Source organism: Amphiura filiformis, chromosome 17 (assembly GCF_039555335.1).
Source record: "Amphiura filiformis chromosome 17, Afil_fr2py, whole genome shotgun sequence".
Classification (NCBI taxonomy): Eukaryota; Metazoa; Echinodermata; class Ophiuroidea; order Amphilepidida; family Amphiuridae; genus Amphiura; species Amphiura filiformis.
In genome coordinates this window covers 17446095-17590273 of record NC_092644.1, presented here as the reverse complement: position 1 = coordinate 17590273, position 144179 = coordinate 17446095, and the positions used below count along the sequence as shown (strand labels likewise).

The 144179-nt window shown below is 36.0% G+C and overlaps 3 protein-coding genes across 5 annotated transcripts in view; all 3 read left to right on the top strand.

The window, feature by feature from the left end:
- The window catches only part of LOC140137396 (uncharacterized), an 11643-nt gene extending 7564 nt beyond the window's left edge, over positions 1–4079 (top strand). Inside the window, exon 3 of one of the 3 annotated variants that reach the window (XR_011856834.1) lies at positions 1742–4079. Coding sequence is in view for 2 of the 3 variants with exons in the window: in XM_072159037.1 (XP_072015138.1) it covers positions 1742–2681 (940 nt within the window). In the remaining variant the exon portion in view is untranslated. The remainder of the gene's footprint in view (positions 1–1741) is intronic. The other 2 variants (XM_072159037.1, XM_072159038.1) reach the window with 2 other exon arrangements.
- Positions 4080–57279: 53200 nt separating this feature from the next.
- LOC140137394 (neuronal calcium sensor 1-like) lies at positions 57280–92956 on the top strand. Its single transcript, XM_072159035.1, has 7 exons — positions 57280–57500; positions 64499–64523; positions 81735–81783; positions 82738–82827; positions 83555–83633; positions 89703–89869; positions 92726–92956. The coding sequence occupies exons 1-7, from the start codon at positions 57437–57439 to the stop codon at positions 92822–92824; spliced, it is 573 nt and encodes a 190-aa protein (XP_072015136.1). The 5' UTR covers positions 57280–57436; the 3' UTR covers positions 92825–92956.
- Positions 92957–101668: 8712 nt separating this feature from the next.
- On the top strand, positions 101669–118509 carry LOC140137014 (adenylate kinase 8-like). Its single transcript, XM_072158675.1, has 11 exons — positions 101669–101677; positions 102927–103040; positions 109189–109273; positions 110086–110249; positions 111190–111340; positions 112268–112339; positions 114045–114248; positions 115002–115133; positions 115820–115909; positions 116654–116795; positions 117470–118509. Exons 1-11 carry the CDS (start codon positions 101669–101671, stop codon positions 117792–117794), a joined length of 1488 nt encoding a protein of 495 aa, XP_072014776.1. The 3' UTR covers positions 117795–118509.
- The last annotated feature ends 25670 nt before the right edge of the window (positions 118510–144179 follow it).

The following is a 144179-nucleotide window of genomic DNA, read 5'->3' as shown; positions in this document are numbered from 1 at the left end:
AGTTGACAGTTGCATTATTTGGTTGAGTTGCCAAAGTTCATGCAGCTTAAAATTTACGATCTGTCACGAGTTTATGACTCCACAGCATAAATATATTAATTAAAGCCTTAATGTAGATCTTTTTTCAGAATTTACCTTTATTTTTTTCAAACCCGATTTTTTAGCATATTTGTAATACTTACACATTATATGTTCTAGGTATGCTAGGTGAATTCAAATTTGCCATCAAACTGCATCATTTTATAAAGCCCTTGAGTAAACAAAGCCAACACTGAAAACCTTTTTTTCATAGCACTTTCCGCAGCAAAGTTACATCTTGTCAAAGATTGACTTTCATCAAAAAGATTCAGCTAGTTATGGTTAAAAAAAATCATAGGGTGGAGCCGTGGTCCCCACGCGGTGGCCCCCACTGCTAATTTATAGCATGTAACCTACCTGAAATGATTTAACTCACTTACTCAGCTAATTTATAATTTTCTCCTTTAAAATAACTTTCAACTATTTCTACTTGCCATTTTCTGACTTTAATAATATCAACAATAAATGATGAATGAACAAAGAGTACAACTCCACCTTCACTTATTTATAAAATCAAATATTGTTGTGAAATAATTAAATGCCCGCTCTAGTCAAAACGAGTCAATATTTGCTTGTAAGGCCAATTACAATTGATCCTTAGTTTCCTGTTTCCCTCGCGCGTCCAAAATCAAGAATGGAAAAATATTTAATTATTTTATTTATATTTTGGATTTTCTCTTTTAAAATAACTTTAAATGACTCCCATTTGCTACTTTCTGACTTTGATCATATCAACAATAATGATGAATCAACAAAGAACATAACTGTACCATTACTTATGTATAAAATCAAACATAGTTGTAAAATAATTAAATGCTTGTCCCTTGTCGAAACGGGTTGATGTAGGTTGCGACCACTTGTTTTAAAATAAAGAAAATAAAAGATAATTAATAATTAATAATTAAAAGTCGCCTCATCCCTTGTTTTCAACCATGAAACAGGAAACTAAGAATTAATTGTGAAGGGCCTAATAGTTCAAACTAAATAAAGAAAATAAAAGATAATTAATAATTAATAATTAAAAGTCACCTCGTCCCTTTTTCAAAATCTTAAACAGGAAACTAATAATCAAGTGCTAAGGGCCTTATGTGTATAACACTGCTCCATAGACAATGTGTTGTAATTTCGTTCTGGTGCACCAGAACGAAATTCAAATTTCACGATATCTTTGCAAAACGAATTAATCTGCAAGAAATATTTTGTGCATATAAACATTATGTAGCCAGAGGTTTCCAGTGATATAAAAATCTCAACTTTTTTTGAGAAAAGTGGGGGGATGAGGCTGTGGATCACGAAATGCCCTTTAATATAAAGTGAAATTTTGTGTTTTCCATAGTGGTGTATCAGCCACACGTCACTTTTCATACACATTAATAATAAACGAACTAATAAAAACATTGTATGTCATAGTGGCGTATTACCTCGCTACATTCTATTGTGGCGTATCGGACCGACATACCACCATGGAATGAAGCCGATGAAAAGTAACGATATAGGGATTACGCAGTGACCTTATCCTTCACTATAAAACAGTTTAGTTTAATTTTTGCACACTTGCCCTGGGATCACTATGTGACTTTAAGTAGCTTTATCTAGCTTAATCCAAGCAATAAAACAATTCATTTTACCAGTTGATAGGCCTATATTTTCTTTTTCGTTTCAGAGCTATGAAGACAAAGTCTGAAATTCAGCATTTACAGGTCAGGATATATCCAGTACAACTTCAGCATGCAAACAGTTTTCAGCCATACAGGTGTATCTACTGCAGACGGTTTTACAGTACTTTTACATATTATGTGAAACATGTGATAAGACATAGAGCAAAATTACATGGGTACTTGTATAGTTGTAAGCAGACTATACATAAAAGGATTTGTATAGTGAAACCATACCAATGTAACAAGAGTTTTTCCTACCCGAGTGCACAGAATTATACACATGAAAGGATCCACAGCAAAGAGAAGACATGCCAATGTACATATTGTGAAAAGAGTTTCTCAGGTACCAAGACTAAACATGAAAGGATTCACACCAAAGAGAAACCTTATCAATGTAAATATTGTGAAAAGAGTTTCTCATTTGCAAGTAACAAGACTAGACATGAAAGGATTCACACCAAAGACAAACCTTACCAATGTAAATATTGTGAAAAACGTTTCTCAGAGGTAGGTCACAAAACCCAACATGAAAAGATTCACACCAAAGAGAAACCTTTCCAATGTAAATATTGTAAAAGGAGTTTCTCACAGGCAAGCAACAAGACTAGCCATGAGAGGATTCACACCAAAGAGAAGCCATACCAATGTAAATATTGTGAAAAGAGTTTCTCACACGCAGGTAGCAAGACTAGACATGAAAGGATTCACACCAAAGAGAAACCTCACCAAAGTAAAAATTGTGAAAAGAGTTTCCCATGTGCAAGTAGCAAGATTAACCATGAAAGGATTCACACCGAGAAACTTTACCAATGTAAATATTGTGAAATAAGTTTCTCAAATTCAAGTCACAAGACTAAACATGAAAGGATTCACACCAAAGAGAAACCTTTCCAATGTAAATTTTGTGAAAAGAGTTTCTCAGAGGCAGGTAACAAGACTACATGAAAGAATTCACACCAAAGAGAAACCTTACCAATGTAAATATTGTAAAAAGAGTTTCTCAACTTCAGGTGACAAGAATGCACATGAAAGGATTCACACCAAAGAGAAACCGTACCATTGTAAATTTTGTGAAAAGAGTTTCTCAGAGGCAGGTAACAAGACTGTACATGAAAGAATTCACACCAAAGAGAAACCTTGCCAATGTAAATATTGTAAAAAGAGTTTCTCAACTTCAGGTGACAAGAATGCACATGAAAGGATTCACACCAAAGAGAAACCGTACCATTGTAAATTTTGTGAAAAGGGTTTCTCAACTTCAAGTGCCAAGACTAAACATGAAAGGATTCACACCAAAGAGAAACCATATCAATGTAAATATTGTGAAAAGAGTTTCTCAGATGTAAGTAACAAGACCCAACATGAAAGGATTCACACCAAAGAGAAACCTTACCAATGTCAATATTGTGAAAAGACTTTCTCACAGGCATCTCACAAGAACATACATGAAAGAATTCACATCAAAGAGAAACCTTACTAATGTAAATATTGTGAAAAGACTTTCACACATAAATGCCACAAGACTGTACATGAAAGGATTCATACCATGGAGAAACCTTAGAGTTTCTCAGAGGCAAGTAACATGACCAAACATGAAAGGATTCACACAAAAAAAACCTTTATCATTGTTAATTGTGAAAAGAGTTTCTGAGCTTAATGTACCATGACTGTACATGAAAGGATTCAAACTTAAGAATGTAAATAAATAAACCTTATCAATGTAAATATTGTAAAAGGATACAAGTAGGTCATGTTTTTTTAGGTGGTCACCAACAAAAGGTAGAGCTGTCACATTTTGCCAAATCATTTCATCTTCATAATTTAATGAATTAATAACAAATACAGGTTAACAAAGTTCTTTGTATCTGATCCAGAATGTTCACTTACTTGTGTACGTTTCAACAACACCTGTTGTCTTTATCAACACTTGATGGGTAGTGACTGCTATTGGCAACCGACTGCTATTGGCAACCGACTGCTATTGGCTATTGGCAAGCGTTGGTTGCCAATAGCAGTCACTACCCATCAAGTGTTGATAAAGACAACAGGTGTTGTTGAAACGTACACAGGGAGGAGATCTGTGTAATTTCAATGGGAAGTTGGTTTGCATTATTAAAATTATGTAATTATGGATTTAACAAGTTTTTTGTTAATGCAGGAATATGTGTGTCATGGAATCCAATGGGATTTTAAAAATAAAAAGAACACAAGGAGAAAAACTCTCACTAGTGTCTGATAAACTGAATGTGATTTAATGTAAAATTGTTTTTGTTTTATGTTCAAAGTATGTCGTTAATGACTTTCTCAATCAATGAAGGCAAAGCCAAACAAATGTCTGTCTTATGTCATGAAGAGATGTTTCCCAAATAAGAGGGACATAAAATCCAATATTCACAATGATGAATTCTATATCCGCTTTGAATTTTATAATGCATCCTGTCAATTATTACGATACATACCTGTTATGATGTGTGTGTATTGAGAGTGATCTTCTGAAGTTTTTTTTTTTCACCTGTTTTTTTTTTGGGGGGGGCTATGTCCCTATGTCTAATTGGAACTAAGGCAGTTGTTAGCCCAGTTGATGGGGCATCAGCAGGCCCGTACGCAGGATTTTTTTTGGGGGGTGCTGATTTTGAAAAGGTGGACTTTTGTCAAAGGGGGGCGATTTTGTGAAAAGTGGACTTTTCCCCCCAAATTGGGACCTATTTTGACCAAAAAAAACGTAAAAAACCTGATTCTTAAATGTTGGGACTTTTTGTATACTTTTGCAAGTACGGGCCTGGGCATCAGACGCTGGTGGTTGGAAAATGTTCCCTTGAAAATAATTGCACTAACTTAAAATTCCAGCTGGACAAGGAACTATTGCTGAAGGGCAGGATAAGAGGAGACACTTTCGTCCACGTCCAAATTTGAGATTTCTTGATATGTACTATGAACACTAAAGGGAACAACCCAAAAGTTCGATGAAGCCCTATAAACGAAATTCCTTTCGTTAGTGGGGGAGCGGGTCAGAAAGTCCGATTACGTTTGTAAATAAGTATTTTGTAAACATTGGTCAAAGTTGATCTTTTTTTAAAGATTTAATATATCATTTTCAAATTTTAGTACTTTCTGAAGTACGATATTGACATTTTACAGTAGTTTCTTCAAAATGGTTTCAAATCAACATGGAGTGCAGTACTCGCAACCTGCAACATCATGTAAGTTCATTTTTCTATAGCAAATCAGTTTACCAAGTAACTGATGAGGCATAATATGCAGGATATTAATCATCTTGCAAATGACTGTAGCCCGGGACCGTAGTGGTATATCATATCATCTCTTCTCATATTGTGACCTAGGTCCCGACATTTAACCTGACTCGAGCAGCCTCATCCCCTGGTTATATAAAGGTCACGAAAACGTTTTGTATGAAAATACACTACAAAACTATTTCTAAAATGTTTTCAAAATGTTATTGTAAAATATTTTTAAGACCATTATGTTGGAATATTTGCAGGAGGAAGTTATCAAAATATGTTTTTTACCCTTTATATACCCTTTATATAACCCAACATTTAAACGTTTTCTGGCAACCTTTTCTAACCTTTGGCGAATGATGTCGAAAACGTTTTGTGTTTGATACCCTATCCTTTTTTATTTGAAAATCCAGAAAGTCCTATTTTTTCCGTGCCAAAAAAGATAATGAAGAAAAATATTTTAAAATAGAATGCAATGATCGTTTCTTCCATAAACGTGATCAATATCTTAGCATTGTCACACCACCTCCACAACCCCATAGCGACGGCCCCTGTATCCCGGCCCTGTATCCTATGTATACTGGTTGGAATTTTCATTATTTGTCACTTACGTTGTAGGGGGAGGGGTTAGCCTTCTAACAAAAGGACTTTCGTTTATAGGTCTTCATCGAACTTTTGGGTTGTTCCCCAAGATTAATTTTTTCACTTGAAACTCACTAATACAACTTATTATATCCTCGATCCACCCACTTTTTTTATTTCACTCTTTCCGAGTCTACAAAGTCACATGGCTCACAGCTGCAAGTAAATTGGGGGATATATGTGACAGTAATAATGTCTGAATGCAAAATATTGTGATAAAATGATAAGGTTTTGATGTCGTAATACACATTTATTCCAGAAACCTAAAATTATTTGGTAATTAGATGTTAGGATCTAGGGTGTATGTTATGCCCTTAAAGTTAAATTGATCTAAATCATTTAGTAAATGGATATTTATGCTGAAATTTTTGACAATCATCGAGCCTGGAGCGGGAGGGGCGCAGAATTGGTCACGACGTCCCCTAGGTGACCCGGCGCCCAGGGCACATGCCCCCCCCCATCTCCTCACCCCCGGTCGCTACGCTACAGCTAGACAGTACCATGATCATGATAGCCATGATGACAATTATACAGACTGCATTCCAGTGCCCCCTCTGACAAAAAATGAAAGAAAAAAGTGCCCCTCTGACAAAAAATAAAAGGAAAATTAGGAGGGCAAAGGAAAAGAAAAGGGGCAAGGAGCCCTTTTCTACCGAAATTCAGCACGAAAATACACAATTTTTCCGCGCTACGCGCGCGTTTTGCAAAGATTAAGCCTCTCTATCCTGATAATGGCCGAAAATAGTGTAAAATACCAAATTTTTTTGCCCCAAAATTGTACTTTGCCCCCCCCGACAAAAAAAAACAGCTGGCTACGCCCCTGGGTCATGATTTCATTATTTTGGGAAATTTCATTATTGTTAAAACTTTCATTTACATGCATGGCTAAGGCGACGAAAAACATGCAACTCTGTTCTACGGGCGGACGGACCTTTCAAGTAGGGTCGGACGGTCGGCCTTTCTTTTTTTTTTTTCTTTTTTGGAAATTACCCAAAAAATAACCAAAATCTGTAAATAATTTGAGAAAATACAAAAAAAAATTGTTCCCGAAATTTCCTAAATTTGGGTCGGCATTCACTTGTACAGGAAATTTTTTTCCCAATTTGTTCAAAATCTGGGTCGGTCGGGCCCGTAAAACAGGGTTTTCTTTTTTCGTCGCCTATACAGACATTTTGCAACAGATTGAGAAAAGATTTGAATTTGTTTTGATTAAAATGAAAAGAAATTTGCAATTTTTGTAAACACTAGAGGTAAATTTCCATTATTTACCACATCCTCTACCCCTATGATCAGCATGGCGGTGACGGTAAATAATTTTATTATAGGCCTTATCAATAATTGGGTTCTTTTTTGGACCTCTCGAAGGCAATTTAGAAAGGCGCTGAAATAGTGGTGTAGCTGCAGGGAGTGAGGGGCAAAATTAGTCTGGGCCCTCGCCCCCCCCCCCCCCCCAGCAGTGGCGTAGCACTTGTTCAGTGCCTAGTATATCAGTATATGGGACCGTGACAACCCCTCCCTGACATTACAAAATCCACCAATCCTATTTAGTAGTAAAAATAAAACAATAAAATGGCCAACCCAAAGCGAAAAGTAAAAAAGGTGGTCGAGAAGGCTATGTGCGACCCAAAATTTAGCCCCAAAACACCATGTTTTGGACCAAAATATGGTAACACTAACATTGCAACATTTTGCACACTTCACGCGCACTGGCATTTCAAAGCAAACCACATTTTTGGGTGCTAAAATTGTCAGAAATTGGACATTTTTATCATGGCCATACAGGCTTGCCCCCCCATATGTTGGAAATTTTTTAGTCATGAAATTAGTAAGAATCGTGGCCAAATTTCATTTCTATTGAGACCAAATTAGTAATGAAACAAGAAATGTCTTTAAAAAAAGACAATGCCTCCAAGATGCCAGTGGACACCTTTTGTTATTAGTTAAGGAGATACTTATAATGCTAGCTTTAATCTTTTTTAAGGTACCGCTATTGGATATAGATTTTTGTCTGATTAAAATATGTGAGTCCATTTTCTCCTAATACAAGACTGAAACTTTTATTTTAATCGGATATTCGGTTACCAAAATATGGCCTGTCAAAATGGAGCGAAACCAGGTCGTTGGCAACAACTTTCTTTTATTTTTGTTATGCAATGTTGTCAGGTAGGCCTTATTTTCTAATTATATATGCAAGAATTATGCAAAGTAAAATTTTCAGATAGGCTACAAAATAAGATATAAAACCCATGAATGCATTTAGCAAATTTGAACACCACTGCAACAGTCCGACACACCGCTAGTCCGAATCTAAAAACACTTTAACAGTCCGACACACCCCTAGTCCGAAATACACTGCGCTAGTCCGAGTCTGGAAAACACTTCGTCAGTCCGAAACTGCAGAAAACCAAAGCGGTAGTCCGAATCTGAAAATCACAGCGCTGGTCCGAATCTGAAATTACGGCGCTAGTCCGAATATATATCGGACTAGCGCAGTGTTTCCTAAATTCAGATTCGGAATAGCGCCATGTTTTGCAAATTCGGACTAGCGCAGTGGTTTTCAGTTTCGGACTGGCAGAGTGTTTTTTAGATTTGGACTAGCGCTGTGTCGGAGGAGTGTTTTCCAGATACTGCCAACTGCCAAGGGCTAGTAAAGGACTAGCCCGGCCTAGCCCTAGACTAGTCATGCTAGCATCATGCACTCAGTCATGTACTACACATAACTGTGCGACATACAATGTAGATTTGACACGGGTTCTGTTTTGTATTTTAATTGAGGTCAAACTCATGAACTTACCATTTAAATGTTGATATCAAGATGAACAGAAATAAATAATCCATTCTACTTTCTAGTCTCACTGTTTAGTGTCATGTATGGTCACTGATGGTATATGGTCATGAGTTTGCAATATTGAAATTGTTATTGAAATCAGTTTGCTAGCCCCGGCCTAGCCCTAGACTAGTCATATGCTAGCATCATGCACTCAGTCATGCACAACACATAATTGTGCGACATACAATGTAGATTTGACATTGAGGTCAAACTCATGAACTTACCATTTAAATGTTGATATCAAGATGAACAGAAATAAATAATCCATTCTACTTTCTAGTCATAAACCGGCACGGAACTCACTGTTTAGTGTAATGTATGGTCACTGTCACTGATGGTCATGAGTTTGCAATATTGAAATTGTTATTGAAATCAGTTTCTTCCAAGTTCAAGATAAAAGTAACATGATTGTATTGAAATGTAAGTTATAAACATTCTTCCTGCTGTCCAGCGGGTAGGGCCCTATGAACTATTATTATGATGTAGACACGATGATTGCGGCCTAGTCGAGCCTAGCATGCTAGCCTGCATGTCAGTCGGTCTGCTGACTCGCCGCAAAAATACCTCCAATTTTGCACAAAACAATCCATGATGTCAAATTATCACATCCAAAGTGTCGCCATGAACGTCAGCTTCAACTTCTCCAGCCAAAGTTTTTCCATTGATAATCAGGTTTCATGTAATCATGAAATTAAACCTTGTTTAATGTGTATTCCCATTGCCACACACAGCATAACGGTTGTCCGACTTTATTTCTACGATATTGCTGATGTGATGAGGCTACAATCCATAATTAAATACCGAATTAAAAAATACTAGTTTGCGTCTGACGTCAGGACAAAGGCGCGCTGTGATTGGTTGCTGACCTGCGCAGTATGGCATTGTTGGTCTGGTTGACAGGACGGCATACGCAAGCTAGTCTTTTTAATTCGGTCTTCAATTATACAATATATGAGTTTAAAAAATTTCTAATGCATAATTCATGAGCTTGATAGACCCGCACCATTGGCGCCACGTGCTAGGTGTTTCTAGAATCCCTATAGAATAAGATTAATTTTAATGCTAATTTATTGCACATGCTGAGGAAGCGTGATTACCTTTTTGAACATTCGGAAATGGCGATAGGCGAATTTATGTATGGCGCAAAGAGGTGGGGGATATTTATTGGGCTCTCGATATTGGGCGGAAATTAGAGTACTTGTCAGAATATAAATTTGTACAATCGGCCTACATGCCGCGCAATGTGCGGCATTTTAGGTGTAAATTTCAAAGCATACTACCTCCTGCGGAGGCAGAAAAACAAAATTTTCTCTCGGAGCGCACAATAATTTATTTGACAAAGCAGGGATATGAGACAAATCCCTGGACAAAGTAATAATCCAGTTTGTCAATGTCATTTTCCCTCTTGGATTGCAAAATCTAAACTTAATTCCTCAGTTTTTGCTTTTCTTTGATATTTTTACTCTGAAAGTACACCTTTTTGATGGGGGGTGCGTTGCACCACCTGCACCTACCCCCATTTTTGTTCGGTGGATTTGGGCCCCGTCCCATACAGGCTTGCACCGCTGAAAAAAAATCCCAGCTACGCCACTGCTGCATTCTACTGAAAATCATAGCCCCATATTAGAGACTGATATCTAAAGATGGCTCCATGCTGACAATATGCCTATATACTGAATGTTATCTACTACCGAAGATAGCAACATGCTGACAATTATACAGACAGCTATCTACTCAGTGGCGGCGATACAGGGGCATTTGCCCCCTTATTCCCCCACACACTTTTTCTCCCCCCCCCCCACTGCCACTGTATCTAGCCCACTGGCCACTGATGATAGCATTATCAATATCATGTCAATGATACAGACTGCTATCTACTGAAGATATCAGTACCATGATGACAAGTTATGCAAAACTGTTACGCCAAGTAAAAGCTAGTAAAATAAATAACGTATATATCGTCCCTGCCCTCAACGATATTTGGAGATTTTCAAATATTTTTGTTATTTTTCCTATTTGCTTCATTACTTTCTTTCTAAAATTGTTGTGATGAAAAGACATGTTTAGAAGTTCTTGGTTTAACTTTAATATCATACATGTAGGCCAAAACACATTGCAAACACTTTCTTCAATAGGGGTAGGGCTTTGGGGAAATAACAAAAATAATTAGGGTGCCTCCCCGATTTAATGATGTGTTGACAGTGGCTGCACTACGGGGGTGCATATCCCCAATATTTTTCTTGCCCCCACCCACTTTTGAGGCAACCCCCAAATCACGTAAATTTCCACTCTTGCTGAAAATTTGTCAATTTTACACAGAAATGAATGGTAAAAAAAAAAAACATTACTAGGCTATATAGGTAACATAGGCTATAATATGGACCTCCCTCACCGATTTTTGAAAAAGTCTGGACGATGTTCATGTTATTTTTTTTTTTTTACTTGGCCTTAGGCTAATGAATGAAATGATTAGTTTCCCGTCACAATTTTTTTCAGTGCAATATGAGGTCATGATTTCATTTATTCATTATTTTAGAAAATTTCATTATTGTCAACACTTTCATTTACATGGCTATTAGGGTCTAGATTTAAAATTAAATCTTAGAAAAAAAAATCTATTTTTACCTCTTCCTCTCCCCCTTTTTTTTTTTTTTTAATTTCGTGGCATTAGGCCGAATGCCGATTTTTTTTTAATCGCGCAGAGTAGCCATGCGTTGATTTTTTTTTCGCTATACAGGGCCTATCTTCTGAAGATAGCATTCAGAATCTCATCCCTAGTCATTGCATCTTTCTACTCTAGAAGTAACGTTTTACATTTGTTTCTCTAAATTTTTACTTCATCATGTAGCGGCGATTTTTTTCTTTCTAATACATCAGTCCCGATCAGAAAGTTCAAAGCGACATTACATATTCATCACTTTCCGCATCTGCCTGTTTCTCTATTTTTACCTCTTTTTCCTCCCTTTTTTGGATTGTGCGCCGAATGACGATTTTGTTTAAATCACGCAGAGTGGCCGTACGCGTTTTAGGATTTTTGTTCGTTATATCTACTGAAGATAGCATTTAGAATCTAACCCTGATTCATTGCATCTTTCTACTCTGGAAGTAACGTTTTACATCATTTTCTCTCAATTTAAAGCGATATAGGTCTAAGAAAAAATGTACACTCTAAATTTCAAGGGTTTAAAATAAATCCTAAAGTATTGTGATCATAGGGGACCAATCAAGTATTAGGCCTAGATTTAAAATTAAATCTTAGGCCTACAGATATAAAATGATTTTAAAAAAATCTATTTTTACCTCTTCCTCCCCCCCCTTTTTTTTTCTTTTTAATAGCGTGGCATTAGGCCGAATGCCGATTTTTTTAAAATCGCGCAGAGTAGCCGTGCGTTGATTTTTTTATACAGGGCCTATCTTCTGAAGATAGCATTCAGAATCTCATCCCTAGTCATTGCATCTTTCTACTCTAGAAATAACGTTTTACATTTGTTTCTCTAAATTTTTTCTTCATCATGTAACAGCGAATTTTTTCTTTCTAATACATCAGTCCCGATCAGAAAGTTCAAAGCGACATTACATATTCATCACTTTCCGCATCTGCCTGTTTCTCTATTTTTACCTCTTTTTTCTCCCTTTTTTGGATTGCGCGCCGAATGACGATTTTGTTTAAATCACGCAGAGTGGCCGTACGCGTTTTAGGATTTTTGTTCGTTATATCTACTGAAGATAGCATTTAGAATGTAACCCTGATTCATTGCATCTTTCTACTCTGGAAGTAACGTTTTACATCATTTTCTCTCAATTTAAAGCGATATAGGTCTAAGAAAAAATGTACACTCTAAATTTCAAGGGTTTAAAATAAATCCTAAAGTATTGTGATCATAGGGGACCAATCAAGTATTAGGCCTAGATTTAAAATTAAATCTTAGGCCTACAGATATAAAATGATTTTTTTTAAATCTATTTTTACCTCTTCCTCTCCCCCCCTTTTTTTTTTCTTTTTAATAGCGTGGCATTAGGCCGAATGCCGATTTTTTTAATCGCGCAGAGTAGCCGTGCGTTGATTTTTTTCGCTATACAGGGCCTATCTTCTGAAGATAGCATTCAGAATCTCATCCCTAGTCATTGCATCTTTCTACTCTAGAAGTAACGTTTTACATTTGTTTCTCTAAATTTTTACTTCATCATGTAGCGGCGATTTTTTTCTTTCTAATACATCAGTCCCGATCAGAAAGTTCAAAGCGACATTACATATTCATCACTTTCCGCATCTGCCTGTTTCTCTATTTTTACCTCTTTTTCCTCCCTTTTTTGGATTGTGCGCCGAATGACGATTTTGTTTAAATCACGCAGAGTGGCCGTACGCGTTTTAGGATTTTTGTTCGTTATATCTACTGAAGATAGCATTTCGAATCTAACCCTGATTCATTGCATCTTTCTACTCTGGAAGTAACGTTTTACATCATTTTCTCTCAATTTAAAGCGATATAGGTCTAAGAAAAAATGTACACTCTAAATTTCAAGGGTTTAAAATAAATCCTAAAGTATTGTGATCATAGGGGACCAATTAAGTATTAGATTTAAAATTAAATCTTAGGCCTACAGATATAAAATGATTTTTAAAAAATCTATTTTTACCTCTTCCTCTTCCCTTCTTTTTTTTCTTTTTAATAGCGTGGCATTAGGCCGAATGCCGATTTTTTTAATCGCGCAGAGTAGCCGTGCGTTGATTTTTTTCGCTATACAGGGCCTATCTTCTGAAGATAGCATTCAGAATCTCATCCTTAGTCATTGCATCTTTCTACTCTAGAAGTAACGTTTTACATTTGTTTCTCTAAATTTTTACTTCATCATGTAGCGGCGAATTTTTTCTTTCTAATACATCAGTCCCGATCAGAAAGTTCAAAGCGAATGTACACTCTAAATTTCAAGGGTTTAAAATAAATCCTAAAGTATTGTGATCATAGGGGACCAATCAAGTATTAGATTTAAAATTAAATCTTAGGCCTACACTCTTAAAAATACCTAGTCGTTTTTTCGACTAGAAATCCTATAGTCAAAATAATTTGACGAGATTCTGGTCATTTTGAGAGATTTTTCTAATCATTTCAACGCTGATCTAGTCATTTATGCCTGGTCAACGCATATCTAGTCATTTACGCCTGGTCATAAATTCTAGTCAATTCCAAGTCGAGGATGCAGAATTTGGTGTGAGTTTTCACACCAATTTCGGTAACAAATTGGGTAACAATTTTGTAACAAATGATTATTGTGATCAGTGCTAGTGTTTGGAGGACCTTCTCTAAATCCTAAATTTTATACTCAGTTGAAATAATAGGAAACAAAACCACGGATGAAGAACACAGGGCAAACGCTATTTAACACCATAGATTTTATATTTTCAAGCAAATACATTATAATTTTCTGCCATTCTCTTTTAAGACCGTAATTTTATAGATATTTTCTGTAATACGTGTCACCATGCTATCAAATACACTTGATGGCTATTTAACACCACAGTGTTGAGGCGTAATGTTTATTTATTTTTTATTTTTATTTATTTATAACATTCGGCCGAAGCCAGGCTAATCCCAATAGTGCTCAGAGGCTACTAAATTTAAGGGACGCCATCCGGATATGACGGGACAGGGATATGGGAAGAGGCCGATTTTAGATGCAGGAGGAAAACCGGAGCACCCGGAGAAAAACCTGCGAGGACGAGCATGGATCGGCAACCAAACTCACATGTGGCGCCGCGGGGAATTGAACCCGGGCCACAGTGGTGAGAAGCGAGTGAGAAGACCACTACACTAACCCGCCCTCCCAATGTTCCTCTTTTAGCGTGAAGCGGACAAGAGATGATGCATTTCCCCAAATTAACATGACTAGAATTTAAAATGACTAGAATCTATAGTAAGATCCTATTGCACCCCGCAATCTAGTCAAATTTGACTAGTTTCTAGTCAAAAGTAAAAAAAAAAAATGACTAGATATTCTGGTCATGTTTTGACAAGACTCCTAGTCGTTCCTGTCGACTAGATTATCCTAGTCAAAATGACTAGAGTCTAGTAAGATCCTATTGCACCCCGCAATCTAGTCAAATTTGACTAGTTTCTAGTCAAAAGTGACTAGGGATTTTTAAGAGTGTACAGATAAAAAGTGATTTAAAAAATCTATTTTTACCTCTTCCTCTCCCCCTTTTTTTTTCTTTTTAATAGCGTGGCATTAGGCCGAATGTCGATTTTTTTAATCGCGCAGAGTAGCCGTGCGTTGATTTTTTTTTCGCTATACAGGGCCTATCTTCTGAAGATAGCATTCAGAATCTCATCCCTAGTCATTGCATCTTTCTACTCTAGAAGTAACGTTTTACATTTGTTTCTCTAAATTTTTACTTCATCATGTAGCGGCGAATTTTTTCCTTCTAATACATCAGTCCCGATCAGAAAGTTCAAAGCGACATTACATATTCATCACTTTCCGCATCTGCCTGTTTCTCTATTTTTACCTCTTTTTCCTCCCTTTTTTGGATTGTGTGCCGAATGACGATTTTGTTTAAATCACGCAGAGTGGCCGTACGCGTTTTAGGATTTTTGTTCGTTATATCTACTGAAGATAGCATTTAGAATCTAACCCTGATTCATTGCATCTTTCTACTCTGGAAGTAACGTTTTACATAATTTTCTCTCAATTTAAAGCGATATAGGTCTAAGAAAAAATGTACACTCTAAATTTCAAGGGTTTAAAATAAATCCTAAAGTATTGTGATCATAGGGGACCAATCAAGTATTAGGGTACCTGCAGGGAATATGGGACCATTAAGGACGTTTAGCTTATTTGCATAAAAACTAAAGAAGATATGCCCACAAGAGATTGTTATGATGAACAACCTGTCCTTTAAGATTAATAAAACAGGCAATGTTACCTTGTTTTTATGTTTGTTTGGACGCTATGACGTCAAAATGACGTCATCGTCAAGTGTCCCATATTACCTGCATGCGCAGGTAATATGGGACACTGTGTTATCTCTATGATGAAAATAAAAAAGTTCAGAAAATCACTCTTTTGTTCTAAAAACATTTTTGTTACATGATTTTGAATGTTAAATGCAAATTTCTACAAGAAAATTCAATTTTCTAAATAGTTTTGCTTTTCCCATTGACAATGCACACAGTTTCCTATGTGTCCCATATTACCTGCACCCATTCAGTTGAAAATCAGAGAAAATAATCATTTATAAAAGGAAAGTGCCACTTGTCAGTGGAATTTTACCTGCTGATAAGCTTAACCCATCACCTAAAGATCATAAAAATGACAAATGCCCCTCAGTACCGGTTTTGGATACACAATCATAAAATGTGACGTCATTGATTTTATATCAGGCCAAAAAAACGACATAATTTTTTGGGCAATTTCACTCTTTTTGGCATTGATTTCCAAGAGTTTGATACACAGACTCCAAAACTGCATTTCTAGAAGCACAATTGATGTCTCTAAACACTTAACAAATCGACTTAAAGTGTTTACCTTCTCTAAGCTACTTTTTGTTAAAATGAAAACAGGTGTCCCATATTACCTGCTGTCCCATATTACCTGCAGCTACCCTAGATTTAAAATTAAATCTTAGGCCTACAGATATAAAATGATTTTTTAAAAATCTATTTTTACCTCTTCCTCTCCCCCCTTTTTTTCCCCTTTTTAATAGCGTGGCATTAGGCCGAATGCCGATTTTTTTTAATCGCGCAGGGTAGCCGTGCGTTGATTTTTTTCTCTATACAGGGCCTATCTTCTGAAGATATAGCATTCAGAATCTCATCCCTAGTCATTGCATCTTTCTACTCTAGAAGTAACGTTTTACATTTGTTTCTCTAAATTTTTACTTCATCATGTAGCGGCGAATTTTTTCTTTCTAATACATCAGTCCCGATCAGAAAGTTCAAAGCGACATTACATATTCATCACTTTCCGCATCTGCCTGTTTCTCTATTTTTACCTCTTTAACCTCCCTTTTTTGGATTGCGCGCCGAATGACGATTTTTTTAAATCACGCAGAGTGGCCGTACGCGTTTTAGGATTTTTGTTCGTTATATCTACTGAAGATAGCATTTAGAATCTAACCTTGATTCATTGCATCTTTCTACTCTGGAAGTAACGTTTTACATCATTTTCTCTCAATTTAAAGCGATATAGGTCTAAGAAAAAATGTACACTCTAAATTTCAAGGGTTTAAAATAAATCCTAAAGTATTGTGATCATAGGGGACCAATCAAGTATTAGGCCCTAGATTTAAAATTAAATCTTAGGCCTACAGATATAAAATGATTTTAAAAAAATCTATTTTTACCTCTTCCTCTCCCCCCTTTTTTTTTTTTTTTTTCGTGGCATTAGGCCGAATGCCGATTTTTTTTAATCGCGCAGAGTAGGCCCTAGCTGTGCGTTGATTTTTTTCGCTATACAGGGCCTATCTTCTGAAGATAGCATTCAGAATCTCATCCCTAGTCATTGCATCTTTCTACTCTAGAAGTAACGTTTTACATTTGTTTCTCTAAATTTTACTTCATCATGTAGCGGCGAATTTTTTTCTTTCTAATACATCAGTCCCGATCAGAAAGTTCAAAGCGACATTACATATTCATCACTTTCCGCATCTGCCTGTTTCTCTATTTTTACCTCTTTTTCCTCCCTTTTTTGGATTGTGCGCCGAATGACGATTTTGTTTAAATCACGCAGAGTGGCCGTACGCGTTTTAGGATTTTTGTTCGTTATATCTACTGAAGATAGCATTTAGAATCTAGGCCTGATTCATTGCATCTTTCTACTCTGGAAGTAACGTTTTATATCATTTTCTCTCAATTTAAAGCGATATAGGTCTAAGAAAAAATGTACACTCTAAATTTCAAGGGTTTAAATAAATCCTAAAGTATTGTGATCATAGGGGACCAATCAGGTATTAGATTTAAAATTAAATCTTAGGCCTACAGATTTAAAATGATTTAAAAAAAATCTATTTTTACCTCTTCCTCTCCCCTTTTTTTTTTTTTTTTTAATAGCGTGGCATTAGGCAGAATGCCGATTTTTGTAATCGCGCAGAGTAGCCGTGCGTTGATTTTTTTTTTCGCTATACAGGGCCTATCTTCTGAAGATAGCATTCAGAATCTCATCCCTAGTCATTGCATCTTTCTACTCTAGAGGTAACGTTTTACATTTGTTTCTCTAAATTTTTACTTCATCATGTAGCGGCGAATTTTTACTTTCTAATACATCAGTCCCGATCAGAAAGTTCAAAGCGACATTACATATTCATCATTTTCCGCATCTGCCTGTTTCTCTATTTTTACCTCTTTTTCCTCCCTTTTTGGATTGTGCGCCGAATGACGATTTTGTTTAAATCACGCAGAGTGGCCGTACGCGTTTTAGGATTTTTGTTCGTTATATCTACTGAAGATAGCATTTAGAATATAACCCTGATTCATTGCATCTTTCTACTCTGGAAGTAACGTTTTACATCATTTTCTCTCAATTTAAAGCGATATAGGTCTAAGAAAAAATGTACACTCTAAATGTCAAGGGTTTAAAATAAATCCTAAAGTATTGTGATCATAGGGGACCAATCAAGTATTAGGGCCTAGATTTAAAATTAAATCTTAGGCCTACAGATATAAAATGATTTAAAAAAAATATGTTTTTACCTCTTCCTCTCCTCCTTTTTTTTTTTTTCTTTTTTAATAGCGTGGCATTAGGCCGAATGCCGATTTTTTTTAATCGCGCAGATTAGCCGTGCGTTGATTTTTTTCGCTATACAGGGCCTATCTTCTGAAGATAGCATTCAGAATCTCATCCCTAGTCATTGCATCTTTCTACTGTAGAAGTAACGTTTTACATTTGTTTCTCTAAATTTTTGCTTCATCATGTAGCGGCGAATTTTTTCTTTCTAATACATCAGTCCCGATCAGAAAGTTCAAAGCGACATTACATATTCATCACTTTCCGCATCTGCCTGTTTCTTTATTTTTACCTCTTTTTCCTCCCTTTTTTGGATTGTGCGCCGAATGACGATTTTGTTTAAATCACGCAGAGTGGCCGTACGCGTTTTAGGATTTTTGTTCGTTATATCTACTGAAGATAGCATTTAGAATCTAGGCCTGATTCATTGCATCTTTCTACTCTGGAAGTAACGTTTTATATCATTTTCTCTCAATTTAAAGCGATATAGGTCTAAGAAAAAATGTACACTCTAAATTTCAAGGGTTTAAAATAAATCCTAAAGTATTGTGATCATAGGGGACCAATCAGGTATTAGATTTAAAATTAAATCTTAGGCCTACAGATTTAAAATGATTTTAAAAAAATCTATTTTTACCTCTTCCTCTCCCCTTTTTTTTTTCTTTTTAATAGCGTGGCATTAGGCAGAATGCCGATTTTTGTAATCGCGCAGAGTAGCCGTGCGTTGATTTTATTTTCGCGATTTTACAGGGCCTATCTTCTGAAGATAGCATTCAGAATCTCGTCCCTAGTCATTGCATCTTTCTACTCTAGAGGTAACGTTTTACATTTGTTTCTCTAAATTTTTACTTCATCATGTAGCGGCGAATTTTTTCTTTCTAATACATCAGTCCCGATCAGAAAGTTCAAAGCGACATTACATATTCATCACTTTCCGCATCTGCCTGTTTCTCTATTTTTACCTCTTTTTCCTCCCTTTTTTGGATTTCGCGCCGAATGACGATTTTGTTTAAATCACGCAGAGTGGCCGTACGCGTTTTAGGATTTTTGTTCCATATATCTACTGAAGATAGCATTTAAAATCTAACCCTGATTCATTGCATCTTTCTACTCTGGAAGTAACGTTTTACATCGTTTTCTCTCAATTTAAAGCGATATAGGTCTAAGAAAATATGCACACTCTAAATTTCAAGGGTTTAAAATAAATCCTAAAGTATTGTGATCATAGGGGACCAATCAAGTATTAGATTTAAAATTAAATCTTAGGCCTACAGATATAAAATGATTTTAAAAAATCTATTTTTACCTCTTCCTCTCCCCCTTTTTTTTTTTTTTAATAGCGTGGCATTAGGCCGAATGCCGATTTTTTTAATCGCGCAGAGTAGCCGTGCGTTGATTTTTTTTCGCTATACAGGGCCTATCTTCTGAAGATAGCATTCAGAATCTCATCCCTAGTCATTGCATCTTTCTACTCTAGAAGTAACGTTTTACATTTGTTTCTCTAAATTTTTACTTCATCATGTAGCGGCGAAGTTTTTCTTTCTAATACATCAGTCCCGATCAGAAAGTTCAAAGCGACATTACATATTCATCACTTTCCGCATCTGCCTGTTTCTCTATTTTTACCTCTTTTTCCTCCCTTTTTTGGATTGTGCGCCGAATGACGATTTTGTTTAAATCACGCAGAGTGGCCGTACGCGTTTTAGGATTTTTGTTCGTTATATCTACTGAAGATAGCATTTAGAATATAACCCTGATTCATTGCATCTTTCTACTCTGGAAGTAACGTTTTACATCATTTTCTCTCAATTTAAAGCGATATAGGTCTAAGAAAAAATGTACACTCTAAATGTCAAGGGTTTAAAATAAATCCTAAAGTATTGTGATCATAGGGGACCAATCAAGTATTAGGGCCTAGATTTAAAATTAAATCTTAGGCCTACAGATATAAAATGATTTTAAAAAAATATGTTTTTACCTCTTCCTCTCCTCCTTTTTTTTTATTTTTAATAGCGTGGCATTAGGCCGAATGCCGATTTTTTTTAATCGCGCAGATTAGCCGTGCGTTGATTTTTTTCGCTATACAGGGCCTATCTTCTGAAGATAGCATTCAGAATCTCATCCCTAGTCATTGCATCTTTCTACTGTAGAAGTAACGTTTTACATTTGTTTCTCTAAATTTTTGCTTCATCATGTAGCGGCGAATTTTTTCTTTCTAATACATCAGTCCCGATCAGAAAGTTCAAAGCGACATTACATATTCATCACTTTCCGCATCTGCCTGTTTCTTTATTTTTACCTCTTTTTCCTCCCTTTTTTGGATTGTGCGCCGAATGACGATTTTGTTTAAATCACGTAGAGTGGCCGTACGCGTTTTAGGATTTTTGTTCGTTATATCTACTGAAGATAGCATTTAGAATCTAACCCTGATTCATTGCATCTTTCTACTCTGGAAGTAACGTTTTACATCATTTTCTCTCAATTTAAAGCGATATAGGTCTAAGAAAACATGTACACTCTAAATTTCAAGGGTTTAAAATAAATCCTAAAGTATTGTGATCATAGGGGACCTATCAAGTATTAGGGCCTAGATTTAAAATTAAATCTTAGGCCTACAGATATAAAATGATTTTTAAAAAATCTATTTTTACCTCTTCCTCTCCTCCTTTTTTTTTCGATTTAATAGCGTGGCATTAGGCCGAATGCCGATTTTTTTAATCGCGCAGATTAGCCGTGCGTTGATTTTTTTTCCCTATACAGGGCCTATCTTCTGAAGATAGCATTCAGAATCTCATCCCTAGTCATTGCATCTTTCTACTCTAGAAGTAACGTTTTACATTTGTTTCTCTAAATTTTTGCTTCATCATGCAGCGGCGAATTTTTTCTTTCTAATACATCAGTCCCGATCAGAAAGTTCAGAGCGACATTACATATTCATCACTTTCCGCATCTGCCTGTTTCTCTATTTGTACCTCTTTTTCCTCCCTTTTTTGGATTGTGCGCCGAATGACGATTTTGTTTAAATCACGCAGAGTGGCCGTACGCGTTTTAGGATTTTTGTTCGTTATATCTACTGAAGATAGCATTTAGAATCTAACCCTGGTTCATTGCATCTTTCTACTCTGGAAGTAACGTTTTACATCATTTTCTCTCAATTTAAAGCGATATAGGTCTAAGAAAAAACGGACACTCTAAATTTCAAAGGTTTAAAATAAATCCTAAAGTATTGTGATCATAGGGGATCAATCAAGTATTAGGGCCTAGATTTAAAATTAAATCTTAGGCCTACAGATATAAAATGATTTTTTTTTAAATCTATTTTTACCTCTTCCTCTCCCCCCCTTTTTTTTTTTCTTTTTTTAATAGCGTGGCATTAGGCCAAATGCCGATTTTTTTAATCGCGCAGAGTAGCCGTACGTTGATAGGGCCTATCTTCTGAAGATAGCATTCAGAATCTCATCCCTAGTCATTGCATCTTTCTACTCTAGAAGTAACGTTTTACATTTGTTTCTCTAAATTTTTGCTTCATCATGTAGCGGCGAATTTTTTTTTTTCTATACATCAGTCCCGATCAGAAAGTTCAAAGCGACATTACATATTCATCACTTTCCGCATCTGCCTGTTTCTTTATTTTTACCTCTTTTTCCTCCCTTTTTTGGATTGTGCGCCGAATGACGATTTTGTTTAAATCACGCAGAGTGTCCGTACGCGTTTTAGGATTTTTGTTCGTTATATCTACTGAAGATAGTATTTAGAATCTAACCCTGATTCATTGCATCTTTCTACTCTGGAAGTAACGTTTTACATCATTTTCTCTCAATTTAAAGCGATATAGGTCTAAGAAAACATGTACACTCTAAATTTCAAGGGTTTAAAATAAATCCTAAAGTATTGTGATCATAGGGGACCAAATCTTAGGCCTACAGATATAAAATGATTTTTAAAAAATCTATTTTTACCTCTTCCTCTCCCCCCTTTTTTTTTTTTTTAATAGCGTGGCATTAGGTCGAATGCCGATTTTTTTAATCGCGCAGAGTAGCCGTGCGTTGATTTTTTTTTCGCTATATATAGGGCCTATCTTCTGAAGATAGCATTCAGAATCTCATCCCTAGTCATTGCATCTTTCTACTCTAGAAGTAACGTTTTACATTTGTTTCTCTAAATTTTTACTTCATCATGTAGCGGCGAATTTTTTTTTCTAATAGGCCTACATCAGTCCCGATCAGAAAGTTCAAAGCGACATTACATATTCATCACTTTCCGCATCTGCCTGTTTCTCTATTTTTACCTCTTTTTCCTCCCTTTTTTTTTTTGTGCTCCGAATGACGATTTTGTTTAAATCACGCAGAGTGGCCGTACGCGTTTTAGGATTTTTGTTCGTTATATCTACTGAAGATAGCATTTAGAATATAACCCTGATTCATTGCATCTTTCTACTCTGGAAGTAACGTTTTACATCATTTTCTCTCAATTTAAAGCGATATAGGTCTAAGAAAAAATGTACACTCTAAATGTCAAGGGTTTAAAATAAATCCTAAAGTATTGTGATCATAGGGGACCAATCAAGTATTAGGGCCTAGATTTAAAATTAAATCTTAGGCCTACAGATATAAAATGATTTTTAAAAAATCTATTTTTACCTCTTCCTCTCCTCCTTTTTTTTTTTTTTTTTAGCGTGGCATTAGGCCGAATGCCGATTTTTTTAATCGCGCAGAGTAGCCGTGCGTTGATTTTTTTTTTATACAGGGCCTATCTTCTGAAGATAGCATTCAGAATCTCATCCCTAGTCATTGCATCTTTCTACTGTAGAAGTAACGTTTTACATTTGTTTCTCTAAATTTTTGCTTCATCATGTAGCGGCGAATTTGTTCTTTCTAATACATCAGTCCCGATCAGAAAGTTCAAAGCGACATTACATATTCATCACTTTCCGCATCTGCCTGTTTCTTTATTTTTACCTCTTTTTCCTCCCTTTTTTGGATTGTGCGCCGAATGACGATTTTGTTTAAATCACGTAGAGTGGCCGTACGCGTTTTAGGATTTTTGTTCGTTATATCTACTGAAGATAGCATTTAGAATCTAACCCTGATTCATTGCATCTTTCTACTCTGGAAGTAACGTTTTACATCATTTTCTCTCAATTTAAAGCGATATAGGTCTAAGAAAACATGTACACTCTAAATTTCAAGGGTTTAAAATAAATCCTAAAGTATTGTGATCATAGGGGACCTATCAAGTATTAGGGCCTAGATTTAAAATTAAATCTTAGGCCTACAGATATAAAATGATTTTTAAAAAATCTATTTTTACCTCTTCCTCTCCTCCTTTTTTTTTCGTTTTAATAGCGTGGCATTAGGCCGAATGCCGATTTTTTTAATCGCGCAGATTAGCCGTGCGTTGATTTTTTTTCGCTATACAGGGCCTATCTTCTGAAGATAGCATTCACAATCTCATCCCTAGTCATTGCATCTTTCTACTCTAGAAGTAACGTTTTACATTTGTTTCTCTAAATTTTTGCTTCATCATGCAGCGGCGAATTTTTCTTTCTAATACATCAGTCCCGATCAGAAAGTTCAGAGCGACATTACATATTCATCACTTTCCGCATCTGCCTGTTTCTCTATTTTTACCTCTTTTTCCTCCCTTTTTTGGATTGTGCGCCGAATGACGATTTTGTTTAAATCACGCAGAGTGGCCGTACGCGTTTTAGGATTTTTGTTCGTTATATCTACTGAAGATAGCATTTAGAATCTAACCCTGGTTCATTGCATCTTTCTACTCTGGAAGTAACGTTTTACATCATTTTCTCTCAATTTAAAGCGATATAGGTCTAAGAAAAATGTACACTCTAAATTTCAAAGGTTTAAAATAAATCCTAAAGTATTGTGATCATAGGGGATCAATCATATTAGGGCCTAGATTTAAAATTAAATCTTAGGCCTACAGATATAAAAATGATTTTTTTTAAATCTATTTTTACCTCTTCCTCTCCCCCTTTTTTTTTTTCTTTTTAATAGCGTGGCATTAGGCCAAATGCCGATTTTTTTAATCGCGCAGAGTAGCCGTACGTTGATTTTTTTCGCTATACAGGGCCTATCTTCTGAAGATAGCATTCAGAATCTCATCCCTAGTCATTGCATCTTTCTACTGTAGAAGTAACGTTTTACATTTGTTTCTCTAAATTTTTGCTTCATCATGTAGCGGCGAATTTTTTCTTTCTAATACATCAGTCCCGATCAGAAAGTTCAAAGCGACATTACATATTCATCACTTTCCGCATCTGCCTGTTTCTTTATTTTTACCTCTTTTTCCTCCCTTTTTTGGATTGTGCGCCGAATGACGATTTTGTTTAAATCACGCAGAGTGGCCGTACGCGTTTTAGGATTTTTGTTCGTTAGATCTACTGGAGATAGCATTTAGTCTAGGCCTGATTCATTGCATATTTGTACTCTGGAAGTAACGTTTTATATCATTTTCTCTCAATTTAAAGCGATATAGGTCTAAGAAAAATGTACACTCTAAATTTCAAGGGTTTAAAATAAATCCTAAAGTATTGTGATCATAGGGGACCAATCAGGTATTAGATTTAAAATTAAATCTTAGGCCTACAGATTTAAAATTATTTTTAAAAATCTATTGTTACCTCTTCCTCCCCCACCCCCTTTTTTTTCTTTTTAATAGCGTGGCATTAGGCAGAATGCCGATTTTTGTAATCGCGCAGAGTAGCCGTGCGTTGATTTTTTTTCGCTATACAGGGCCTATCTTCTGAAGATAGCATTCAGAATCTCATCCCTAGTCATTGCATCTTTCTACTCTAGAGGTAACGTTTTACATTTGTTTCTCTAAATTTTTACTTCATCATGTAGCGGCGAATTTTTTCTTTCTAATACATCAGTCCCGATCAGAAAGTTCAAAGCGACATTACATATTCATCACTTTCCGCATCTGCCTGTTTCTCTATTTTTACCTCTTTTTCCTCCCTTTTTTGGATTTCGCGCCGAATGACGATTTTGTTTAAATCACGCAGAGTGGCCGTACGCGTTTTAGGATTTTTGTTCCATATATCTACTGAAGATAGCATTTAAAATCTAACCCTGATTCATTGCATCTTTCTACTCTGGAAGTAACGTTTTACATCGTTTTCTCTCAATTTAAAGCGATATAGGTCTAAGAAAATATGCACACTCTAAATTTCAAGGGTTTAAAATAAATCCTAAAGTATTGTGATCATAGGGGACCAATCAAGTATTAGATTTAAAATTAAATCTTAGGCCTACAGATATAAAATGATTTTAAAAAATCTATTTTTACCTCTTCCTCTCCCCCTTTTTTTTTTTTTTTTTTTTTTTTTCTTTTTAATAGCGTGGCATTAGGCCGAATGCCGATTTTTTTTAATCGCGCAGAGTAGCCGTGCGTTGATTTTTTTCGCTATACAGGGCCTATCTTCTGAAGATAGCATTCAGAATCTCATCCCTAGTCATTGCATCTTTCTACTCTAGAAGTAACGTTTTACATTTGTTTCTCTAAATTTTTACTTCATCATGTAGCGGCGAAGTTTTTCTTTCTAATACATCAGTCCCGATCAGAAAGTTCAAAGCGACATTACATATTCATCACTTTCCGCATCTGCCTGTTTCTCTATTTTTACCTCTTTTTCCTCCCTTTTTTGGATTGTGCGCCGAATGACGATTTTGTTTAAATCACGCAGAGTGGCCGTACGCGTTTTAGGATTTTTGTTCGTTATATCTACTGAAGATAGCATTTAGAATATAACCCTGATTCATTGCATCTTTCTACTCTGGAAGTAACGTTTTACATCATTTTCTCTCAATTTAAAGCGATATAGGTCTAAGAAAAAATGTACACTCTAAATGTCAAGGGTTTAAAATAAATCCTAAAGTATTGTGATCATAGGGGACCAATCAAGTATTAGGGCCTAGATTTAAAATTAAATCTTAGGCCTACAGATATAAAATGATTTTAAAAAAATATGTTTTTACCTCTTCCTCTCCTCCTTTTTTTTTCGTTTTAATAGCGTGGCATTAGGCCGAATGCCGATTTTTTTTAATCGCGCAGATTAGCCGTGCGTTGATTTTTTTTCTCTATACTGGGCCTATCTTCTGAAGATAGCATTCAGAATCTCATCCCTAGTCATTGCATCTTTCTACTGTAGAAGTAACGTTTTACATTTGTTTCTCTAAATTTTTGCTTCATCATGTAGCGGCGAATTTTTTCTTTCTAATACATCAGTCCCGATCAGAAAGTTCAAAGCGACATTACATATTCATCACTTTCCGCATCTGCCTGTTTCTTTATTTTTACCTCTTTTTCCTCCCTTTTTTGGATTGTGCGCCGAATGACGATTTTGTTTAAATCACGTAGAGTGGCCGTACGCGTTTTAGGATTTTTGTTCGTTATATCTACTGAAGATAGCATTTAGAATCTAACCCTGATTCATTGCATCTTTCTACTCTGGAAGTAACGTTTTACATCATTTTCTCTCAATTTAAAGCGATATAGGTCTAAGAAAACATGTACACTCTAAATTTCAAGGGTTTAAAATAAATCCTAAAGTATTGTGATCATAGGGGACCTATCAAGTATTAGGGCCTAGATTTAAAATTAAATCTTAGGCCTACAGATATAAAATGATTTTTAAAAATCTATTTTTACCTCTTCCTCTCCTCCTTTTTTTTTTCGATTTAATAGCGTGGCATTAGGCCGAATGCCGATTTTTTTAATCGCGCAGATTAGCCGTGCGTTGATTTTTTTTCCCTATACAGGGCCTATCTTCTGAAGATAGCATTCAGAATCTCATCCCTAGTCATTGCATCTTTCTACTCTAGAAGTAACGTTTTACATTTGTTTCTCTAAATTTTTGCTTCATCATGCAGCGGCGAATTTTTTTCTTTCTAATACATCAGTCCCGATCAGAAAGTTCAGAGCGACATTACATATTCATCACTTTCCGCATCTGCCTGTTTCTCTATTTGTACCTCTTTTTCCTCCCTTTTTTGGATTGTGCGCCGAATGACGATTTTGTTTAAATCACGCAGAGTGGCCGTACGCGTTTTAGGATTTTTGTTCGTTATATCTACTGAAGATAGCATTTAGAATCTAACCCTGGTTCATTGCATCTTTCTACTCTGGAAGTAACGTTTTACATCATTTTCTCTCAATTTAAAGCGATATAGGTCTAAGAAAAAATGTACACTCTAAATTTCAAAGGTTTAAAATAAATCCTAAAGTATTGTGATCATAGGGGATCAATCAAGTATTAGGGCCTAGATTTAAAATTAAATCTTAGGCCTACAGATATAAAATGATTTTTTTTAAATCTATTTTTACCTCTTCCTCTCCCCCTTTTTTTTTTCTTCTTTTTTAATAGCGTGGCATTAGGCCAAATGCCGATTTTTTTAATCGCGCAGAGTAGCCGTACGTTGATTTTTTTTTTCGCTATACAGGGCCTATCTTCTGAAGATAGCATTCAGAATCTCATCCCTAGTCATTGCATCTTTCTACTCTAGAAGTAACGTTTTACATTTGTTTCTCTAAATTTTGCTTCATCATGTAGCGGCGAATTTTTTCTTTCTAATACATCAGTCCCGATCAGAAAGTTCAAAGCGACATTACATATTCATCACTTTCCGCATCTGCCTGTTTCTTTATTTTTACCTCTTTTTCCTCCCTTTTTTGGATTGTGCGCCGAATGACGATTTTGTTTAAATCACGCAGAGTGTCCGTACGCGTTTTAGGATTTTTGTTCGTTATATCTACTGAAGATAGTATTTAGAATCTAACCCTGATTCATTGCATCTTTCTACTCTGGAAGTAACGTTTTACATCATTTTCTCTCAATTTAAAGCGATATAGGTCTAAGAAAAAATGTACACTCTAAATTTCAAGGGTTTAAAATAAATCCTAAAGTATTGTGATCATAGGGGACCAAATCTTAGGCCTACAGATATAAAATGATTTTTAAAAAATCTATTTTTACCTCTTCCTCTCCCCCTTTTTTTTTTTTTTTTTTTAATAGCGTGGCATTAGGTCGAATGCCGATTTTTTTAATCGCGCAGAGTAGCCGTGCGTTGATTTTTTTTTCGCTATATATAGGGCCTATCTTCTGAAGATAGCATTCAGAATCTCATCCCTAGTCATTGCATCTTTCTACTCTAGAAGTAACGTTTTACATTTGTTTCTCTAAATTTTTACTTCATCATGTAGCGGCGAATTTTTTCTTTCTAATAGGCCTACATCAGTCCCGATCAGAAAGTTCAAAGCGACATTACATATTCATCACTTTCCGCATCTGCCTGTTTCTCTATTTTTACCTCTTTTTCCTCCCTTTTTTGGATTGTGCGCCGAATGACGATTTTGTTTAAATCACGCAGAGTGGCCGTACGCGTTTTAGGATTTTTGTTCGTTATATCTACTGAAGATAGCATTTAGAATATAACCCTGATTCATTGCATCTTTCTACTCTGGAAGTAACGTTTTACATCATTTTCTCTCAATTTAAAGCGATATAGGTCTAAGAAAAATGTACACTCTAAATGTCAAGGGTTTAAAATAAATCCTAAAGTATTGTGATCATAGGGGACCAATCATATTAGGGCCTAGATTTAAAATTAAATCTTAGGCCTACAGATATAAAATGATTTTTAAAAAATCTATTTTTACCTCTTCCTCTCCTCCTTTTTTTTTCTTTTTAATAGCGTGGCATTAGGCCGAATGCCGATTTTTTTAATCGCGCAGAGTAGCCGTGCGTTGATTTTTTTCGCTATACAGGGCCTATCTTCTGAAGATAGCATTCAGAATCTCATCCCTAGTCATTGCATCTTTCTACTGTAGAAGTAACGTTTTACATTTGTTTCTCTAAATTTTTGCTTCATCATGTAGCGGCGAATTTGTTCTTTCTAATACATCAGTCCCGATCAGAAAGTTCAAAGCGACATTACATATTCATCACTTTCCGCATCTGCCTGTTTCTTTATTTTTACCTCTTTTTCCTTTTTTTTTTTTTTGTGCGCCGAATGACGATTTTGTTTAAATCACGTAGAGTGGCCGTACGCGTTTTAGGATTTTTGTTCGTTATATCTACTGAAGATAGCATTTAGAATCTAACCCTGATTCATTGCATCTTTCTACTCTGGAAGTAACGTTTTACATCATTTTCTCTCAATTTAAAGCGATATAGGTCTAAGAAAACATGTACACTCTAAATTTCAAGGGTTTAAAATAAATCCTAAAGTATTGTGATCATAGGGGACCTATCAAGTATTAGGGCCTAGATTTAAAATTAAATCTTAGGCCTACAGATATAAAATGATTTTTAAAAAATCTATTTTTACCTCTTCCTCTCCTCCTTTTTTTTCGTTTTAATAGCGTGGCATTAGGCCGAATGCCGATTTTTTAATCGCGCAGATTAGCCGTGCGGTGATTTTTTTTCGCTATACAGGGCCTATCTTCTGAAGATAGCATTCACAATCTCATCCCTAGTCATTGCATCTTTCTACTCTAGAAGTAACGTTTTACATTTGTTTCTCTAAATTTTTGCTTCATCATGCAGCGGCGAATTTTTTTCTTTCTAATACATCAGTCCCGATCAGAAAGTTCAGAGCGACATTACATATTCATCACTTTCCGCATCTGCCTGTTTCTCTATTTTTACCTCTTTTTCCTCCCTTTTTTTTATTGTGCGCCGAATGACGATTTTGTTTAAATCACGCAGAGTGGCCGTACGCGTTTTAGGATTTTTGTTCGTTATATCTACTGAAGATAGCATTTAGAATCTAACCCTGGTTCATTGCATCTTTCTACTCTGGAAGTAACGTTTTACATCATTTTCTCTCAATTTAAAGCGATATAGGTCTAAGAAAAAATGTACACTCTAAATTTCAAAGGTTTAAAATAAATCCTAAAGTATTGTGATCATAGGGGATCAATCAAGTATTGGGGCGTAGATTTAAAATTAAATCTTAGGCCTACAGATATAAAATGATTTTTTTTAAAATCTATTTTTACCTCTTCCTCTCCCCCTTTTTTTTTTTTTTCTTTTTTAATAGCGTGGCATTAGGCCAAATGCCGATTTTTTTAATCGCGCAGAGTAGCCGTACGTTGATTTTTTTTTTTTTTTACAGGGCCTATCTTCTGAAGATAGCATTCAGAATCTCATCCCTAGTCATTGCATCTTTCTACTCTAGAAGTAACGTTTTACATTTGTTTCTCTAAATTTTTGCTTCATCATGTAGCGGCGAATTTTTTCTTTCTAATACATCAGTCCCGATCAGAAAGTTCAAAGCGACATTACATATTCATCACTTTCCGCATCTGCCTGTTTCTTTATTTTTACCTCTTTTTCCTCCCTTTTTTGGATTGTGCGCCGAATGACGATTTTGTTTAAATCACGCAGAGTGTCCGTACGCGTTTTAGGATTTTTGTTCGTTATATCTACTGAAGATAGCATTTAGAATCTAACCCTGATTCATTGCATCTTTCTACTCTGGAAGTAACGTTTTACATCATTTTCTCTCAATTTAAAGCGATATAGGTCTAAGAAAAAATGTACACTCTAAATTTCAAGGGTTTAAAATAAATCCTAAAGTATTGTGATCATAAGGGACCAAATCTTAGGCTACAGATATAAAATGATTTTTAAAAATCTATTTTTACCTCTTCCTCTCCCCCCTTTTTTTTCTTTTTAATAGCGTGGCATTAGGCCGAATGCCGATTTTTTTAATCGCGCAGAGTAGCCGTGCGTTGATTTTATTTTCGCTATATATAGGGCCTATCTTCTGAAGATAGCATTCAGAATCTCATCCCTAGTCATTGCATCTTTCTACTCTAGAAGTAACGTTTTACATTTGTTTCTCTAAATTTTACTTCATCATGTAGCGGCGAATTTTTTCTTTCTAATACATCAGTCCCGATCAGAAAGTTCAAAGCGACATTACATATTCATCACTTTCCGCATCTGCCTGTTTCTCTATTTTTACCTCTTTTTCCTCCCTTTTTTGGATTGTGTGCCGAATGACGATTTTGTTTAAATCACGCAGAGTGGCCGTACGCGTTTTAGGATTTTTGTTCGTTATATCTACTGAAGATAGCATTTAGAATCTAACCCTGATTCATTGCATCTTTCTACTCTGGAAGTAACGTTTTACATCATTTTCTCTCAATTTAAAGCGATATAGGTCTAAGAAAAAATGTACACTCTAAATTTCAAGGGTTTAAAATAAATCCTAAAGTAGTGTGATCATAGGGGACCAATCATATTAGGGCCTAGATTTAAAATTAAATCTTAGGCCTACAGATATAAAATGATTTTTAAAAATCTATTTTACCTCTTCCTCTCCTCCTTTTTTTTTTCTTTTTTAATAGCGTGGCATTAGGCCGAATGCCGATTTTTTTTTTAATCGCGCAGAGTAGCCGTGCGTTGATTTTTTTTGCTATACAGGGCCTATCTTCTGAAGATAGCATTCAGAATCTCATCCCTAGTCATTGCATCTTTCTACTGTAGAAGTAACGTTTTACATTTGTTTCTCTAAATTTTTGCTTCATCATGTAGCGGCGAATTTGTTCTTTCTAATACATCAGTCCCGATCAGAAAGTTCAAAGCGACATTACATATTCATCACTTTCCGCATCTGCCTGTTTCTTTATTTTTACCTCTTTTTCCTCCCTTTTTTGGATTGTGCGCCGAATGACGATTTTGTTTAAATCACGTAGAGTGGCCGTACGCGTTTTAGGATTTTTGTTCGTTATACCTACTGAAGATAGCATTTAGAATCTAACCCTGATTCATTGCATCTTTCTACTCTGGAAGTAACGTTTTACATCATTTTCTCAATTTAAAGCGATATAGGTCTAAGAAAACATGTACACTCTAAATTTCAAGGGTTTAAAATAAATCCTAAAGTATTGTGATCATAGGGGACCTATCATATTAGGGCCTAGATTTAAAATTAAATCTTAGGCCTACAGATATAAAATGATTTTTAAAAATCTATTTTTACCTCTTCCTCTCCTCCTTTTTTTTTTTTCGTTTTAATAGCGTGGCATTAGGCCGAATGCCGATTTTTTAAATCGCGCAGATTAGCCGTGCGTTGATTTTTTTCGCTATACAGGGCCTATCTTCTGAAGATAGCATTCACAATCTCATCCCTAGTCATTGCATCTTTCTACTCTAGAAGTAACGTTTTACATTTGTTTCTCTAAAGTTTTGCTTCATCATGCAGCGGCGAATTTTTTCTTTCTAATACATCAGTCCCGATCAGAAAGTTCAGAGCGACATTACATATTCATCACTTTCCGCATCTGCCTGTTTCTCTATTTTTACCTCTTTTTCCTCCCTTTTTTTTTTTTTTTTCCGAATGACGATTTTGTTTAAATCACGCAGAGTGGCCGTACGCGTTTTAGGATTTTTGTTCGTTATATCTACTGAAGATAGCATTTAGAATCTAACCCTGGTTCATTGCATCTTTCTACTCTGGAAGTAACGTTTTACATCATTTTCTCTCAATTTAAAGCGATATAGGTCTAAGAAAAAATGTACACTCTAAATTTCAAAGGTTTAAAATAAATCCTAAAGTATTGTGATCATAGGGATCAATCAAGTATTAGGGCCTAGATTTAAAATTAAATCTTAGGCCTACAGATATAAAATGATTTTTTTTTAAATCTATTTTTACCTCTTCCTCTCCCCCCCCTTTTTTTTTTTTTTTTTTTAATAGCGTGGCATTAGGCCAAATGCCGATTTTTTAATCGCGCAGAGTAGCCGTACGTTGATTTTTTTTTCGCTATACAGGGCCTATCTTCTGAAGATAGCATTCAGAATCTCATCCCTAGTCATTGCATCTTTCTACTCTAGAAGTAACGTTTTACATTTGTTTCTCTAAATTTTTGCTTCATCATGTAGCGGCGAATTTTTTCTTTCTAATACATCAGTCCCGATCAGAAAGTTCAAAGCGACATTACATATTCATCACTTTCCGCATCTGCCTGTTTCTTTATTTTTACCTCTTTTCCTCCCTTTTTTGGATTGTGCGCCGAATGACGATTTTTGTTTAAATCACGCAGAGTGTCCGTACGCGTTTTAGGATTTTTGTTCGTTATATCTACTGAAGATAGCATTTAGAATCTAACCCTGATTCATTGCATCTTTCTACTCTGGAAGTAACGTTTTACATCATTTTCTCTCAATTTAAAGCGATATAGGTCTAAGAAAAAATGTACACTCTAAATTTCAAGGGTTTAAAATAAATCCTAAAGTATTGTGATCATAAGGGACCAAATCTTAGGCCTACAGATATAAAATGATTTTTAAAAATCTATTTTACCTCTTCCTCTCCCCCTTTTTTTTCTTTTTTTTTAATAGCGTGGCATTAGGCCGAATGCCGATTTTTTTAATCGCTCAGAGTAGCCGTGCGTTGATTTTATTTTCGCTATATATAGGGCCTATCTTCTGAAGATAGCATTCAGAATCTCATCCCCAGTCATTGCATCTTTCTACTCTAGAAGTAACGTTTTACATTTGTTTCTCTAAATTTTACTTCATCATGTAGCGGCGAATTTTTTCTTTCTAATACATCAGTCCCGATCAGAAAGTTCAAAGCGACATTACATATTCATCACTTTCCGCATCTGCCTGTTTCTCTATTTTTACCTCTTTTTCCTCCCTTTTTTGGATTGTGTGCCGAATGACGATTTTGTTTAAATCACGCAGAGTGGCCGTACGCGTTTTAGGATTTTTGTTCGTTATATCTACTGAAGATAGCATTTAGAATCTAACCCTGATTCATTGCATCTTTCTACTCTGGAAGTAACGTTTTACATCATTTTCTCTCAATTTAAAGCGATATAGGTCTAAGAAAAAATGTACACTCTAAATTTCAAGGGTTTAAAATAAATCCTAAAGTAGTGTGATCATAGGGGACCAATCATATTAGGGCCTAGATTTAAAATTAAATCTTAGGCCTACAGATATAAAATGATTTTTAAAAAATCTATTTTTACCTCTTCCTCTCCTCCTTTTTTTTTTTTTTTAATAGCGTGGCATTAGGCCGAATGCCGATTTTTTTAATCGCGCAGAGTAGCCGTGCGTTGATTTTTTTCGCTATACAGAGCCTATCTTCTGATGATAGCATTCAGAATCTCATCCCTAGTCATTGCATCTTTCTACACTAGAAGTAACGTTTTACATTTGTTTCTCTAAATTTTTGCTTCATCATGTAGCGGCGAATTTTTTCTTTCTAATACATCAGTCCCGATCAGAAAGTTCAAAGCGACATTACATATTCATCACTTTCCGCATCTGCCTGTTTCTTTATTTTTACCTCTTTTTCCTCCCTTTTTTGGATTGTGCGCCGAATGACGATTTTGTTTAAATCACGTAGAGTGGCCGTACGCGTTTTAGGATTTTTGTTCGTTATATCTATACTGAAGATAGCATTTAGAATCTAACCCTGATTCATTGCATCTTTCTACTCTGGAAGTAACGTTTTACATCATTTTCTCTCAATTTAAAGCGATATAGGTCTAAGAAAACATGTACACTCTAAATTTCAAGGGTTTAAAATAAATCCTAAAGTATTGTGATCATAGGGGACCTATCAAGTATTAGGGCCTAGATTTAAAATTAAATCTTAGGCCTACAGATATAAAATGATTTTTAAAAAATCTATTTTTACCTCTTCCTCTCCTCCTTTTTTTTTCTTTTTAATAGCGTGGCATTAGGCCGAATGCCGATTTTTTTAATCGCGCAGAGTAGCCGTGCGTTGATTTTTTTCGCTATACAGGGCCTATCTTCTGAAGATAGCATTCAGAATCTCATCCCTAGTCATTGCATCTTTCTACTCTAGAAGTAACGTTTTACATTTGTTTCTCTAAATTTTTGCTTCATCATGTAGCGGCGAATTTGTTCTTTCTAATACATCAGTCCCGATCAGAAAGTTCAAAGCGACATTATTATTCATCACTTTCCGCATCTGCCTGTTTCTTTATTTTTACCTCTTTTTCCTCCCTTTTTTGGATTGTGCGCCGAATGACGATTTTGTTTAAATCACGTAGAGTGGCCGTACGCGTTTTAGGATTTTTGTTCGTTATATCTACTGAAGATAGCATTTAGAATCTAACCCTGATTCATTGCATCTTTCTACTCTGGAAGTAACGTTTTACATCATTTTCTCTCAATTTAAAGCGATATAGGTCTAAGAAAACATGTACACTCTAAATTTCAAGGGTTTAAAATAAATCCTAAAGTATTGTGATCATAGGGGACCTATCAAGTATTAGGGCCTAGATTTAAAATTAAATCTTAGGCCTACAGATATAAAATGATTTTTAAAAAATCTATTTTACCTCTTCCTCTCCTCCTTTTTTTTTTTTCGTTTTAATAGCGTGGCATTAGGCCGAATGCCGATTTTTTTAATCGCGCAGATTAGCCGTGCGTTGATTTTTTTTCGCTATACAGGGCCTATCTTCTGAAGATAGCATTCACAATCTCATCCCTAGTCATTGCATCTTTCTACTCTAGAAGTAACGTTTTACATTTGTTTCTCTAAATTTTTGCTTCATCATGCAGCGGCGAATTTTTTCTTTCTAATACATCAGTCCCGATCAGAAAGTTCAGAGCGACATTACATATTCATCACTTTCCGCATCTGCCTGTTTCTCTATTTTTACCTCTTTTCCTCCCTTTTTTGGATTGTGCGCCGAATGACGATTTTGTTTAAATCACGCAGAGTGGCCGTACGCGTTTTAGGATTTTTGTTCGTTATATCTACTGAAGATAGCATTTAGAATCTAACCCTGGTTCATTGCATCTTTCTACTCTGGAAGTAACGTTTTACATCATTTTCTCTCAATTTAAAGCGATATAGGTCTAAGAAAAAATGTACACTCTAAATTTCAAAGGTTTAAAATAAATCCTAAAGTATTGTGATCATAGGGGATCAATCAAGTATTAGGGCCTAGATTTAAAATTAAATCTTAGGCCTACAGATATAAAATGATTTTTTTTTAAATCTATTTTTACCTCTTCCTCTCCCCCTTTTTTTTTTTCTTTTTTAATAGCGTGGCATTAGGCCAAATGCCGATTTTTTAATCGCGCAGAGTAGCCGTACGTTGATTTTTTTTTCGCTATACAGGGCCTATCTTCTGAAGATAGCATTCAGAATCTCATCCCTAGTCATTGCATCTTTCTACTCTAGAAGTAACGTTTTACATTTGTTTCTCTAAATTTTTGCTTCATCATGTAGCGGCGAATTTTTTCTTTCTAATACATCAGTCCCGATCAGAAAGTTCAAAGCGACATTACATATTCATCACTTTCCGCATCTGCCCGTTTCTCTATTATTTACCTCTTTTTCCTCCCTTTTTTGGATTGTGCGCCGAATGACGATTTTGTTTAAATCACGCAGAGTGTCCGTACGCGTTTTAGGATTTTTGTTCGTTATATCTACTGAAGATAGCATTTAGAATCTAACCCTGATTCATTGCATCTTTCTACTCTGGAAGTAACGTTTTACATCATTTTCTCTCAATTTAAAGCGATATAGGTCTAAAAAAAATGTACACTCTAAATTTCAAGGGTTTAAAATAAATCCTAAAGTATTGTGATCATAAGGGACCAAATCTTAGGCCTACAGATATAAAATGATTTTTAAAAAATCTATTTTTACCTCTTCCTCTCCCCCCTTTTTTTTCTTTTTAATAGCGTGGCATTAGGCCGAATGCCGATTTTTTTAATCGCGCAGAGTAGCCGTGCGTTGATTTTATTTTCGCTATATATAGGGCCTATCTTCTGAAGATAGCATTCAGAATCTCATCCCTAGTCATTGCATCTTTCTACTCTAGAAGTAACGTTTTACATTTGTTTCTCTAAATTTTTACTTCATCATGTAGCGGCGAATTTTTTCTTTCTAATACATCAGTCCCGATCAGAAAGTTCAAAGCGACATTACATATTCATCACTTTCCGCATCTGCCTGTTTCTCTATTTTTACCTCTTTTCCTCCCTTTTTGGATTGTGTGCCGAATGACGATTTTGTTTAAATCACGCAGAGTGGCCGTACGCGTTTTAGGATTTTTGTTCGTTATATCTACTGAAGATAGCATTTAGAATCTAACCCTGATTCATTGCATCTTTCTACTCTGGAAGTAACGTTTTACATCATTTTCTCTCAATTTAAAGCGATATAGGTCTAAGAAAAAATGTACACTCTAAATTTCAAGGGTTTAAAATAAATCCTAAAGTAGTGTGATCATAGGGGACCAATCAAGTATTAGGGCCTAGATTTAAAATTAAATCTTAGGCCTACAGATATAAAATGATTTTTAAAAAATCTATTTTTACCTCTTCCTCTCCTCCTTTTTTTTCTTTTTTAATAGCGTGGCATTAGGCCGAATGCCGATTTTTTAATCGCGCAGAGTAGCCGTGCGTTGATTTTTTTTCGCTATACAGAGCCTATCTTCTGATGATAGCATTCAGAATCTCATCCCTAGTCATTGCATCTTTCTACACTAGAAGTAACGTTTTACATTTGTTTCTCTAAATTTTTGCTTCATCATGTAGCGGCGAATTTTTTCTTTCTAATACATCAGTCCCGATCAGAAAGTTCAAAGCGACATTACATATTCATCACTTTCCGCATCTGCCTGTTTCTTTATTTTTACCTCTTTTTCCTCCCTTTTTTGGATTGTGCGCCGAATGACGATTTTGTTTAAATCACGTAGAGTGGCCGTACGCGTTTTAGGATTTTTGTTCGTTATATCTATACTGAAGATAGCATTTAGAATCTAACCCTGATTCATTGCATCTTTCTACTCTGGAAGTAACGTTTTACATCATTTTCTCTCAATTTAAAGCGATATAGGTCTAAGAAAACATGTACACTCTAAATTTCAAGGGTTTAAAATAAATCCTAAAGTATTGTGATCATAGGGGACCTATCAAGTATTAGGGCCTAGATTTAAAATTAAATCTTAGGCCTACAGATATAAAATGATTTTTAAAAAATCTATTTTTACCTCTTCCTCTCCTCCTTTTTTTTCTTTTTAATAGCGTGGCATTAGGCCGAATGCCGATTTTTTTAATCGCGCAGAGTAGCCGTGCGTTGATTTTTTCGCTATACAGGGCCTATCTTCTGAAGATAGCATTCAGAATCTCATCCCTAGTCATTGCATCTTTCTACTGTAGAAGTAACGTTTTACATTTGTTTCTCTAAATTTTTGCTTCATCATGTAGCGGCGAATTTGTTCTTTCTAATACATCAGTCCCGATCAGAAAGTTCAAAGCGACATTACATATTCATCACTTTCCGCATCTGCCTGTTTCTTTATTTTTACCTCTTTTTCCTCCCTTTTTTTTATTTTTTTCGAATGACGATTTTGTTTAAATCACGTAGAGTGGCCGTACGCGTTTTAGGATTTTTGTTCGTTATATCTACTGAAGATAGCATTTAGAATCTAACCCTGATTCATTGCATCTTTCTACTCTGGAAGTAACGTTTTACATCATTTTCTCTCAATTTAAAGCGATATAGGTCTAAGAAAACATGTACACTCTAAATTTCAAGGGTTTAAAATAAATCCTAAAGTATTGTGATCATAGGGGACCTATCATATTAGGGCCTAGATTTAAAATTAAATCTTAGGCCTACAGATATAAAATGATTTTTAAAAATCTATTTTACCTCTTCCTCTCCTCCTTTTTTTTTTTTTTCGTTTTAATAGCGTGGCATTAGGCCGAATGCCGATTTTTTAATCGCGCAGATTAGCCGTGCGTTGATTTTTTTTTTCGCTATACAGGGCCTATCTTCTGAAGATAGCATTCACAATCTCATCCCTAGTCATTGCATCTTTCTACTCTAGAAGTAACGTTTTACATTTGTTTCTCTAAATTTTTGCTTCATCATGCAGCGGCGAATTTTTTCTTTCTAATACATCAGTCCCGATCAGAAAGTTCAGAGCGACATTACATATTCATCACTTTCCGCATCTGCCTGTTTCTCTATTTTTACCTCTTTTTCCTCCCTTTTTTGGATTGTGCGCCGAATGACGATTTTGTTTAAATCACGCAGAGTGGCCGTACGCGTTTTAGGATTTTTGTTCGTTATATCTACTGAAGATAGCATTTAGAATCTAACCCTGGTTCATTGCATCTTTCTACTCTGGAAGTAACGTTTTACATCATTTTCTCTCAATTTAAAGCGATATAGGTCTAAGAAAAATGTACACTCTAAATTTCAAAGGTTTAAAATAAATCCTAAAGTATTGTGATCATAGGGGATCAATCAAGTATTAGGGCCTAGATTTAAAATTAAATCTTAGGCCTACAGATATAAAATGATTTTTTTTTTTTAAATCTATTTTTACCTCTTCCTCTCCCCCCTTTTTTTTTTTTTTTTTTAGCGTGGCATTAGGCCAAATGCCGATTTTTTTAATCGCGCAGAGTAGCCGTACGTTGATTTTTTTTTTCGCTATACAGGGCCTATCTTCTGAAGATAGCATTCAGAATCTCATCCCTAGTCATTGCATCTTTCTACTCTAGAAGTAACGTTTTACATTTGTTTCTCTAAATTTTTGCTTCATCATGTAGCGGCGAATTTTTTCTTTCTAATACATCAGTCCCGATCAGAAAGTTCAAAGCGACATTACATATTCATCACTTTCCGCATCTGCCTGTTTCTTTATTTTTACCTCTTTTCCTCCCTTTTTTGGATTGTGCGCCGAATGACGATTTTGTTTAAATCACGCAGAGTGTCCGTACGCGTTTTAGGATTTTTGTTCGTTATATCTACTGAAGATAGCATTTAGAATCTAACCCTGATTCATTGCATCTTTCTACTCTGGAAGTAACGTTTTACATCATTTTCTCTCAATTTAAAGCGATATAGGTCTAAGAAAAAATGTACACTCTAAATTTCAAGGGTTTAAAATAAATCCTAAAGTATTGTGATCATAAGGGACCAAATCTTAGGCCTACAGATATAAAATGATTTTTAAAAAATCTATTTTTACCTCTTCCTCTCCCCCTTTTTTTTTTCTTTTTTAATAGCGTGGCATTAGGCCGAATGCCGATTTTTTAATCGCGCAGAGTAGCCGTGCGTTGATTTTATTTTCGCTATATATAGGGCCTATCTTCTGAAGATAGCATTCAGAATCTCATCCCTAGTCATTGCATCTTTCTACTCTAGAAGTAACGTTTTACATTTGTTTCTCTAAATTTTTACTTCATCATGTAGCGGCGAATTTTTTCTTTCTAATACATCAGTCCCGATCAGAAAGTTCAAAGCGACATTACATATTCATCACTTTCCGCATCTGCCTGTTTCTCTATTTTTACCTCTTTTTCCTCCCTTTTTTGGATTGTGTGCCGAATGACGATTTTGTTTAAATCACGCAGAGTGGCCGTACGCTTTTTAGGATTTTTGTTCGTTATATCTACTGAAGATAGCATTTAGAATCTAACCCTGATTCATTGCATCTTTCTACTCTGGAAGTAACGTTTTACATCATTTTCTCTCAATTTAAAGCGATATAGGTCTAAGAAAACATGTACACTCTAAATTTCAAGGGTTTAAAATAAATCCTAAAGTAGTGTGATCATAGGGGACCAATCAAGTATTAGGGCCTAGATTTAAAATTAAATCTTAGGCCTACAGATATAAAATGATTTTTAAAAAATCTATTTTTACCTCTTCCTCTCCTCCTTTTTTTTTCTTTTTAATAGCGTGGCATTAGGCCGAATGCCGATTTTTTTAATCGCGCAGAGTAGCCGTGCGTTGATTTTTTTCGCTATACAGAGCCTATCTTCTGATGATAGCATTCAGAATCTCATCCCTAGTCATTGCATCTTTCTACACTAGAAGTAACGTTTTACATTTGTTTCTCTAAATTTTTGCTTCATCATGTAGCGGCGAATTTTTACTTTCTAATACATCAGTCCCGATCAGAAAGTTCAAAGCGACATTACATATTCATCACTTTCCGCATCTGCCTGTTTCTTTATTTTTACCTCTTTTTCCTCCCTTTTTTGGATTGTGCGCCGAATGACGATTTTGTTTAAATCACGTAGAGTGGCCGTACGCGTTTTAGGATTTTTGTTCGTTATATCTATACTGAAGATAGCATTTAGAATCTAACCCTGATTCATTGCATCTTTCTACTCTGGAAGTAACGTTTTACATCATTTTCTCTCAATTTAAAGCGATATAGGTCTAAGAAAACATGTACACTCTAAATTTCAAGGGTTTAAAATAAATCCTAAAGTATTGTGATCATAGGGGACCTATCATATTAGGGCCTAGATTTAAAATTAAATCTTAGGCCTACAGATATAAAATGATTTTTAAAAATCTATTTTACCTCTTCCTCTCCTCCTTTTTTTTTTTCGTTTTAATAGCGTGGCATTAGGCCGAATGCCGATTTTTTTAATCGCGCAGATTAGCCGTGCGTTGATTTTTTTTCGCTATACAGGGCCTATCTTCTGAAGATAGCATTCAGAATCTCATCCCTAGTCATTGCATCTTTCTACTCTAGAAGTAACGTTTTACATTTGTTTCTCTAAATTTTTGCTTCATCATGCAGCGGCGAATTTTTCTTTCTAATACATCAGTCCCGATCAGAAAGTTCAGAGCGACATTACATATTCATCACTTTCCGCATCTGCCTGTTTCTCTATTTTTACCTCTTTTTCCTCCCTTTTTTGGATTGTGCGCCGACTGACGATTTTGTTGGCACGCAGAGTGGCCGTACGCGTTTTAGGATTTTTGTTCGTTATATCTACTGAAGATAGCATTTAGAATCTAACCCTGGTTCATTGCATCTTTCTACTCTGGAAGTAACGTTTTACATCATTTTCTCTCAATTTAAAGCGATATAGGTCTAAGAAAAATGTACACTCTAAATTTCAAAGGTTTAAAATAAATCCTAAAGTATTGTGATCATAGGGGATCAATCAAGTATTAGGGCCTAGATTTAAAATTAAATCTTAGGCCTACAGATATAAAATGATTTTTTTTAAATCTATTTTTACCTCTTCCTCTCCCCCTTTTTTTTTTCTTTTTTAATAGCGTGGCATTAGGCCAAATGCCGATTTTTTTAATCGCGCAGAGTAGCCGTACGTTGATTTTTTTCGCTATACAGGGCCTATCTTCTGAAGATAGCATTCAGAATCTCATCCCTAGTCATTGCATCTTTCTACTCTAGAAGTAACGTTTTACATTTGTTTCTCTAAATTTTTGCTTCATCATGTAGCGGCGAATTTTTTCTTTCTAATACATCAGTCCCGATCAGAAAGTTCAAAGCGACATTACATATTCATCACTTTCCGCATCTGCCTGTTTCTTTATTTTTACCTCTTTTTCCTCCCTTTTTTTTTTTTTGCGCCGAATGACGATTTTGTTTAAATCACGCAGAGTGTCCGTACGCGTTTTAGGATTTTTGTTCGTTATATCTACTGAAGATAGCATTTAGAATCTAACCCTGATTCATTGCATCTTTCTACTCTGGAAGTAACGTTTTACATCATTTTCTCTCAATTTAAAGCGATATAGGTCTAAGAAAAAATGTACACTCTAAATTTCAAGGGTTTAAAATAAATCCTAAAGTATTGTGATCATAGGGGACCAAATCTTAGGCCTACAGATATAAAATGATTTTTAAAAATCTATTTTACCTCTTCCTCTCCCCCCTTTTTTTTCTTTTTTAATAGCGTGGCATTAGGCCGAATGCCGATTTTTTTAATCGCGCAGAGTAGCCGTGCGTTGATTTTTTTTTCGCTATATATAGGGCCTATCTTCTGAAGATAGCATTCAGAATCTCATCCCTAGTCATTGCATCTTTCTACTCTAGAAGTAACGTTTTACATTTGTTTCTCTAAATTTTTACTTCATCATGTAGCGGCGAATTTTTTCTTTCTAATACATCAGTCGCGATCAGAAAGTTCAAAGCGACATTACATATTCATCACTTTCCGCATCTGCCTGTTTCTCTATTTTTTACCTCTTTTTCCTCCCTTTTTTGGATTGTGTGCCGAATGACGATTTTGTTTAAATCACGCAGAGTGGCCGTACGCGTTTTAGGATTTTTGTTCGTTATATCTACTGAAGATAGCATTTAGAATCTAACCCTGATTCATTGCATCTTTCTACTCTGGAAGTAACGTTTTACATCATTTTCTCTCAATTTAAAGCGATATAGGTCTAAGAAAACAATGTACACTCTAAATTTCAAGGGTTTAAAATAAATCCTAAAGTAGTGTGATCATAGGGGACCAATCAAGTATTAGGGCCTAGATTTAAAATTAAATCTTAGGCCTACAGATATAAAATGATTTTTAAAAAATCTATTTTTACCTCTTCCTCTCCTCCTTTTTTTTCTTTTTAATAGCGTGGCATTAGGCCGAATGCCGATTTTTTTAATCGCGCAGAGTAGCCGTGCGTTGATTTTTTTCGCTATACAGAGCCTATCTTCTGAAGATAGCATTCAGAATCTCATCCCTAGTCATTGCATCTTTCTACACTAGAAGTAACGTTTTACATTTGTTTCTCTAAATTTTTGCTTCATCATGTAGCGGCGAATTTTTTCTTTCTAATACATCAGTCCCGATCAGAAAGTTCAAAGCGACATTACATATTCATCACTTTCCGCATCTGCCTGTTTCTCTATTTTTACCTCTTTTTCCTCCCTTTTTTGGATTGTGTGCCGAATGACGATTTTGTTTAAATCACGCAGAGTGGCCGTACGCGTTTTAGGATTTTTGTTCGTTATATCTACTAAAGATAGCATTTAGAATCTAACCCTGATTCATTGCATCTTTCTACTCTGGAAGTAACGTTTTACATCATTTTCTCTCAATTTAAAGCGATATAGGTCTAAGAAAAAATGTACACTCTAAATGTCAAGGGTTTAAAATAAATCCTAAAGTATTGTGATCATAGGGGACCAATCAAGTATTAGGGCCTAGATTTAAAATTAAATCTTAGGCCTACAGATATAAAATGATTTTTAAAATATGTTTTTACCTCTTCCTCTCCTCCTTTTTTTTTCTTTTTAATAGCGTGGCATTAGGCCGAATGCCGATTTTTTTTAATCGCGCAGATTAGCCGTGCGTTGATTTTTTTCGCTATACAGGGCCTATCTTCTGAAGATAGCATTCAGAATCTCATCCCTAGTCATTGCATCTTTCTACTGTAGAAGTAACGTTTTACATTTGTTTCTCTAAATTTTTGCTTCATCATGTAGCGGCGAATTTGTTCTTTCTAATACATCAGTCCCGATCAGAAAGTTCAAAGCGACATTACATATTCATCACTTTCCGCATCTGCCTGTTTCTTTATTTTTACCTCTTTTTCCTCCCTTTTTTGGATTGTGCGCCGAATGACGATTTTGTTTAAATCACGTAGAGTGGCCGTACGCGTTTTAGGATTTTTGTTCGTTATATCTACTGAAGATAGCATTTAGAATCTAACCCTGATTCATTGCATCTTTCTACTCTGGAAGTAACGTTTTACATCATTTTCTCTCAATTTAAAGCGATATAGGTCTAAGAAAACATGTACACTCTAAATTTCAAGGGTTTAAAATAAATCCTAAAGTATTGTGATCATAGGGGACCTATCATATTAGGGCCTAGATTTAAAATTAAATCTTAGGCCTACAGATATAAAATGATTTTTAAAAATCTATTTTTACCTCTTCCTCTCCTCCTTTTTTTTTTCGTTTTAATAGCGTGGCATTAGGCCGAATGCCGATTTTTTTAATCGCGCAGATTAGCCGTGCGTTGATTTTTTTTTCGCTATACAGGGCCTATCTTCTGAAGATAGCATTCAGAATCTCATCCCTAGTCATTGCATCTTTCTACTCTAGAAGTAACGTTTTACATTTGTTTCTCTAAATTTTTGCTTCATCATGCAGCGGCGAATTTTTTCTTTCTAATACATCAGTCCCGATCAGAAAGTTCAGAGCGACATTACATATTCATCACTTTCCGCATCTGCCTGTTTCTCTATTTTTACCTCTTTTTCCTCCCTTTTTTGGATTGTGCGCCGAATGACGATTTTGTTTAAATCACGCAGAGTGGCCGTACGCGTTTTAGGATTTTTGTTCGTTATATCTACTGAAGATAGCATTTAGAATCTAACCCTGGTTCATTGCATCTTTCTACTCTGGAAGTAACGTTTTACATCATTTTCTCTCAATTTAAAGCGATATAGGTCTAAGAAAAAATGTACACTCTAAATTTCAAAGGTTTAAAATAAATCCTAAAGTATTGTGATCATAGGGGATCAATCAAGTATTAGGGCCTAGATTTAAAATTAAATCTTAGGCCTACAGATATAAAATGATTTTTTTTAAAATCTATTTTTACCTCTTCCTCTCCCCCTTTTTTTTTTTTTTTTTTAATAGCGTGGCATTAGGCCAAATGCCGATTTTTTTAATCGCGCAGAGTAGCCGTACGTTGATTTTTTTTTCGCTATACAGGGCCTATCTTCTGAAGATAGCATTCAGAATCTCATCCCTAGTCATTGCATCTTTCTACTCTAGAAGTAACGTTTTACATTTGTTTCTCTAAATTTTTGCTTCATCATGTAGCGGCGAATTTTTTCTTTCTAATACATCAGTCCCGATCAGAAAGTTCAAAGCGACATTACATATTCATCACTTTCCGCATCTGCCTGTTTCTCTATTTTTACCTCTTTTTCTCCCTTTTTTGGATTGTGCGCCGAATGACGATTTTGTTTAAATCACGCAGAGTGTCCGTACGCGTTTTAGGATTTTTGTTCGTTATATCTACTGAAGATAGCATTTAGAATCTAACCCTGATTCATTGCATCTTTCTACTCTGGAAGTAACGTTTTACATCATTTTCTCTCAATTTAAAGCGAAATAGGTCTAAGAAAAAATGTACACTCTAAATTTCAAGGGTTTAAAATAAATCCTAAAGTATTGTGATCATAGGGGACCAAATCTTAGGCCTACAGATATAAAATGATTTTTAAAAATCTATTTTACCTCTTCCTCTCCCCCTTTTTTTTTTCTTTTTTAATAGCGTGGCATTAGGCCGAATGCCGATTTTTTTAATCGCGCAGAGTAGCCGTGCGTTGATTTTTTTTTCGCTATATATAGGGCCTATCTTCTGAAGATAGCATTTAGAATCTCATCCCTAGTCATTGCATCTTTCTACTCTAGAAGTAACGTTTTACATTTGTTTCTCTAAATTTTTACTTCATCATGTAGCGGCGAATTTTTTCTTTCTAATACATCAGTCCCGATCAGAAAGTTCAAAGCGACATTACATATTCATCACTTTCCGCATCTGCCTGTTTCTCTATTTTTACCTCTTTTTCCTCCCTTTTTTGGATTGTGTGCCGAATGACGATTTTGTTTAAATCACGCAGAGTGGCCGTACGCGTTTTAGGATTTTTGTTCGTTATATCTACTAACGATAGCATTTAGAATCTAACCCTGATTCATTGCATCTTTCTACTCTGGAAGTAACGTTTTACATCATTTTCTCTCAATTTAAAGCGATATAGGTCTAAAAAAAATGTACACTCTAAATTTCAAGGGTTTAAAATAAATCCTTAAGTATTGTGATCATAGGGGACCAATCAAGTGTTAGATTTAAAATTAAATCTTAGGCCTACAGATATAAAATTATTTTAAAAAAAATCTATTTTTACCTCTTCCTCTCCTCCTTTTTTTTTTTTTTTTTAATAGCGTGGCATTAGGCCGAATGCCGACTTTTTTTAATCGCGCAGAGTAGCCGTGCGTTGATTTTTTTCGCTATACAGAGCCTATCTTCTGAAGATAGCATTCAGAATCTCATCCCTAGTCATTGCATCTTTCTACACTAGAAGTAACGTTTTACATTTGTTTCTCTAAATTTTTGCTTCATCATGTAGCGGCGAATCTTTTCTTTCTGATACATCAGTCCCGATCAGAAAGTTCAAAGCGACATTACATATTCATCACTTTCCGCATCTGCCTGTTTCTCTATTTTTACCTCTTTTTCCTCCCTTTTTTGGATTGTGCGCCGAATGACGATTTTGTTTAAATCACGCAGAGTGGCCGTACGCGTTTTAGGATTTTTGTTCGTTATATCTACTGAAGATAGCATTTAGAATCTAACCCTGATTCATTGCATCTTTCTACTCTGGAAGTAACGTTTTACATCATTTTCTCTCAATTTAAAGCGATATAGGTCTAAGAAAAAATGTACACTCTAAATTTCAAGGGTTTAAAATAAATCCTTAAGTATTGTGATCATAGGGGACCAATCAAGTGTTACATTTAAAATTAAATCTTAGGCCTACAGATATAAAATGATTTTTAAAAAAATCTATTTTTACCTCTTCCTCTCCCCCCTTTTTTATATTTTTAATAGCGTGGCATTAGGCCAAATGCCGATTTTTTTAATCGCGCAGAGTAGCCGTACGTTGATTTTTTTCGCTATACAGGGCCTATCTTCTGAAGATAGCATTCAGAATCTCATCCCTAGTCATTGTATCTTTCTACTCTAGAAGTAACGTTTTACATTTGTTTCTCTAAATTTTTACTTCATCATGTAGCGGCGAATTTTTCTTTCTAATACATCAGTCCCGATCAGAAAGTTCAAAGCGACATTACATATTCATCACTTTCCGCATCTGCCTGTTTCTCTATTTTTACCTCTTTTTCCTCCCTTTTTTGGATTGTGCGCCGAATGACGATTTTGTTTAAATCACGCAGAGTGGCCGTACGCGTTTTAGGATTTTTGTTCGTTATATCTACTGAAGATAGCATTTAGAATCTAACCCTGATTCATTGCATCTTTCTACTCTGGAAGTAACGTTTTACATCATTTTCTCTCAATTTAAAGCGATTTAGGTCTAAGAAAAAATGTACACTCTAAATTTCAAGGGTTTAAAATAAATCCTAAAGTATTGTGATCATAGGGGACCAATCAAGTATTAGGGCCTAGATTTAAAATTAAATCTTAGGCCTTCAGATTTAAAATTATTTTTAAAAATCTATTTTTACCTCTTCCTCTCCTCCTTTTTTTTTCTTTTTAATAGCGTGGCATTAGGCCGAATGCCGATTTTTTTAATCGCGCATAGTAGCCGTGCGTTGATGTTTTTCGCTATACAGAGCCTATCTTCTGAAGATAGCATTCAGAATCTCATTCCTAGTCATTGCATCTTTCTACACTAGAAGTAACATTTTACATTTATTTCTCTAAATTTTTGCTTCATCATGTAGCGGCGAATTTTTTCTTTCTAATACATCAGTCCCGATCAGAAAGTTCAAAGCGACATTACATATTCATCACTTTCCGCATCTGCCTGTTTCTCTATTTTTACCTCTTTTTCCTCCCTTTTTTTGGATTGTGCGCCGAATGACGATTTTGTTTAAATCACGCAGAGTGGCCGTACGCGTTTTAGGATTTTTGTTCGTTATATCTACTGAAGATAGCATGTAGAATCTAACCCTGATTCATTGCATCTTTCTACTCTGGAAGTAACGTTTTACATCATTTTCTCTCAATTTAAAGCGATGTAGGTCTAAGAAAAAATGTACACTCTAAATTTCAAGGGTTTAAAATAAATCCTTAAGTATTGTGATCATAGGGGACCAATCAAGTATTAGATTTAAAATTGAATCTTAGGCCTACAGATATAAAGTGATTTTTAAAAAAATCTATTTTTACCTCTTCCTCTCCCCCTTTTTTTTCTTTTTAATAGAGTGGCATTAGGCCGAATGCCGATTTTTTTAATCGCGCAGAGTAGCCGTGCGTTGATTTTTTTCGCTATACAGGGCCTATCTTCTGAAGATAACATTCAGAATCTCATCCCTAGTCATTGCATCTTTCTACTCAAGAAGTAACGTTTTACATATGTTTCTCTACATTTTTACTTCATCATGTAGCGGCGATTTTTTTCTTTCTAATACATCAGTCCCGATCAGAAAGTTCAAAGCGACATTACATATTCATCACTTTCCGCATCTGCCTGTTTCTCTATTTTTACCTCTTTTTCCTCCCTTTTTTGGATTGTGCGCCGAATGACGATTTTGTTTAAATCATGCAGAGTGGCCGTACGCGTTTTAGGATTTTTGTTCGTTATATCTACTGAAGATAGCATTTAGAATCTAACCCTGATTCATTGCATCTTTCTACTCTGGAAGTAACGTTTTACATCATTTTCTCTCAATTTAAAGCGATATAGGTCTAAGAAAAAATGTACACTCTAAATTTCAAGGGTTTAAAATAAATCCTAAAGTATTGTGATCATAGGGGACCAATCAAGTATTAGATTTAAAATTTCTTTTTAATAGCGTGGCATTAGGCCAAATGCCGATTTTTTTAATCGCGCAGAGTAGCCGTGCGTTGATTTTTTTTGCTATACAGGGCCTATCTTCTGAAGATAGCATTCAGAATCTCATCCCTAGTCATTGCATCTTTCTACTCTAGAAGTAACGATTTACATTTGTTTCTCTAAATTTTTACTTCATCATGTAGCGGCGAATTTTTTCTTTCTAATACATCAGTCCCGATCAGAAAGTTCAAAGCGACATTACATATTCATCACTTTCCGCATCTGCCTGGCCTGTTTCTCTATTTTTACCTCTTTTTCCTCCTTTTTTGGATTGTGCGCCGAATGACGCTTTTGTTTAAATCACGCAGAGTGGCCTTACGCGTTTTAGGGTTTTTGTTCGTTATATCTACTGAAGATAGCATTTAGAATCTAACCCTGATTCATTGCATCTTTCTACTCTGGAAGTAACGTTTTACATCATTTTCTCTCAATTTAAAGCGATATAGGTCTAAGAACAAACGTACACTCTAAATTTCAAGGGTTTAAAATAAATCCTAAAGTATTGTGATCATAGGGGACCAATCAAGTATTAGATTTAAAATTAAATCTTAGGCCTACAGATATAAAATGATTTTTAAAAAATCGCGTGGCATTAGGCCGAATGCCGATTTTTTTTAATCGCGCAGAGTAGCCGTGCGTTGATTTTTTTTCTCTATACAGGGCCTATCTTCTGAAGATAGCATTCAGAATCTCATCCCTAGTCATTGCATCTTTCTACTCTAGAAGTAACGTTTTACATTTGTTTCTCTAAATTTTTTTTTTTTTTTTTAGCGGCGAATTTTTTCTTTCTAATACATCAGTCCCGATCAGAAAGTTCAAAGCGACATTACATATTCATCACTTTCCGCATCTGCCTGTTTCTCTATTTTTACCTCTTTTTCCTCCCTTTTTTTTTGGATTGTGCGCCGAATGACGATTTTGTTTAAATCACGCAGAGTGGCCGTACGCGTTTTAGGATTTTTGTTCGTTATATCTACTGAAGATAGCATTTAGAATATAACCCTGATTCATTGCATCTTTCTACTCTGGAAGTAACGTTTTACATCATTTTCTCTCAACTTTTAAAGCGATATAGGTCTAAGAAAAAATGTACACTCTAAATTTCAAGGGTTTAAAATAAATCCTAAAGTATTGTGATCATAGGGGACCAATCAAGTATTAGGCCTATATTACCTAGGCCTATATTTTTTTATTGTTGATGAAAGACCATCTCAAAACAGGTAGGCCTATTAATGCTTAGATCATCATTACAGACATTTTGCAACAGATTGGGAAAAGATTTGAATTTATTAAAATGAAAAGAAATTTGGAAAGTTTTTGTAATCACTAGAAACACGAGGTAATCCTTAAATTTCCATTTAGGCCTATTTACCACACCCTCTACCACTACAACTAAGAAAAACTGCTGATTGTGATCAGCAGGGGATGTCAGACATTTTGAGTTTCAATTTTGATTATTTCCATCTCAATTTTGAAAGTTTTGGTCAAATTGAAAAAGGGCGGGTGACAGGAAACTACATAGGCCCTAGGCCTTATCTATAGGCCTTATCTATTGATGAGGGCACCATGCATGCATGATGAAGTAGGTTTTTCTCGATATTAAATTTTTTTGGGTAGGCCTGAGCAAACGATTTTTCATGAAATTTCACACTCAGAGTTCTCACCTTGATCACCCAAGAGCCCTAAAACAGGGATATTTAAGAACACTATGCAGTAAAAATCAGATATTTTCAAAAAATGTTGGCAGACTTCAAAAAATGATTTTTCTTAATACTTTGTGTGTGGATGCACCTTGGGTCAGAGTCTACAGGAGTGACAGTCATATCGCCTCTAAACCCTTGGTTGCCATGGCAACAGCGAAAATGTCAATTTGCCCAATTTTCAGCATTTTCAGCATTTTCCCATGTAGCAAAATGTAGAAATATCAGGTCAGATTTCAGGATGAAGGAAATAATGTTCAGTACCCTTCTTTTATACAGTAAATAAGACATCCTTCTTCTCTATTAAAATTATGTCAACACAAACAAATCACTTTCAGAAGTGGGTGAAACCATTATGTAAAATAGGGGTGTTTTTCATTATTTTCGGCCATGCCAAAACTTGTGTTGGGAAAATTAATGTAACCCCCAAAGTAACACTTTTCTCACAATAATCTGTTCAGGGTAGGTAGATAAGATGTTGGTCTAGTAATATCATGAAAAAAAAGTTTTGGTAAATTTCAAACGTGGGAGCAGTGTTGCCAGGAAAATTGCACAATTTTCAGTTTTTTAATTTAATATATTATGAAAAATAGGGCTTTTATCCACCTAGGGGATGATGATGCATTTTATGATATTAGTATGAAGACATTACCAACTGTAGTGCATGAGTATCAAGTATTTCTGCCTAAGTGTTGCCAGAAAGCTCACTTTTTTGACGTTTGAGATTTTATTTAGGCCTACAATGGAAAATGCTGATTTTAACAGACAACTCTCCTGTTAATTTTATGCAACACTCCAGTATTGTTATTTGGTGCATGGTGTGACATGATTTGCATTGGTTTCAACACCAGTGTTGCCAGTAGCGTTGCCTTTTCAGGTGCTGTTATAAAGTAATTTTCATACGTGGGAGCAGTGTTGCCAGGAAAATTGCAAAATTGTCAGGTTTTTAATTTAATATATTATGAAAATAAGGCTTTTATCCACCTAGGGATGATGATGCATTTTGATGATATTAGTATGAAGACATGACCAACTGTAGTGCATGAGTATCAAGTATTTCTGCCTTAGTGTTGCCAGAAACCTCACTTTTTTGACGTTTGAGATTTTATTGATGATGGAAAATACTGATTTTAACAGGCAACTCTCTTGTTAATTTTATGCAACACTCCAGTATTGTGATTTGGATTAAGTGCATGGTGTGACATGATTTGCATTGGTTTCAACACCAGTGTTGCCAGTAGCTTTGCCTTTTCAGGTGCTGTTATAAAGAAACAGCGAAACCAGTGTTGCTAGTGTTATGACGCTATTTGCTTGCCATAGCTAATTTAAATATATATCGCTCCGCGGCGTTCTCTCCTCAATTACCCCGGACTATTATTCGGGGCAGTTGTCAGCCAGCCATAGCCGGAGGATGAACTAAGAATATTTCGCTCATCTATTATATTATTGTGATCACTTTGTTGATGAGAAATTAAAGTTTATTTGTGAAGTTATATTTTGCTCTCCGTTTGTTTCTGTTGAGTCTTTCCCCGTCTCAGATGGAAGATCTACTAGCCATGTATTTGGTTTAATTTCTAGTAATCAGATAACTGGTTAGTGGATCTTCACATCAAATCTGAGTCATAATACTAGTAACATTGTCTATTCAAGTCAGTTTACAGGATAATGACACTCTTACTGACAAACTTACAGAAAAGGAAGTTAACAGCACTGGTATACATAGTATACTCAATTTTTTTTAAATCGTGAAGTAAAGCGGGTCCTGGTCTGCTATTATTAACATGTCAACAACAGTATTGCCAGAAAACTCACTTTTCTATTATTGAGGTTAAATTGACTATTTAAATTAAGTGTAGTATACCTTACTTTGCTCACTGTGATTTCAACACCTGTGTTGCTAGTAACATTTTCAGTTATTTTGAAACAATTGAGAAAGCTACAGAAGAATTTAAAGAGGTAACATGGTTAGCTATGTCTGTTGCAGTTCATACACTAGATATGATGAAGCAGTGTACCCTTTTTCATCTCATTTGATGACTCACATTACTGAAGATACAAGATTGCCAACCGACATTTACAGACATAGTGCTTAAAAACATCACATGTTTTGAAATTGTTCAAAACATTGTTTGTAACTAAACAGGAACAACCTTCCACAAAGCTTTCAATTTTCTTGATATACGGACATTTAGGTGTCGATGTTGAGGTATATATGCATATGTCCTTAACTTTTTGAAACAGTTTGCTTGATCAGACTCTTTGTTTTTACAAGTTCAAAAATATTACACGGAAAAACAGTGGCAGGATCGACGGGAATTATATAAATAAACATTGTTATTCATCAGGTTCGCCTTCGCAAATAATAAAGGAGACCAGAAGAAAAAATGATCCCGCCTGGGAATTGAACCCAGGACCTCAGGGTTACGAGACCTACGCCTTAACCGCTTGACCACGGGAGCTTCATGATTAGGCTGGTTGAAATTCGAACTCTTCAGGTTCGCCGTCGCAAATAAACTGAAAAGGTTAGGCCTACTAGCAACACTGGTGTTGAAATCACAGCGAGCAAAGTAAAGTATACTACACTTAATTTAAACAGTAAATTAAACTCAATAATACAAAAGTGAGTTTTCTAGCAATACTGTTGTTGACATGTGAATAATAGCAGTCCAGGACCCGCTATACTTCACGCTATACTTCATTGAATAGACAATGTTACTAGCAACACTAGTTTCGCTGTTTCTTTATAACAGCACCTGAAAAGGCAAAGCTACTGGCAACACTGGTGTTGAAACCAATGTGAAACATGTCACACCATGCACTTAATCCAAATCACAATACTGGAGTGTTGCATAAAATTAACAAGAGAGTTAGTTGTCTGTTAAAATCAAAATATTCCATTGTAAATAAAATCTCAAACGTAAAAAAAGTGAGGTTTCTGGCAACATTTAGGCAGAAATACTTGATACTCATGCACTACAGTTGGTAATGTCTTCATACTAATATCATACAAATGCATCATCATCTCTAGGTGGGTAAAAGCCCTTTTTTTCATAACATTTTAAATTAAAAAACTGAAAATTATGCAATTTTCCTAGCAACACTGCTCCCACGTATGAAAATTACTTTATAACAGCATCTGAAAAGGCAAAGCTACTGGCAACACTGGTGTTGAAACCAATGCAAATCATGTCACACCATGCACTTACTCCAAACATGGAGGTAGCTCCAAATAACAATACTAGATTGTTGCATAAAATTAACAAGAGAGTTGTCTGTTAAAATCAGCATTTTCCATTGTAAATTAAATCTCAAACATCAAAAAAGTGAGGTTTCTGGCAACATTTAGGCAGAAATACTTTATACTCATGAACTACCAGTTGCTAATGTCTTCATACTAATATCATAAAAATGCATCATCATCCCCTAGGTGGATAAAAGCCTTATTTTTCATAATATATTAAATTAAAAACCTGAAAATTGTGCAATTTTTCCTAGCAACACTGCTCCCACGTATAAAAATTAGTTTATAACAGCACCTGAAAAGGCAACGCTACTGGCAACACTGGTGTTGAAACCAATACAAATCATGTCACACCATGCACTTACTCCAAATAACAATACTAGATTGTTGCATACAATTAACAAGAGAGTTGTCTGTTAAAATCAGCATTTTCCATTGTAAATAAAATCTCAAACATCAAAAAAGTGAGGTTTCTGGCAACACTTACGCAGAAATACTTGATACTCATGAACTACCAGTTGGTAATGTCTTCATACTAATATCATAAAAATGCATCATCATCCCCTAGGTGGATAAAAGCCTTATTTTTCATAATAGGCCTATATTAAATTAAAAACCTGAAAATTGTGCAATTTTTCCTGGCAACACTGCTCCCACGTATGAAAATGACTTTATAACAGCACCTGCAAAGGCAACGCTACTGGCAACACTGGTGTTGAAACCAATGCAAATCATGTCACACCATGCACTTACTCCAAATAACAATACTAGATTGTTGCATAAAATTAACAAGAGAGTTGTCTGTTAAAATCAGCATTTTCCATTGTAAATAAAATCTCAAACGGCAAAAAAGTGAGGTTTCTGGCAACATTTAGGCAGAAATACTTGATAGGGGAGACCGGGGATGGACGTTACAAAATTTACATTTTGCCCCATATAATTCCAATGAAAGAACTCAAACACTCCATCTTGGGTCTGTGGTTAGCCCATTATGTTTACTAACATTTGGGGTATACAAAACATGAAAACATCAAACAACTGATTAACTACTAATTAACTAATGAAGGTAATTTTTTGTAACAACTTACCCCGCATACCGGGTAAGTTGTTACACCATGTGGGGTAAGGAAAAAAAAGGTTTTTTGACTTAACTTTTTAGTAGAACAACGGAGAAAGCTCGCGATTGGCAGTATACCCCAGTGATGTCTAGGCAACATATGGATGTCAGTTAGCCTGCCCTCTCTTATTCCAGCTTGGCACACTGAGAGGTGTAACAACTTCCCCGTGTAACTTCCATCCCCGGTCTCCCCTACTCATGCACTACAGTTGGTAATGTCTTCATACTAATATCATAAAAATGCATCATCATCCCCTAGGTGGATAAAAGCCCTTATTTTTCATATATATTAAATTAAAAACCTGAAAATTGTGCAATTTTCCTGGCAACACTGCTCCCACGTATGAAAATTACTTTATAACAGCACCTGAAAAGGCAACGCTACTGGCAACACTGGTGTTGAAACCAATGCAAATCATGTCACACCATGCACTTACTCCAAATAACAATACTAGATTGTTGCATAAAATTAACAAGAGAGTTGTCTGTTAAAATCAGCATTTTCCATTGTCAATAAAATCTCAAACGTCAAAAAAGTGAGGTTTCTGGCAACACTTAGGCAGAAATACTCGATACTCATGCACTACAGTTGGTAATATCTTCATACTAATATCATAAAAATGCATCATCATCCCCTAGGTGGATAAAAGCCCTTATTTTTCATAATACGGTATATTCAATTAAAAAACTGAAAATTGTGCAATTTTCCTGGCAACACTGCTCCCACGTTTGAAATTTACCAAAACTTTTTTTTCATGGTATTACTAGACCAACATCTTATCTACTTACTCAGAGCAGATAATTGTGAGAAAAGTGTTACTTTGGGGTTTACATCAATTTTCCCAACACAAGTTTTGGCATGGCCGAAAATAATGAAAAACACCCCTATTTTACATAATGGTTTCACTCACTTCTGAAAGTGATTTGTTTGTGTTTACATGATTTTAATAGAGAGGAAGGATGTCTTATTCACTGTATAAAAGAAGGGTACTGAACATGATTTCCTTCATCCTGAAATCTGACCTGATATTTCTACATTTTGTTACATGTGAAAATGCTGAAAATGCTAAAAATTGGGCAAATTTACATTTTGGCGGTTGCCATGGCAACCAAAGGTGCAGAGGCGACATGAATGTCATTCCTGTTGACTTTGACCCAAGGTGCATCCATGCACAAAGTTTGAAGAAAAATCATTTTTTGAAGTCTGCCAACACTTATTTGATTTATAGGCCTACAGCAGACCAGTCTTAAATCATAATCAAAGTAGACTTAATCCCGGGGCCTAATACCCATACTTTTATAATGTAAATAACGACGAAATAGTCCCAGGGGAAATAGGCCTAGTTTGAGTCGTCATGATGCAATCCACACGTCTGCTATTGTCACCACAGGTGATGAACAGGTACTAATGATTTTAGGATTTAAAATTACAAATTAAAAACACTGGATACCAAAAATATTCCTACGCACAAAAAGTTTTTTCCAAAGATCTTAATTTATTTTAAAAAATAATTATAAAAGAAAATGCCTCATAATTATGAGTTTTCTGCAAATATGATTCATAACTTTAATCTGATGGATTTATTATTTTATTCACAGGTACTTTTATTAAATTGTTTTGGACTTCATTTTTTGTCAATCAATTAGTAACGCGCACTCACTACATTGTACAAGTTATAGGGGCAGTGATGGGGTTGCACATAAACAAGTAAACAACATGCAGTGAAGCAGGAGAGTGATCGATAAAACTTGTCTGCCCGTATTCTGGAATCTCACTATTACAAACAAATTGTTTGCGTGGATTTATTGTAAGAACCTGTTATCTTCATGAGCTAAATATCTGTAATTCAATGGGGAAAAAGAACAGTAAACTACGACAAGACGTATTGGAGGAACTATTGGAGAAAACACATTGTGAGTACAGCAGATTCGATAAATGTGCATCACATACAAAACACAGTCACAGTACATACTAATGTGCAGTGCAGTACTTACTTGCTCCCATTGAATGGAAAGTTCGGGTGGGTGTTAGTTAATTGCACATTATGAAGAACAAATAAACAATAAGTATGAAAGTTAAGCGAAATGTGACCGGCACATGAGGCGAGAAATAACCCAGGAGAGGAGAGGAGAGGTTACTAGCTTTTTACTTCAAACAAGAAATGTCTTTAAAAAAGACGGCGCAGTGAATGAAGAAAAAATGTTGGATTTCACATTCACTGAGAGGACCTTTGGCTTAAAAATGAGCTTTTAGAAACGACACTGTAAAAAAGGAGAATGATGTTTGTTTCCTTTATTTTATTTTGTCTTAAAACCCACAATGAGGGCACAAATTAATTTATATGCTGAGTACTTAGTTCATTTCTTGGTATACTTAATAACATATGATGACATTTACTTAAAATGAAGAACATAATTATTCTCAAGTTTGTACTTAACATAAATGAGTTTAAAAGTTGTATGCATTTGAGCCTTTAATAAGGCCTAGGAATGATTATAAACATAATACTGTGGTATGGGGTAATAGCAATTCCTCATTGATAGCATGGATAGTGTCTAAGTCTGATGACGAGTCTTCAGGTTCATATTGTGGTTTGGATATACCATTGACTGACATCGGGTATGGCCATTGTTTTCAATTTTGCGATGAATAGTTATATCATTTTATGAACCAATTACAGGTAGGCCTATTTCTGGAAAGCATTAAGAACAGAGATTAAACTGACCAAAATTATAAATCAATATTCAGGGTGTACTAGACGATATAGGGCCTACAGTGTGTAAAAATGAACTTTTTAAGGAACATGTGGTATATTTTTCTTTTCAGGAATATTTTCTCAATCTGAGGACCACAAAATCAAACAGAGCTTGAATTGAAAAAGCCAACCAGAAATATACTTTATTTTGGGTGCGATGTTTGCTTCTATGTATACAGGGTGATCAAAATTTACTTCATTAACAGACCTAATTATTTATTCAAAAGGTTTAATTAGTGCTAATTAGCTGCTTAAACTGCTTTCAGTCATAAATACTCATTCCAAACCAGAGAATACAATATCTCTTTGTCACTTTTAGACTACACTTGCAATTCTGTTAATTGACTGTTTTACATAGACCCCTATGAGGGGTGTAAGTATTCATTTTGAAAATATCATTATCATTTCATTTGTTCAAGAAAAATGTCACGCCGTCAGTCTTTTGGGAGTCTCAACTTATAACCGCATGGTCCTTTACACTGCGCCATTAGGCCTATCAATTTAATACCCAGACCGAATAGGCTATTTAGTAATAAATAAAGCAACTTGAAACAAAATGATGGAGAAATTATCACTTTCGTAAAAACAAAATAGTATGGTCCACAACAAAGAAGTCCTAAACAAACTGTAGGCCGAAACAACGGCCGAAAATTGCATAAAAATAGCTGACATGTAGGCCTACCGCAATATCAAAAACTGCATTTGGTACATTTTACAGGTTCACTTTACCATGCTTACAGCACGGTGTGTCAATTGCGGGAAAATCCGTCAAGGTGTCCCGAAGAGTAATCATTTACAGTTGAGTCACGGTCACCGGCCATCTCGTTTGCATATCCATATTAAACTACAGTGCCTCTAATGACCAGTGTTGCCAAAACTTTTCAGCGTCAAGGCGCGGCGCATTGACTCGCCAGGCCGCGGTAAAGGATTCTAAAGTAGCCCAATTTTTTAAGCGTCCAAAAAAGCGCCCCATACCGGATATCTGGGCGCATTCACCCGAATTTAGAACGCAAAACACCCAATTGGGCGGAAAAGCACTTGACTTTGAAACTTCCGGTACTTACTGGGAAGTTACTTACCGATCAATAAATGGTCACAAAACCCATTCTAATTTCAATTTTGAGCTTCAAAGACTCAAAACCTTTATAAATCGGCTAAATTGAAAGGAAAATACATCAAATTAGTGCCGCGGCCTGAGACTGGCAAAAGTAGCCCAATTTTAGACAAGTAGCGGCATGCTTTTTTGAGTAGCGGCAAGTGATCGCCAAGTAGCCCAATTGTGCGCCTAAGGCGCGGCGTTGGCATCACTGCTAATGACGTGCATGCACTGTTACTGTGCGACTGAACAACCTTTGTTTATTACTTTAGACAGATCAGCACGCTGTGATTGGATGTACTATGTAAATAAGTAAGTTGTTGTTGTAATGGTAACACACCATACTTTGGTAACCTTCACCCATCCCATCCACATGTAATGACACGTGATACAGTTTTTGAAAGCTAACTCCCCAGGCTAAATCCATATTCCTCCGCTGGCAAAAATATAGCCCATGATAAAATTAATCATAGTTATAATTATTTTCTTCAAATGTGGTTGTCGGGTTCAGTATAGCACAATTAATACAACAATAAAACAATTCCCACCAGATAATTACTTGATATGTAGGCCTATACTTTCTCAATCTAAACCTGAGGTAGGCCTATAATATGGTTTCAGATCTAAACCAAAATCAGTACCACTGACGTCATCTCTGTCTACCAACCAAGTTATCAAAATTTGTCTATGGCATATGCAAGGTATTCTACCGGGGAATACACTAGGATAAATTATTACTTGTGCTGTGATAGTTGCCATCTGCGACGTGATTGGAAATTATGCACATTTACAAAAACATAGGCCTACGTTTAAACTGCTAAAATACATCACGCATTTTGACTATAAACTCATCTATACCATTTTACTAGAAATGTACTATCTCCAAGGACGCTACGACCAACTCAACGAACTCATGCATATGCAAACGAGCCCAATCCCTATCAGGGGTAGCGCTAGAACTAATCACTCGAGTGTCCGCAGGGACCCCCGAACTTGCAAACAATCAAAAAGTAGGGGGTCCGGAGTAGAGTTTAGCGAGTCCCGAGTTGCACAAATGCAGCATAAATAGTATATCTGCAATAGCGCTAGATTGAAAAACTGGGGTCTGCAGGGACCCTGAACTTGCAGAAAATTTAAAAACAGGGGGTCCCAACTCTATTTTGGTGGGTCCGGGACCCCAAAAAGCAACTTAGCGCTACCCTTGATCCCTATGCTAAATCAGGGGTGTGAGAGTAGAAATTGACAGGACGCATGCTCAGCTAATGCTTGTAGCTAATATTCCTCATGCAAGGAGCCCAGGTTGAGTGTGTTGTTGAAAATCATTGCATTAAAAACACTTCTTTCAATGAAATCGCATATAAAATCAAGGGATGCACAACGCAAATTCTACAAAAGTCAATCTTTATATTAATAAAGCTATCGATGTGTACTGAAAAACTTCAGTGGTACAAAATGCCTTTCACATTCGAAAATTTCAGTATAGTAACACCCAGCCAATTCAGAATTAATGCAGCACTGCTGCAAAAAATTGCGCTTTTTGCCTGTAATCAAATTAAGTAATTCTTGGCCAAACTTAGTACAAGGAACTTAATACGATGTCCTCATTCACAAACTGATACTATTTGTCCATCGTATAAGGTATTGCCGTACGGCAGTGTGGTGAAGGAATATTGCTCCATCATTTTTTTGTTCTGAACCCTCCCAGTCTCCCAAAACATCAAAAGCGTTGCACATTTACTTACCGAAAGTATGGAGCCGGTATAAACCAAGGCCTTGTCCAATTGGTAAAAGCCGTAACTCGCACATACGATGGGTGTACTTAAGACTGTCCTTTTTCATATAAGGCCAAGTAAAAATAAAAACATGTTTCTCGTCCTGGTTTTTAAAAATTAGTAGGATGAGGGCTTTTTAATTTCTATTTTTTATTGGAAAACGATGCTAAATGGCCATGTGTCTTGAACTCGCCCCATTTTGCGTTGCGCAGCCTTTTTGAGTTTATTTGTAAACGCCTTCCGAGGTTGAAATTGACATAATATTTTAAATATACACTCCACCCCATGCAAACTATACGTTTCCTGAAGGGAAGTTGCATGAGCAATCCAAATATGCCATTTAAAAAATTGTAGGGGGTATTGTTAAGTTGTCCAGACTGAAATTGTCAGCTAAAATTTAACTTTTTCATTTTTATCTTTCAAGACATATTTTTTTAACCTCTGCCCCTATCTTTAATTGCTCATCATATTTGAACTCCCCATGAAATTTCCCTTCAGAAAATGTATACTTGTATGGAGGTGGGGTATATCGCTCATTCTACAAAATCCGGTGCCAATAGCCCTTTTTCCATTCTTTGGTCCACAAATACTTTGTCGAGCATTTAGGGCATCAAATATGTTGTTTTTCTGGTAGAACTAAACGAGATCTACACGGACATATATAGTTGTCCATACTTTAAATGCTTTCTTCAGCCTGATTAACCCTTGCAAAGGCTCGAAAATCGCTAAAATTGCGTTTCCACTGCTCAAGTGTCAAATCTGATCCTTAATATTTTCTTTGAATAAATGCGATATCTTTACATATTTGTTGTTTTTAATTAGATAAAGGCGTCATCATATTGCATATCAACATTATTTTTAGTGATTAAAACGTCTTTGTGTAATTCTAAAATAAATTGCACTTTCCACTTAAAACGCTGTGAGCTACGTTACCACTTTTTAACACACGTTATTGGAAAGACGTAAAACAGAGGTATCAACGTAGTTTACGGTTTTGAAAGGAAACACTCATAGGTTTTAAAAATAACAGTAAAAATCGTGATGCTGTAGCATTTTGGCATAGAAATGTTGTAAACATTGAAATTTCGACCGACCATGTTAAGATTGGTGAGCTACGTTACCAGAATTCCATAGTATGCACTTGTATAACAAGTACTTCCTAATAATATGTGATAGGTACCAGTGATCGAATCCCATTTATATTAGAATTAACCGACATAACATTCTAACGTTCGCAAATCACATCAAAAACATTAAAAACCCGTGAACTACGTTACTGTGAGCTACGTTACGCACTCATTTATGCATCTTCAAAACTTCTATGAAATGGTGAAATCGGTGTTACATTTCACTCAAGTGATCTTTCGTTTGCTTTTTATGACCTTGGATTAAGTAAAACCAACCCATTTTGTAGCCGGTAACGTAGCTCACATTACATTGAGTTTTAGTGTTAAAAAACATCATGATGTCCTGAAAGAAAAATATGCAAGTGGTGTTGACAATCTTTTACATCTGAAAGTAGTGATACATTTGCTCTTAAAAAACACAAAAAGCAGGTCTTTTTGAACAACTTTATTTTTTTCAATTTTTACAGTGGATTGGCACCGGATTTTGTAGAATGAGCGATATACCTATTTTCTTACGGTTTCGGAAAATGACCTTAAATGACCTTTGACCCGTGACCTTTGACCCCACCTTTGACCTAAAACACAGCTTATCTAATACCTCTTTACTTATGGACACTTGGGTCCAAGTTACATGGAGAGGGGCCTTATAATTTGCAAATGAGAGCAATTAAAAATATAACTGCAATGCTCATGATGTTGTGCCTTCCATAGGGTTTGTACAGCCCGCTTCCTCAGCCACCGCCACCTGAATAGTCCAAAACAAATGGACATATCTCCAATACCCTAAAACACACATTAATGAATTTCGCACAGCATGCAGTATGGAGTTTCAGCTTTAAATTGACACCACACTTATGTCTGTAGTGTATATGTATGTGGTTGTCAAGTTATAAACATTTTTGGCAAAAGGATCTGGAAAAATGCAACGCCACCACCCTTTTGGGTGGCGAGTTCAAAACACATGGCCAAATACCTGTATATTTGGCACAATATTTTGGGTATTCGACATACAGATTGATATCTGAAAAAAAGGAGGAAGCCCTTTTTATTTTATTGTTTTGAGAGGTAGACCCCTCCAGTGATCACAAAACTCTTCTTAAATGATGTATTATGCATTTACAAAGCCGTAAAATCAGTTTCAACTTCTGAAACATCTTTTTCAACCAGTTATAACTGAAAGTTTACAAAATAAAAAGAAATTTGAAAAATCTTCAAAAAATGAGGAGGCGCGGACGAGAAACATTTTTTTTTTTTTACTCGGCCTAACGCAGACAAAGTAGGGCCAAGCTACCTAGAAATGGTCAAATTTTGGCAAGAAATATCTCTGTGTAAGGCCCTTCGCACTTGATTATTAGTTTCCTGTTAAAGATTTTGAAAAAGGGACGAGGTGACTTTTAATTATTAATTATCTTTTATTTTCTTTATTTAGTTTGAACTATTACAAGCAACTATTGACTCGTTTTGACTAGAGCGGGCATTTAATTATTTTACAACAAAATTTGATTTTATAAATAACTGAAGGTGGATCATTAAAACGCCAACAAATTTCAAAACACAGCAGTAAACTTAATGGCGAAGCGGTCCGAATTTTGAGCCATACAAGTTTACGTGGTGAACTAGCCAAACCGGGAGCCAAACTGGACAATGCTGGAACATGCGCGTTGCGTCCATGTAGTGTACTAAGCGTGTACGCAGTGTAAAGCGCGTGTATACTTTCTTCTGTACCGCAGCTATATTTATGCGTGTGTTTATCGCGAGCCACTAGCGTTCACAGTGTTCCAGTTTGGCCAAGAATTACTTAATTTGATAGGCCTAGTGAGGCTAGTCTACTACTGGGCAATTCCACAGTATCCACACGAAAGTGTGGAATAAATTTTTGAAAACAAAATTGAAAAACGCTTAGATCTTCAAAACTATGCCACAGTGACACATTTGGTACATGTATCAGATGAAAGAACTCAACATTTTTTTTAATTTGAGCTATGTTATAGTTAAAAAATATTATGTTTAAAATGAAATTTCATCAAAAATCTTTTTTTTTTGGCCAAATTTTGTGATTTTTAAAAAGAAAAACTGCCTTACTTTGGATCCAATTTATCCTCATTAAGATTTTATATTTTATATAATTTACTAACCACTTGATTATTTGTTTTGTTTACAGTTAATGAAAAGGAAATCCTGCAATGGTGAGTTGATCTACTGATTTTCTAAAACCTCAGAGAGATGGACAAGTACCGTATGAGTTTACTAAATTTATGTTTTGTTGAGCATGACATTGTTGTTGTTATTGTTTTTGTGATTAAGCATGTTGGTGGTGTTTTTTGTGGTTTCTTTGTAAAGTTTCTAGAACATTTTAGAATTTTAAGTTTTGGAACATGGCTGAGATGATGTGATAAAACCATGTGTGAGGGGGTTCTTGATTTTGATTGAGTAGGGATTAGTAAGGGTTGCACCACTTCAGTTTTTGCAGTACCGTATTCATTCCAATAAGCGCCCACACCCCAATAAGCGCCCACCCAGGGTATTTTCAATTTGCTAAAGGGTACCATTAATGTTGAAGCGACTGTGATAGACGTTGACAGTGTGGATACTTGAGGATTGATGTCCTGTGTAAACTTGCAATTTACTGTATCAGAAAAGCTACTAGAACGTCTCAGGACCCTATTATAACATAGGGAAATTTGTCTCTATAAAAACAACCCTTACAAAAAATATTAGGTAAACCAGGTAAAAAATAAACGCCCACCCAAAATAACTTTGTAATGAATACGGTAGTTGACTATTTGGTACCAACGCAGCAAGTCGAGGGGGCGCAACAGCAACACTAATTCAGTCTCCTATATGTGGCATCTTTGCAATACTTGGCAAAATAAATTTGGTGTCAAATTATAGCTCTGTTTCTGTAGATTCCAAAACTTTGGTCGGCATATATCGATGACCATTGAATTTTTTCGCTATTTCGCGGTGCAAAAAGTAAGAGCAAAAAGTATACCACCTAAAATCACCACTCAGTCAGAAGTTGCCCTAATCTGCCACAGAGCATTGCTTTTGTCTGTAGATATATATGCTCGCTACAATCTCATATACAATGTATTCACTACTGACTACATTAGCCAAATTTTATTGTTACATAAAAAGCGTAGTGATTTAGTGTTGAGCCTTCTCGACTAATTGACAAATTGGGAGGGCAAAATTTGAGTAAAAACTTTGGTCACTTACATACATGTACAAGCCCAAAGTTAATAAATCAACAGGTTTTAAGGTAAGGTATTGAATTTTGAGGTGGTGGTGTACCTGTAAAAGGGGTCTTTCGGAGCTGCCAACAGTCAAAATCAATGATCTTTCTTGGCTTTCCGATTGAAAATTGCCTGAGATACACCGAAATGTGAGGAATGAGCAATTTAGGGGTCTTTTAAAGCTGAAATGAGCAAAATCAAGTTTCTTTCAAGCACTCTATTTAAGGCAGCTGTGTACTCTAGACATTGTTTCTTTCGCAAAATTGAGTTTTTTTGATATGTTTGTACTTTGTTATGATTTTTATAAATACAAGGACTGAAAATCCAGGTTTGTAAACTCCAACTGCAATATTTAAAGGATTTTATTTCACTATTCCACTCGTGTTTGAAATTGAAAAGGAAAGAAAATCTTTGTTGTACCAGCAGGGTACACGCACATAACATCGCATCGCGTTGCCGTTATGTATCGCGCAATTTGTTAACGCACAAATACGCTGACGTTATCTGCATACGCTGCACATCTTATGGAAACACCGCGGAAGCACTGAGTTCACAAAAACCTAGTGGTCAAATGGCTCCGTTTTATAGCTGATAAAATGTGGGTTTTTTCATTTTTTTTCCCCGATTTAAATATCAAGTTATGAATGGATTTCGCTCAAACTTCTCAAGGGGCTGTGGATTTACCCGATGTTCACGTAATATAAGGTACAAAAACGAAAACTGCCACATTCTCCTGTGAGATTCGATGTGACCACTTTAAACTTCACCGGCCATTATTTCAATGTTCATTTTTTTCTAAAATGACGATTTAGGTACACGATAACTCAATAAACACAGCATCTATAGGTAAGCAGATATGATCATCGTAAAAAGCATGATCGACTCAAGAAATGGTTTTCTCATTTTTTTATATTTTGTCTATTTCCGATTTTAGGCATCATTTTGTGCAAATAGGCGTTTGTGAATTTTAAAAAGTTCAATTTGATGCCTTATATGGTCAATATCTCAAAAAATAAGGCCAATATCAAAAAAATAAAAAAAACGTTTTTGGAATGGAGCCTCAAGAGTCAAGATTGAACTAAAAACAAAATAAAAATTTTGGAAAGAGTGTTTTTTTGTTATGATGTACCTAACAAATATTGCCAAAAACTCACTTTTTGTGATTTTCTTCATAAGGCCACGCATTTTGAACTCGCCACCCAAAAATGGTGGTTTTGTTACGCTTTTCCAAATCGAGACTCGTTCAAATTGTTATATCTCTGCTTAAACAAAAGGTATTGAAGTGTGTTTGGTGTCATGTTGTAGCTAAATGTGTGCCCTAACAGACCTCCAAAGGAGAATTGTTTATCAGCTAAGATAGTGGAGTTAGAGTTATTTGAGTTCAGAATGACCGAGGTGGGGGATGAGGCGGTGGCGGTATGTGTAAAGTCTATGGGAAATAAAGATTTTGTGTGTGCGTGTTGAATCAACTGATCATATCTTTGCATCCATATGGGCTACAGACATGGTTAAGAGCTCTTTTGAAAGATTATTAATTCTGCTAATTGTTTTTAATCATTTTGAACACTTTATGATTGGTTTAGTCTATGAAATGCAAACTTTTATATGTGCAAAACTACCTGTTTTCATATTAAACACTGTAGTAAGCAATGCGGATGTCTTCAAAATCTAAAAGTTGCCCTAAATTTTTAATTACTTATCCTATCATAGTCAAAGTTTACATTTTCTGAGAGGAAATTTGATGAGGAATTATATGGACTTACCTTTTTTGTATGGGTTAGGGGTAAAATGTTTCAGTTCAAAATATGTTGAATTGTAAAAAATTTGAACATATTTGGGACACCCTGTATTCCGAGATTACCAAACAGCTGTGATTTTTTTTCTTCCAAAGTCAGTAGGCTCCCCCTAACATCTAACCAAATCAATGCTGTTTACTTTCAGTTTATAACTGCAAGTTAGTAATAAGCAATGCATTAAGTGACCCATTTTTTATTTGGATTTTTTTAATTCCACCCTGTATAACTTCAAGGTCACCCTGTACAATGAGTTGAAATGTGTATATTTAAATTGCTTTTGCCTTCAGCTTTCCAAAAATGTATACTTTTGCTAGTTTAGGGTTGATAGTTGTGGAGATATTCTAATTTGAAACTTGATTGGTGTAAAAATTCATAATATTTGTGATGTAACGCTAAGGGTGGCGAGTTCAAAACACATGGCCATAATTGTTGTTTTTTACCCCAAATCTGTATAATTTATATTAAGATTTATTGATGTCTTGCCTTCATAAAAATGTATACTTTTATATGTCTTGCTGCGAATAATTACAAAGTTATTGCACTTTTACTACATGCATGTCTCTTAGTACACAGCCTCCTTAAATGGGTATAATTTAGGGGTCTTCCTGGCTGCGTGGTCCAAAAAACGGGTCTTTCCAGGGGAGGGATGATTTGTAAAGCGCCCCCAGATTGAAACTGACATATGATTACAGAACTTGGTTTTATTGTTTCTGGTATTTCAAATATTTTAAAATGCTATACAAAGAGCAGGGATGTGAGTTTTTGTTTTTGTTTTTTTTAATTAATGGCAATTTGGTGCATCATGAATGCGATGTGTATATTTTATGAAATCCATGCCCAAAATAGCTCTTAGCTTAAAGGGACCTAGAATGAGCGTTTATGGCGTTTCGACAGTATTTTTTGTGGGACATGAGAGTACCTCAGACGTATCGAATTGCATTCTTAATACGAAGCATGTCTTTCTGATATCAAATAATTTTCATTTTTTGAAATTCACGATATAATGAAATTTTATGACAAATTATTAAAATTTGATATTCCTCGAAATAAATTTTATAAATCTAATAATATATTTTTAAAGTGTATGTAGCTGGGAGGAAAAGCCGACGATCAATTGAAAATTTTGACCTTTTATATTGAAGATATGGATTTTTTTCCAAAATAAATACTGTCCAAACGTTCATACCCCTTCCTTAAAACCTCCCCCTACGCCGCAATTTGTCTGTATCATGATACTACCAAGTAGTTTCAGGATTTTTTTGAAATCCTCAATCACACCCCTGGAACGTACCCGGTATTAAAAGCAAAACTCTCGTTGAACCCTGGCCATCTTCTTGATATGGTAATGTGGACAAGGTTCTATTTTTTGATATTCATGAATATTAATGAGCTTATTGGCATATTTTGCTTACATTTTCATTAATCCACTCTGCGGCTTAAATGCAGACACCGATCAACTGAAAACTTGGTATTGTGATAGTATATGGTGGGCTGATGTGCTGTATAGTTTTGTGTCAATTTATTTGCATATTCATAAATATTAATGAGCTCATTTGCATATTGCATCTTATTTGTATTTACAAACCTTTGTTATTTACACACCTTTGGGGCCACCTTAATGAACCTTGTAATTCTAGTTTTAGGAAAATTCAGTGTTGTACTTGTTTTAGAATATTACGGTCTTTCTTAACATCTTGTTAGTAATGGCACTAACAAGTTGTGTATTGGACTAGGTCACAAAGTAAGAGGCGATCTCTCAGTCATATTATCATATGAGCCCTAATTTTTCATATTCCCTACCTCTAACAATAATCAGATTTAAAACCAAATTAGCCATACTAGGGTCAACCATTAAAAATAGGTGTAACTGAAGAGGATCTGTCTCCAGTTTGTCTCCAATAGCAAATTTATCTAAATTAACGCAAACATCTTCGCTGGAATAATGGGTCACAGATACGGTAAGTTCATTACAAATGGACTATTTTTAGCTGGAACATCTGTCCTTATATCGCATCTTAGTTTGGACCAGTCTCCGTATGAGTTGCCTCACTGTGTACAGCATCATGCCTTGTTGTGAAGTTCCATACCTCTATCAACAATCATAGATTAAGGAGTTTTCCTCAAGTTGTGGAGGATGAGTTTGTGTACCCACCTCACTCAAAGGTCATTCTATGCATGTAGAAGCTTACTGAGGTTAGAGAACTGTGTACTGAAAGATGAGCTTGTTTGAATCTTGCCTATTGTCAACTGCTCAGTGCCAGAAGTGGATAGCTGCCATGTGTCAATGAATCCTATATACTGTGTGTAAATTGCCAAATGTTCACAGGGCAGCTATTGCATTTACCCGCTTCAGGCATTGAGCAGTACTGTTGATGTTTGTAATCTTAGTGCCTAATATACACCTTGATTCGGCTACTTAAGGGTACTGCAGGTCGTCACAGCCATCCTAGCCCAGGGCGAGGAGGCTTGAATTGCTGCCATGGCAACCTGACGTCAGTGGCCGCATTTTGGTGGAAACTTGAGCTGGCTGGTAGTAAGCGGGAGAACTTAAGCTTTTTGTGTATGTGTTTATAGATGCAGCAGGGATGAGTGAGTAGGTCTTGTCCTGGGTAATTAGGGAGCTGGTACATCAGGCTCATCTCGAATTAGGGGGTAATCATGGAGCAGACGTTAACTTTAGATGAACTTGAAGCTATGTTTTTATTATTTTATGATGATGAGTACATGCCTTCATAATGATCTCATCAATAATGTGCTTCTTTTTATTTTATGAAGCAGTGATGGGGATAAAGATTTTAGTTTTAAAAGATGTTGGTGGTGGTGGTGATTGACAATGTGATGATAATAATATTTTTAACTTTTAAAGAAGTTCTAAAGGTAACATTTTATTATTATCGGTAGTGTATTTTTCTTCCTCCCTTCCCTGACTGTCATTTTCTACCTATCTTTCTATCATTCTCCAATTAAATCAACAATTTCTACTGTGGCGCAGTGGTACAGACTCTGATTCATAATTGGAAGGTTGCGGGTTCAAGCCCCAGTGGTGCATTGTGTTGTGCAATTAGACAAGGCCCTTGACCTCTATTGTCTCCTAGGTGCATATGGGCTACGATTCATAATCGGAAGGTTACGGGTTCAAGCCCCAGCGGTGCATTGTGTTGTGCAATTAGACAAGGCCCTTACCACTATTGTCACTTGGTTGTATATGGGTAGCGGGATATATCACTATGGCCCACAAGAACCTCATCCCAATGACATAGTCCAATAACCTCAATTACATAATCATAGTGCAAAATTTGACCTCAAGTTGCAGAATATGAGTTTTTGTACCCAAATCTTCTAAGGTCATTCAATGAATGTACAAATTTAATTGGGGTTTAAGAACTGTTCCCCTGATAGATGAGCATGATGTGGATCCTAGTGTATTGCACTGGGAAAGTGAAACGGAGTCGTTGTGGGGGGAGTGGTGAACCTATACAACAAGTTAAGTTAATTCAGGGGAGTCAGGCCTAAACGCTAAGGAAAAAGATAGGCAGTTTGGCACATTCGCAAAGTGCTCCAGTATGACTTGTCTTTACTTCTTTCAACTATACACAAACAACACAGAATCATTGCGGGTCATGTCTTTACCCTAACCGAACCAAGTTTCACTAAAGCTCACTTTTAAAACCACTGGGCATGCATGCATTCCATGTGATGCGATGATGCAATCAGCCCAAGTCAAAATATAGCCAGGAATCGCTCACTGGCCAGGCCAGTGTAACCCCATGGCTACAGGTCGTGATCTTCTGCATGACATGCAAGGGGTCCGAGGTTCGAATCCCGGGGGTACCAAGTGACTTCTTTGTTTATATTCTCTCCTTGTTTCCAATAGCAAAAAAAAAAAAACAGGTTCGGTTAGGTTAATGTAAAATTCACCAACATGTAGACAGGCATTGCTATAGAAATAATTCAAATAAGTGAATTGTTGTAAAAAGAAACCGAAATGCACAGCTCATTAATTTTGAAACAAATTGCACAAAAGTAAATTTTTTTGTCGCTGGAATTTCATATACCACAGAAATCATTAGGCCATTGGATAGGCAAAGTATGATAGTGCAATGCATGGGTAATTACTAAATTAGATCTGATAGACAAGACATAGGCCTACATCAAATATGTAATTGCTCAGTACTGTGAGGATTTCTCAGTTGAAATTCCCTCATGTGAAGATTGCACAGTACATTACTGTGAGGATTTCTCAGTTGAAATTCTCTCATGCGAAGATTGGAAGGTTGATGTGTATTTTTGTTGAGAAAAGAATTTTGATTGAAAATCATGTTGCTAGATAAATTAATGCCGACATACATGTAAGTAATGTCTGATTGTCTGAGGATGAGATACCAGGACTCAAGGGGAGTTCAGTGTGTTGAAAGAGACTTGTGAGCGTATGTTATAGGAATATATTCACTGTTGTTGATGGTAAAAACGGAATCGTACTCTGATTGACTAGTCACGGGGTGTCAGAGGAAAATATATCACTAATTTCTCCAATTCCCTTTGCCAAAGCCTTATATATCAAGATATAAATGAAATGAGTGACTTCCAGCGCAGTCAAGATCTTATTATAACAAGTTGACTTTTACAAAACAACTTTCTAAGAACTCTTTATTTGGTCTCTTCATTTATTTTGAACTATATAATAATGTACCGTGGTTCTTCCCAAAACAGAAGTATAGGAAATTGCAATAGTGTGCAAGAGGCTGAAATCAGTCTCTTACACTTGGAAGACTCTTAGGGCGAATTTCTCGACGGGTGGCTTAGCAGTTGGCCAGTCTAGCCGCAAGGCTTAAGAGGTCGTAAGACCAGGCTTAACTGAAAACACGTTCCCCGAAGCACGGCTACCATAGCCTTGAGGCTTCGTTAGCCTGTGGGCTAGGCTTGTAGGATTAGCCCCAGTCTTCAGTAAAATTTGCATTTCTCGAAATCAGTCTTCTGTAGCCGTAGTCTACGCAAGCCTGTTAGGCCAGGCTTACAGCGGCTTTTCTTGGCCCTGCCTCAGAGCAGGTCTTATGTCGTAAGCCGTGGACTATTTCAAATGACAACTTGCTTAAATTGTAATGCAAAGTTTTTCTTTCATATTTTTGAGAAATCGAAACAGATGCTGTCTTTCATAGAGTAGGCCCCTGCCCCAAAGTAATAATTATTGTTCGATTTAATTGAACATTTCACCATTTTATTTTAGTGTTCATCCGAGTCATTTTAACCTGCTGTTGCTATAAGGCCTACTCATTTTGAATGATGAACTTTCTTTTGGAGCAACGGTGCCAAAGGGGTGCAATTAAAGCGAGACGCAATCTTCGACGTCAACTTGCTGTCGTGAGCGTCTTCAGGAGAGGAAGGATCCTTTTCTGAAGTATTCGGATACCAAATTTAAATCGCGCTGCCGATTCAGTAAAGGCAATGTTTTAAGGCTTACTGATGTCCTTGAACCTAACTTGTAACGGTCAACAACGGTCAAGGAGCAACCCTCTCCTTCATGTTCAACAAAATATTACTAACCTTACGATATTTTGCTACAAGAAGTACCCCCATATTTGACATGTCCAAAAACCTTGACGTTCCACATGAACTTGCTCCCATGCTTTCCTCTTTTTTGCCTGAGATTTATTATCGGACGCCTTGCTTTCAAAATTGGCTGCAAAATATGCAGTAATTCAATTCTGTATACATTTAATTGTTGCCTGAGTGCGACTTTTCGGAGGCATGCTGATGGTAATAATGATTATATTTGTGAACGGAGCAAACACAAAACGCAAAAGGTTATAAAAGGTTGTCAGAAAACGTGTAAATGTCGGGTTATATAAAGGGTACATTCATGGTATAAAACGTTTTCATATCATTAAATAACATTTGTTGGTAATTTACTGCACATCAAACACAAATGTTTTACAGAAAACATTTCAATGTCGGGTTATATAAAGGGTATAAAAACGTTTTACATTCCAAAAACATTTTTGAAAACTTGGTACAAATCATTGGTACAAAAACTTGGTACAAAACTTCTTTTATCATCATCATCATCATCATCATCATCATCATCATCATCATCATCATCTTAAACTATGCACTCATGTTAAATTCGCAAATAGAACATGAAAATATCAGCAGTAGATAGCACGCACGATGGTTGTCAAATGCTTGGTTATGTTTTTGTTTTGCACCAAAATGATCCTTAAATAATGTTTTACTTTTGACAAACATGTGTATGATTTGTTTGAAGTGTGAAACAATTTTTGCTTTAGGCCTTCTTTTAGGGGAATCAAAGTTTCCTTTTCTGTAGTGTAGGCTTGCAGTTCCCTTTTTCAAATGCAAAGAAAAATTAATGAGTTGAGTAAAAAGTATAGAAGTATCATGCAAGCAGGACTCATAATAAAGTAAAGTGGAAATAAAATAATCAGACACAAAAACAGAAAAAAGACTAGCCTTGCATCAAGTTGTGTACGGTGTAAGCCCAAGCACAAGACCGCCGATCTAGGCTAGTCTTTGCGCTGGTAACCTTGTTAGTACGGTAAACCGTGAAGGACAACAGCTTATGCACATCTACCTCCAACTGCCTATACAATTAAGTCGCTGGTAGAAAGGGACGCGGTTGTCAAGCGTTAAGCCTGCAAGGCCACTAAGACCAGCTTGAATTTGCGTTCAAGAAATCCGGCTACAGTTAAGACTCGGGCTTCGAGAGCGGGCTAGGCTTAGTAGCCTCAAGGCCACCTTAAGCCTAAGGCTTAATAAAACTCCTATCGAGAAATTCGCCCTTAAAGGCTTAATGTACGATTTCCTTCAAATTTAAAATTTGTCACTATATACTCAAAATGCTGAAATAATACTAGTAATAATTATCGGGAATGGTTTCTGTTAATTTTGAGCTGAAATAACGAGGTAAAGTGAAAGAAACACAGCTTGTTATTTTGGCCGTTTAACACGCAGTTCTATGGGAGGACATAAAGTCATAATTCTTAGAATTATGACTTTATGTCGAACTTTGCTCTGTTCACCTACAAACACAACAAATTTGGCTGATTCCATTTAGGTACAAGTTGTGACATGTGTAAACATTACAAATATGCCAAAAAATCAGGTTTGAAAAAAATTAACCAAATTCATATTATAAGATCGTACATTATGACTTTAAAAGGCCTGTATGCACAAAACAAGTTAAACCAGGTATAAGTTCTAACTTTAAACCTGGTCTAAACAATGAGGTACAACAAAGAGTACCCAATTCAACATGCTTGTTTGTCACTTACGGAATGCAAATTAGTTAACCTCTGGATTATATCGCTATGTGCCAGGGAAATAATCCTGTATACTATTTTGCATGCCAATTAAGAGTGCCAAACAAATATGGCAAAGTAGGTACTCTTTGTTTTACCTCATGGCATGCGAGGAGTTCGTGGTTCGAATCCTAGAAGTGCCAAGTGACTTCTTTGTTTATCTTCTCTCCTTTTTTGTTTCTTCTTTCCCTTCCGATAGCAAAAAAAACCATGGGTTGGATTCGGGGTTGGATTAGGGTTTTAAAATCTCTCGCACAAGGAGTGTGAATTTCAACTGGAGTCATCCATTCAGGTAACCCCATTTGAAATTCACACAACTTGAAAGATTAAGGCTGTGTCTTCCATATAGGGGGTATGGATTTCAAGTGGAATAGCCCATTTTATGCTTGCTGCAAGACACCCCTGCATAGAGTACATTAATTGTGACATTAGAGACAGAATACTAGATAAAAATTCCCTTTAAAAGGGAAAGCCAGCCTTAATGTAGAAGAGGTCTTGTAATTAGTTTGGGTCACCATGAAAGGCATGTTTAGGATCATGATCATGTTTCTAGAAAAAGTCCCAGTTATCGAAAAACTCCAATGATATGCCAGCGGAACTTCAGACTTGAGTGGATCCCTGAAGGGGGCACTCACATGTTAAGGTGATACGGGTATGTGCAGCGGTCAAGGGTCCCTTTATCAGGCTCTCCGGCAGTTTTTTAAGACCCTCATTTGGATCATGCTCCAGTTCTTTGAGCCTCAAACTATGACAATTGTAGCTCTTTAGCTCAAATTTAGAAAACTTTTGAATTTTATTAGCTCCACTGCATATAATTTGGCCCAATTTTAGAACACTATATATATATAGACCCCAAAAATGTTGAAATATCAGTTCATCAAGCCCCTATTGTACCAGAACATCTGTTCTTAGTTCCCAAAGTTTGGCCCTCTGTGCCGCACACTTCTATCAAAATGTTAGTTGAGTGCCCCCCCCCCCAGCAGTGGTGTGCACAAGGGGGGGGGGGGGTACAGACCCCCCACTTTTGTTGGTCATTCTGGGGTTTCGGGGGCCATTGATGTTTTGTCCAAAATCCGTACCTAAAGAGTCCGTCATTTTTGCCCCCTCAAAATAGGATTCCTTGGCCTTTTAAAATGCTAAAACCCCAGTGCTGGACCCCACAAGGGGCCCTAAGGCAAGCCCCTGGACCCACACCGCACCTTACACTCCTAATCAGACTCCATTCGGGGGAACTGAACAACCTGGCCCCCACTTTCAATGTGCTGGCGACACCACTGCCCCCCCAGGTGATGTGTCATGTTATTTCGTCTTGGTTGTGTTTCTTATTTCAGTGGGTAGGAAAGTAAAGGTTAGCTTTGCAGCAAACCTACATGTAGGTAAAATCCTTTAGTACCACGTGCACTAAAGATCTACTAGTATCTCTGCAAAGTTGTGCTAGCTATACGGTTTACAAATCCATGTTGACGTTTAGAAAGGCCAACACCAATCATCACTGACGTACATCACATGGCTCGTTTGCATCATATGTCCTCTGTGACCTATGAGTTATGTAATTGAGTCGACTGTATAGCCACTTTATTTTTACTGCGGGTTTTCTGTTAAGTAATCTTAAGAGACCTGGCTGTTTTGAAGAAGTATTATTTACATGTAGAGAGTTTTGACTGTCTTTAAAAGAAAAACAAACTTTTAAAAAAAGTTCAAATTTAAAAGTCAAAGAGAAGAGCACATTGAAGTACACATAATTTTATTCAAGTGTGGAAAATGAAATCTGAAAACTTTCTAACTTTAAGATTTAACATAATGTTTAGGGATGAACAACTTTTGAAAAACTGCCTTAAAAGAGGTCTGCTATTATGATCAAAAAAGTTATTTTATTGACATGGCTCGAAAAAGGGACCCAATCAAATGCAAGGGCCAAGGGATGATCTAGCCATCCTTGCCCTTCTAGAACTAGCTCAGTTCTTTGAATGCTCTTGGCTCCACACATGGCTGAGGAGTGCAATCGCGGCTGTTGGCAGGGATGGTTTATTACATCCAGCACCAGCACTGAACCAGGGCTATACCCCTCCTGATACACTTGACTTTGTTTGCATAACATTTATTCATGTTGTAGCATCTTTGTGGATGACAGATATCTCTTTGGAATGATCACTGAACTGTTTCAGTTTGGTGTCACCAGCTGATGATGAGGTGAGTTTTCCTGGTGATGATAGGCATGTTCACACACAGGAGGCAGACACTCAAGAGTAAACTCAAGATCAGAACATCAGGGGGTTTGCCCGTGTGGATGCAGTTAGAGATTTGACACTACAAGGAAACTTAAAGGTGTGATCCATTTCAAACCCCAAGATTATAAGGGTGTTAGTTGAACCTCTGTGCATACTCTGAAGTAACATGGAGGTTTGTGTCCTGTTGGCACATTTGAGGGTTTCAGACAGATAGGGTCACTGTATGATCGTGTATATATAGTGATGGGACAATTCCTTTATATACCATTTAGCATACCCTAACCACATGTTAGTCACTCATGCAGGGCTTTCTGCTGGCAAAATCACCATGTGGACAGTCACATCAACTCTGAGTGAATAAGAATTTTATTTATTTATACATTTGAAAGATTAACCCCCCTTGTCTTGGGAGGGTTCTCAACTTTGGTTTGGGTGGGGATTTGCACCTGGAACTCCAAAAAACTACCAGATTTGAAACCAAATTTGACAAAAAACAGACCCAAAATTATACCAATTTTTGGACATTTTTGTAAATTTTGCTGACAAAGGATGATCGACCTTTTTCAAGGAAATTTTGAAAAAACACCCTTTCTTATATAAAATGCACCCGAGTCTAAACTAAACCTGAAAATATACCCCAAATATGCCGCACATCCCTACCCTTATTTCCAATAAGAATCTCCCCTCACATCTGAACATAGCTGACAGTGATGCCAACACTGCGACTTAGGCAACCAATTGGGCAACTTGGCAATCACTTAGGCCGCCCAAAAATTCAATATTATTATTAGGCGCATTTTTGCAGTCTATAAAAGAATTGGGCTACTTACGAGTCATTCAAAGTACTTAGCACTGAAAGGATATGGGGACACTGATAGCTAATGATGATGATTATACCCATGATGATAATGACGATGACACCAAGGTTGATGACTGTTGATGAGGATGACTCCAGGGATGATGACACCAGTGATGATGTCTACAGTGAAGTCTGGTGTCATTACCAGGTCAAACCACACCATGTGATCTTCTGTATTAAAAATAATTAAAAACTTCTTGGAAATTGTTAATCATGTTATTCTTTGTTAGTGGGTATTGTTTGGTTATTATTATTGGGATTGATTCACAGGAGCAACCGAGCAAGTATCTTTGACAGGAGACTGCTGGGAGTGTGTTATTGCATGTAGAGATGTCAGTCAAGATGTCTGATAGCCAGTGATCGGGAGGGGGATACCTACTGAACTTCAGAAGTGATGGGTATATGCCTACCAATATCAGGAAGTAGGGGCCTATGGTATAAAATGTGGTTTTAAATTTGGGGGTCATTGGGTATAACAAAATGAAAAATGGGGTGAAAAAAAGGGTCATTTGGTGTATAGTTTTGAAAACAAGGGGGCATCGGGTAGAAAATTTGGGGGAAAATTGAGCAAAATTTCATATTTTTTTGGTCAAAGTTTGCCAAATTTTCAATACAAATTTGCAGATTTATAAGAGAATTTGAAAGTTTCCGCATAATTTTATGAGATTTTTATTATAAAATTCTAGAAAAAAGAGGGTCATTGGGTAGCCGAACCTATAAAAGGGGGTCAATGGGTATACTCTAAAAAAGGGGGTCATCAGCTATATCCATCTTCAAAAAGGAGCCTAACGACAGGCACATGCCATCACTTCTAATGTTGTGCTTTAAAACATGAAGCCTAAACCTTAATCAGTTAAAGTCTTGTCCTGGCTTGTGGGAAATTGGTGGGATTTCAAACCTGGGGTACTCACTCAAGTGGGTATAGGGATGTGCCACTGAGAATTTGAAAGTGGACCCGGCCATCGCTATCAACAGTCAAATTTTTCGGCCAAATTTAATGCATATATTGACAACATTTTCAGCAAATTTTGACAATTTTTTTTTTACATACATGATACAATAAGGCAAATGGCAAAATTCATATACCAAAAAACGCCCCCACCACTTTTTTCAACCAAGATGTTTCAAAAATGCCAATATTTCCATGCTATCTTGTGTAGTAAGCTTACCAAGTTGCGCACATGGTCCATAATAGCGTCAATAATTGGCGAAAATCTGGATCAGAAACCCGGAAGTGAGCCAGAAGTCAGTGTTTCTAGTTCATAGTTCGTCATTTTAGCGTGTGTTTTTAGTTTACCTAATGATTTTAACGGGAATTATCGTTCTAAAATTGACCTTGAATAAACGCCCCCCTTGGGAAAATGTAACGCCCCCGGGGGCGTTTATTTGACGAAATACGGTAGGTCTAGAAAAAGTAGTTGTCGATATACCAAATGACTGAAAATGAAATCCATTTTTGCGGCACATCCCTGTATACATGGTCATTTGTACTACCCCACTGGGGATTTCAGTGGTGGGGTAAATCGCCAGTTAAAAAAGGCACGTGCCAGATTGTCCGTAGCCTGTACCATATACACTTCATTGGTATTTACAAACTAAGGTGTTAATTCTTGGCGTCGCTCATCTTATGCTATAGTTTATATGTGCAGGGTTACTGCTATGTGTGGTGACTTGTTTACACTCGTGGCATAGTCGGCGGTTACGGGACCTTGCCATTGAAGTTCATAAAGTTCGATTTTTTTTTTGTGGAAGTCTGTTTATCTCAAAATTGCAGTACAGTCAGCCCATTTTCCTTCACTGTTTCTTTAAAATTTAGATATGACACAAAAATAACAAAGCATAGGCTCTGGAAAATTTGGGGGGAATCCATATGAGGCCTCGTCCGATCACTGTGGACCACAATGGCCTCATCCCAATGGCATAGTTCAATAACCTCAATTAAACACTGGTAGTGCTAAATTTGACCTCCAAGTTGCAGAGTTTGAGTTTTTGTACCCAAATTGTCAAAGGTCATTCAATTGGGGTTAAAGAACTGTGCCCTGATAGATGAGCATGTTGTGGATCCAAGTGGATGCTCAAAATGCTGAGGGGTGGGTCGATTCCCCACCCCTCACCCTGTGCAAACTGGAAGCTTTTGAAATTATCAGTTACATATACCTTAAATGATTAATTATACCTTCAAATTATAAATTTGCTGTAAAATTTTGAATTTCACCATATTAAAAATTATTGGCGGTGTCGGCCACCAGCGCCAGTTTTGGAATCACTGCAAAGTCTGTTAAAGGGTATGTCATGAAAGGTGAAGAACTTCTGTTTAAATATCATAGTGAGCGTAAGCTTTTCCATCAGTGCTATTTTTTGGTTGGGTGCTTAGGGGGCTATCATTTTCTTCAGAAGGGGGGTCCCAAATTTACTAAAAGTTGGCATCAATAGAATTGCTCCCCCTATTTTGGCAACAAAATTTTATAACCCCCCCAACCGATACACCTTTAAAACCCCTCAACGGGCTAAAATTGTATTGAAATCAGTCTTTTTGAATAAAATAAGCACACTATCTGTGGTCATCTTGTGACTCCTTACATTTTGGTCTTCAAAGATTTTATGACCCCCCCTTTTTTTTCTTTCCAGAAATTAATGACCCCCCCATTTATTTGGGACCCCCTTCCGAAGAACATGATAGCCCCCTTTTTTTCAATCTGTTGAGAGAAAGAGTTGGAAAAAGAAGACTCAAGACCCATGTTTAGCCAGTCTATTCTCAACATGAAAACAAGGGAAACGAACTTGTAATGTAAAGAGTATAACTTGCTGTAATGAGGTGATGTGTTACATGTATGTTGCAAATGAATCTGGGAAGAGCTTTACTGATGCCACATTCCCACTTTTTTGATTGAGACAGCTTGTAGTCCTAATTTGCGGCGTGCGTCGGTAGCACACGTCTGATGATGGTCGTTTGATATTTATACCTGTGTTGACGTTCAAGAAGCTGCAATGCAGTCCGGTTTGTTTGTAAATATGATACGGCAGAAGATATGAGCCCAACAAAAGAGCTTGTTATTCTAGATGACGGTAATTGGGGTGGTGGATAAGTCACAGAAAAATAATTTCAATTTATTTTAGAAGAGCGGTTTATTTCAGAAAGTAAGATGAGGTTTATAGATTGAAATGGTGCTAGAACAGGGAAAATATGTTTATCTTTTCTATTTTACTGATTTAATATGTAAAAATTAAGTAAAAAAGTATGCATACATTTTTCATTGTCATTGATTTAATTTTAAAATCTAAATTTGAAAATCTACTTATAAATTGTCCGTTGTTTTGGTGCTTCTTTTGCTCATGACGCTGAATATGTTTGTGTTGTGTTGTGTGTGAACTTGTGTTGCATCGTTTCATGTTGTATTATGTTTTATTGTATAATTGTAATGTGTTTTGGAATGGCAACCATGTTCATTTTTTAAATATCAATCTGCAGGGATTTTTGAAAAAGAAAAAAAAACATTTCCAGGGTATTCCAGTTGAAATCCAATGCAGGGATTTTTGAAAAAGAAAAAAAAACATTTCCAGGGTATTCCAGTTGAAAGCCATACACCCCCTATGGAAGTCGTTGACCTTAATTTCCCATACAGTGCGTGTAGATTTCAAATGGATTCAGCCAATTTACACTCCCTGTATGAAAAAAAAAGTTTATATCTTCCATAGGGGTTAAATTTAATTGGAACAACCTTTTCAAATGCAAACATAAGTATTCCACCATATTTATGTGGGATGTTAAGCAAGTATAACTTTCAAGAAAATATGTGATATTTTTAAATAAAGTTGGGTGTCAATTTAAAGCTAGTATTTATGGGGCAAATGTTGGTGGCTGTAACTCAGAAAGTTGTAAATGGTGTTTATTGTATCTGAACTTTTCATTTTTAACATAGATCAGCAAACATTTTTACATTTCAAATTGTTTTCTTCTTTTGCAGGCATAAAGGTTTTCTCAAAGATTGCCCTAATGGTTTTCTCAACCAGGAGGTAAGTACACTATGATAAACATTTTAAATATTCACAGCATACTTTTAAATGAGAGATTTGTTTCAAAATCAAATGAACAAGTTGAGTGAGGGCAACATTTTTCTTAGAGTCTGCGGAATATTTATATACACTCCAGAGGGGGGGGGGGGGGTTATTCTCAAAATGGTCAGACCTTTGGCCATGCTAAAAAATGATTCCCCTTCCCCCTGTTGACCTGCCAAAAAAGCTTCCCCCCATACACTTGCCAGATTTTGGGAACCCAAATTTAGAACCTTGTGATGTGAGCGCAGCAAGCAGGAAGTTTTGCCCACTAGAATGTTTCCTAACATGTTTCTACAACTTTTTTTTAGGGCACAGTATCGTAACGGTGCCCAAACTATCTGTGCAAAAAATTGCTTGTCTTCCCCTCCCTTTTGATCTACCAAAAAATTATTTCCCCTCCCCTTTCACCATGCCACATTTTTTGCCCCCTACACTGTATAATTCACCACCTATGGGAACACATAATTATTGCACCACGCCTTATATTGAACTAGTTTCACATTTGTGACATGATCAAGGGGAATGAGTCACATGTTGGCAATTTTCAATAGCAGTTTTTTGCGTCATTTTCTGGCAGTTTACAAATGCTACATTTTGATGCAAACCCCATCAAAGTCGGACATTTGGTTATCGAGTTATGCGCAATTTATCAATGGCTGAAAATAATATAAAACATAAGAATTTTAACACTGTTTTTGCCAATATCTCAAAAACAATATTAGCGACATCCGACTCATTCCCCTTGATCATGTCACATTTATCTTGCCATTTGCGTGTGCAAAAAATTTAGTTGTATTCCAAAAATTATAAAAGAATAGGGTCCAATGTTTTTAACAAATCACTGATTATTATTTATTTATAACCAAAATGAGGTACAACATTTGTAATGAATGTCCTTGTTTGTTTTTTTAGGAGTTTTTAAAAATCTACCAACAGTTCTTTCCATATGGTGACCCAACAAGATTTGCGTCTTTTGTCTTCAATGTTTTTGATGAAAATCACGTAAGTACAATCATTTGCAATATCAAGAAGCTTTATGCAAACATAGTTGGTGTGAGGGTTTGGGGCAAAAGTCTGAGGTAAATCGAAGTACAACCAGAGGCGCTGCATGTGAGCTGAGGGCATAGCGTCGATACCGAGGCGCTGAAGGCTACCACCCCAGCATGGCTACCCATCACCTCAGCATAAACAGTAGACTTGCTTGTGGCCATTGTGCAGAGGTCTTTACTAGATATACTTATTAGCAGCTGTAAGATTGTAAACATATATAAAAATGAGACAATTTAATCTTCCGCACAGAGAGGGTGAATTTCAAATGGGTTTAGCGGAATGGGTGACTCCATTTCAGGTTTCAGACCACATTCATAGGCTTATAATACAAGAAGGTGTGGACAATGCAAACGTACGAGGGGGTATCCAAAAGTTTTTGACATCACCCAGAAGTGAAAGAGGTATACCAATGAAATTTTGTCAGTGTAATCACTGGTCCTTATGTACATTATGGTCCAAAAATGGTCTCATAAGTATGTTTACTTTCTTTACAGGTGGCGCTAGATGGGAAGTAGGCGCATAACCTGCAAGATGGTGAAAATTGAGGCACGCAGTGTGATTAAGTTCCTGGTCAGATGATGTGTCAAGTCTCCGGTCCATCACACTACATGCTCTATTCTCTCGTCCAAGGTTTAACTTTAATCATATCCTCTGTTGTATTCATTTCACTTTTTTTCAGGATGGTGCGATTGAGTTTTCAGAATTCATCAGAGCCTTATCGGTCACATCAAGAGGAAACATAGATGAAAAATTAGAATGTAAGTTTCATAACAACTTTCCATCCTCAACTCAAGCAATCAAGTTAGCTTAGTTGATCTGTAGGGCAACAGACTTCAGTGCGAGAGGTCCTGAGTTTGAGCCCTGGTGAGGTTGAAAAAATGTTCTTGTGAAAATAATTTGGCTAGCTTGATATTTCCTGGATAATGCACCTTGGTCTGGGGTGGACATTTTAAAAATGAATTTAGAAGAGCAGCAATGACATCACTTGCATTATATTCCAGATGTTAAAGCTACATCATATGCAAAATTTAAGGAAATTCGCACGAGTCCGTTTTATTTTAGGGCCATTTGTATATAACTGGTCTTTACATGTAGCCCTATATGGAGAGAGTGCCCGTTGAGGGGGCTATAACCCCCATTTTAGGAACAAAAATGTGATTTTTTTTTAAATGGACTCGTGCAAATTTTCTACAATTTTCAGAGTTTGTAGTATGAACATGTAGAAATATAATCAAGTAGTTGCCCTACCTGTTCTTCTCTCCGAAAAAAATAAAAAGTCCTATACCTCAATGATAATGAAACCTAGGTGAATGAACTAGCTGCCTAATTGTGTTGTTTTACCCAGCCGTTACTCGGGTAGCTGATCCGGGATGAGATGGTCATACAGAAACTGCGCCTATATTGGGCTGCATCCCTGATTGTTGTAAAATGGTTTATTAGGTGTGCAGAGCAGGGGCTATTTTAACGTGCCTCCTGGCACGTTCGTGCAGTGAGAATAGAAATCCGTGCAGTGAGAATAAAAAATCCGTGCTTAAAATAGTTCTATACTAGTTTCAGCCCGAAAAATTACTAAGAAATTAAAGAAGTTCCTCCACAAAGTAAGTCTGATCTAGTCGGGAAATCCTATATTGTATAGTTCAGGGTTCCCGTTAAGGTTTTAAAAATGTGCGTCCGTAATGACGCAAGTTTGCTGACGAGGTTGCAAAAACTTGCGTCCAGACAGATTTTTATGAGTCCATCTGAAATTCACGATTATAACGATATACACACGTACCCCGGGTCTAAACCTAATCAAAAGTTAATTGTTAAAAAAAAATAAAAGTGCATTTTCACCGTGATATTCCATCTCCATTCGCTATGATAATTTTTCTCATTTCTGTGTCAGTTTTGGTCCGAAACGTGGTCAAAAACAGGTGCAAAAACATGAGCAAAGTCTGTCAATCTTGAGCAATTTTCGTTCAGTACTTTCACTTCCGCTTTCTATTTTTAAATTAACGTGCTGTTGATGCTACAAAAACTAAAACACGTGCTGTCAAAAAAAAAAAAAAAAAGGGTTATCATTTAGATTTTGTCTTTAAAATTGCTTTAATTCATCGTAACAATAATACTAATAAAGGAAACCTAGATTATTAATGAGAAAAAAACTTAAAATATTAAAAATTGAATATTGTCAGGTTGTGATAAATAATTAAATAAACACCGCACGTTAGCGGCACGTGCTAGTAAACAAATCAATCGGGACTTCCCCAGGCCATGTGAACAAACAGCTGTACAGCGATCGCTCGGAAAGCATGCAAAAGTGCACGATTTCCTGACGTTGCATTTACAAATATTGCAGAATTTACTTCAATTCTCAGCAGGTGGGTCAAAATTTTGGGGCTTTTATTATCTTAAAAATATAAAAGAATAAAATTTCTTATTTTTATCATCAATTAATGATAAAATTTGAAGTTTTGTCTGCGTCCAAATGCATGTGACATGGAAGCAAAATACTTGATTAGCCATGTGAATTTGCGTCCAAATTTGTAAAATACGCGTCTGGACGCAATGACGCACACTAACGGGAAGCCTGGTATAGTTTGTGGCGATCAGTGATTCAATTGGCAGGGGAAATCAAGAACAACGCCTCTGGTAACGCCCTCTCCTCCCATTTTTTTGGTCACCGTGGTGCAAAGCCACTGGACGAGAAAATCCGCAACAGGCGTGGGGGCAGCTCCATATACCGGACAGAAATTGTCCAGAATTGCCCTGTGCATCTTCTTTGTTAGAGCCGGTAAACACCTTGGAGATTTGGTGGTGCAAAATAGTGTAATGTTGCAAAAAAACATATCACCTTTGTTTGTGCTAAAATAGTGTAAAATGGAAAGGTTTTATGCGCTTCGGCGCAATTGTCCCAATAAAACAGACCAAAAATTATGACCATCAGGAACATTTTCATCACCGCTCACCGCTGATATGCCACCGGGGACACCAATAAAAAAAAAAAGCAAGTCAAGAGCCTATACGGCAAGCAGACCTCGATCGGAGGCAGCTTGATCAATCCCACTAACTCAATATCGGGAGTTTTTCTAATCAAAATTTACAATACTTATGGCCAAGGAAACCTTTAAAGACCATATAATTTATTTATTTGCAATCAGGCCCCCATCCCAAAACTTCCAAAAAAATCCCCGTTTTTAACCCAAAAATTCCCGTTTGCGAGCGTAGCGAGCGAAAATCTTTTAAGCCTGAAAAAAGGTCCACAAATTTTGAAAAAAGGTCCACTTTTTCAAAATCAGTCCAGCTCCCCCCCCCCAAATAAATCCTGGTTATGGGCCTGTTTGCGATATATTAGTAGAGAGGAGTCCAGATCAGTGACAAAAGCATTGCTTAACCATATGATAATTATTTAAAAAATTGATTGTTTTTCAAATGCATGTGATATCAGCCGGTTAACCATATGATAATTATTTAAAAAATTGATTGTTTTTCAAATGCATGTGATATCAGCCGGTTTTTAAACCGGCTGATATATCACAAGAGTTTAAAAACTCTTCTATGTGCTTACAAGGTAAACGTATAGATGTAAATACTAAATTGAACACTTTCAACGCTAAACTAGACACTTAATGATGAACACATCAAATCATTTTGGTATTAAACGTATATACAGGGTGAGTAAAAAGGGTTAACGAATCAATATTCCATTCATGTTGAACTTTCCCATTATTGAAAATGCCACACTCAGTATACACCACTTGTAAAAAAAGCAAGAGAACCCTTAAACTTTTATGAGTCATTTTACGGCGATACCCATTTTAACTCTTTGTCCACGAGGCACCATAATTTGAATGAGAGCACACATTGCGAAATAAGGACACCAGATCTTAAACTGGCTTAACTTTCAATTCCCTTTTTCGGTTCAAACTAACTTTTTAATATTGCTTAAGTCCTTCATACCTCACCTAACTCCAACTCCAATTTTTCACACCACTTCAATTTGCACACATTCCTTTCGACATTTGAAAAACCCGCCCATATATTTTTATGTTTCTTTTATAGAGAATGAACATTTTTAATGTAAGGGTAAATAGGAAAATAACAACAAATAAAAGCAATGTTTCCTCTACTTACACAAGACCAGGGACAATAAAACTTTGGGTGCTCAATTTTCACTTCAGTGCCCAATGAGGTTAAGAAAATGGCAGTTGTTCCTAATAGTATAGTGCGCTGACATTCAAAGTTTAGATATCTCGTGGACAAGCATTAAAATTGGGTATCGCTGTAAAATGTGTCATAAAAACAGAACGGCAAGTGCTAATTACTTCGTTTTTTCACACAAGGCCACTAATGAATATATATATCATGTGTTTTAAATCCTAAAAGTTCCAATCTGGTTATAAAATAAAGATGGATTCTTTGCACTATTGCACTTTTTGGACTCACCCTGTATATTGCTTGTAAAAAATAAACACCCTGTTTATGGACTGAGCATCTAGTGTTTTAAGTTGAGCACTATAGACATTTAGTTCATGAAGAGTGTGTTTAATCTTTTGTAGTGAATTTGTATACAACTTTTTTATGCAATTTGCCGACAACTTATGCATCTTTGCATCACTTAAGTTTGCAGAAATCTTACCACATTCACATTTTGAGAACTTTACGCTACTGTGCGACAGGTTAAAAGATGGTAGGGACACGTGTGCATTTCATTCAACATTTAATAAAGAGGTTCTGTGTACTTTTATGGAGTTTTCAATAATGACAATTCAATTAAATGGAATGACATTTTAAATGAAACCTATTACCTTTCTAAGTAAATCAAAAGGATTTTTATATTATTATTATATTTTACAGATATTAATTTGTGCAATTGTAGGTACCTGTGTGTATTTTATTCATTTTTGCAGAGATTGTATTCGTTTTTGCATATCAATACCATCAATACCATAAACTTAATAACATTTATGATCCTAGTGCGTACTTTCATGGAGCTGTAGGTAATTAAAAATGAAATGAATTAGTGAAATACATTAGTGAACCAGACATGAATCAATTTTCCACTTTAACTAAGTGCATATCATTAGATTGATAAACTTTACTTCGGGGATTGTTAATGTCAAAAATATCCTTTTTAATATAATTTGTCATAAAATTTGTATTATATCGCAAATTTCAAAAAAAATCAAAATTATTTGATATCAGTTACGGCTATTCCTCGTATTCATAATGCAATTTGGTATGTCTGAGTGATGTGCTCTCAGCCCTTAACGTCAAAAATGAGCCAGTAAAATGCGTGATTGTAACGCGTGATTTTTAAAAGTTTACAGAACTCGAGGGGAGACAACCCTCTGCCAGCAACCCCTTCCCCTAAAGCTTGTCTCCGCTAGCTGATCTTTTAGATTTTACGTTTGCTAACGTGCAGTGACTTTTTTCTTCTAAAATAGCCCCTGGTGCAGAGGCCTGTGGTTTAGTATCGTGCCATAATATGAATCCCCAAACTTTATTTATTTATTAACTCCAACCAGTCATATGAGGCCAAAAAAAAAATTGTTTGTTTGTCCACGTCCGACCGACCGTGTACCCTGGTCCCGACCGTTTTGTTTTTGTTTTGTTTTTAATTTTTTTGTTTTTTGGGATTTTTTTTGTTTTTTTGGAATTTTTTTTTTTTTTTTGGAAATTTTATTTTTTATTTTTTTTTGGCATCGATGGGACATCGTATAAAACAGTGGTTAGTATAAATTTAAAGAAAGAAAATGTAAAGAAAATGAACAGTATAACATGCAGAACCATCTCAAGAGTTAAACCAGTAAAGTGCTGTGTGTTTTGACTTATTTACCAGTCTTCAAATTGTCAGTTTCAAGTGCAATATCTGTAAAAAAAATTTTTAAAAATCCGACCTACCGACCCAACTGTTCCATAGGCCTCTATGGACAAACAAACAATTTTTTTTTTGGCCTGATACTCCCTATGATACTTGGTCAATAACATTTCCTGAATTTGGTCAAAGTAATTGGCTATATTTTTAGTGCACTTATGTCATCTCAGTGCCAAGGTAGATGGGCAGATGTAATTAGTGACTAATTGGGACCATTAGAAGTCATCATTGTATCCAAGTTGACCTATGATGTCATATGTTTACTTTTAGGATGCACTGTGTCTCTGATGAATGACCACATCTTTTTCAAAACCAAACTTCGAAAACTTTGTTGTTTTAATTTTGTGATATACTTTGTAGCACTTGTAAGCAAGTTTGATAACATTTGTGGTATTATTTGCTTTGAAACCAAAGTTGACCCAAACTTACCGGAGGCATTTTGGCAGAAGAGAAGGAAAGATGCAAGAAAGAAGATGAATTTATTTTCTCAGTTGCAGCTTTGAACCCTGACACCTCAGGTGCTAGACACAAGAATGTCCATAGCGCGATACGAGAGAGTTCCTTGGCCAGCCACGATTTCTGTGCTCTAATGTGCTTTCGCATGATGACGAAATCGCATCATCTGGGTTACTTTTGCATTGGGTTCTTGCATTAATGTCAATATTCACCCTGATGGTTTTGTCCAGGAAGGTAAAGATTAGACCCAGACCAGGCTGTATACAGAAAGTGAGCGGGCAAGGATTTGAAAAGGGCCCATTTGTCCATTTGGTAGGTGGTTTTGTTATTTACCATAATTTGCTTTGACTCCTGCATTAGAGCTAAGACCAGGCTGTATACAGAAAGTGAGGGGGCAAGGATTTGAAAAGGGCCCATTTGTCCATTTGGTAGGTGGTTTTGTTATTTACCATAATTTATTATTATTTCTGTAAATCTCCAACATCATTTTTTTCTCTCTCTCTCCATTACACAGGGGCATTTCGTCTCTACGACCTTGACCATGATGGTTACATCACAAGAGAGGAGATGTATGATATCGTAGATGCAATATATAAGATGGTAGGAAACATGGTACAGATGCCAGAAGAAGAAAGCACACCAGAAAAGAGAGTAGACAGAATATTTGCTTTAATGGACAAGGTTAGTATTAATGACCTTTGAACTCTGACCTTGACCGTGATGGTTACATCACAAGAGAGGAGATGTATGATATTGTAGATGCAATATATAAGATGGTAGGAAACATGGTACAGATGCCAGAAGAAGAAAGCACACCAGAAAAGAGAGTAGACAGAATATTTGCCTTAATGGATAAGGTTTGTATTAATGACCTTTGAACTCTGACCTTGACCATGATGGTTACATCACAAGAGAGCAGATGTATGATATCGTAGATGCAATATATAAGATGGTAGGAAACATGGTACAGATGCCAGAAGAAGAAAGCACACCAGAAAAGAGAGTAGACAGAATATTTGCCTTAATGGATAAGGTTTGTATTAATGACCTTTGAACTCTGACCTTGACTGTGATGATTACATCACAAGAGAGGAGATGTATGATATCGTAGATGCAATATATAAGATGGTAGGAAACATGGTACAGATGCCAGAAGAAGAAAGCACACCAGAAAAGAGAGTAGACAGAATATTTGCTTTAATGGACAAGGTTAGTATTAATGACCTTTGAACTCTGACCTTGACCGTGATGGTTACATCACAAGAGAGGAGATGTATGATATCGTAGATGCAATATATAAGATGGTAGGAAACATGGTACAGATGCCAGAAGAAGAAAGCACACCAGAAAAGAGAGTAGACAGAATAATTGCCTTAATGGACAAGGTTAGTATTAGTGACCTTTGAACTCTGACCTTGACCGTGATGGTTACATCACAAGAGAGGAGATGTATGATATCGTAGATGCAATATATAAGATGGTAGGAAACATGGTACAGATGCCAGAAGAAGAAAGCACACCAGAAAAGAGAGTAGACAGAATATTTGCTTTAATGGACAAGGTTAGTATTAATGACCTTTGAACTCTGACCTTGACTGTGATGATTACATCACAAGAGAGGAGATGTATGATATCGTAGATGCAATATATAAGATGGTAGGGAATATGGTACAGATGCCAGAAGAAGAAAGCACACCAGAAAAGAGAGTAGACAGAATATTTGCCTTAATGGATAAGGTTAGTATTAATGACCTTTGAACTCTGACCTTGACCGTGATGGTTACATCACAAGAGAGGAGATGTATGATATCATAGATGCAATATATAAGATGGTAGGAAACATGGTACAAATGCCAGAAGAAGAAAGCACACCAGAAAAGAGAGTAGACAGAATATTTGCCTTAATGGACAAGGTTAGTATTAGTGACCTTTGAACTCTGACCTTGGCTGTGATGGATACATCACAAGAGAGGAGATGTACGATATCGTAGATGCAATATATAAGATGGTAGGAAACATGGTACAAATGCCAGAAGAAGAAAGCACACCAGAAAAGAGAGTGGATAGAATATTTGCCTTAATGGACAAGGTTAGTATTAGTGACCTTTGAACTCTGACCTTGGCTGTGATGGATACATCACAAGAGAGGAGATGTACGATATCGTAGATGCAATATATAAGATGGTAGGAAACATGGTACAAATGCCAGAAGAAGAAAGTACACCAGAAAAGAGAGTAGACAGAATATTTGCTTTAATGGACAAAGTTAGTATTGGTGACCTTTGAACTCTGACCTTGAATGATAGTTACATCCGAAGAGAAGAAATGTATGATATCAGCAAAGAACCAACAAATTAGACAGATCGCTAACATTTTTGGCCCCCGCATATATTTGACCCCACACCCGAGGGGCTTATGTTATCATCCAAATGGTTAATTGCCTGTTTGTTTGGCTGTTCATCTGTCCATCTGGGGGCGGAACCAAAACCATTAATCCACTCTGCAACTTAAATGCAAGAACTGATCAACTTCGAACTTGGTGTAGTGATAGCATATGGTGGCCTGATGTGTTGTCTAGTTATTATTTGTATATTTATATTATTTGTATTTACAAACGTTTGTTATTTACACACCTTTGTGTGGGGACCACCTAAATTACAAACCTCGTAATTCTAATTACACTTGCTGTCTGTCTAACCAATGATAATTTTCTATTGCATAAAAAGCAGGGTACAATTACCGAATAGGGTGCAACTTGCTAGACTTGAGTCCAGTCCTCGTTTATGGAGTTTAGGGTTGGGGTAGGGCAGTCTTGTCAGTGTGGTAAATAAGCAAAAATGACCATGGGCCATTTGGGCCCTTGTTCTTGAATCTTTAGAGGCCCCCACAAACTTTTGCGTGCCCGCATAAATTGAGAGTGGAAAATAAACACATTTTTTGAAAAGATCAGCATTTAAAATGAATCTCCATTAGGCAAAAAAAAAAAGGTTCGTCTCAAAGCTTGCGCGCATGTTTGTAAAATCCCACGATTTGACAAAAAACAAATGCGGAAATTTTTTTTATTTCAAAAAAAAAAAATTTATATTTTTTTAATAGTTTTTAAAAAATCAGACTTTTTTCTCAAAATACCATGTAAAAAAAGTCGGCCCGACTAAAAAAAAAAAAAAAAAAAATCGATTTCGCATTTGTTTTAAATTTCTTGTGAGCTTTGAGACAAACCTTTTTTTTTTTTTTGGCCTTATGAATTAGTGTAGTATGGACGATGTCTTGGAAGATTTTTTGTATTTTCAGTCCCGTTTTTCAGTAAGCTTAAATTTGTTTATTTATTTACTTATTTTTTTCATGGGCTATGGGCCCCCGGGCCCACCTTATTTACCACGCTGAGTCTTGTAATAAGACTAGTAGAGTTGCGCCCTATTCGGTAATCACTCCAAAAGCAGATAACCAATTTGAATCATATTCTGTGCAATAGAAATGCCACATTTATTGCGTACATTCTTTTCATTCTCAATATTATTTCTTTCTTATTTTCTTCAGAATGGAGATGACAAGTTAACCAAAGAAGAATTCCAAGATGGGTCTAAAGCAGATCCTTCAATAGTGCAAGCATTATCCCTCTATGATGGGTTAGTATAGAGTCAGTGGAATACAGAAAAGATGTAAACTTTTTTTGTACAATGATGTAATGTAGCATTTATTTAAATACCAAAGCAGAGTTGGAATTTGCATTGGGCTATGCCATTTAAAATCCACACTCCCCCTGTGGAAGATTTTAGAAATATCTTCCACAGGGGAGTATGAATTTTAAATGGAATGAACAGCTCCATTGGAATTTCATACACCTTCTGAGAAAGATTCAACCTGAATCTTCCACAGAGGCAGGGTGAGTTTCAAATAGAGCTGCCTAATGTGTTAATTCCATTTGAAATTCATACTCCCCCTGTGGAAGATATTTCCAAAATCTTCCACAGGGGGAGTGTGGATTTTAAATAGTATAGCCCATTGACTTGCAATGGGCTATTCTGTTTTAAATCCCTCTTCCCTGTGGAATATTGTGGGGGGGCTTCTGTATGATATTGATGTGGCAGTGTAAGGTTCAGAATTTGAAAGTAAGGAGCATTCGGTAATAGAATAATGTAAAAATGTGGGATTTCAAATGGTGTAGTCCAGTGCATTGTAAGTGTTGAGGCATGTGTAATAAAGGTCCGTTCATACTACGCCGCAATTGCTTTGCGGTGCTGCACTGCATCATACTGCAAAATACTGCATTGCGGTATCATTTTAACTTGCAAATGCAACAAGTTGCCTTGAGTTGCAGCAAAAAGTAATCAATATAATCGGGAACGCAATGTAAGTGCAGCGTAGTATGAACGGACCTTAAGTCTTCAAACCCATTGCAACTGTGTGCATGGGATCTGGTTTGGCGACTAATAATATGATAAGGGTACTACTGCCAAATCAGAATAAAAACATTTTGTTTGTGTAATATTCAAATTTATTCAATAAATCATAAATTAATGGTTATCTTTTTTTTTCACCTTCAGTGATCATAGACAATTATTTATGGTATGATAAAGTATTCAAAATTAAATAAAACTGCTTTCAGTATACATGTACCATATTTTCTCAAATTAACGCCCCCGGGCATTGCATTTTACAAAAGAAGGGAACGTTTATTAGAGGTCCTTTTTACAACGATAATTCCCATTAAAAACATTGCTAGTACCCTCTGACAGTGCTGCAGTGCTCCACAAAAATATGGGATTTTTACAAACACTGTAAACAATGTTGATAATAATGGCCTGACACCACATTAATACCATGAAATCAGCGATCAAATGTTCGATAATGCAGGGACTGGATGGTATTTTAACAGCATTAATGGAACAGTTCGGTTGAAAAAATAGTGGGGTGTTTATAAAAGGGGGAGGTGTAAATGAGAGAGAGAGAATATGCTATACATTGTATATATTGTGCTTTTTTCCTGGGCATTATTTTATAATTAAAAAGGGCTATCCCGGAAGATTTTTAAAATATCTGCCACAGGGGAAGTATGGATTTCAAATGGAATGAGCATGTTAGGCAGCTCTATTTGAAGCTCACCCTCCCTTTGTGGAAGATTCAGGTTGAATCTTTCTCATAGGGTGTATGAAGTTCAAATGTAGCTGCCTAATGTGCTAATTCCATTTGAAATTCATACTCCCCCTGTGGAAGATATTTCCAAAATCTTCCACAGGGGTGGTGTGGATTTTAAATGGAACAGCCCAATGTATCATTATTTCCCAGGTCTATGTAAAGGTAGGAAAATATTAAGGGGTGGGGTATGAACGTTTGGACAGTATTTATTGTGGGACATTAGAGCACATCAGACATATCTTCTGATATCAAATAATTTTGATTTTTGAAATTCGCAATGGAATACACATTTTATGGCAAATCATTAAAATTTATATTTTTGATATTTAACAGTACTTGAAGTAAACTTTATAAATCTGATGATTTATACTTAAAGTGTATGTAGGTGGGATGAAAAGCCGACGATCAATTGAAAATTTTGACCTTTCAGTATGAAGATAATGGATTTTTTCCCAAAACACCTAAAAAAAATAGGTCTTTTTGGGAAAAAAATCCATATCTTCAATATAAAAGGTCAAAATTTTCAATTGATCGTCTGCTTTTCCTACCAGCTACATACACTTTAAGAATATATCATTAGATTTATAAAATTTATTTCGAGGACTGTTATATCAAAAATTTGAAAAATATCAAATTTTAATAATTTATCATAAAATTTGTATTATATCGTGAATTTCAAAAAATGAAAATTATTTGATATCAGAAAGACATGCTTCGTATTCAGAATGCAATTCGATATGTCTGAGGTGCTCTCATGTCCCACAAAAAATACTGTCGAAACGCTCATTCTAGATCCCTTAAGTGATGATGAAAAAATGAATATTCATAAGTCTATGCAGTATGTCATTGACAGAAGAGGTATTCAGTAATCATAACAATTTATATATTATATGTCTATTACTCACTATACTGTTATTTATAGCTGTGACATTTATCTTCTAGTAATGAGAATATACTGATATCAGAGAAGATATTGTGTCCTTCCCAGAATCCTTTGCAACATAATATGTTACCTCATTTCATCAAATGACACTCCTATTACTTTGTACAGGCTCCCATTGTTTTCATTTTGAGAATAGACTAGCTAAACATGAGTCGATTGTGAAAAAATAAACATATTTTGAAAGATTATGATGTTATCTGTTAAAGGGTGGGGTATGAACCTTTGGACAGTATTTATTGTGGGACATTGGAGCACATCAGACATATCAAATTGCATTCTGAATACTGAAGAATGTCCTTCTGATATCAAATAATTTTGATTTTTTGAAATTAGCAATGTAATATTTTGATATTTAACAGTACTTTCAAGTAAACTTTATAAATCTGATGATTTATACTTAAAGTGTATGTAGGTGGGATGAAAAGTCGACGATCAATTGAAAATTTTGACCTTTCGTATTGAAGATATAGATTTTTTTCCCAAAACACCAAAAAAATAGGTCTTTTTGGGAAAAAATCCATATCTTCAATATAAAAGGTCAACATTTTTAATTGAGCGTCGGCTTTTTCTCCCAGCTACATACACTTTAAGAATATGTCATTAGATTTATAAAATTTACTGAGGACTGTTATATATCAAAATGTGAAAAATATCAAATTTTAATAATTTGTCATAAAATTTGTATTATATCGTGAATTTCAAAAAATGAAAAACGCTCATTCCAGATCCCTTAATTAAGGTACATTTCTACACTATCAACCAATGTTGCACTAGAAAGCAAATCAGTACAGAAAATCGATCTGAATGCAATGCATTGTGGGAAGTTTCAGATATTTTCTCTGCTGATGTATCATAGGGTTGTAAAGTAGCATAACTTAAACAATAAATCATATTTTGACTACCGAAGTAAGATTGTTATGCCAAAGAAGTAATTCTATAACTTCGTTGTCATAAATAATAGCCACATTCTTATTTAGAATTCAAATAAACAAATTTGTGATAAATAGAGTTGTTTGGTTTTATGTTCCACATTGACCTTTAACCCGTTATGATATACGATGCCAGAGAAAATATCTTACGCTTCCCATAATGCATTTCTTCCATTGCAAGAATCTGTACTGATTTGCTATCCAGTTCAATATGGGTCGATAGTGACAAAAGGTATCTCAATGATCAGAGCACATCCAGAACTTGCAAATTATGTTTATTTCATGACCATCGACACATGTTTAGCCAATCAATTTTCAACATGAAAACAAGTAGAACATGCATAAAGTATTAAATGGGAATGTTATTTAATGTAATGATTGGATGTATCATGTTCAGTGTTCGAAATAGGGAAAATATGGAGGTTGTCCCGAGGACAACTAAAGCATAAATTCTGCTTGTCCTCAAAACAATTTGGTTGTCCCCAAAATGTGTCATATATTTGGAGGTAAAATATAATGGTTGTCCAGGGGATAAGTACATAGCTCAATTTGGTTGTCCCCGGTGATTTTTGGACAAGAGGACAAGAGGATAAGTGCTTATTTCGAACACTGATCATGTTGCAAAGGATTCTGGGAAGGACAAAATATCTACTCTTATACTATACTATGCTGTTATTTTCTTCTCAAATGTTGGGAGAAAAAAGTGTGCCACAATACAGGGTGTCTGAACTGTTCAGTGCTAATAATTCAAGATATACAGGGTGTTTACAAAATCATCATTGGGCAGGGGAAAAACCTATGTACTTGTGGCCCTTGAACATGTTTTGCTTTAAACATGTTCAGGGCCCAATGACACAGAGATTTTTTTCCTGCCCAACAATGAAATGATACTTTGGTTAAATAGTCAGAAAAGTTAGACAAAGTAGACTCATTTTAGTGTTCTGTTTCATTTTTTCTACCTCAGTATTTTTTTCGTACCAGTGCCTTAATTTTGCCTTCAAGATTTTCCTTTTTTTATGTATCAAGGAAATTTACAATATTATAAGAAGTAAAAGAAGAAATATTTATGCTTTGCAAGGTAAATTTGACAATCATGAAAATATACACTTGGTTCATTGGTATGTGTAGGAAAGTAAAATGTGATTTTTTTGGTTTAAAATGTGACTTTTGGTCAAGAACTCTTTTTGGTAAGAAAATGTTGGAAAAATAGTGACCCTATCCAACATTCCAAGTGTTGAATATATTGGACTCATAAACTCTGTACAAAGTATAGGAAGTAAGATCCTGAAAACATAATAATGTGACCCATCTCAAGTTGCCACTTAAACATTTACTTGAACTTTTTTAGATCATATCGGTTAAAAAATGCAAATGGCAGCTAAAATATTATGCAAATGTAAGATGTTCTACAGTTCTTGTACTCATACAACAAATTAATTTATGCACATTTATGTTGAAAGAATCAGAATTGATTTGACAAGAATATTCTAACCCTGTTTTGTGTTTGTTACGTGTGGTCAAAATAATAATTTTGCTATTGTAAAATATTGTGTACAAAGAATTGTATAGCAAATTATAAGATAAACAAGCAATACTAATACCGTGCCTATGCACTGCACTAAAATTGTGCCTAATAATATACTGTGTGTGTTTAATTTCTCTATATGATTTTGCAAATATGGGAACTGTTTGCACAAAATGAGTGCAGCAAAGTTACAAGTTGGTGGTTTCGAGATCTGCCAATTGTTGAGTTGCTGTTCTTTGTTTGAACTTTGGTACTTCATCAATATTACTGTCATCAGTAGATAGCTACTTCATCAATATTACTTCAGTCTGTCCACATAGAAGTACAAATCAAATTTGTGGCATCGGGGGTCAATGCTTTGCGTCGAACGCGACATGACGCGTAAAGAGCATGGTGCGCTCGGCAAGTACAAATCGCGCAGCAGTTGGCGCGCCAAAGAAGCATTGCACTGAAATAATTATTCTCATACCTCCAGTTTCCGAGGTCTATTTACTTTGTACTTGTAAGTGGACAGACTGTATCATCAGTAGATAGCTACTTCCGAAGTCCCTGTATTGTCAGTTGTATGTCCTTTGTAAATGGCTGTATTCTGTTTTCAATTCTATCCCCATTAAAAAAGGACATACCACTGCCAATACAGGTGTCTTCAAACTAAACAGTTGGAATGTCTTGAAACTACCAACTTGCGACTTTTTACTCTCATTTTGTGGGCGCAAGTCACATGTTGTAGTAGTGGTACCTACAGATTTTTTTTAATGTGAAATTTTATATGAATCTTCAATCAGAGCCCAGTCTCCAGGGTTAGACTTGTCAAAGGTATGAGGATCAATCACTTAATTCTTAAAAAGGAAATACTGAAAGAGTGAAAATTTTTGTGCTACATTTTTTCCGCGCTCCAAGCGGCTACGGCAAAAATAACGACGCATGAATATATTCCTTCTTTGTGTAGGTCAGTGGAAGGAATCACAAATTTAAAAACGAAGGAAACAGTCAAAAATTGGTAAGGCGCAAACAAATCCTACAAAAATGTCCATAATTACACTAATGCTGGTTTCATACTACCCTGCCGCTTGCCGCTGAGTGGCGTGGCGCACGCGCATTGCAGACAAATGGACACAATAAAGGCTTGTCATTGGTTGAAACGCCCTGCCGCAGCGGCAAGCGGCAGGAAAGTATGACGGGCACTTATTAAAGTAGGAAGCACGCACCTGTTGGATCTCTGAGATTGTATTTTGCCGTCATTGCCAACCGGAGCATGCTAAATCTTTTTAATTAAAGTATGCAAGACTGATTTCTGAAGGGGTCATGTGTTTGACGATGGGTTTGAGCCCTTTGAATATATTGAAATCTTTGTGAAACTGTGGTATAGTTATTTTATATTTGAATCAAAAGTTCAATGTATTAGAAGTAGGTCTGCATACATGTATTGGTTGTGCCAAATCATGTGTAGAGTTGTAAATTGGACCGTTCAATTGTAGATATTTGTTTTTCTAAAAAAAAATCTGAAGCCCGAAGTAAGTTAATAAAAGACAATGTATTCAGGGACCGTTCACAAACACTTGTAAGGGGGGGGCCTGATGCAAAAAAATTTCATCACGAAAATTTTCGGCCCCCTTTACAGACCTCAAAATTTCAGGGCCCTCCCTTTTGACATGAAAATTATGGGTCAATCCCATAGAAAAGAATATAAACTTAATTTTTCCAGGAAAATTTGTGGTCATTTTTTTCAGGGCCCCCCTTTAGGAGGGTCAAAATTTTTCAGGGCCCCCCTTTTTGCATCAGGCCCCCCTAACAAGTGTTTGTGAACAGTCCCTCATCTTCATTTTAAATTTAGATAGTAGTCAGTCCATGTAAATACTTGACATTGTAAATTATTATTGAACAAAAAACTTGTGTTGCATGAGAATACTATTTACAATATTATTGAAGTTGTGTTTTTTTTATACTTATGTCTCCCACACAACATAAATTTTACACACTTAAAAAGTCTGGATCAAATTTAATCCGGTTGACCATCAAAAAATGAGCTTATCCCAGTCCAAATCAATTCGACTAAATGTACTCAAATGTGTTCCATTTCAGATCAAAATTTGAACCAGTTTAAAATTTATTTGAGTAGAAAAACCAGATAAAAAATGATCTGGAGTTGGATAATCTTATATGTGATCCAGATCTAGATTTGATCCATGCTTGCCCAGAGTGTATATTGATGATGACTGATATTGTGATAATAATAAAAAAACTCCTTGTGAACATTAATTATTCATGGATGTGTTGGATAAATGGTCAGTTGCTGCTGATTATTTGTTGGGGTCATTGTAATGTTAAAATCTAGGAACAATTAAACATTGAGCAATTTCTATCGGATCGATAATTAATATGAGTGAAAATTTTAAACAGACAAGCAAAGATATTCTGTGCAAAATTGTTTTCCTTGTATCCATGGTAACTGCTCTAAGAATTGATGAATAAGCAGGAATAGGTCAAATTGATGACAATGGGCTATTCCATTTGAAATCCACACTACCCCTGTGGAAGATTTAGCTAAAGTCTCCCACAGAGGGAGTATGAGTTTCGAATAGAATAGAATAAACAGTGGGTAACTTCCATTTGCAATACGCTGGCGAAGTTACGTAATTAATCGGATTAATTACCATAGCAATAGGTGAAAACAATTTTGAACATACCGCTATTGCACTACAAGCAGGTTACACTCATCACCTGTGTATGTCTGCAATCATAGATTGAATACAATACTGGTCTTTTCAAAGATACTAATCTTACAGGTGCAAGTGATCAGCATGATATGGTTCAATGAAGATGTACCGCATGAACGTATCAGTGCAGCGCGGCATATTCAAAAATTCAAATAGTAGAGCTGCATCACAAATTGTTGTTACAGTGGAAACTCATTATAACGAAGTTGTCAGGGACAGAGAAATTAGTTCTTTATATCCAAATTTCGTTATATCAGTGTTGTAAAAACAATAAATAACAAAATAATTTTATATCTTGGTTCTGGAAAATTACTTCTTTATAACAGGGTTTTTCTTGTATCCGATTTCGTTATAATGAGGTTTTACTGTAATTTGTTTGTTTGGTTTTTTTTGTCTTGGAATTTGAATGTGGGGTGTGCACTCAATATGCCACCAATTGACAGATCACAGATCCCTGCATATCCTAAAGCAATTGTTAATCTGTAAATCTATTATGTTACATCAGAGTATTCTATTTAAAATACCTTTGGAATATCGACCTGTATAATGTTATAATATGACCGGTTCCCACAAAATGTCGAAAGTTGGTGGTTTCGGACCTTCCAATTATTATTTTGCTGTTCTTTGTTTGAAGACATGTTTATAGTCAGTGGTGTGTCCTTTGAGGATGGGACATAATATCATGTACTCTTTTAATTCTGTCCCATTCACAAAGGTTATACCACTGCCAATACAGGTGTCTTCAAGTAAAGAACATCAACTCAACAGTTGGAACATCTCGAAATTCCAAACTTACGACTTAACGCTCATTTTAGGGGCTAGTCACATAATTATTATCAATATCTTTGTATTGTAATGTATTATGTTCTGAAACTGTATTTAAGGTATTTAAAAGGTTTTGATAAAAATATGTAATTTTATGTACATAAATGTTTTAAGAGATATTGAAAATATATAGTAATAAAAAAGTTGATCAAATGAGAATAAAAGAATGTTTCTGAAATTTGTTAGCTGTCCTTGTTTGTGTTTATAGCGGTTTTTATAGCTGAAATATTATGACAACGGTACAGTTTGGTTGGTGTCATCAAAACATTAAGAACTTGGCAATCAATAACTCCTAACACAACTCACCCAAAAACATCCCCACAGTGGTGTTGCAATGGCAGTAACGGCAAAAGCATTAAAATTTGGGGGGGGGGAGAGTTTTTAATACCAGGACTTTGTTTCAACATGCGAAGTGTAAGTGTAAGTGTATGATACCGGTATTACATTACATCTGTTCTGGGATAAGTTTCAATTTCAGACTCGATTCAAATGAAGGAGTGTTTTGCTTTAATGGCCCGGGTTTGATGGGCCAGTGCAGACAAAATTTGGCTATTTTACCCTATTTGCGGCAACTGCTTTTCGTGCTAAAATGGAAGATGCCCTTGCCTCAAACTTAGCCCCCGCTTCTGCCGCCTATGAGCCAAGGGATAAAATAGGGATGGCAAAGAGTAAGCGTCTAAACCAGACTTGTAGTATTGGGACCCGTCATGAGTACGGGTACGGGTCCGAGCCATGAGTACGGGTACGGGTCCCAGACCATGGGTACGTGCACGGGTCCCAGGCCATGGGTACGGGTACGGGTCCGGCTAAAATAGGGCATGAGTATGCGGGTACGGGTCCGGAGCCATGGGTACGGGTACGGAAATTGGGACTCGAGTACGGGTACGGGTACGAGTAGGCCTACGGGTACAGGTACTACAAGTCTGGTCTAAACATGGGACAAAAAATGGGGACGAAAATTTAGCAAGAGTCCGGAGAAAGATATACTGAGGAGAATGAGAGGACTATCAGATAGCGGAAATGACTCGTTATTTTTTCCTCCTCTCTTTCTATCTCTCTCTCTCTCTTCTCTTTCCCCCTCTTGGCCTGTCGAAAATTGCTTACAACCCCATCTCCCCTGCCGAAAATTATCTCCCTTTTCTTTAATTCATTCTTTCTTTCTTTAATTCTGGCTTTCTTTCCTTCCTTCCTTCCTTCCTTCCTTCCTTCCTTCCTTTCTTTCTTTCTTTCTTTCTTTCTTTCTTTCTTTCTTTTTCTTTCTTTCTTTCTTTCTTTCTTTCTTTCTTTCTTTCTTTCTTTCTTTCTTTCTTTCTTTCTTTCTTTCTTTCTTTCTTTCTTTCTTTCTTTCTTTCTTTCTTTCTTTCTTTCTTTCTTTCTTTCTTTCTTTCTTTCTTTCTTTCTTTCTTTCTTTCTTTTTTCTTTCTTTTTTTCTTTCTTTCTTTTCTTTCTTTTCTTCCTTCCATCCTTCAAACCTTCCTTCATTTCTTCCAACATAAGACTTCCCGGGAAGACTTCATTCTTTCCTCCCTTCCTTTCTTCCTCATAAGATTATTTTCTTTATTTCCCCCCATGGCCCCATCTGGCTCTTTTTGCACATCCACAGACGCCTGCCCTTTTCAACCAATCAGGTACGTTGTTTCTTAGGCCTTTGGTCGAAACGTAGCAACAAAAAACAAATCGTTGCCGAAAGAAAAATGGATTCCACCAAAAGCCTCTCAGAATTCCGCCTGATTTTGGTACTTACGCCGAAAGACATGGTCTGTTCGAAATGTATAAGGTAATTGGTGTATTTTTCATACTAGTTTTGTAAAAGTTGGTGTGATTAAGGGGTAGTTTAGCCACTAAAAATTACTCGCAATTGAGTAACCTGCCGAATTATGCAGACTTGTCAATGCTTGTTTACATGTTTATGTAGGTATCACAGGGAAACCTCAGTTAACACATTTGTTAGTCAGTCAAAATGGCCTAAACCGGCAATACAAATTTACATTGAAATTAAAAAGAAGCTTTTTAAGAAGGAAACCTTCATAAATATGTTGTCTATACTTCACTTGACCCAAATATATGATTTTTTTTGGTGATGAGAGACTCGCACATGGAATTTCAGAGAGATTTTGATAGCAGTTCCATTAAAAAAAGGTGCTATCGTCACACAGAGGTCGGTATACACAAGAGTCGCATAAGTTTACATGTTCACGTAACCTCCTTCAACTCATTTGCATGCCATAGAACTGGATACCAGAATCGTATTCTGATTCGTCGTGCCTTCTAACCTGTTCTAATTAGCATACTTTTGGATACCTCCATATTTGGTATTACCTAATTAATTATTTATACCTCTATGTTGTTGGCGATCCTGACTTTTAGACCACCCGAGCTATATAAGGTACAAATTGCAAATTTATCATATTAAACTTTTGCAACAAGGTTAAACATGTTCTCAACTGTACAAACATACTTTTTATTCCATCGAACAAGCTTTATTTTGTTCCAAAATTCACGTTTTTATAGCTATTTTTGACATAAAAGAGCTGGTAATAAAACCGGTGATGCCAGCTCCGACGTTTTCGCGTAGCCCAGGCGCTTGATGTACGCTTGTTTTGACGGTAATTTACGCTAGCGTATCATGCATTTTCAAGCGCGTTTGACATCGTTTTACTGCGTGACGCAATTCTGCATTTATTCAAGATGGCGAATTTCTCGAAAAACGTAATGTATTTTACCCCGTAATTTCCCTCATTACTCAAAACCCTGCCCTCTTTCGCGTAATAATTGAGCTGTTAAAAGCGATACCAATTGACATGATTACCATTTCCATCGTTTATACTAACCGATCCCGTTTACTAACCGCTCCCATTTACTCATCTAGCGGGGCCCAGCAAGCGCTGGTACCCGCTAGTTCTATTAAACCGGGATATCGATCCACAATGCTAGTACTAGCCTTTAGATTTCACGTGTTGATTTAGAAATTTTTTCAGCCGACAGTGAAAGATGGTGAAATCAAAACGGAAATTCTGACAAAACTATGATATAGCTCACGGTGATGTGCTTTAGAAAGTTGGGGAAAATCCTTCATTAGCGAACTATATTACTTTGAAAGGCTAAAAGGTTGATCCAAGAAAAAGCTCGCGGGCCGAGCTGAAGCCTATAAAAATCGAATATCTTACACTAAATGACTGAATTTCAGGCCTAAGTTTAACACCAGGATTTAAAAAAAAATCAGTATCAAGCATTATAGTTTTTCCAGCCATTTACTGAAAAAATGAAAATTATTGCTTTTCATTTGGCTGAGAACAAAATTTTTACACTGAAAAGGTGTAACTCAAAATTTTGCTCATTTCAACACCAATTTCGATCGTTTGTATTGCCTCATTAAATGACTGAGTGAGCCTTGCAGAACAAAAGAATTGGTTGTGCAGGTAGCTGACTGCTGATAAATTAAGGATGCACACATAATCCAGTTTCTACACATGTTGCTAGTGAATTTAGTATCTAACTTGAACCAAACTTACACTTTTGTAAAAGATAAAACGGCAACAGGCTTATAGTTATTCAGGCTTACGGCTCAGTGGCATAATGCTAACCTTCTAATTATGCCAATGTAATGGTTTGTTTGCGAAGAGTTGGTGTATAATTTATCCTTTAAATTAATTGCTGGATTTTTTTTCCTTTTCTAAGTTAAAGGTGAACCAAAGTGTTACAAAATCAACATTAAGTTTCCACTTAATACATTGAATATGATTTATTGACCATATCATGGTGTTGAGAAATGTTATAAATGTTCTCTGAATTTATGTTGTTACCCTAAGTATTAATTAAGTACATCGTCAGTAGTAATAGTAATTAGTATTAAGAATAAGGTAACTAACAAGTATTATTACTAGCCTAGTCAAAAGTATATAATGTATTGTATTCTTGGAAAAGAGCCATCCCCTCAAGGCCCTCATTATAAAAACTTTGGTATGTTACAATTTTGGGTGAATGACATGAATGTCAAATGGATTTGGAGGATGCTGACACAAATCACTGTTAATCCCAACAGTTATGTTACACCTTTGTTGGTGGATCTGTCTCATTACGCTCAAATGAATTTTGTAAATATCTGCCAAATAACTGCATTATTATAATTATATTATTGAAAGTTTGAGACTTTCAAAAGCATGCATACTTTTGGAGCAACATTTTTCCTTATGGTTAATGTACAAACACATGTTTCTTTGAATACTAATCTCAATTTTAGCCAAAAAGTCATTCAAATTTGACACTAAATAATTATATGCATACATGTATATCCAAGCTCTTGACACATAGATGGTCTGTAGAACATTAATGGTTAAGGGTTTATTCCTGCTTATTGACTTGGTGATATATGAGACTAACTAGTTTTTGTTTTGTTTTCTACAAAACGGGTGATGGTATATAATAACGAAAACAAAAAGTTCTTATTTTCAGTTAATCAAGATATTTCGTGTCCTACATCAAAACAATGAGGGCATTGTTTAAATCAGGGAGGGGATAGTGTTGTGGTCACAGGTTATCAATTACCACCCCCTTTTAATTCTACTCAAGAGTTATGTTGATTACATATAAGCATGTGATACCTGAATATCCATGTCTTAATTAATGGACACGTCACAAGGGAGCATTATCGTAATAGTGCATAGCTCTCTGCAAGAAGCTAACAACCTCCTGAAGGTCTCTTAACAATACAATGTTAACCTCATGGTCCACCCAGATTTCTTAGTAACAAAGGTAAACAAAGGATACCAGTGGTCCACACATTGTTCTACTCGCCCACTTGCTCATCTTGGAAATGGTATCTAATGAATATTAACTATTAGAGTGATTGGTTAATGAGCTGGTTACACTTATATCTGAGGGGCCTTATTGGTCAAATACTTAGTTTACAGTGATCCATTATTTATCTTATTGTGGTATATACTTTTTGCCTTTGCCTAAGGAGAGGGAGAGTAGGACGGTAGAACAGTAGAAGAGTAGATGAGTAGGAGAGATTCAGTTCAGTATTCTAAGCATTACTCTTAGGAGTTTTACAGTTGTGATCTGACACCGATGTTACATGTATTTTACGCATATCTAATAAACCAGTAACTAACACAATAACTTGGAAGTATATTGTTCATTAATGCTTGTGGCACTTCATCTTACTTCATGATAATATTGTGAACCCACGGTTTACAACAATATTTTAGCCCTATATAGCGCGGGTGGTCTAAAAGTCAGGATCGCCATGTTGTTTACATAGTGACGTCATTAGAGCTGGTCACTTCGTCAAGCATTCGACGAACGAACGTTTGCAGTTTTCTTTTAATTACTGTTATATCGTGAAATATCATATAGCTGAGGTGTTAGTCCAATATGCATAGGAAAATATTTCTTGCGATGACCCATGTTCACAATGGCTAAATAAGCTGTATTTTCGCTGGAAACGGGCCGGGACGAGTCGGCCATTTTGTTTGCAAAGGCATGTTCTTCTCCCGCGTTACCCGGAAGTGGCAGCACCAGAACAAATGACGCCATTTCTGGATTTCATCCGAACGGTTACGTTCACTGCCGTGCATCAGTATAGGCATCAGCGTATCTAGGTTTTACTAAAGTAAAACATCTTTGTATCGTCATGAGACTAAGATCTAGAAACACCCCCGTAATGCTGTTTTGGGGAATTATGCTAGCAGAATCTTTTTAATGAAAGTCAATCTTTGACAAGATGTAACTTTGCTACGGAAAGTGCTATGACAAAAAGGTTTTCAGTGTTGGCTTTCTTTACTCAAGGGCTTTAATTTGATATATAAAATGATGCAGTTTGATGGCAAATTTGAATTCACCTGGCATACCTAAAAGTTTATGGCGATCGTGGTGATCTTTTCTTTTAAAAGAACACCCGAGCTATATCATGTATAAGGTTAAAATAACGAATTTATCAAATTAAACTTTCTCATCATCAAGGACACAAGACTTCAACAAGCTTTATCCACGTTTTTATCGCAATTCCAAAACTTTTGCGTAGCACGGATGCTTTATGTACGCTCGTTTTGACAGTGATTTACGCTCACATTTCCAACTCCAAGACAGTCCAAAAATGTGAAACGCGCTTGGAAATGCTTGATACGTGAGCATATTAATCATGTTAATCACTGTCAAAATGCGCGTACATCAAGCGCTCGCGCTCGTGCTACGCGAAAGTTTTGGAGTTTGCATCACCGGTTTTTGCATTTACGTCAAAATTGCGATAAAACATGGATTTTGGAACAAAATAAAGCTTGTTCGATGAAATAAAAGCAAAGGTATGTTTGTGTATTATAGTTACGAACAAGTTAATCCTTGAATTTTGAAGCAAAAGTTTAATTTGATAAATTTGTAATTTTATAGCTCGGGTCGTCTAAAAGAAAAGATCGCCAAAATGAGCGTACATCAAGCGATAGTGCTACGCGAAAGTTTTACTTTTTAGAGTTTTCAATTTCATCACCGGTTTTGCATTCAGCTCTTTACGTCAAAAATTGTGATAAGCAGATAGAAAACGCTGTCATTTTTAGTCCCTATATTGCGAGGTTGGTCTAGGAAAATTTCGCAGAGAGAATGAATTGGGTTATGGAGAAATCACAAAATACTCTTTCCAAAAATGTTTGTTTTGGTTTCTTCTTAATCTTATTGTTGCCTTATTTTTTGCGATAATTTAACTTACCGTATTTCGTCAAATAGTCGCCCCCCTCAAATTTATAAACGCCCCCACCACTTTTTTCAACCAAGATGTTTCAAAAATGCCGATATTTCCAAGCTATCTTGTGTAGTAAGCTTACCAAGTTGCGCACATGGTCCATAATAGCGTCAATAATTGGCGAAAATCTGGATTATCTGGTTCCGAAGTCAGTGTTTCTAGTTCATAGTTCGTCATTTTAGCGTGTGTTTTTAGTTTACCTAATGATTTTAACGGGAATTATCATTCTAAAATTGACCTTGAATAAACGCCCCCCCCCCCCCTTGGGAAAATGTAACGCCCCCGGGGCGTTTATTTGACGAAATACAGTACATTGTATTTGTAAAATGCAACAAAATGAACTCCAGCTTCCGACATGCCAATCTGCACAACCTGATGCATAAATCGGAAGTAGACCAAATAATTTAAAAAATGAGAAAACAGTTTCTGCTTACCCGGTACCGTACCTATTATGCTGTATTTATTGAGTTATTGTCATTTCACTGAGAAGATGAAGTCTTTGAAGAACATAGAATTAAAATTTATATTTTAGGGAGCGATCGTTATTTATGGCAGGGGGGAATGGGTAAATTTAGGGGGAACACGAAATTTTTTGTGGTCTTGAGGGGGAACCTGAAATTTTAGTTGAACCAGGAGGGGGGATTGTTAAATTTTAAATGGAGAAAATTGGGAAAACAAGGGGGAACGCGAAAATTTTGAGCGGACGCGAGGAGGGAACGCGAAATTTTTTGTCCGATATTTTTGCCAAAACACCCATTCCCCCTGCATTAATAATCACCATTGACGTTACAAGTGGTCACATTTTTGCACTTTGATCAAAGCTCACAGGAGAAAGCGGCAATACTTGTTTTTCTCCCTCGCACTACATGAACATTGTGTAAAATTAATCCACAGTCCCTTCAGAAGTTTGATTACATATGACCTTCTGAAGTTCTGTCCAATTTTTCATGGTCACCATGGATGGGGTCAAACCTAAAATGCCTCAGCATCTCATGATCTTTTATTTTTAAACTTTGAACCATTTTCTTCATGTGTGGAAACACTCATGCTTTTATCACAAAGTGTGCAATGATTCAGCTTTATTAGCAACTTAATTGATGAAAGGAAAAAATTTGACATGGCTTCGTTTGCATGTTTACGGGAACATCTTTTTTTACTGATACCTTGAATATTATTGTTTTCTTTTTTATAGAGACTGATTGAAAGTTTGTTAATCAACAAACCTCAAGATCCACTAGACCATCTGACGGAAGTCCTCAAGAGAGAAAATGATGACGGTAAGATGTACATGTATAAACTTTTACTTCAACACTCATACAATTGTACCGGTACATGTTTACCCCCATTAAATTGGTATAACTATTTTCTTATTTGCTCCCTTACTTTGTTTCTAACACTGTGATGAAAAGACAAGTTCTTGGTTTATCATTCCACCTTTATACTTTCTTCAAGCTACATGTAGAGGTAGGGCTTTGGGAAAATAACAAAAATATTAGGAGCCTCCCAGTTTTTATGACATGTTGACAAAGCCTTTGCAAAATTGCAATTTTACACAGAAATGAACAGTAAATTTGTAACAAATAAACAAATAATCAGTGCCTCCCTCACCAAATTTTAAGAAAGTTCGGACAATATACATGTTATTTTTTTTACTTGGCCTAAAAAAAGTTCTTGTAAAACACAATTTTGAAACTATAATCACCGATATAAAATGTTAATTTAATCAGTGTTGGAATTAAGCATTTTTTAATTTTTTATGCATAGCAAAATTTGCTTTCATTACTTTGCTCTTGGTACATTCACATAGTGTGTAAGTATATGGCATAAAAATGCTACTCAACTCCAAAATTGTGTAGCAAATTGATAAAACTGTGTAGCATTTTGCCAACGATACCAGCTATTTCCAACGCTGTTATTTTTGTAATTCTATCACTTAATTACTATCATTAATATTATAATATACCCTATTTAATTCTTTTAAAACCAAAACATAGGCCTAAATAAAAATCCTATACATGTAGGCATGAATTATATACAATGACAGCCTCGCATCATCATCATCACATCAACTTCTTTTTGACGTTCACAGTTCCTTCAGTGATTATCCATGGTCCACCAGCTGCAGGCAAGACAAGTATTGCACGGATGGTGTGCGCAAAACTACGCACCGCGTACATTAGCCAGGACACACTCTTAGCTGATGATGTTTCACCACTGGCTGCTAAAGCCAAAGAATACATCGCCAAAAATGAGGTAAGACCGTAAGAGTATTAATATACCATGTGCCAATTGAAGTATCGTACCGATAGATTTCCAAGGGGCATGGAAGTTTTCTTTAAAAAAAAACAACTAGTGAGACCAAAAAAAGTTGTCCCACTCACTGATGATTTGAAACAAAATTTCTCCCACCCAACTCTGTATGAAAGTATAATTAAAATTAGAAATAACAAAACTTTCCCCCCCCCCAAAAAAATTTCTTTCCTATCTTCCATACCACCATGCATGAAAATCTAAATCAAGGGCGTAGCAAGCCTAGGCGTAGCAAGGGCCTTGCACTGTTCCTTGTCCATGGGCCCCCAAGGCTCTTGCCACACACCTGAAATTAATCTAATGGTGTTTCCCCACTGACTGCTATAAAAGCCAAAGAATACATTGGAAAATATGACTTTAGGCCAATTTCAATCAAAATTTAAAGAAATTTAGGCCTGTATATTTTATTCATTTACTTGCTTGATTTTTTATAAATATAATTATTGTATTTCTGTATTTTGAATCATGGTATTTATAATTATCTTGTAGTTGATGATACCATTATACTTATTTGTAATATATTGTAAATACATTGTAAATACTGTATGATATTTTGTAAATATTGTGTATCGTAATATATTTTGTTGCTATATAACATGTATCAATGAGGGCCTGCTTGAAAAGCAGTGCTTGTCACTGAAGCAGCATAACCCTCAATAAAGAAAGAATAAATAAATAAATTCACTCAGGCTCAGAAATTCAGTGAGAATCCATTCTCGCAGAGAGAGATTCTCAACTGATTTGCATGAATCTAAAGAGATTCTCGTAAATTTTCTGACTCTACACAAAAGTGTGTAGGAACTTGTAAATGAATTCCAACCATGTCTTTTTTTGTGTGAAGAATTCTTAGTGATTTTGTACATGATTTCCATTCTCCTGATAGAAAGTTCCCACAGAGCTATGGGTTGACATGGTGAAGACCAGGCTACAGTTGTTTGATTGCATCAAGAAGGGGTGGGTTATGGATGGTTTCCCACAAAGCAGGGAACAGGCACTAGCACTACAAGAAGTAGGCATAAGTCCTAAACACTATGGTAAGTACAAAATAATCATAAAGGATAGGATTTTGTTGTTTTTACTATCCTCTATAGATGATAGGCAGGTCCAACATTTTGAGTAGTGGATGCTGGTGCACATTCTTAGGCAGTTAGATATTATTTTTATTTTAATAACTAAAAATTTACTTTTTTTAAGGAAAAAAATATGTTACCGTCATTAAAACTCCCCTTATTTTAAGTTGAACTAAACTTGTTTATAAAATCAGTTAATGCGCATTATTGCGTATTGCACACTATTTGATCTATATGGGGGCAACAATTGAGATAAAGACACAAATATGGAGTAAAAGAACAACAAAATACATACAAAAAATAAACATCGCAAAATCTCTCACATTGTACAGTACCAGCACATCCTGGGAGATACAGAATTGATGCTGCAGCCAAACAAAATTGTTTCTTGTTTGCTTGTAGTCACCTTTTCTTCACTTGCACATATGAATATATCGGTGACTGTAGCATAGCCATTGGGAGGGTGAGGGGTAGAAAAAAAATTAAAGAGAAATGTGCTCCTCTGACAAAAAAAGAAAAAGAAAATCGGGAAAGCAAAAGGATCAAGGACCCCCTTTCCACCAAAATGGGCCAAAATAGTGTTAAATATCAAATTTTTTTGGGCTACCCTACGTGGGCACCTTGTGCCAATAAAGCCCTTTTACCCCGATCATGGGCTAAAATAGTGTAAAATATCAAATTTGTGCATGCGCATAAGCATTTTTTTGGAAGCTCAAAGACTTTACATGTCCAAAAAAAAAAGGTATATGTATATATCCCACTGATAATGCTGGGTCAAAATTAGCTAAAATAATGTACTCACAAATTTTTTATATTGTCCCCCCTGACCAAGAAAGCTGGTTGTGCCCCTGCTTTCACCTTGCACATAAAATTCTTTTTGTTCTTTTGTAGTGGTTCTTGATGCTCCTGATAGCGTGTTGATAGAGAGACAGATGGGGAAGAGAATAGATCCGGAAACAGGAGGTAAGACTCGGTTGCACCGCAGGTGTTCCTAAACAAGTCAGCATGAGCCATCTTATTCAGGCTCACCTCCTCCCCATTGGGTGTTGCAGGCTATAAAGACAATGTCAATTGTGCTATTTAAATGTCACTATAATAAACTGCTCCAAAAAAGAAACTTACCAGGTAAGAAATTTGTCTGTCAAATTCAAACGACAAATTGTGTTACACTAAATGGGATATGAGTGGAAGCAGTGTTAATTTACGCGAATTTTGACACCTCATTTGTTGCAAACGGATGAGTATTTTTGAAGTTATGCTTATTTAACCGAACCTATCCACTAGAATGAAAGTTGCACTCATACCACTTGAGATGGTTGGCAGTATACAGGTGTAATCAGTCAAGTGTGAGTTGACAAAGAATAAAAGTTCTGAACATCCTTTCATGTGTCTATTTATTGTGTCAATTCATTGGGGCGGACCTGCAACTTTCAAATTTGATAGTAGGCTTGTTCAAATGAGCATAACTTCAAAAGTTTTGATCTGTTTGCGACAAATGAGGTGTCAAACTCACAAATGTACACCGCTTCCACTCATATGCTATTCAGTATAATACGATTTGTCGTTTGAACTTGACAGACGAATTTCTTACCTGGTAAGTTACTTTTTGGGACCAGTTTATAATCAGCTGGTAATAGGCGGGAATTATTCCAGTTTTGGTACTGCACGAGTCAATAAAGCCCCAAATCATCCGCGCGTAAATTCACATAAGTGTGTGTCAGTCATGCAATACGCAATGTAGGTGCATGCTGCGGCCAGCTGTATGTACGCCATTCTATATCAATCCACAATGGTATGAGTCCCGCCTATTACGAGCTGATCAGAGTATAATTACTTTTGACAAGAGGAGAAAAGTGTCAGATATACGGTAGTTAAAAGAAGGTAAAATGTATGAAAACAATGAATGTATCTTTGACTTTGAATATTTACTTTTTGGCCTCTCTACTATGATCAGCTGGTAATAGGTGAGAATTAATTATTTGGTTTTTGTTACTGCGCGTGTCAATAAAGTACCAACTTACAGCCGCTTATATTCACAAAGTGCAGTTCTAGGTGCTGTGCCCAGCTGTGTATGCACCATTCTAAATCAATCCATGATGTTATGAGTCCCACCCATTAGGAGGTGATCAGAGTTTAATATCCAAACTGTTGGAGCCATTTATCTCCGAACCTATAAGGATGTTTCGGTGATCGCCTTTTCATGTAAGGTAGAAAAGATTGTGTCATAAAATCAGACATCCCACCCATATTTGACTTTTATTTCAAGGATTTGACTCTCTAGTTTTTACTTCCGACAACTGGTTTGAGACTATCATCTGTTGATGACAGATTTCAGCTACAATAATTATACCACTTGTCTTATTGCAATGGGCTCTTCCAGTTGAAATCCACACTACCCCTGTGGAAGATTTTAGAAATACCTTCCATAGAGGGAGTATGTTTTTCAAATGTAATTGGTCAGGGTTAATCATTTTGAAACCATTATACTCCTCCTGTATTATGGCTTGACCTATATCTTCCACAACTGGAGTGAGTATTTCAAATGGAAGTTACCCAACTGTCTATACTATTCGAAACTCATACTCCCTCTGGGGAAGACTTTAACTAAATCTTCTACAGGGGTAGCATGGATTTTAAATGGAATAGCTCATTTGTCTTTTTGCAACAGGAGTATATCATACAACATTTGACTACCCCAGCAATGCGGAAGTAGAACGTCGCCTCGTTGAGCCACCGGAGGGCTGCAGCGAGGAGTCCATGGTGGATAGACTAGTGGTATACCATAGACATACACAGGGCCTACAGTCATGTTATGATAAACTCTACAAGGCTGTTAACGCTGACCAACCTACAGCTGATGTCTTTTCACAAGGTGGGTAGCAAAGCAATGACATGCCTCTCTCTCTCTCAGTGGTGGCACTGGGGGGTCTTTCAGTGGTGGGTGGGGGGGGACATGGTCTGACAGGTTGCTCTCCTCCCAGTAAAAACCCAAAACTACACATACACTTTTTGCACCAATTTTGCGCAAAATTTGTTTTATTTTTGCCTTCACCCCTCCCCAAAAAAGGTTTCTGGTGCAGCTACTGCTCTCTCTATCTGTCAGGTGGTGCTATGGAGCACTGCTGTGGTCTTCACAAGAGTACGCCATCTTACTTGATCCGCTGTCAAGTGGGTTGCACCATGCTCTTCTTGATTTGAAACCAGCTTCACATCATCAGTCCAAGATGATTAAAATTTTAGGTCTTTTGGGGAAAAAAATGTATATTATTCAATATGAAAGGTCAAAATTTTCAAATGATGGTCAGCTTTTCCTCCCACATACATACACCTAAGTACATATCATTAGATTTATAAATTTTTCTTCGAGGACTGTTAAATGTCAAAAGTATCAATTTTTAATAATTTGTCATAAAATTTGTATATTATTGCAAATTTCAAAAAGTCAAAATAATATTATTTGATATCAGACACAAAACATCGCTATCCAATCCCTTAATGTGAATAATCCGGAGTTATCAAGCACCAACCTGTAACAAATAATCTCCCGGTAGTTTCGCCACGCAGTATTTTAGTGATATATCTTTCTGACTGCAACATTTTTTATTTTTTTGTTTTTCTTTCTCAGTGATGACATTCCTGAGCAGTAGACAGCGCACACTGGCACCACACAATCCACGCATCGTCTTGTTAGGTCCAACAGGGAGTGGCAAGAGTGTACAGGCAGCTCTGCTGGCCAGTAAATACAATATTGTCAGCGGTAAGTACATTTTACGTCACAACAGCGTCTCGTACATGTGGATACTCTTTTACGGTATATGGGTGCAATCAAGTTTAGCAGCACTCAAATTTGGCGCTTACCCATGAGCATGACCTACACTAGCTTCCAGAGAAGTTGGGCAGTCTTTTGTTCAGATTGACACAAGCGCCCGGTTAATGAGCGACATATGCGGAGCCTACATGAGCGGGTAAGTTGTGACATACACAGCTGCTACTTACCCAGATGTCAGTTGTAAATTTCAGCTTCGTAAAGTCAGTTAGGACCGTTTTAAACAGACTTCAGATTTAGCCAACATTTTATGTAGTCATCCCCAGTACAAATGTTATTTAAGATATCTATTTGAATGCTACCAGGCAAGCTGTGAATCACTGCAACTGGTCCAACTTGGGCCAACTAGCAAGTTGTTAAAATAAGTGAGCCCTGTAGTTTGTCGGTCAGATCACATAGTGACGATTTGCAACATACGCATTTCGAGAAAACATAACAAACTAATGCACCAATTTTCTCAAAAATGTTACAAATGTTGAATATGTCACTATGTGATTCGGCCAATGAGTTTAGCAGTGAGCCTATCACCACAAAAGAAATATCAGACTGAACTCAGATGGAGTTAATAATTTTGTGAATCATTATTTTATTTTCTATCGTAATATTCTCTTTTACAGTGTCATCGGGTCAATTGGTACATGAAGCCATTGCAAATGAATCCAAGATTGGAGAAGCAATTAAACCGTATGTTGACAGAGAAATGTTAGGTAAGCAGCGTTGACTAAAGACATTTTTTATGTGAAGCATTATGATTTGTGTTACATTTGCACACTTCACTGTGTAGCATAAAATTACTACACATATCCACAATTAATTTTGTAGCAAAGTGATCAAAATTGAGTAGCATTTTGCTATGTGATACCGGCTATGGCCAACGCTGTAGTTAGTAGGTAAGTCTTTTATACTTCATCAGGTTTGCTATTATGCAGGATGGCCGAGGGTTGAAAAAAACGATGCGTGTTATGATGGTTTCATACTGCACACTGAGCGAAGTGATGCTTCATCATGCCGCTTGTACTTTTCTGCGTCTAGCGGCAGCGGCATGACTTTGAAAGCCGGCATTGCTAGGCTGATTGTGTATGACGTCAAAATTGTAGTCAGAGCGGCAAAGCTACAAGTCAAGCTTAGTCAAGTCAATGACTTCAATGCTTAATGTATGCTCAATACTTTGCAGAATTTTGTTCAATCAAAGGCAAAATCATATCAGCAAAGTTCAGGATGCTATCTAAGCCTGATTAAAAAAATAAAATGCTTTGATCAGAAATGTCTGTACACATGAGAATCCGGACCTCAACATTCTGGCAACTGCAATCTTTGGAAGAATTTAAAATGTTATAAAGTTTGTTTGTTGTTGTGTTGTGTTTTGTTTTGTTTTCATCACTGAGTTACCGTACCAATATTTGAAATGAGACATACAGATTTTGATAACTTTTACATTCTTTCTCGTACAGTTCCAGACAATCTAATTTTGAAAATCCTGGATGAGAGATTGAGTCAGTTGGACTGTGCTACAAGAGGCTGGGTGCTTAGAGGATTCCCACCTACCAGGGAACAAGCAGAAAATCTACAGAATGAAGGACATGAGCCTAATAGGTGAGTATGTGGCCAGTATACAGTTTTGATGTTTTGCATTGTCTTGCTATAAATGCAGTGGTAATTTTGCCGCAGCTTTGGGCTTTTCCTCCCAGCAGAGAGGTGGTGGAATCAAATATAAAGTGTGTACTGGTAGGCTACTTGGGATAAGCAAGTAATCATTTGATTGTGTGTCTGTAGGATAAAGGGGGTCATTCAAGTCTGCAAACAGAAGGGGTCATAAGGTGACAAGAAGTGATGAGATCTACGGTTTAGCAAGTTTTCATATGCATGTCATGAATTTGGTTAGTTTTTAAAAGAGTGACATTTTTGCTGCAATTTTAGGAAGGAAATTCAAATTTGCATGAAATGAATGGAAATAAGAATCACTGGGTGAAAAAAAAATTATTTGGAGGTTTTATTGAGCTATTGCAGTTGAAATCCATGCCCTCCATAATTATGGAAGACATGACCTTAATATTCCACACAGGTAGTGTGAATTTCAAATGGGACTACCTGAACAGGTGACTCCATTTGAAATTCACACTGCATGTGTGTGGGAGATTAAGGTCATGTCTTCCATAGTGGGTGCATGGATTTAACTGGAATTGCCCATTGACATGCATAGTATTTGCCAAATGTTTAATGTCCTATTTCCAACCTATTTCAAAATTTAATATTTTCATTTTTCACAGAGTATTCTTCTTAGATGTACCCAACGATTCCGTCTACGAGCGGCTAACTCTCCGCTCACTGGACGCCGTCACGGGTGACCGCTACCATGCCCTGTACAACCCGCCTCGCACAACTGACATCAAAGATCGTTCAGCGCAGCAACCGACTGACGCAGAAGACGCAATCCGACAGAGGCTGTCTAATTACTACGCCTTTGCGGAGGAGATTGCAGATTTTTACGAGGACGCGCAGCACATCAACGCGGACCAGGATCCGCACACAGTGTTTGAGTGCGTAGAAAGTATGCTGGTTAACCCACTTCCAAAGAGAGCTCAGGTGGAATAAAAAATGTTTCGCAAGAAATTATTAGTCTCTATAAAAATGGTGGTTTTGACAATGAAATTGTGCCTTAGAAAAGAGATGTTGACTTCAGTGAGGTAGAACCAAAGAGTACCGACTCTGTCATGTTTTTGTGTTGCTCATGGAGGGTAAATAGTGTACCTCCCAATGAGGTAGAACCAAAGAGTACCATCTCCGCCATCTTTGTGTGTCGCTCATGGAGGGCAAATAGTGTACCTCCTGATGATTTTGCTATGCGTCAGGTAAACTTGATTGCATTCTGTGTGTAACTGGTTGGTGCCAAAAATGCGTAAATCTTTGTAACATGCAAGCTTAAAGACACAAATTATCGTTCAATTTTGGGCTCTTGCCGAAATATGCCAGAAATACTCTACTTGCTCTCCATGAGCGACAAACCAGCATGGCAATTTGCAGTTAGCATTACACACGGGGTTCTCTTTGGGTATAATCTCTTTGATTGCCTTCCAGTTTCAAAGATTTGTCCACTGATGAGCAGTAGAAGAACGAGTTATCAGTTGAGATGAGAACAAGTGAACAATTAAGGATCCATCCCCCAAATTTGCGCCGTGCAATGCCAACTTTGAATAGTACAAATTGTGACAAATTGGTACAATACTAGTAATTTTAGTTTTAAAAAAATGGTGTTTTATTAGAACTTGTTAATGTGCAAATATTTGGGTGATGTTTAAGGGATCTAAAATGAGCGTTTATTATGTTTATTAGTATTTTTGTGGGACATGAGAGCACCTCAGACCTATCGAATTGCATTCTGAATACTGAAGCATGTCTTTCTGATATCAAATAATTTTCATTTTTTGAAAATCACAATATAATACAAATTTTATGACAAATTATAAAAATTTGATATTTTTCCAATTTTTGATATATAACAGTCCTCGGTAAATTATATAAATCTAATGATATATTCTTAAAGTGTATGTAGCAGGAGGAAAAGCCGACGGTCAATTGAAAATTTTGACCTTTCATATTGAAGATATGGATTTTTTCCCAAAAGACCTAATTTTTTTTGGTGTTTTGGGAAAAAAAATCCATATCTTCAATAATGAAGGTCAAAATTTTCAATTGATCGTCGGCTTTTCATCCCACCTACATACACTTTAAGTATAAATCATCAGATTTATAAAGTTTACTTCAAGTACTGTTAAATATCAAAAATATCAATTTTAATGATTTGCCATAAAATGTGTATTAAATTGCTAATTTCAAAAAATCAAAATTATTTGATATCAGAATGACATTCTTCGTATTCAGAATGCAATTGATATGTCTGATGTGCTCTAATGTCCCAAAATAAATACTGTCCAAACGCTCATACCCCAGCCAGTAAGATTACTGTAGAATTCAATCTACAAGTATATATGCCTCTAAACAAGTGTTTTGGGGGTTTTTTTGACAAAAGAGACGAGACACCCTTAACAAATACACAATAGATTGGTTTTACAATAATATTTGTTTGTACAGCCACCTGTATCAGTTGCTCAAACTCCTTAATAATATTTTTGTGGAGGGAATCTGGCTTTTGTCGCTTATGTCAAAAATACTCATCGAGAGGCCGCATATATGCCTGTAGGTGGAATTCCACAGTATCTGTGCATAAAAACCTTGTTAGCAATACGATGTTAATATACACAAATTTGACATTTTCTAAAAAAATAGATTTAAATACATATTTCGTTTTCAGAAATGTTATTCAGAATTCTTGTCGACATTGAGATGATATAAAATGTATATCAACATGATTCATAGCACCCTCATTTTAAACATAAAGTCAATGGCTATCGATTGGGACCTTTAACACAAAGCACTCATGACCGTGTTGCATTCAATAACGTTCAGGAAAGCAATTGATATCCAATTTTGGGTGATTTTAAGTTGAAAATGAATTGATTATAAAATAATAATTTTTTTTGGAAAAGAACCTTGCCAAACAACAATTACAGCATGTATTCTGTGAGTATGTACCATCTTACTATAAATAGGGGAATGTTGTATGTATCTATCTGGGTTAATCAAAGGCTCCGTCAGTTTCGATCCAAATGTCACCAAATTCATACGGAGATCAAGAATATACCGAGACGGTAATGCGAAAATATAGTTGAAAACGGTCAAGAACTGGCCTCAAAATCAGAAAAAATGTGGACCGTTGCTATCCCAGGTAAACAAAAAAAGTAATCAGTTACTAAGCTAGCTATGCAAGCGTAACGGGCTTATCTAATGCCAAGCCGCTCACAGAAGCTAGCGATACTCTTGCGCTGGTAACGCAGCACTACGCCAGCGCCACGTAAAAACCACGCAGGGTCAGGTAATGAATGATATTACGGGTGAACGACCGTGACACGCTATGAGGGGAGGGCGAATAAATATGGGAAAAAGATGTGCGTTAAAAAGTACAAACAACATGAAGTGGAAGGCCTACTATAAATATAAAATAAAATAAAATAAGGACAAAAAGGTACGATATGTGGGTTATAGTTAGTCACAGTAAGAAAATGAAAACGGGAATAAAATGGGTTAAAGAAGGAAAGAAAGAAACTGATCATGTACGGGAAAAAGCTAAAATAAGATCAGGAAATTTAAAATAAAAAAGCTATTTAACTGAGTACAGAATTAAATAAATAACATGAAAACGGGAAATGACAAGCTAAGCAGCAAATAAAAAGAAGCTAAAAGGAAATGTAAGAAAGGACAGAAAATAACGGAAACGGGATTGAATTGGTAAAAAAACATGAAAACGGAAAATCGCAAGCTTTATAGCAGCATTTTTTTTTAAATGGACCAAAATGTAGAAGAAACTAAACAGAAAGAAAGAAGCGAAAATAGAAACGTAGAAACGTAGGGAGGGTCGGCCTCAGATAAATAAAATTTACCTTTTCAATTATTCTACCTTTTGAGTAATTCCTCCTGTTTTAGTGAACGCTCCCATTTACTCATCTAGCGGGGACCCGCGCGAAGCGCGGGTGTCCCGCTAGTTCATACAAACAGTGGTTGTATGACGGGATTGACATACCAGATTCTGAAATTGCGCCATAGCTTCAGTGCTCTGAGCATAGAGTGTAATTGAATACCTGAGTGGAAGAAGGGCCCAACTCCATCAAAACTGTTTTTGAGATATTTTTTATAGGCAGAATGTTTTCATCTTCAGGGGACCTTTAATACATGAACATACAATATTACATACATTCGAAATTATATATGATGTTTCTATGACAACGGTATAGGTCTTAATGCGAGCTGGAGTTGGGCCTTTCTTCCACTAAAATACTGCAAGTGCCAGTTCCGTAAGCAGATGTGTTATAAATACAGGACAGCTACAGAAATTTGATAATAATCCATTGCACAAGTAAAAGCATGTAATGTGTTAGCAAGAAAGTTTATTGCAGTGAAAAGCAGATTTCATGGATGAACAAAAGTCCTCTTTATCCCAATATTTGTGGAAGAAGGGCCCAACTCCATGGAACTGGGCCTTTCTGCCATAAAAACCATCATTAAATGTACATTGAAGACTATTTAGAAAGTGGATTTTGGCTCATCTTTCACACACAAGTAAGAACAGTCTGCTGGCAATAAAATGCTGGGTCAAACTCATTTTTGTAAAAAATTGGAGTTGGGCCCTTCTTCTACTCAGGTATTCAATTGAATCATATCAAATGAGAATACTGCCCTCTCAGGTGACTAGAGCAGACGGGAAGTGTTCATGTCTAGGGCCCTCTATGTGCTGATACTGTTTCTCAATCCTGATTGCTATGCATGGTTTTCAAAGTCTTTGAAAACATTTTTTTCCTAACCCCGTCTTACAATATAATCAGTGTATTTGTATAAGATGTTGAATGCATCCTTACACTGACTGACAGATTTTTTAAACTAATATAAGTTTCTGAGTAATATTGTATACTAGTATTATATATTGTATATAAGACCAAATCATAATTCATGTAAAAAGATGTACCATACGTGTTTATTTCAGAATTCCGTCCTCTGTGCAAATAAAGTTTTAAACAAAATCAAGATTGATTATGAAATTGTCATTAAATAATAAATTTGTCTTCTAGTTTAACACAATATGGCCTTGGAAGTCCAAAATATTTTCATCCAGTTTATTAATTTATTATGGATTACTGGGGAGCTGAAGTACAAGTGTTCAAATGTAAAAATACCCAAAGCATTTGTCCCTTCATCTTTAGGGGTGCAACCAAGTCCGTACGCAGGATTTCATTTTGGGGGTGCTGATTTTGAAAAAAGTAGACTTTTTTTCTAAGGGGGGGGGGGCGATTTTGTGAAAAGTAGACTTTCTTCACAAAATTTGGACCTTTTTTGTCCTTTTTTACTCCATATTTTTGCCTTTATCTCAGTTTCAAATTTGCCGCCTTTGGCCCCCATTTCTGACCACTTACTTTTTGTTTGCTATTTCGCTGCGCAAAAAACAATATACTAAACCATTCAAATTAAGAAGTCCCAAGTTGTTCTATCCGTCACAGAACATCGCTATTGAGATCAAATCGGGGATAAGATTTTTCTGCACGTAATCAGTGAACACATGCCAAATTAATAGCAACTGATAATCAGTGATTTAAAGTGAACAAATAGGTCGATATGGTCTCAGTTTGCAAGTCACATCTTACTATAAATAGGGGAATGTTGTATGTATGTATGTGTGTATGTGGTTTATGTAAAAGGCTCCGTCAGTTTCGATCCAAATGTCGCCAAATTCATACGGGAGATCGAGGAATATACGGGTAATTGCCTCGACTTTATTTGGTTGAAATCGGTCAAGAATTGGCTGCAAAAACAGTGAAAATATGGGTAAAACGGGTTTTGTTATGAAAAACTGCAGCTGGTAGGCAGCGCGTCAGCGCAGCGTGCGTAATGCGACTACGCCAAATGCGCGGCAGAACGGCGCAGAGCCACGCGACTTAAGAGCCAGAGACCAGTGGACATGATAATATAGAAAGTGGACATGATAATATAGAAAGAAGGAAAAATAAATAGAAAATAAAAGACAAAAAGGTACATGGACGGGTCCGCATACACGCTATGAGAGGACGTAATAGATACGGGAAAAATGTGTGTTGTATAAACAACATGAAGCGGTACTATAAAGAAAATGGAAATTAAAATGACAAAAGAGGTACGAGTAATAGGCCAACGGGTTAAAGTATAAGAAGAGAAGACGGATTTATATAAATAAAATGTACCTTTTCAATGATTCTACCTGTTCAGTAATTCTTCCTGTTAATAGCGAACGCTCCCATTTAGGCTTACTCACTAGCGGGGACCCGCGCGAAGCGCGGGTATCCCGCTAGTAAAGGAAACCCCAAGATAATACAGATATCAATTTCTAATAACCTCATTTAGGTTGACAGACTAGATTATGCAATTACGATCTTTATTTATCTCTGTTTGGTTTTCTATTATTTTGAACTGCTAGAAATACCCTTTTCAGCAGTAGATAACTACTGCACTATATTGCTGGTATCAGTTGTAGATAGCTGCTTCATCTTAATCCAAAAAAATCTTGTGTTGTAATCAAGAGGGTCAGTCGATTTATTTATTACATCAGTAATCCCGATATCAGCAGCAGGTAACTACTTCATCAATACCCTTATCAGCAGTAGATAGCTACTTCATCAATTACCTTATCAGCAGTAGATAGCTACTTCATAAATACCTTTATCAGCAGTTAAAGAGCTACTTCATCAATACCCTTATCAGCAGTAGATAGCTACTTCATCAATACCCTTATCAGCAGTTAAAGAGCTACTTCATCAATACCCTTATCAGCAGTAGATAGCTACTTCATCAATACCCTTATCAGCAGTTAGATATCTACTTCATCCATACCCTTATCAGCAGTTAGATTGATTCTTCGTCAATACCCTTATCAGCAGTTAAAGAGCTACTCATCAATACCCTTATCAGCAGTAGATAGCTACTTCATCAATACCCTTATCAGCAGTTAGCTACTTCATCAATACCCTTATCAGCAGTAGATAGCTACTTCGTCAATACCCTTATCAGCAGTTAAAGAGCTACTTCATCAATACCCTTATCAGCAGTAGATAGCTACTTCATCAATACCCTTATCAGCAGTTAGATAGCTACTTCATCAATACACTTATCAGCAGTAGATAGCTACTTCATCAATACTCTTACCAGCAGTAGATATCGATAATCACTTCATTATTACCATTATCAGCAGCAGTAGATAGCTACTTCATCAATACCCTTATCAACCCTATATTGCTACTTCATCAAAAACCCTTATCAGCAGTAAATAGCTACTTTATCAATACTCTTATCAGCAGTAGATAGCTACTTCATCAACACTTATCAGCAGCAGATAGCTACTTCATCAATACATATATCAGCATGATATAGCTATTTCGTCAATACTGATATCAGCAGTAGAAAGCTACTTCATCAATACCCTTATCTGCATTAGATAGCTACTTCATCAAAATCAGCAGTAGATCGTCGCCTTATCAATTAGACATACCCTTATCAGCAGTAGAAGAGCTACAGCAGATAGCAATTTCATCAATACTGATATCTACTATCTGCATTAGATAGCTACTTCATCAATACCCTTATCAGCAGTAGATAGCCACTTCATCAATACCCTTACCATCAGCAGTAGATAGCTAGTAGTTAATGATGGCTTTTTCGGAGGTTGAGGTCAAAGGTCACGATGACGTCACTTCCGGGTCAAAGGTCAACCGAGGTCAAAGGTCATCACGTGTCAAAGGTCACGATGACGTCACTTCCGGGTCAAAGGTCAACCGAGGTCAAAGGTCATGGGTCAAAGGTCACGATGACGTCACTTCCGTGTCAAAGGTCCTCAGGGGGTCAAAGATCGATTTGCATTTTCATGAGATGGGCGTGGCTAATTAGCATATATGAATATTCATGAGCTGGGCGGGGATAATTAGCATAAATGAATATTCATGAAGTGGGCGTGGCTAATTAGCATGTTCATGAGATGGGCGTGGCTAATTAGCATATTTGAATAAAATTTTGAAGAAAAAAGTTCAAAAAAAAAAATGAAAAAATTTCAAAAAAAAAATAAATTTCCACAAAAAAATTTTAAAAAAAATTTAAAAAAATTTTCCAAGAAAAAAAAATAGAAAAATTTTTTTTTTTTAAATTTAAAAAATTAAAAAATAGAAAAAAATATAATTCTTTTTAAGAGTGACCCTTGACCCAGAAGTGACCTTTGACTTGGTTTTTTGTTCTAGAAACACCGACATTTTAAAAATAAGTGAAAAAATTTGCCTAAAATAACGCGTCGTATCGGCCGTATTACGGAAGGTATCGGCGTCAAATTAGATATATACGGTAAGGGTCGAATTACGAGCTATCCGCGGGGCTCGAGGGGTCGAAAGGTCGACGCGCTTAAAAAATTAATTTTTTCTAGAGAAATATCGTATTTTTCGTTCTATAGCACGTATCGAGGTAAAACTCCCTCACCATGCTACACGGAAGCGACCCTCGACCCAGAAGTGACGCCGATTATGCGTAACAAAATGCGTCATTTATGTAATCTAAACGCCGCATCAGTTGCACGATAAAATGCTTCAAAATGAGTCAAAGAGCTGGGTAATGAATGCAGTGCATTTTGACCATAAATATCAAATATTTCTCTTTCAGAGACCCGTGTGGAGTATTCAGATTCCGATAGTGAAGGGAATCGCGATATTGAACCGGATCAAACCGGATAGAACCAGATAGAACCTGTTCTCCTATCCCTCCCACCACCACATATATACAACAAAATTAATCAATGCATCAATTGTGTAACAAATTGCGCCAGTTACGCAACAAAATGCGTCCAAAGCGTAACGAAATCGCCGATCGCGTAACGAAATGCGCCAAAGCGTAATCGAAATGCGCCGATTATGTAATGAAATGCGTCAAAGCGTAACGAAATGCGCCAAAATGCGTCATTAAGGCCCTAAAATTGCGCCAAAGCGTAACAAATTGCTTAAATTGCGTAACAAATTATTTCAAAATGCGTCAAAAATAGAGTGATTCTTTACGCAATTTAACGCAATTACTGGAACAGCCCATCGAATTTGGAGCGATGTTTAGCCATCGTTCTCTTCACGGCTTTGTCCACCCCAACGCCATTCTCCATTTTCTCCTCGAGATCATCCACGATCTCCGTGTAAACTCCGTCGTCTTTGAGAAGCGCGTGGCTTCGTAGAAACGTGCCGTACCGCTCGAAAAAGTCGCGTTTTACGGCCCATACCGCTTTCAGATGGGCCTTTTCCTCGCCATCTCCGGATCCATGCCGTCGCCGACGTACTTTTCGTATTTTTCCCTCCTCATGTCTTCCGTGGCTTCTTTAGCTCCCGCGTACCATTCCTGATAAGCCTCGTTGTCTTCCAGTTCTTCGCTCTCTCGGTCCGAGACAACCTCCGAGTCGTTATCGTCGGACTCCTCCTCTTCCTCCTCCTCCTCTTCCTCCTCCTCCTCTTCGTCTTGTTCTTCAAGGTGTACGTGTCGCTTGTGTCTCTCGAGATCGTACTTGCGCGAGAACGTCCTGCCGCACACGGAGCAAGGATAAGATTTAAAGGAATTCATGTTGACTCTTCGGAAGTTTCGAAATGATCGATAGGTTTAAAACGACCGACTTATATACTAAACTTTTGCGTTACGCTAATCATTACACAATTGACGCAGTTTTACGCATTTCATTACGCTTTGACGCATATTGCAACGTAATGGACGCATTTTAAGACGCAATAGACGCAATTTGTTACACGTTGACGCATTTCGTTACGCTTTGACGCATTTCATTACGCAATCGACGCATTTCGTTACGCTTTGACGCATTTCATTACGCGATCGACGCATTTGTCGTATGTGATAGTGGTGGTGGGAGGTGATAGGAAAACCGGTTTTATCCGGTTCTAAATCCGGTTCTAACTGGTTTCATCCAGTTTCTATGTCACACCGATCATAACCTAGTTAAGTCATTTTTATACGGGTACATGGACACGTTCGTGTCCGGGTCGCTCCTGGTCAAGCATCACTTCCCGGTCGAGGGGTCACGAGGTCAAGACCCGAATTTTTTTACTTCGATACGTGACATAGAATGAAAAATACGATATTTCCCTACACAAAATTAATTTTTCAAGCGCGTCGACCTTTCGACCCCTCGACCCCCGCGGGTAGCTCGTAATTCGACCCTTACCGTATATATCGAATTTGGCGTCAACACGCTCCGTAATACGGCCGATACGACGAGTTATTTTAGGCAAATTTTTTCACTTATTTTAAAAATGTTGGTGTTTCTAGAACAAAAACGGGTCAAAGGTCACTTCCGGGTCATTTGTTTTATTTTTTTTTGAAATTTTTTTTTTGAAATTTTTTTTTTATTTTTTTTTTTAAAATTTTTTTTCCATTTTTTTGTTTATAATTTTTGAAATTTTTTTTGTAATTTTTTTTTAAATTTTTTTTTTTAAATTTTTTTTTTGAAATTTTTTTTTTGAAATTTTTTTTTTTTTTTTTGAAATTTTTTTTGAAATTTTTGGAATTTTTTTTTGAAATTTTTTTGTAAATTTTTTTTTTTTTTTCCAAACTTTTTTCGTCAAAATTTTCTTCAAATATGCTAATTAGCCACGCCCACCTCATGAATATTCATTTATGCTAATTATCCCCGCCCAGCTCATGAATATTCATATATGCTAATTAGCCACGCCCATCTCATGAAAATGCAAATCGATCTTTGACCCCTGAGGACCTTTGACACGGAAGTGACGTCATCGTGACCTTTGACCCATGACCTTTGACCTCGGTTGACCTTTGACCCGGAAGTGACGTCATCGTGACCTTTGACACGTGATGACCTTTGACCTCGGTTGACCTTTGACCCGGAAGTGACGTCATCGTGACCTTTGACCTCAACCTCCGAAAAAGCCATCATTAACTACTATAGCTACTTCATCAATACCCTTATTAGCAGTTAGAGAGCTACTTCATCAATACCTTTATCAGCAGTTAGATAGCAACTTCAATATTACCCTTATCAGCAGTAGATAGCTACTTCATCAATACCCTTATCAACCCTATATTGCTACTTCATCAAAACCCTTATCAGCAGTAAATAGCTACTTTATCAATACTCTTATCAGCAGTAGATAGCTACTTCATCAACACTTATCAGCAGCAGATAGCTACTTCATCAATACATATATCAGCATGATATAGCTATTTCGTCAATACTGATACAGCAGTAGAAAGCTACTTCATCAATACCCTTATCTGTATTAGATAGCTACTTCATCAAAATCAGCAGTAGATCGTCGCCTTATCAATTAGACATACCCTTATCAGCAGTAGATAGCCACTTCATCAATACCCTTACCAGCAGTAGATAGCTACTTAATCAATACCCTTATTAGCAGTTAGAGAGCTACTTCATCAATACCTTTATCAGCAGTAGATAGCAACTTCAATATTACCCTTATCAGCAGTAAATAGCTACTTCATCAATACCCTTATCAGCACAGCAGTTAGAGAATTACTTCATCAATACCCTTATCAGCCGTTACTGATATCTACGGCATCAATACCCTTATCAGCAGTATAATAGCTACTTCATCAATACCCTTATTAGCAGTTAGAGAGCTACTTCATCAATACCTTCGGGGTCTCGCCTTCCGAGCGACTAACATGCTCACCATACCTCAACAAGACACCGATTATCTATGATAATGGTCTGTTTCTCACCCTTTATCTACTACATCATGTTGATTTCCAATCAATATTTTCTTGACCTGTGTCTCGTAAACCATTACTTATTATCATGATTATATTGCCATAGCCAACATACTTGTCTGTCTCACCTGTGTTGTCCTGTCTCGTTTTGCTCATTGTAGTTCTGTCACTTTATAATGTCTCTTGTCTCTGCACGTAGTATTTAAGTTAGCTCTCACATAAATTTCTTTCAGGGTGGCCAAACTTGTACGAGCCTTGTGCTCTTTTTTGGTCATCCCTCCATTAATTGCGTTTGTTTCGATTTATATGATCAATTTATATGGTAAATAAAACTGAAACTGAAACTGAAACTATTTCGTCAATACCTTTATCAGCAGTAGATAGCTACTTCTTCAATACCCTTATCAGCAGTTAGAGAGCTACATCATCAATACCCTTATCAGCAGTATCGCTACTTCATCAATACCCTTATCAGCAGTCAGATAACTACTTCATCAATATCCTTACCAGCAGTAGATAGCTATTTCATCAATACCCTTATCAGCAGTAGATAGCTACCCAGCAAACACAAAACGTTTTCGACATCATTCGCAAAAGGTTATAAAAGGTTGTCAGAAAACGTTTAAATGTCGGGTTATATAAAGGGTATATTAAGAGTATACAACGTTTTCATAACCTTAAAAAACATTTTTTTGATAATCTGCTGCTCAGCAAACAAAAATGTTTTACAGAAAACGTTTAAATGTCGGGTTATATAAATGGTATAAAAACGTTTTAATAACATTCCAAAAACATTCTTGAAAACTTGAAACAAAACATTATAAACAGAATGTTATTTTGGGGTTGAAAAATATTTTGCGAAAAATGTTTGCCCAAAATATTTTCAATAACGTTTTAAAAACGTTTTCATGACCTTTATATAACCCGACATTTAAATGTTATTAAAAGGTTTTGAAAAACATTTTAAGAACATTTCTGTGTTTGATGGGTTCAAATATTTTAACATAATGTTATTTAAGTATTGACACAATATTTGGCAAAGATGTTTGCAAAAATAGTTTACAATAACATTTTTTGAAAACATTTAAAAATATTGTTGTAGTGTGTTTTCATACAAAACGTTTTAAAACGTTATCATGACCTTTATATAACCCGACATTTTAATGTTATTAAAACGTTTTTACCTAAACCAAAAGCCAAAATATAACTTATTTTAAACGTTTTTAAAACGTTTTTGTGTTTGCTGGGTACTTCATCAATATTCTTATCAGCAGTTAGACAGTTACTTCATCAATACTCTTATCAGCAGTAGATAGCTACTTCTTCAATACCCTTATCAGCAGTTAGAGAGCTACGTCATCAATACCCTTATCAGCAGTATAGCTACTTCATCAATACCCTTATCAGCAGTTAGATAACTACTTCATCAATACCCTTACCAGCAGTAGATAGCTATTTCATCAATACCCTTATCAGCAGTAGATAGCTATTTCATCAATATTCTTATCAGCAGTTAGACAGTTACTTCATCAATACTCTTATCAGCAGTAGATAGCTACTTCTTCAATACCCTTATCAGCAGTTAGAGAGCTACGTCATCAATACCCTTATCAGCAGTATAGTTATTTCATCAATACCCTTATCCAGCAGATAGAGAGTTACTTCATCACCAGCCGGGATCACCACCCTTATCAGCAGTAGATAGCAACTTCTTTAATACCCTTATCAGCAGTTAGAGAGCTACATCACCAATACCCTTATCAGCAGTAGATAGCTACTTCATCAATACCCTTACCAGCAGTGGATAGCTACTTCATCAATTTGCATATTAAAGATGACGTAATTAATTTGCATATTCATAAGATGACGTCATTAATTTGCATATTCAAAAGATGACGTCACCAATGTGCATATTCATAAGATGACGTCACCAATTTGCATATTAAAGATGATGTCATTAATTTGCATATTCATAAGATGACGTCACCAATATGCATATTCATAAGATGACGTCACCAATTTGCATATTAAAGATGACGTAATTAATTTGCATATTCATAAGATGACGTCATTAATTTGCATATTCATAAGATGATGTCATTAATTTGCATATTCATAAGATGATGTCATTAATTTGCATATTCATAAGATGACGTCACCAACGTGCATATTCATAAGATGACGTCACCAATTTGCATATTAAAGATGAGGTCATTAATTTGCATATTCATAAGATGACGTCATTAATTTGCATATTCATAAGATGATGTCATTAATTTGCATATTCATAAGATGACGTCACCAATGTGCATATTCATAAGATGACGTCACCAATTTGCATATTAAAGATGAGGTCATTAATTTGCATATTCATAAGATGACGTCACCAATGTGCATATTCATAAGATGACGTCACCAATTTGCATATTAAAGATGACGTCATTATTTTGCATATGCATTAGATGACGTTATCAATTTGCATATTCATAAGATGACGTCACCAATTTGCATATTTCTAAGACGACGTTACCAATTTGCATATTCATAAGATGACGTCACCAATTTGCATCTTCATAAGATGACGTCACCAATTTGCATATCAGAGATGACGTCATTAATTTGCATATTCATAAGATGACGTCATTAATATGCATATTCGTAAGATGTCATCAATTTGCATATTCATAAGATGACGTCAATAATTTGCATATTCATAACATGGTGTCATTAATTTGCATATTAAAGATGACGTCATTAATTTGCATATTCATAAGATGACGTCATTAATTTGCATATTCATAAGATTACGTCACCAATGTGCATATTAAAGATGACGTCATTAATTTGCATATTCATAAGACGACATTACCAATTTGCATATTCATAAGATGATGTCACCAATTTACATATTCATAGGGTGACTTCACCAATTTGCATATTCATAAGATGAGGTCACCAATTTGCATATCAGAGATTACGTCATTTGCATATTCATAAGATGACATCACCAATTTGTATATCAGAGATGACGTCATTAATTTGCATGTTCATAAGATGACGTCACCAATTTGCATATTAAAGATAACGTCATTAAATTGCATATTCATAAGATGACGTCATTAATTTGCATATTCATAAAATGACATCACCAATGTGCATATTCATAAGATGACGTCACCAATTTGCATGTTAAAGATGATGTCATTAATTTGCATATTCATAAGATGACGTCACCAATTTGCATATTTTAAGACGACATTAGCAATTTGCATATTCATAAGATGACATCACCAATTTGCATATTCATAAGATGGCGTCACCAATTTGCATGTTAAAGATGACGTCATTAATTTGCATGTTCATAAGATGACATCAATTTGCATATTCATAAGATGACGTCACCCAACGATGTGCATATTCATAAGATGATGTCACCAATTTGCATATTAAAGATGACGTCATTAATTTGCATATTCATAAGACGACGTTACCAATTTGCATATTCATAAGATGACGTCTCATTTATTTGCATATTCATAAGATGACGTCACCAATTTGCATATTCATAAGACGACGTTACCAATTTGCATATTAAGATGTCATCAATTTGCATAATCATAAGATGACGTCATCAATTTGCATATTCATACGATGACGTCACCAATGTGCATATTCATAAGATGACGTTACCGATTTGCATATCAGAGATGACGTCATTAATTTGCATATTCATAAGATGACGTCATTAATTTGCATATTCATAAGATGACGTCATTAATTTGCATGTTCATAAGATGACATCAATTTGCATATTCATAAGATGACGTCATTAATTTGCATATTAAAGATGACGTCATTAATTTGCATAATCATAAGACGACGTTACCAATTTGCATATTCATAAGATGACGTCACCCATTTGCATATCTGAGATGACGTCATTAATTTGCATATTCATAAGATGACGTCACCAATTTGCATATTTTAAGACGACATTAGCAATTTGCATATTCATAAGATGACATCACCAATTTGCATATTCATAAGATGACGTCACCAATTTGTATATTAATAGATGACGTCATCAATTTGCATATTCATACGATGACGTCACCAATGTGCATATTCATAAGATGACGTTACCGATTTGCATATCAGAGATGACGTCATTAATTTGCATATTCATAAGATGACGTCATCGATCTGCATATTCATAAGATGACGTCATTAATTTGCATATTCATAAGATAACGTCATCAATTTGCATAATCATAAGATGACGTCACTAATTTACATTTTCATAAGATGACGTCACCAATATGCATTATAAATAAGATGACGTCATTAATTTACATATTCATAAGATGACGTCACCAATTTGCATATCCAGAAGATGACGTCACCACTTTGCATATTCATAAGATGTCATTTGCATATTCATGAAATGACGTCATCGATTTGCATATTCGTGAGATGAAGTTATTGATTTACATATTCATGAGATGACGTCATTTGCATTCATTTGAATATTTATGAATATGAATTATTCATAAAAACATTTGAATATTCATAAATAGAAATTATTCATTATTCATAAAAAACATTTGATACCAATTTGGATATTTTAATATTGAATAATCTTAAAAATTTTGAATTTGAATATTCAAATTTGCATAAAATTTTAATAAAATTGGAAATATTCAAAAAATATTGAATAATTGAATTTTATTTTGTTATTCGAGAATTTGAATCTTCATAAATTTTAATATTAAGGTGGAAGAAACATTCATAAAATGTGAGTTATTCATTCATTCTTTTGAACATGAAATTTAATTAAATTTGGGATATTCATACATTCTTGAATATTTATCACAATGACACGAGTATTCCGATAAAACCTTATGTGTGAGAAAGACTCTTTGTGTTTGAGACTCTTTTTGACACCGATGGCCGCCCATAGAAATGAGCAATCAACAAATGTTATCGCTGCAAAATAGTGTTAGACGAGTAAATTGAAGTAAAATAATGGGTGCACCGATGTTTTTTGTTAGTGACTCCTGAACAGCATACAAAATGGACATTATTTGGGGGAAATTTGCATATTCAAATTTGGGCGAATATGGATTTTTAAAAACTCATCTAGTAAGTGTAGGCTCTCATTTATATTAGGATTCAGAAAAAGTATAGTTTGACTTATCTAAAACTAGGAAATTTAATAAAAAATCCAGAACTATACTCAAATTAATAAAACTATAGGCCTAGATGGAATAAATGTGTCGTATGCCAAATTGTTTACTTTCTTTTCGTTGCAATGGTGGAGGAAGCCATAGTGTCATCATGTAATATGTATAAAAATGATGAAGGATCGGTTACTTCTTTTCAACTCAGATTTATTATTTTGCACCAACTTTTACCTTTGCCTATTATTTTTGTTTGATGAACTCCCAGATGAGCTGTCATCAGACACGGTCATTATCACCGCGAAATTCAACGGCGTTTCAGGGCAATTAACAACGCGATAAAACATGCATAGCGATCACCCCGACAAAACTGCCGTGGTGATAGATGAAATCAACCTAACAAGGGACTCAAACTTGTCGAAAATTATATGCCTAGAATTATGGATTGACCATTAAGAATTACAAGGCAAATGGCTGGTACAAAGGTGTGAGGGTGTTAGTATATGGATCAAATTTGCTTATAGTCATTATTTACTGATAAATGATCCCCTTGTCTCTTCTAGTTCTTTGTCAACTATCTCAATCTACGATTTTTCTACATCCATCATTCGTGAAAAGTCCTACCTCAAGAACCACTGTACCAATAATATATTAGGTGCATTTGTATGTATTAACGTAATTACCATATGGCATGTTAGTCCTCATTTGGCCCATTCTTGTTTAAGTCATGTATTAAAGTTACGCCAGGTTTTATGATATGTTTTATAGAAAGATTCTCCCCAAGGGACTGTTCACAAACACTTGTTGGGGGGCTGATGCAAAAAGGGGGCCCTGAAAAATTTGGACCCTCCTAAGGGGGGGGGGCCTGAAAAAATGACCACACATTTTACTGGGGTTGACCCATAATTGTCATGTCAAAAAGGGGGAGCCTGAAATTTTTAAGGTCTGTAAAGGAGGGGGCCCCGAAAAATTTTCGCGATAAATTTTTTTTGCATCAGCCCCCCCCCCCTTAACAAGTGTTTGTGAATGGTCCCCTTGGTATTGAAACTTCTGTTTATTTTTCTTTATATAAAAGTATATTATATTTGTTATTAATTTATATAAAAGTAAACGTATGCCATTTTGTAATCATTTTGAATACATATTCACACGCCTATCATCAAGAGCCATTGAACCAATAGGCGTGTTTGTACTCGTTTGAATGCATTGACACATGTCTATAATTTTATGTCAATAATCACATAATGGCATGTTTTTCACTCATGCATTTTGTATGAAGATTGTAACAAATAATGACCTTTAATATTCAAATTAGAATTCAAATTAAGCATTGACATGATGGACAGAATATTTGTAACTATTTCAATGCATCGTCATGTCTATCTCAAGAACCACTGGACCAATACTAGACGTGTTTGTACTCATTAGCACTTTATGAAGATGGTAAATAATTGATCAATGATCATAGATAGATTGTATATTCGAAAGCATTTTGAAGATGACCAATTGCATTCTTGGTAGAATTCAAAATTTATTATGTTTGAAAAATCTGAACAAATAAATTATGCATGTTGTCTGCACAGTCTGTTATAATTATTTGAATGCCCATGATAAGCCTATTTCAAGAACAACTGAACCAGGGGCGTAGCCAGCTTTTTTGGTCGGGGGGGGGGGCAAAATAAAATTTCGGGGGTACATACGAAAAAAATTGCAGTTGCATCATAAAATAAATAGAGCTTCGGGCTTCCAAAAAAGGCTTTATTGGGACGATGTGCGCGCAATATTTTGGCCCATGCTCGGGTTGAATTTTGGTAGAAAAGGGGCTCCTTGCCCCTTTTCTTTTCCTTTGCCCTCCTGATTTTCTCTTTCATTTCACTTTTTCTTTCATTTTTGCCAGGCCTGCCCCCCCCCCCCCTCCCGCTGGCTACGCTACTGCACTGAACCAGGCATGCTTGTACTAATTTGAATGCATTTTGTATAAAGATTACAAAAATGATCGTTAGAATTCAAATTTTGACAACTTTTCAAACAAATTCTGAAATATAAATCAAGTATTTGTCGTCTGCTAGCTCCATAAGACCGCAATAAGAGGGATGAGATACAAACACGCCCGCGGGAAAATTGGTCATCTAAAACGCTTTATTGATCACTTAGCTTATTATTCTTAGAATTAATTATTCACAAAATATATCACATAATACGATAAAGAGGTCAGTAGTTACGAGAAAGGTGATATTTGACGTGTAAGTAAAATAATCAAGGAATAAATCAAGACAAAATTTGTCACTTTTTAATCGTTCTTTGTGAAGTGCATAATGCACACATGTGTATTATTTCTGTTGAGTTGGTGTCCCGGGGGAGGCACTCGAATATGAAAGTGACGTACCTGTGCCCACCAGCGTACGAAACTAGGGGTCTATCGGTGTAGAAATTTTTAGAAAAAAGGGGGTCATTCAGTGTTGGCAATGTCAAAAATGGGGTGATTTTGTATGGGATCGCCCAAAATTTGACATCATTGACAATCAAAAATAGCTTTTTACCCAATTTTACAGTACAAGATAGACAAAACTGATTTATTTTGCTCAAAATACGCGCGAAGCTCGCCGAAATTTCAATTTCAATTTTGAGGAATAATTGTTCAAGAAAGGGAGTCAGTGTAGGCAGGGTCATTGGGTGTAGGATTTTCCATAAATAACGGGGTCTTTTCATGGGCACATGACGCGACGTATGTCAATATATAGGAGTCCCCCCTCCCATCCGGGGTTGGTGTATTTTTTAATGTTTAGGCATACATATAGCAGTGGTGGTGACAGGGGGGGGGGATTTCCTCCTATCTTTGAATAGGCCTACCCCCTATTTTCCTTATAATAGTGAAAAAAAGAAATCGGCAAAATCGGATATTAACGTTCGCACATGCAGTATTTTTTTTGTGGGAGCTGAGAGTAGCCTACATATCAAATTGTATTTTGAATACGAGGAATGTCCTTCTGATAAAAAAAATTCGCGATATAATACAAATTTTATGACAAATTATTAAAATTTTATATTTTTAAAATCTTTGATATTTGGACCTTTTGAAGATATACATTTTCCCAAAAATACGTAAATTTATTGGTGTTTGGGGGAAAATCCATATCTCACAAAAGGTCAATATTTTCAATTAATTGATCGTCGACTTTTCATCCCAGCTACATACATGATGCATGTGCTCTCAGTCCCCACAAAAATACTGTGCAAAGGTGGACGACCGACTCAAATAAAATATATTTTTTGAATTGTTGATTAATTGCTTTTGTTTTATTTTGGTTTAGGAAAAACATTTGTAATAAAAGATCAAATGATGAGTTAAGGTCCCACGGGACACATATGAAGACCTGAGTGCAAGAAGACCGTAAGTCCACTTGGCCCTTCAACATGTATACACTAACGTTACGTATAGTTTCTTAGGGTTTTTATAATATTTAATACATGTTCCAGAGTGAAAACATCATGAAAAGTTGTGAAAGATTTGTTTTGGCCCCTGAACATGTATAAAACATTACCAAACTATACGAAGCTATACGCAACTTTAGTGTATACATGTTGAGGGGCCAATTGGACTTACGGTCTTCTTGCGCTCAGGTCTTCATATGCAAATAAGTTGTGCGTATGTAGGTTGCGCATTATCTTTTAATGTAAAGGTCAAATAAATATGATAAATTGTTGTGATATTGTCTCATATTTGACAAATTACCATGGAAACAATCAAAATATGAGATAGGATATGGGATATGAAATTATGCTTTGCTAATGCGTCCCCAGGGAGACATATTTAGTGTCATCGGTAAAGGCGACTCATACGGCCGCCTAATTTGCCCGGTCTTTTTCCGTTGAAAACCCGCCAAAGGGTCCGTTCAAAATGTTGTAATCGAATCGAGATTAGTAAACCCAGCAAACACAAAAATATTTTTTTAATGTTTTAATATTTTTATGTTTTATATGTTGGGTTTGGGTTTAGATAAAAACGTTTTAATAACGTTAAATGTCGGGTTATATAAATGTCATAAAAACGTTTTGTATGAAAACACAATACAATGTAATTCCGTTCTGGAATACCAGAATGAAATTCAAATTTGGCGATATTTTTGCTGAACGAATTAATCTGCAAGAAATTTTTGGTGTACATAAATATTATGTAGCCAGAGGTATCTATTGGTATAAAAATCTCACTTTTATTTGGAGAAAAGTGGGGGGATGAGGCTATGGATCACGAAATGCCCTTTTAAATAACATTATTTTAGAATATTTGCAGTATAGGTTATCAACAAATGTTTTTGAACTGATATGAAATACGCTTATATAAAACCCGACATTTACACGTTTTCTGGCAACCTTTTCTAACCTTTTGCGAATGATGAAAACGTTTTGTGTTTGCTGGGAAAGCGGGAAAAGTACTGTTTGAATCTAACATGTTTCCCGCTGTCTGCTATTTGCAAATTTGTTATGTGTCAGATATACGCATCATTTGTGCGGTGGAAATGATACAAAAAGACAACTTGGAAAAGACTAAAATTCAGTCTTTATGATATACGCTAGCTTACGCTATTTGATTTGTATATTCGGCATAGGCCTTTTCCAAAAAAATCCAGCACTAATTTTTTTGAGTTTTGCCAAATGAAACGCAGCTAAATCAAACTAATTTCAAGTTATTCATTCTAACTTTTGGAAAACACATTTTCTAATATTTTCCTTATTCAATGATCAAAGATAACAAATATTAAAATTGAAAGCTAACTCTTAGCCTAAGACTTTGAATGCTTAAACTTGTGCCACGTTTTGTGACTACAATAATTATTGTAAGAAAACATGCAAAATTGCATATTTTTGGCCCATTTGCCCTCAAATTGTCCAAATATTAAAATTTGACTAGTATTATATATTGCCAGTTTGAACTAACTAACGGATTAGGATTTAGCTACGTTTCATTTGGCAAAACAAGATAATATTTTTTTAATTCCAAAAAATGAGTGCTGTATTTTTCTGGAATAGGGAGTAGCTAAATTCTTCATCTGTGGCATTAACCCACTTTTAGTTTAGTTATTGTTTTTCAATTTTGATTATTTCCTAATTGAGCTTGTGCTGCACATTATGACCCCGGGGGGGGGGGGCACTCACATTTCCCAGCTATACGGGTATGTGCCGCGGCGACGACCCCCTTTTTCAGAGCCACTGGCCGTTCCTTAGACCCTCTGAATTCATTGTTTGCCCGCTCTGAAGCCCCAAAATTTTTCTAGCCGTTCCATAGACCCTCAGATCATCGATTTCCGCTCTCATCGGCATCTTGAGAGACGTGTTTTCTGTCCTACTATTTCAAGCCCAAAAGCAGACTCAAAAGCTACTTTTGCGAGCCCAAAAACTTCAAAGGGAATTTTCCATTAATTTCTTCCCCATTGAAACACATTGTAAGGAATAAGGTGAACTTTGGGTGGGATTTTGGGCTCCTTTAGTAGTGGCAACACTGGTTGACTGATAATAAATAAACATTGCAGCAATGCCGATCGCGAGAGTCCAGCTGGTGAACATTTAGCTAGAAATAAATGATTTTGAGATCTCTTTTGGAATAAAATTGCCAAATATGAGGAAAAGTACCTTAATAATTATGTACACATCCTTGCAGCTCTCCATAAACAATGAATTAAAAGGTAATTTACGATCTACTGGTCTAGTAAAATCGGGAGTGGAATGGCTGTCAAATTCTGCACACTTCACTCAATCATCTCATGGTATAAGCATGACAGTTCAATGTAGTCTAAATGTTTTTCTATTCGGCACTGAAAAAAATAATTCTTGTGGGTTTGTTTGTATGGTGGGCTTTTGTAATGCTGCTATAATTATCAGTAGGCTAATAGCATAGATTGTAGGTCTACAGGGTCTAGTAATTTTGATTTGAATGCTGTTTTGCTTTGTTGAGGTTTCCATCGTAATGGGCCAAACCAGACCTATTTTGCATTAATGATTTTCCTGATTAATAATTTAATGCACAATTCAAAGTGAAATCGATTCCTTCAAAAATCTGTGGCAAAAACGCAACAAAATTGAACCCTGGTTTGGCCTGCGGGTTTAGTTTCCGAGATTTTTCAGATTTTGGCGGCCGATCAGTTCCCAAGACCCACCTTTTGGCCAGTCAATCAGTTCCCAAGACCCCCTTTTGACCGGCCAATCAGTTCCCTAGACCCTCCTTTTTGGCTGGCCGATCAGTTCCTTAGACCTCAAGTTCGAAACTGGCGGTGGCACACCCTACCCAAAAAAATTCGAGTGCCCCCCCGGGATTATGACGAGCGAAGAAAGATAACCAATTCATTAAACTCCCAAGTATGTCCATCATTTAACGAAAATTTAAGTAACGCGCAGTATAAGTTACATAAATATGACTATCAATCCAGCGAAGACGCTCTAATTAGCGCTGACAAATAAGTTGATACTTTTGTTTTTCAGATTCTTCAAGACACTATGGGCCACAATGGCCTCATCCCAATGGCATAGTTCAATAACCTCAATTAAACACCCATAGTGCAAATTTTGACCTCAAGTTGCAGAGTATGAGTTTTAATACCCAAAATTTCAAAGGTCATTCAATGAATGTACAAATGTATTGGGGTTAAAGAACTATGCCCCTGATAGATGAGCATGTTGTGGATCCTAGTGGTAAGAGGAATGGTGAAACAACTTTTCAAATTGACCATTTTCAATTAGTGGTGTCTTGTGATGGATACATTGATGGGATATGGACGATAATTGACAGCATCGGAAATAGTTTTGGTGTGTAAAAAACATCGTTGGAACGGTATCCACACGCGCGATAGGTTCATACTGCAGTTACTGTCCGTTTTCCTATACACAATACACAGTGCTCTTTCCCATTGACGCGTGACCTTTACAAATAGCCCTACGTTAACAGTATGGGGATATGACTAGTTAACGTCGCTGTGTGAAAAATAACCGGCCAATATTAAAAGTACTCTTCTAAAGTTCTAGAAAATATAGTTTTTAACATGTCCTAAATTTTAGCTAATTTAGATGTTTGGAAATATTCGTACTTTGGTGTTTTAGTTAATGTTATAGGTAATAGTACATTGCCTAGTTAACGTCGCTGTGTGAAAAATAACCGGCCAATATTAAAAGTACTCTTCTAAAATTCTAGACAATATAGTTTTGTAACATGTCCTAAATTTTAGCAAATTTAGATGTTTGGAAATACTCGTACTTTGGTGTTTTAGGAAGGATATGTAAACGACAGATAACACCAAAAATATGAAGAAATTATTTCTAAACCGTGTTAAGTCAAAAATCATTATGTTGCTCATTTTCAAGAATGCTGGTTTACAAAAAGCACGACATTGTCTGATTTCGTGAACAAAGCCACACATAACATTGTTTCCTTTCGTTTCCTTTATAATCGGTTACCCAACTGAAGCTATGAATACCATCTTTATTGCGATATCGCACATGAAAACAGTCACTTGTGCACAACCAGAGAAGATCCGATTTAATCAGTTGAGCTGTTTCAATGAGTGTTATCTTGGTTTAATAGCTTTTAATGGGGTTAAGTCCTGCAAAGGTCGAGATGAATTCTACTGTAGACATGACTGCATAATGTCCGTTTTACGTTCACTAATGCAGTTGCGTATCGTGCGCTGGTATCAGACAACATTTCCAAAGGGGACATAAGTGTGAGGTTGTCCTTCCCGAAATTATTTTTACCTGGACAAATAAATCCCGAACGTTAATCGAACACAAATTTGCAATACATTTTTGGACTTATTTATTTGTGCACAGAATCAATGTATATTTGGGCTTGTATGTTAAAAAGAAAAATATGCGCACTGGAATAATTTTGTTGTCGATTTTGAGTAAAAGGTGGCAACTTGCTCGGCCACTTTCCCCGGTCGGAATATGCCACTCAGTGCATCCCACTGCATAAAATTATAAATATTTTGGTGACAATCACGACCATGCATGCGACTAATTGTCACGCATTTGGCTTGCCATACGTTTTATGAGTCAGGAGCAGGACTACACAAACAGTTTAAATACAATCCCGATTATATCTATTTGAAACCAAATGATTGTGTGAATAGCCCCGCCGATAGCTGCCGATCACGCATAAGTATACATGTATAAAATACGTAATATGTTTAGTCTATAAGTCTGTCCTTTTTCCGATGTTGTGTTAAATGAGTATTTATTTCTTAAGCGTTGATTTGTTCTAAATGTAAGTTAAATTCTCTATACTGATTTTCAAGTAACTTGCAAACTGTAAAATCGCAAAAGCTTTTTGAATTATTTTGGTACATATGTATTATGATGGGCAGATAGGAAACACAAGACGCCAAGCTCATATACAGCCAACATAATAGATATATACATACACAAAATATGATTTTGTTTCCTGAACTTCATCCTATAATTTCTCTTTCCTGCGTGCATGTCATGCATCAAACCATCTTTCAAAACTTTTTTTTTTTTTTTTTTGTCATTATGTTTTTTTATTAGAAAGGAAAACAAAAAATAAAGAATAATCACAGAGAATCACAACAACAGCTGCAAAAGTATTAAAAAAATACATATTATAAGATACTGCAGCATGCACAGATCTTTCAAAACTTCACAGACTTTGTGGAGTTTGCGCATTAAACAAAATTGCTACACGTACAACGTATTCACTGAAACACGCAATATAATGTTGTTTTACCACTTTACGGGTATCCATGCACATCGGTTTTTAATTGCCATCACGGCCATAACCATTACATCAGAACTGAGACTATTATACCTGAATAGTTATAATAGTCTCAGATCAGAATGAGTCCGTCAGGAAATTTTGAAAAGTGAACTTACGGCGAACAACAGGTAACATGCATGTGCACATGTAACACTTTATTGTGTGACCCTTAAGGGTATCCGTAGGGAGAACACTTTCTATAATTTTCCTGGTGTGTTAACTGTGATTACATCTAGACACCAGTTTATTTTTTATTTGAACGGGACCCTAATTTAATGAGAAAAACGCCGAAAAAGAGAGGCCCGGCAAAAGCCGATTTGCAGACAATTTTGTAGCTACAGACAGCTCGTATTCCATATAACAACTACAGAAACCAATCAGTGCCAGAAGTGTTGATTTATATTTCATCCACTTAGGTTTGGCTTAACGCACTAAAAGGTAAAACTTTAAGGCTGATCATTTTAATTATAAATGTAGTGTGTGTGTAAAAGTATATTTCTCAAAATGGAGGAGAGCGCCTATGACTATTGTCCGTTCTGTCTACATGGTCTATGATAATTATTTTCTTACCGAAATATATTCACTTAACACAGACCACAGTTTCCAAACAAATGAGGGCAAACCGCGGGTCAAATCATTGAAAAGTCGCCCAATATTTTTTTTAGCAACCGTTGGTTTCTATGAGATAAAAAACTACCAGAAGTCGCGTAAGCCAATGTTGAGAAGTCATGCAATATTTTTCTTAACCATCAATTGGTGTCTATAGGACAGGAAATTGTCGCGAGGAAAATCTTCAAAACTCATCCTATTGACCTAGGCCTATTACATCGCGGGTTTGGCAACCCTGCAATATATACAGTTATATAACATCGCACCGCATTGTGAGGTGAACGAACTGAATGTTGACATTGTATTCAGGATTTAAAACAAGAACTGTCTTTAACCAGACAATGCGGTTGGTATAAAACATAGCGTGTGATATCATGATATCAACTTCAAAATCTAAAAACAAAAGTAAAGAAATAATTTAGGGCGAAATAAATAAACAGCGTACAGCAGGTGCTATCTTGTCAATAATGATAAGAGGAACATGAAAAAACCCAGCAGAGAGCATGCACCCCAGTAAAGAGTTAAATAAAGCAAGGAAAATCATAATGTGCAGAAGGCCTACTTTTCGGATGATATTCACAGAAACAAAAATAAAGAACTAAAGATCTAAAAACAAAGGTAAAGAAAATGAGGGCGAAATAAATAAACAGCGTACAGCATGTGATGATAATTATACACTTCGACCAAAAATTAAAAAAATACTTAACACGCGACATAAATAAACAGCCATCTATCAAGAATGACAAGAGGAACATGAAAAAAAAACACCTAATATATGAGAGCATGCACCCCAATAAAGAATTGCTTTAAAATAAAACAATGAAAAATCATGACATGTGAAATGTATGTTGATACACTTATAAATAATACTCAAGGGTGAAATAAAAACACCTTATCTACCGATATTTCCACAGTTAAACATACTCAGTGATCACTTGTACTAAAACAAAAATAAAGAAATACTTCACAAATGATAAGAGGAACACATAAAAAATAAATAAGCGAGCATGTCCCAAAAAAAATTAGTAAAAGATAAAATAATGATAAAACGTACAAGAAGGGGCAAAATATTTGTCGCAA

What these genes read in the sequence shown, in the direction of transcription:
- LOC140137394 (XM_072159035.1), top strand. Translation starts at nt 57,437, where the DNA reads ATGGGGAAAAAGAACAGTAAACTACGACAAGACGTATTGGAGGAACTA. An exon ending in ATGGTTTTCTCAACCAGGAG is followed by an intron (nt 81,784 to 82,737) that starts GTAAGTACACTA and finishes TTGTTTTTTTAG; the next exon opens with GAGTTTTTAAAAATCTACCA. An exon ending in TATTTGCTTTAATGGACAAG is followed by an intron (nt 89,870 to 92,725) that starts GTTAGTATTAAT and finishes TATTTTCTTCAG; the next exon opens with AATGGAGATGACAAGTTAAC.
- LOC140137014 (XM_072158675.1), top strand. An exon ending in GTCTGTTCGAAATGTATAAG is followed by an intron (nt 103,041 to 109,188) that starts GTAATTGGTGTA and finishes TCTTTTTTATAG; the next exon opens with AGACTGATTGAAAGTTTGTT. An exon ending in AGCTGATGTCTTTTCACAAG is followed by an intron (nt 114,249 to 115,001) that starts GTGGGTAGCAAA and finishes TTTCTTTCTCAG; the next exon opens with TGATGACATTCCTGAGCAGT.